Source organism: Salvia hispanica, chromosome 4 (assembly GCF_029641045.1).
Source record: "Salvia hispanica isolate PSC_SH4W2 chromosome 4, Shi_PSC_v1, whole genome shotgun sequence".
NCBI classification, from domain to species: Eukaryota; Viridiplantae; Streptophyta; class Magnoliopsida; order Lamiales; family Lamiaceae; genus Salvia; species Salvia hispanica.
In genome coordinates this window covers 47,619,769-47,741,240 of record NC_142695.1, presented here as the reverse complement: position 1 = coordinate 47,741,240, position 121,472 = coordinate 47,619,769, and the positions used below count along the sequence as shown (strand labels likewise).

General features: G+C 38.2%; 20 protein-coding genes, 1 long non-coding RNA gene and 1 other non-coding gene across 29 annotated transcripts; 12 read left to right on the top strand and 10 right to left on the bottom strand.

Moving 5' to 3' along the window:
• Positions 1-3,767: 3,767 nt before the first annotated feature.
• On the bottom strand, positions 3,768-10,068 carry TRS120 (transport protein TRS120). Its single transcript, XM_048092403.2, has 10 exons — positions 9,594-10,068; positions 9,308-9,514; positions 9,006-9,188; positions 8,359-8,468; positions 7,940-7,999; positions 7,527-7,806; positions 6,693-6,985; positions 5,463-6,340; positions 4,295-5,227; positions 3,768-4,218 (listed from the first exon to the last, which is right to left on the bottom strand). Exons 1-10 carry the CDS (start codon positions 10,002-10,004, stop codon positions 3,998-4,000), a joined length of 3,576 nt encoding a protein of 1,191 aa, XP_047948360.1. The 5' UTR covers positions 10,005-10,068; the 3' UTR covers positions 3,768-3,997.
• Positions 10,069-11,485: 1,417 nt separating this feature from the next.
• On the top strand, positions 11,486-14,548 carry LOC125196298 (DOMON domain-containing protein / dopamine beta-monooxygenase N-terminal domain-containing protein). The gene has a single exon (XM_048094752.2). It carries the CDS (start codon positions 11,793-11,795, stop codon positions 14,421-14,423), a length of 2,631 nt encoding a protein of 876 aa, XP_047950709.1. The 5' UTR covers positions 11,486-11,792; the 3' UTR covers positions 14,424-14,548.
• Positions 14,549-14,698: 150 nt separating this feature from the next.
• Positions 14,699-17,070, top strand: LOC148929323 (uncharacterized). The gene is made up of 3 exons (XM_089056371.1): positions 14,699-15,423; positions 15,518-15,635; positions 15,712-17,070. The coding sequence occupies exons 1-3, from the start codon at positions 14,945-14,947 to the stop codon at positions 15,979-15,981; spliced, it is 867 nt and encodes a 288-aa protein (XP_088912497.1). The 5' UTR covers positions 14,699-14,944; the 3' UTR covers positions 15,982-17,070.
• Positions 16,672-17,619, bottom strand: LOC125193919 (uncharacterized). Its single transcript, XM_048091860.2, has one exon. It carries the CDS (start codon positions 17,617-17,619, stop codon positions 16,783-16,785), a length of 837 nt encoding a protein of 278 aa, XP_047947817.1. The 3' UTR covers positions 16,672-16,782.
• A 120-nt stretch (positions 17,620-17,739) lies between these two features.
• On the top strand, positions 17,740-21,594 carry LOC125193918 (pre-rRNA-processing ESF1-like protein). The gene is made up of 7 exons (XM_048091859.2): positions 17,740-18,475; positions 18,575-18,646; positions 18,950-19,176; positions 19,417-19,579; positions 20,053-20,181; positions 20,601-21,274; positions 21,364-21,594. Exons 1-7 carry the CDS (start codon positions 17,933-17,935, stop codon positions 21,416-21,418), a joined length of 1,863 nt encoding a protein of 620 aa, XP_047947816.2. The 5' UTR covers positions 17,740-17,932; the 3' UTR covers positions 21,419-21,594.
• A 264-nt stretch (positions 21,595-21,858) lies between these two features.
• LOC125191724 (deSI-like protein At4g17486) lies at positions 21,859-23,097 on the top strand. Of its 2 annotated transcripts, none has more exons than XM_048089129.2 (3): positions 21,859-22,200; positions 22,260-22,562; positions 22,637-23,097. In XM_048089129.2, exons 1-3 carry the CDS (start codon positions 22,068-22,070, stop codon positions 22,909-22,911), a joined length of 711 nt encoding a protein of 236 aa, XP_047945086.1. In that variant the 5' UTR covers positions 21,859-22,067; the 3' UTR covers positions 22,912-23,097. The 2 variants fall into 2 exon arrangements, with proteins under 2 accessions (XP_047945086.1, XP_047945087.1); XM_048089130.2 differs by having other exon boundaries at positions 21,862-22,200; positions 22,275-22,562.
• A 5,296-nt stretch (positions 23,098-28,393) lies between these two features.
• On the top strand, positions 28,394-30,767 carry LOC125195845 (Transducin/WD40 repeat-like superfamily protein). Its single transcript, XM_048094101.2, has 2 exons — positions 28,394-28,544; positions 28,885-30,767. The coding sequence occupies exon 2, from the start codon at positions 28,901-28,903 to the stop codon at positions 30,605-30,607; it is 1,707 nt and encodes a 568-aa protein (XP_047950058.2). The 5' UTR covers positions 28,394-28,544; positions 28,885-28,900; the 3' UTR covers positions 30,608-30,767.
• A 651-nt stretch (positions 30,768-31,418) lies between these two features.
• On the top strand, positions 31,419-31,500 carry TRNAS-AGA (transfer RNA serine (anticodon AGA)). Its single transcript has one exon. It is a non-coding gene; the product is annotated as a tRNA-Ser (tRNA).
• An 861-nt stretch (positions 31,501-32,361) lies between these two features.
• On the bottom strand, positions 32,362-36,935 carry LOC125195879 (protein PAT1 homolog 1-like). Of its 2 annotated transcripts, XM_048094150.2 has the most exons (5): positions 36,633-36,935; positions 36,308-36,474; positions 35,818-35,874; positions 35,218-35,293; positions 32,362-34,735 (listed from the first exon to the last, which is right to left on the bottom strand). In XM_048094150.2, exons 1-5 carry the CDS (start codon positions 36,694-36,696, stop codon positions 32,688-32,690), a joined length of 2,412 nt encoding a protein of 803 aa, XP_047950107.2. In that variant the 5' UTR covers positions 36,697-36,935; the 3' UTR covers positions 32,362-32,687. The 2 variants fall into 2 exon arrangements, with proteins under 2 accessions (XP_047950107.2, XP_088913456.1); XM_089057330.1 differs by lacking the exons at positions 35,818-35,874; positions 36,308-36,474; positions 36,633-36,935 and adding an exon at positions 35,547-35,775.
• A 1,116-nt stretch (positions 36,936-38,051) lies between these two features.
• Positions 38,052-38,911, top strand: LOC148929322 (uncharacterized). The gene is made up of 2 exons (XM_089069663.1): positions 38,052-38,093; positions 38,170-38,911. The coding sequence occupies exons 1-2, from the start codon at positions 38,052-38,054 to the stop codon at positions 38,773-38,775; spliced, it is 648 nt and encodes a 215-aa protein (XP_088925789.1). The 3' UTR covers positions 38,776-38,911.
• Positions 38,912-39,104: 193 nt separating this feature from the next.
• Positions 39,105-40,275, bottom strand: LOC148929321 (uncharacterized). The gene is made up of 2 exons (XR_016137799.1): positions 39,838-40,275; positions 39,105-39,747 (listed from the first exon to the last, which is right to left on the bottom strand). It is a non-coding gene; the product is annotated as an uncharacterized LOC148929321 (long non-coding RNA).
• Positions 40,276-41,397: 1,122 nt separating this feature from the next.
• Positions 41,398-42,328, top strand: LOC125201528 (uncharacterized). Its single transcript, XM_048099685.2, has 4 exons — positions 41,398-41,443; positions 41,521-41,596; positions 41,683-41,915; positions 42,003-42,328. The coding sequence occupies exons 2-4, from the start codon at positions 41,583-41,585 to the stop codon at positions 42,077-42,079; spliced, it is 324 nt and encodes a 107-aa protein (XP_047955642.1). The 5' UTR covers positions 41,398-41,443; positions 41,521-41,582; the 3' UTR covers positions 42,080-42,328.
• Positions 42,329-49,403: 7,075 nt separating this feature from the next.
• On the top strand, positions 49,404-50,057 carry LOC148929320 (protein CYSTEINE-RICH TRANSMEMBRANE MODULE 4-like). The gene is made up of 3 exons (XM_089069598.1): positions 49,404-49,510; positions 49,601-49,745; positions 49,856-50,057. The coding sequence occupies exons 1-3, from the start codon at positions 49,486-49,488 to the stop codon at positions 49,899-49,901; spliced, it is 216 nt and encodes a 71-aa protein (XP_088925724.1). The 5' UTR covers positions 49,404-49,485; the 3' UTR covers positions 49,902-50,057.
• A 982-nt stretch (positions 50,058-51,039) lies between these two features.
• On the bottom strand, positions 51,040-56,121 carry LOC125194118 (putative protein S-acyltransferase 19). 4 transcript variants are annotated; one of them, XM_048092162.2, is made up of 11 exons: positions 55,892-56,121; positions 55,678-55,807; positions 55,401-55,570; positions 54,642-54,755; positions 53,617-54,027; positions 53,476-53,544; positions 53,306-53,377; positions 53,099-53,227; positions 52,926-53,006; positions 52,632-52,832; positions 51,040-52,520 (listed from the first exon to the last, which is right to left on the bottom strand). In XM_048092162.2, exons 3-11 carry the CDS (start codon positions 55,443-55,445, stop codon positions 51,435-51,437), a joined length of 2,208 nt encoding a protein of 735 aa, XP_047948119.2. In that variant the 5' UTR covers positions 55,446-55,570; positions 55,678-55,807; positions 55,892-56,121; the 3' UTR covers positions 51,040-51,434. The 4 variants fall into 4 exon arrangements, with proteins under 4 accessions (XP_047948119.2, XP_047948122.2, XP_047948121.2 ...); XM_048092165.2 differs by having other exon boundaries at positions 55,678-55,796; positions 55,970-56,118; XM_048092164.2 differs by having other exon boundaries at positions 55,970-56,114.
• Positions 56,122-58,134: 2,013 nt separating this feature from the next.
• Positions 58,135-62,053, top strand: FAR1 (FRS (FAR1 Related Sequences) transcription factor family). 3 transcript variants are annotated; one of them, XM_089057215.1, is made up of 8 exons: positions 58,136-58,319; positions 58,685-60,869; positions 61,008-61,064; positions 61,184-61,252; positions 61,373-61,435; positions 61,519-61,587; positions 61,672-61,716; positions 61,812-62,053. In XM_089057215.1, exons 2-8 carry the CDS (start codon positions 58,758-58,760, stop codon positions 61,863-61,865), a joined length of 2,469 nt encoding a protein of 822 aa, XP_088913341.1. In that variant the 5' UTR covers positions 58,136-58,319; positions 58,685-58,757; the 3' UTR covers positions 61,866-62,053. The 3 variants fall into 3 exon arrangements, 2 of the variants coding, with proteins under 2 accessions (XP_088913341.1, XP_047950148.2); XM_048094191.2 differs by having other exon boundaries at positions 58,137-58,319; positions 58,713-60,869; XR_016128952.1 differs by lacking the exons at positions 61,672-61,716; positions 61,812-62,053 and having other exon boundaries at positions 58,135-58,319; positions 58,713-60,869; positions 61,337-61,435; positions 61,519-61,535.
• Positions 62,054-62,895: 842 nt separating this feature from the next.
• Positions 62,896-63,625, bottom strand: LOC125197228 (uncharacterized). The gene is made up of 2 exons (XM_048095944.2): positions 63,187-63,625; positions 62,896-63,119 (listed from the first exon to the last, which is right to left on the bottom strand). Exons 1-2 carry the CDS (start codon positions 63,529-63,531, stop codon positions 63,033-63,035), a joined length of 432 nt encoding a protein of 143 aa, XP_047951901.1. The 5' UTR covers positions 63,532-63,625; the 3' UTR covers positions 62,896-63,032.
• A 4,887-nt stretch (positions 63,626-68,512) lies between these two features.
• Positions 68,513-71,433, top strand: RUG3 (Regulator of chromosome condensation (RCC1) family protein). The gene is made up of 6 exons (XM_048089170.2): positions 68,513-69,124; positions 69,430-69,569; positions 70,012-70,206; positions 70,342-70,470; positions 70,548-70,703; positions 70,934-71,433. Exons 1-6 carry the CDS (start codon positions 68,577-68,579, stop codon positions 71,125-71,127), a joined length of 1,362 nt encoding a protein of 453 aa, XP_047945127.2. The 5' UTR covers positions 68,513-68,576; the 3' UTR covers positions 71,128-71,433.
• Positions 71,434-72,819: 1,386 nt separating this feature from the next.
• LOC125193026 (Leucine-rich repeat (LRR) family protein) lies at positions 72,820-74,355 on the bottom strand. The gene has a single exon (XM_048090727.2). The coding sequence runs from the start codon at positions 74,332-74,334 to the stop codon at positions 73,138-73,140; it is 1,197 nt and encodes a 398-aa protein (XP_047946684.2). The 5' UTR covers positions 74,335-74,355; the 3' UTR covers positions 72,820-73,137.
• A 3,472-nt stretch (positions 74,356-77,827) lies between these two features.
• LOC125193847 (histone acetyltransferase HAC1-like) lies at positions 77,828-87,336 on the bottom strand. The gene is made up of 17 exons (XM_048091768.2): positions 87,094-87,336; positions 85,924-86,264; positions 85,317-85,428; positions 84,788-85,100; positions 84,203-84,706; positions 82,257-84,052; positions 81,596-81,892; positions 81,234-81,512; positions 80,930-81,058; positions 80,447-80,647; positions 80,211-80,353; positions 79,799-80,111; positions 79,490-79,629; positions 79,273-79,351; positions 78,778-79,167; positions 78,398-78,615; positions 77,828-78,318 (listed from the first exon to the last, which is right to left on the bottom strand). Exons 2-17 carry the CDS (start codon positions 86,115-86,117, stop codon positions 78,207-78,209), a joined length of 5,220 nt encoding a protein of 1,739 aa, XP_047947725.2. The 5' UTR covers positions 86,118-86,264; positions 87,094-87,336; the 3' UTR covers positions 77,828-78,206.
• Positions 87,337-91,865: 4,529 nt separating this feature from the next.
• LOC125211644 (protein-tyrosine-phosphatase IBR5-like) lies at positions 91,866-94,736 on the top strand. Its single transcript, XM_048111524.2, has 5 exons — positions 91,866-92,308; positions 93,202-93,301; positions 93,741-93,798; positions 93,944-94,050; positions 94,269-94,736. The coding sequence occupies exons 1-5, from the start codon at positions 92,072-92,074 to the stop codon at positions 94,574-94,576; spliced, it is 810 nt and encodes a 269-aa protein (XP_047967481.1). The 5' UTR covers positions 91,866-92,071; the 3' UTR covers positions 94,577-94,736.
• Positions 94,737-107,515: 12,779 nt separating this feature from the next.
• Positions 107,516-108,320, bottom strand: LOC148929319 (uncharacterized). The gene is made up of 2 exons (XM_089056796.1): positions 107,922-108,320; positions 107,516-107,650 (listed from the first exon to the last, which is right to left on the bottom strand). Exons 1-2 carry the CDS (start codon positions 108,318-108,320, stop codon positions 107,516-107,518), a joined length of 534 nt encoding a protein of 177 aa, XP_088912922.1.
• A 7,374-nt stretch (positions 108,321-115,694) lies between these two features.
• On the bottom strand, positions 115,695-118,299 carry LOC148929318 (uncharacterized). The gene is made up of 6 exons (XM_089056795.1): positions 118,293-118,299; positions 118,118-118,196; positions 117,948-118,026; positions 117,379-117,454; positions 115,798-117,002; positions 115,695-115,700 (listed from the first exon to the last, which is right to left on the bottom strand). The coding sequence occupies exons 1-6, from the start codon at positions 118,297-118,299 to the stop codon at positions 115,695-115,697; spliced, it is 1,452 nt and encodes a 483-aa protein (XP_088912921.1).
• Positions 118,300-121,472: the final 3,173 nt, after the last annotated feature.

The window sequence follows — 121,472 nt, the reverse complement described above, 5'->3', positions numbered from 1 at the left end:
TATGTAATTTTGATGAAGAATGGGGTAAAATTGTATGACCAGATATAGAAAATTCTAAAAATGACTCTTAAACTGGGACGGACTTTTATGGTAAAAAGTGACTCTTACTCTGGGACGGAGGGAGGGAGTATAATATTGCTGGAAGTCCTTTTCAATTAGTATTTTGTGAAATTTTTTTTATCTTTTTGTTAAACCAAGGGGCATTTTTGTACTTTGGAATTGAAAGAGCTACAAATTTAGTCTTTAAACTATGCAATAATATGAAACGTGGTCATTATTCTTCAAAAATATCATCATACGTCAATGGGCATTGATATGATATCATTGTAAGGATTTTTTGTATTTTTTGGACCAAAAATATCCTCCACCAAGCTATAAGGGTTATTTATGACTTTTTTATGAGAGGAAGAATCATCACTTGGTTCATTTATGTCTTTTTTCACGAGAGGAAGAATCATCACTTGGCTTATTCCCTTCAAGTATATGTGTCGTGCCGACTTCTCTTGGAGGAATACAGCATAAATGAATGAACCAAGTGTATGCGGAGGGAGTGTAATTTATAGTGTATCTCTTACAGGTTAAGGGAATTATGGTTCAAAAAAATTACTCCCTCCATTCAATAAAAATAAAGACATTTTCCATTTTGAGATGTCCCATAAAAATATCTCATTCTATCTTCTCAATTTCTTTTTCTCTAATAAAGTGGGGCTCATTCTCTACTGATAATACAATAATTATTTTTTCTTTCTATCTATCTCTTACTTTATCAATTGTGCATTGATACCCGTGTTGTCCCAAATGACCATATTTTTGTGGATGGAGAGGGTATTAAAAAAATGCAAATATCCTTCTAGTGATAGTACGAACTACGAAGTGAGAGGAGAGAGAAAATATAGATCAATGACTGTCTTTGAAGATGATGTGAGAGCATATAAGAGCATCCGCAACGCGGGCTCGATTTTGGCTCGGTCTCGTCTCGACGAGACGAGCCAGCATCGAGTCAGCGTTGCGAGGCTCGTCTCGTCTCGACGAGACGAGACATCTCGTCGCGCGACGCGACACGGCGAGGCCGGCCTCGAGCTGGCGAGACGACGCGCGCGCCCACGTGGCGCGCGCTGGAGCGTTGCGTGACGCCCACTCGCCGGCCCGCGAGTGGGCGTCGTAATTATGACGTAATAAATTTTTTTTTATATAAATTCGAAAAATTCGAATTTAATAAAAAAAAAATTCAAACGGTCAAATGACCGTTGGGGACCAAACGGTCGAATTTTCAAATTTTTTTTTTTTTTATTTTTTATTCTTCTATAAATATACTCCATACTCCATTCACCATTTTACACACAAACACAACTCTCATTCCTCATTCCTCTTCTATTTTACACACAAACACTACTCTCAAATTGTTGAAAAAATGTCCGGCGATGGAAACTCCAGCGGCGGCAGCTCCGGCGGCTCCGGCAGGCGGCGCTCCGTCGGGTTCGACTTGAACTCGTTCGACGATTGGGCGAGCATGTACAACTGTTTGGGTACTCCCGGTTCGTCGCCGGGCACCCAAGGCTCGACCACCCCGCCGGCGTACCAAACACCACATTTTGATGTGGATGCATACTATCGTCCCTCCCCCCCCAGAGGTACGGGCAATCACCGGGATTATCCCAAATTCCGAAGAATTTTTTGGCGCCTGATCGCAGTTTGCCCGACTGGCCAATCGGTGGAGGCTCCGGCTCCGGCTCCGGCTCCGGCAGGATCAACCTCAGTCTCGGCGTCAATGCCGAGGAGGAAGAGGAGGAAGCGGCGGCAGAGGCTGGTGGAGACGGTAGCCGTCATGCATACAGCCAAGCCGAGACGTTGGCTCTGTACGACGCTTGGATCAGCGTCTCGTACGATCCTGTCGTCGGGAATCAACAATCCCACAAGTGTTTTTGGCTAAAAGTCACCGAACTTTACAACGCACGAAGGCCGACGAATACCGTTCCCCGCAACGTTTGCCCGATATACAGGGGAGAAGAGGCGAATTATCAGAGCGGAGCCAGTGGAGCCGACATTCTGAGAGCGGCGTTGCGGGTCTTCAAAGACGACGTCGGCAAAGATTTCAAGCTTGTCGATATTTGGTCGCAAGTCCACCATCTTGACAGGTGGGCTGGCGGTGTCGAGTCGAGCTCGGGCTCGAAACGCACGAAGCACACGGCGCGTGGCCACTACTCGTCTAGTGATGGCGGCGAAGGCAACACCTCACATGAGGGCACGCCAACCGATGATGTAGGGGGGTCTTCCGGTGCACGACGTCGGCCGCAAGGGACCAAGGCGGCGAAGGCGGCTAGAGCCAGGGGGAGAGCGAGAGCGAGAGGGATGGGCCGCGGCGGACCAAGCCAGGCGGGCGAGGGCTCGGGCTCCGGCACGGGCACGGGCTCGCACACCCTAATGTCCATGTACCTAGTCGCCACGATGGCGGACCTCTCAAAAATGAATCCTGGCCAAGTTGCAGCCCATATGGCCGGAATTGAGTATATGAGAGCTCAACTTGGTATAGTTGTACCGCCGACTTCGGGGGATGATGATTCGCCGGCGGAGTAGTTTTTTTATTTTTTAGGATTTTAAATTATGTACTTTTTTTTATTTTTTTGGATTTTAAATTATGTATTTTTTTTTCTATTTTTTAGGCTTTTAAGTTGTAATATTTATTTTATTTTAATGAAGTGTGTTTTTATTAATTAAATTTGTTGTAATTAAAAATAAAAAATGAAATTGAATGAATAGTTAAGAGATGGTTAAGAGATGGTTAAGAGATGGAGGGTTGCAGGTGTTGTCTCTTAGTTAAGAGATGAGCTAAAAAGTACAGTGGGGCCCATGAATAGTTAAGAGATGAGACGGTTAAGAGACTGATAAAAGATAGCGTTGTGGATGGCCTAAGCGTACTAATAATTGTAAAAGTATAAAAAAGCCCATTGGATACAAAAAAAAATCCCAAAAGGACAAAAAAGTACCTAAAAGTGAAAAATCCTTCCAGCGATATAACATTAAACTTCAGAGCCTGTGGAGTTACTTTTAAAGAATCAGGACTTCGTTTGATATTATTGCACAGTTTAAAGACTAAAACTCTTAGTTTTCTCAATTGCAAAAGTACAAAAATACCATTGAGTAAAAAAAAATATTAAAAGAACAGAAAAATATTTAATAGTGTAAAAAGATTTCAAACGATATTACATTAAATGTCAGACCCATTTAGAGATATCTTTAGAGCATCCACAATAGTGGACTAGCCAGCGCCCTAGCCATCGGCGTGCGGCTAGACGCTCGGCTAGTCCGCTATTGCGATAGGCGAGCCGAGAGGAGGAGAGAGAAACGCCCTAGAGCTAGGACGTGGCCTAGCCGGCTAGGCTGTGGCTAGGGTGCCTATTGACAAGTAATAGGCGAGTCGAGCCAATTTTTCATTTTCATTTATTTATTTATTTTATTTCTACTTTATATATACAACTCAGTGTACTTTATTTTTTAATATTTGATAAACACTAACAATTAAAATGAATTAATGGATGCTAGGATATTGGCTAGACTAATAGAAGGGACGTGATGATGATATGCCACGAGAAATTTTAGGCTAGGCTATTAGACTATTGCTAGTCTACTCCTACGGTGATGCTTTTATAAAACAAAGATCACATTTGAAATGCGGCTTCATACGGTAATTAATGGGATTTGGGTGAAATTGTTGACGCAACAGGTGAATAAATGCATTGTGACTGAATTTAAGGTTATGGTAAAACTAATAGCTCAGAAGACAAAATTACCTCCAAATCACATTACTCTGTTTTTTTTTCACAAATAAAATACTACTCCATTGATTACTCCAAAACAAGTTCCACAACAAGAGGGTTACTAGTTACAGAAACACATCAATTTCCGCCAAAGATGCAGAATTTAAGCAATGTGATGCAGTCAAATCAACACGACTTCCTTTCACTTTTGTAAATGAAAACATACAGCATAACAAACTAACTCATCTAGTGCCACTCACTCGCACGTGATACGGTGGTCCACGGCAAAAGATTGGCTCATCTAATGCATCACTTCTCGCCCGAGCTCTAAGAACTTCATTAGCATCATAGATCATGGCTGCAGCCAGCATCGTGTACTCCCCTGGAATTAGGAAATAGAGGGAGAATACATGCTTCACTTCTTCAAGAGGAGGAACCTCCATGCTGATACCACTCAAAACACCTGACAAAACATTATGTCAACAAGCATTACATGGCCACTGAAATAGTACAACTTGGAGAAATGAGACTTTATGTACCTTCCCAAAGCACCGTTGCCTTGTCGCCCTCCATACAGTTCTCACCAGCCACATCTTTGCATGCAATGCTAAGATTTATCCTAATAGCTTCCTTAGTATTGTTCCGCACCAACACCTCCATTGCAGTCATCTCATGTGCAATGATAGAATCTCCAGATGCACAAGACTTTACCTCACTATCAACATTTATATCTTCTGAACTTGTTTTAGCCAGCCTAAACCCAAATGTCAGTGGGTCTGGCAGAAGAACATCCATAACAGATGCCTGGAGGGCAGCCTGTATTGCATCCTTGATATCTAGTTCTCCTGAGCTGTTGCGCCCAGATTGCCACCTGACTTTAATCTTCGAAATCAAATTCTTAATCGAAGCATTCAACTCCGCCTTAATATTCTTTTCAGAGAAACTATTATTTCTACTGCCAGAAGTCCCATTATTTTGAGAAGAGTTTCCAAGGAAGGAGCCATCGAGAACAGGTAATTTGAAATTTTCAAGTGGTATTAACACTCTAGCAGTATAATCCCTGTCGATCCTTGTTTTTGGTTCACCATATTCAGCAGAAATATTATCAGACAGGTTTTCTTGGTTGTTAGTATTCTCCATGTCAACTGAAACACTGGCTTCAAAAACTACATCAGTCGGATTATACAGCTCCAACTCAAGTAAGCGCAATCCCCAACTTCCCCTATTGGGATCAATCTTCACTAGCCTATCAGCCTGTCTTTCAGAACTATTGACTTGCTCAGTATTACCCCTTTCTAATTGTGCTTGCGTGGAGCATGCTTCACCAATGCGGGCTGGAATTTCCATTGAAAGCAAGCGGGCTTTTACGAAAGACAAGCCCTGCAAAACACAGATATTTAGGGGGATGACTAGACGCCTTCCAGGAGGTGGAGCAGACACTGTTTCTGGTTCTCCAGGAGTTGTCAATGGACCTAAAATGTATCACATACAACAAACCAAAAATCAAAATCTATGAATCCACAACCACATGCCAAGCATAAGTTCTTGTTTCCCTTGACATCAGCACACTCTAAGGTGGTCACATTAGAAGTAGTAATGAAAACATCAAGACGTAGGATATACTGCCAAGAGCAATTATGTAGCAACACCATAATATGAGGCATTATAGCAGTGGCAACTATATATCCTTAAAGAAATAGTACATACCTGCATAGTGGATCAACAGCAGTGGACTGCTTCCATCTTTAGCTTGTCTTACTGAGGATCCAGGCATACCCTTGCTTGCAGCAGCATCAGAATCTGTCTTGCTAAGTTGCCAGGCTTTCAAGGTTACACGTATTGTAACCTCTGCACCAGGTTTCAAGGGGAGGGCTGACCTCAGGGTTTCGGAAGCAACTGTTACGACAGAGTCCTGGTTCTTTCCTGATAGTGAAATGTGGGCCTGCTCAACAGGAACAGTCCCAGCATTTGCCAAACTGATCCATACATCGCGTATCTCACCTTCATATAGCATGACAGATCCATCCCCACCTGCGATATGAGAAACTAACAATGGCAATGGAGGTACCACTGTAATACTAGGTAGATGTACATGTTTTAACTTAGCTGCCCCACAGCTCCGGAAAGGGTCAGAAAGCACGAGACCTTGAGTTGCCCCAATAAGTAAACTATCAACCTCCTTGAAAAAATGTTCAGTAATGACTCCAAAACAGTGAACTATGCATCCAGGAACTGAAACCAGGCCTTCTTTGGTCGGAATCCCAGATAAAGTGATCACCTTTGAGGAATTGGGAGGAAGACTCACACTTACAGGAAAGGCATCAAGGTTTCCAGAATGCACTGATAGATATATACTTTCAACCATAACTTCAAAGCCACACGGATTCGCTAATTCTACCAGCACTTGAACAGGTTCACCGACCACCCAGGTTAGCTCCTGCTTATTGCTATTATTTGGCTCTCCTTTGCTGAACGGTGTATAAATGAATGGTCCTGATGGAGCAGCACCTGCCCACCAATCTTCTCTAGCAGGATTGCGTTTGACGATGTCCATTTGTGATGAATGCAAAGGAAATGAATGTAACCTAAAAACGTTTAAAGTTAGAAGAGACAACTCCACAATGACGAGAGCTAACAGGATGAGAAACATACGTTGATGCATAAAAATGGAAAAGCACATGCCCATGAATATGGTCATTATATACAGAAGGATGTGAAGAGGAGGAATACTAGGTATATCTTTGTCATATATTTGTAAAGGGTCATTATCTCATATGGCATATTTTTCACTTTCAGGGTAACATAAAGGTGCCGAGATCCCATCCTTATGTGTCCCCACATAAGAACAAGTTCATTAAGAAACATCCAGTTTAAGAAGCTTGGCAGTGGATATATATTACACCAGAATCAGGAAGACAGAACACTCATGTAAGCTACCTGACAAAAGGTAAAGCTGGATCACTGCAGCGAGTTCCTAAAGGAAGCCTCTCAGCTGAATTCACAAGTGCATTGAACAGACCATTTTGCCCAGCAGGAGTAATTAGAGGATAGTAAGACCTAAGCAGACGTGCAGCTGCACTCCAAGCAGCAAGAGGATCCCCTGCACGAACAGCAGAAAGAAGGATTTCTCGAAGGACGACCATCTGCAGTGTGCTCCACTGTGACTCAAATAAGGAGACTATTGAGTGGTGATGCACTTTTCCTCCATCAGCATGGGTTTTCCCAGCGTCCTTTTAACAAAATAAAAAATGAAATTTAGAGCATCCCCTTCAAATTTGAAATAGACATGACCTGTGAGTCTGTGACTGATTCTTAAAGTCAGTGGCATACTGTCATATGATGACCCTCTCTTAAGAAGCACAACTATCAGTATAACATAAGGATGAATTCTGTAACAATGAACAGCAGTTCTACCCCCGTGAGGAGGACACAAATGGCCAAAGATTTAATCATCTGCTCAAAAATGCAAATCTCCATATGGATATGCATCAAAGATGCTTTCCTGTGCTTCTCGATACCTAGTATCTGATTATAACATAACTAACATGTCTCATTAAAATTATCACATGAAATACATTCTATGTCACATTTAGTGTCCATCCAAAGAAGAAATTGGTTCACGTATACTATTGGAATAAGTATGAGATGGCAAGAGTCTAAATGAAGTTATCATTGCAATTGTCACGCTTAACAACATGGATGATACATATGCCAAGAGGCAAGTCTAGTAATGCCTATTAAATGGTATGCTGGATGGTTAAAAGTACTCACATTAGAAGGTCCAATAGATGCTCGACTTTGGACACGATAAGCTTTGGTTGTCATTGCCAAGACTTGCATTGCACTGATAGCAGCAAATTTGTTATCCTGTTGCAAGTACAGCTGAGCCACCTGCCTTGAGAAAAAAGCAGCTTTTCGGTGATAACCAAGTTCACCGAAGAGCCTTGCTATTTCAACATATACTACTAGTTTGTCGCTGGCATCAATCAAAGATGTTGCTCCATCAGCAGTTGCTGTCAACAACTCCACGACATCATTAGCAAGTTCCCGCCTTATGAAGATACCCAAGGAGTACATGAGACATGGGGAAATAATTCATTTTATTAAATGAAAATATTTGTAAAATCTCAACTAAGGTTAAAGTCCTTCATCAATTGCAACAAAGGATAAATATAATGAAGTACCTGCATAGGAATCTTGCTAACTTCAATGTGGCTTCGAGTTCAAAGCTTAAGGGTGAAACCCTATTCAAAGATAAAGCCTAGAGAAACTTAGAAGACTAGTGATAATTCACCATCAATTTGCATATGAACTACTGAAAATGTTGAGTCCAGTAACTGGGTTCACGATCAAATACAATTAAGCATGCCATATCAGTTTATGATCAATGAAATATGTGATTCAGTTTTATGGACAGGGTAACTTCTCTGTGATCAGCGCTATGCAACTAGGGATGATTAGGTAAATCTTTAGCTAATGAAACAGTTTTGGAGAACATGGTTAAATTAGTTTATAGACATTTAAAGGAATTACACTATTGTTCTGGTAATATTTGCAAAATCAGCAGTAACATTTAAAAGGAATTACATCGGAGCAAAAATACCTTTGAGCATTGTCTTGAATAAATGATTTTCTGTAGTGCAAAATGACATTGTTGTAGCGATACTTAACCTCATCCTCTAAAACTGGGTCCTTCTGGCCCATCCGATCCATCTAACAGTGTAAAGTAAGGAGAAAAAAGTGATGTTTTTGCCACAAACAGGAAGGGGCCAATCATAAGTTCGAGGTAAATATTTCACAATCATGAGAATTCGGTGAAAAATATTAAAAACCAGAAGGCCAAATGGCATTTACCTTGTTATACGTTTCCATTTTTAGCTATACCCAAAAAAAGTAATAAAGGGATATTGACCGGTGTTATAATAAAGCTTATACAGTAATAAACTACAGTTTTGGCCATTAACATTATGAACAAGATGACATTTTATATAAATTGAAAGTTCAACAGTCTGAATCGCATCATCCAACAGTGATCTAACAAGATTGTTACAGTACCTGCTAAATTAACGCACCAAAATGAGAGTAGTACAACGAACGAACTAAAGGACCTAATTCTAATGAGGTAAAAGAAACTGAACTATCACAAGAGCTGCACACATTATACATGGAGATAGAAACAACACAAAAGAAAAAATATGTACCATATTAAACTAGAATCCAGGTTTTTTTTATCAAAACTTGAAAGCTTACCAGCAACGCACAGACGCTGCCTTCCATGGCCCCAGCATACCAGAAAAAATCTGCAGTTAATCTGGTAAGTTCCAGAGAGGTGGAATAATGAGCATTGGCATCTACTGGTGATCCAGCCAGCAAACAGTAATCGCCTATAGTTTTCTGTGCGCGACCAAGCCTCCTTTTCTTTGCCTTAATCACCTGTGGAATTTTCGAATGAGAGAGGTGAAGTTGTGCTGCTTGAAAAGGGGAAAAATTGCAGCAGTAGGCATAAACGAAAGATAATTAAAAAAAATAATTGGAACACCTAAAGTTTAAACCTCCTCTGAGCTGAGACTGGCTTGAGAGTCTAGAGGTGTCTTAAAAACAGTCCCGCCAGATTCAGCCTGGAGAACCCATTTCTCAAATTCCATCAACAGAGAAGCTGCAATATCTTGGACCATGGTTTGCAGGTGGAATTCCTGAGTTTGCCTATCAGCAGGTGGAAACAATATCAAATTACTCCCCTTAACACTCTCGTCTTCAAGCTGCAGCAATAGCGTCATGTCATGATTAAGTAGTTTAGGGCTGAAATCGCGCAAATTGACAAAGTGAGGGGTAACTAACCTGCGAGTCCCCGGGGCAGAAGGCGAAGCATCGCTGGACGAGTGAGGAGGAATAGGTCTTACAAGCGGCAGTGAATTGATCGGCAACGGAGCGGAGATCGGGGGCGGAGGGGCAGTGACAAATGCCGATGACGGCGAGGATCTTGCGGTTGGACTGGAAATCCTCCCAGGGAGAAGGCGGCGATCCGCCGAGAATGAACTTGAATCGGAGGCTGCCGGATTCCCAGGGCTGGTGGGCGAAGGGGGATTTCTGGTGCTCGGTGTAGAAGGAGCTGATGGAGTTGAGGGAGACGGTGTGGTGGCGGAGGAGCATGGCGGCGTAGTCGCGGAAGAGGAGAGGGGTGACGTCGGAGATGGGGATGACCGCCACGCGGATCATGCTGATGGTTTCGATGCTGGCGTCGGGCTCCATTTTTTCCGATCACCAATTCACCGGAGAGAGAGAGAGAGAGATCTGCTACGTTTGTGTTCACAGATCTAAGCTAAGTAACAGCAAACCGTAACCCAATAATAGAGCCTCTATTTCAATATGGGCTTTTCTAATGGGCCCGGTCCAACACTTCGGCCTTTCGTGGTAATTCCTTTTTTATTTAAGATGAAATAAAGATGAATACTTCCTCCATCAAAAAACAAAGCACAATCACCATTTTTTACCGTCTAAAAAAAATAGAGCACAATCATTTATCCAAAGTTTTCAACAAATAATAGCTATACACATCATTCCACTAACACTATTTCTTACTTACTTTTTTACATTCTCACTTACTTTTTCTCCTTCTATCTTACTTTATTAATTCTATATTAAAACCCATGTCATACACAAATTACTTTATTTTTTATGGACGGACGGAGTATTTTTTTACCATTCCTCTTCCATTCATGAATAATGTCTCATATTTGATCAGGTCAGATTTTAAAAAAATTATTTAATTTTTATAAAGAAAAATTGATAGAAAAAGTTGGTGCAATGTGGATCATACTTTTATATGTTAGTTTGATAGAAAAAGTTAGTGAATGAGTGGTCCATTTACTAAATACAGTAAAAGTGAAATGAGATATTTATTGACGGATAGATAAAAAGAAAAAATGAGACATTTAATGGCATACAAAAAATCTAGTGATTGAATTAAGTGTTTTATATAGTATATTTTAAATTTAAAAATCATTAAATAAACTTAAACTTATATGTGAAAGTTAAAATTAACTACTTTATCTCTTTTCAAAATCATCTTAAAAATTTTAATTTACGTAATTTTCTCGATTAAAATATTTTTTTTAAGAAATATAGTATCAAATTAGAGGCAATTTCAGATGTACTCTAACGAGATCTCAATTGCTTATGTTCCGGCGATGATCGTATGATGAAATTTTATAATTTTAGTTTTAATTTCACGTATTAATAAACAGATTTTACATCAACAAATGCATCAAAAAATATCAACATAATGCATGTACAATATCAATAACACTGTGTCGATATTTTGAGTAATTATATTGAAATTCTTATATGGTTGTGTTGATATTTATAATATACAATTTTGATATAAAAAATCTTGAAAATTATTATATTAATGGATGGACTGTTTTATCATTTTGTATGATACTACTACTATACTTATTAAAATTTGAGAGCTTTAATATTATCCTATTTTAAGATCTAATAGTGTAAGATTGAATGCTATAACATTACCTTTAAAATAACTTATTTGATACAAATAGTATGTAACGGTTAGTAGGAGTATAAAATTAATCCAGCCCATTAATTAGAGAAGATCAAGTAAAAACGCAAAGGATATGCAATCAAACAGAGTCCATTTAAACCATCAAACACTGAAAAGGGGAAAAAGGCAAATGAAAGGAAGAAGAAGAGTTATTTGGTTTAAAAATACAATCTTTGACTTGACCTAATTCGAGATTCACAATTACGAAGATTGCTCAATGTTGATAAATTTGTAATCCAAGTAAAAACCCCTTTTTCATCAATGTTTAGCTGCTTCTCGACTTCTTCGTCTTCGTCTTCCCTCCGCTAGATCCCAACTCTTCTCTCTCTAACTCCGATACAGGTTGGTGATGAGAATCTCTTGATACTTACATTTATGCATGTAGTCCCTGCATTTATGCTTGTTTACATTCAAATCCAATTATACACATACAAATCTGCGTATCGGATCAATCCATAAAACCAGATCCGATCTCTCCCATGGCCCCAACCGCACTCTTCCAATTGGGGCTATTTTTCATTTTTATGTTTTTGATTGGTTTCTCCTATTCCGATCCGAGTTTGGACTGCCCCAGCACCAACACCTCCCTTCTCAACTTCACCTCCCACTTCACCTTGGAGCAGCACCAGCTCCGTGGTATCTTCTCCATCATCAATGATTGCTCCTTTCGCGTCTCCCAATTTGACATGCTCGCCGGCGCCAACGTCCTCTGGTGGGGCGCCATGGGCGATGATGTTCAGAATCTCACAAATGGTTTCCCCGTTTCCGATTCAATCCTCAACCAGACCTATAAAAATGACACCTTCACCGTTCGTCTGCGGAAGAATGTCACTTGGGATCAAATGAAGCTTCTTGCGGTTTGGGATGTTCCTACTGCTTCTGATTTTGGGTATGTCTTGTTGAATGGTTCGGGAAATGCTAAGGAGCAGCCTACTGTCTTTGATAACTGCAAAGTGCTGTCTGATAGCTATAGGATTAGGTGGAGTCTCAAGGAGGCGGAGAATGAGGTTGAGATCGGTTTGGAGGCTGCCGTTGGAGCTGAGGATTACATGGGGTTCGGGTGGGCTAACGAGAGTGCTTCTGGTTCACTTATGGTGGGAGGGGATGTGGCCATCACGGCGTTTGGGGAGGGTGGGTTGCCATTTGCTCACGATTATTATATAACTAAGTATAGCGAGTGTATGATCGATGAGGATGGGAATGCGCAGGGTGTTTGCCCGGATACTTTGTATAAGCCTACTGATCCAGCTGTGGTGGTGAATAATACAAAGATGATTTATGGGCACAGGAAGGATGGCGTTTCATTCATCAGATATAGCAGACCTTTGCAGTCTAATGATATCAAGTATGATCAGAAAATTGATCCCAGGGCAGAGATGAATGTGATATGGGCAGTAGGGCTGATTAAGCCTCCTGATAGTTTACGCCCTTTCTATCTTCCTCAAAATCACGGTGGGAGTTATGGTCACTTGAAGCTCAACCTTTCTGAGCAGGTAAATGACTGTTTAGGACCATTGGAGGCTGAAGATAAGGAGGATCAAGATCTTGTCATTGCAGATAAAAAGGAGCCGCTTGTTGTGACAACTGGCCCGGCATTGCATTACCCGAATCCCCCAAATCCTTCTAAAGTTCTTTATATCAACAAGAAGGAATCTCCTCTCTTGAGGGTGGAGAGGGGTGTGCCAGTGAAGTTCTCGATACAGGCTGGACATGATGTGGCACTGTATGTTACATCTGATCCTATTGGTGGGAATGCAACTTTGAGAAACACATCAGAGACAATATATTTTGGGGGTCCAGAAGCTGAAGGTGTACTGGCCAGTCCTACAAAGTTGACCTGGTCACCTGACAGAAACACCCCAGATCTTGTTTACTATCACTCTCTTTATGTGCCAAAGATGGGCTGGAAAGTTCAAGTGGTTGATGGAGGTTTGCCAGACATGTATAACAACAGTGTCTCTTTGGATGATCAGCAGGTTATGCTTTTCTGGACGCTAGCTGACAACTCAATATCTATTGCTGCTAGGGGGGAGAAAAAAAGTGGTTATCTAGCAATTGGGTTTGGTCGCGAGATGGCCAACAGCTATGCTTATGTGGGTTGGATTGATGACAGTGGTAAAGGAAGGGTGAACACATATTTTATTGATGGAAATGATGCTTCAAGTGTCCATCCAACAAAGGAGAACTTGACATATGTGAGATGCAAATCCGAAAATGGCATCATCACACTGGAGTTCACACGTCCCCTCAATCCATCTTGTGATCGGAAGGCAAGGCATGAATGCAACAATATCATTGACCCCTCGACTCCTCTGAAGGTAATTTGGGCCATGGGTGCTCAATGGTCTGATGACCACTTGAGCGTGAGAAACATGCATTTTATAACAAGCAAGAGGCCAATTAGTGTGCTGCTGATGCATGGTTCTGCAGAAGCAGAGGAGGACTTGCGACCTGTCTTAGCTGTACATGGGTTTATGATGTTTCTTGCATGGGGCATTTTGCTTCCTGGTGGCATTCTGGCTGCTAGATACCTGAAGCATGTGAAGGATGACAGTTGGTTTAAGATACATGTTTACATGCAATATTCAGGATTAGCTATTATTTTCCTTGGGTTTCTGTTTGCAGTTGCTGAACTCCGTGGTCTCACTCTCCAGTCCACGCATGTCAAGTTTGGAATGCTGGCAATATTGTTGGCCGTAGCGCAGCCAATAAATGCCTACTTTAGACCTAAGAAACCTGATGTTGGAGAGGAGACGGCTAAGGCTTCACATAGGCTCATCTGGGAATACACTCACGTTATCATTGGGAGGTGTGGTATACTTGTTGGAGTTGCTGCTCTTATCAGTGGGATGAAACATTTGGGAGAGAGATATGGTGATGAAAATGCTAACGGCCTGAGCTGGGCTCTGATAGTTTGGTTCTTACTAGGTGCTTTGCTGGTAATATATTTGGAGTATCGTGACATGGGTAGAAGACGAGACAGATTGCCTGGAAGGAGCACTTGGGTTTTGGGTAATGGTGAAGAAGAGTCTCGAGACCTTCTCAACCAAAGCGAGCCGGCAAAAGAGAAAGAAGCGGGTGAGGTTCAGTTAGAAGCATTCAACAGATGAGCTGATGCATCAGTTTTTGAATCTATAGAGATTAATGTTGTTTATAGGCTATATAGCATTACCCTCTCCTCTCATGTTTTATATACACAGTAAATTCATTAACCTAGTCAACCACATTATTGTTATTCTTTTTTCACAGTTATCATGCTTTACATTTCCATTTGGTTTTTAGAAATGTATAATTTTTCTAGTACAAAGTTGTATGGGGCTCTGACTCATTAACAAGATCTTAAATCTTTTCAATGAAGACTTGATTGCCATTGACCGTTGTGACCAACAAAACTGTATTCTTATTAGCCTTTTATGTGTATGATTAGTTAAGAGATGTAATTTACATGACATTAGAGGTCTGGATGCAAGTACAAGCATAGGAAGTTTATAGAGAAAGAGCAATTGTACTAATTTCTGGAAAATGGGTCTTCTTATCTAGTTTCTAAGAAATGGCAAAATGTGTGTGTCTACCTGTGATATGTGTACTCGTTTCCATCTTCAACCAAGGAAAGGAAATAGTTTAACAAGAAATGGACGCAGATGAAGAAGAGAGAGACTTGTATGCAGAATTTCTTGAGAACTGGAACACTCCCACTCCCATTCCCACTCCAACTCCCACTCCCACTCCCATTTATTCAGACCAAAATCCTTTACCCCATTTTGATGCTGAAAAGGCAGATACATCCAAACAAGGTCCCATTTATTCAGACCAAAATCCTTTGCCCCATTTTGATGTTGTAGAGGCAGATACATCCAAACAAGGAGACATACTTCCGGTGTTGGTTAGAGACACATACTATGATAAAGTGCTGGGACATGCCACAGATGGAATTGATATAGCAGCTTTGCTCAACCCATCACCATGCTTCAGTATTCCTGTTCCAATCACAATCCCTTTTCCTATCCCAGTTCCTAGAGCTGTCGAATGCGGACACGTACCTGCTACAAAAACTGAGTTCAGCCAATGTGATTTTATCCGCAAATTAGGGGTTATGCTTTACTCAAACAAGTAGTAATTTCTTTGCTAATCGCATTATTCATTTTCCGCTTGATGGTACGTATATGTGATCCATTGCTTGCTGTGCTTACATGTGTGAGATTAGAAGAATAAACATAGATGATTTTGGAGAAAAGATGTGGAGAAACCCGGGGGCGGATACCACTGAATTCTTTAACTATGGGTTGGACGAACAACAATGGAACGATTACTGCAAACAGATGGCAAGCATCCTCCTTTTAAACTGTTATCTATCCAACTAAAAAATATGCTTATGGTTGTTCATTATTCTTCCACCAGCATGCGTTTATACATCACCAGACGCCACAACCAACTGACTCAATCGAGGTCTCTGTTATCCTAGTTTGTCTTCCGAGTAACAAAGATCATACATTCCAATGCACCACTTCTATTTCGCATACTCATCACATGAATAATGATAGTTGTTTCTCTACTTCAGGATGGGGAGATAGTGGAGGATTGAATGCGTCAACCAGAGCTCTTGCACAAACTACAGATGTATGGTCACTAGTTCTACACCCACAGACCACAGACCTATCAATTTCCTAAGCAAATCAACTACCAGTCCCTTGCAACAATGATGCTGAAGGATCTAGAAACATTTGAGACTTCATACTGATCCCAGTGCAGGATCACTGACTTCACCTTTGTAAGGCTGAGAGAAGCAGAGCTGCTTCTTAAGAACTTCATTTTACGTGGTAAAATTAATGATTCAATAGTGTTTGCAGAATTTCTGATTGCAGGAAACCCCTTTGAACTTCGAAATTTCACTTGATAGTAATAAGATATAGTATGTTTTAGGAATTTGATCACCACTTCTTCATGTGCTTTGTTTAGTTGTTTATCTACAGGTAGGATAACTGTGCCATGAAGGAAAGAAGTTGAATAGTGCCTTAAAATAAAAAAGCACTTGTTCAGAAGAAGTAATGCATCTAAGAAATTATGATTTTGTCAGCTTACACTAGCTATGGTTTTGACAGTACCACCATAGCTGGGTCCGAAGCAATCCCCTGGTCCAAAACAATTGTAGCAGAGGATCTCACCCCTTGTAAACACAGTTTGCAACTGAAACAATATCTTTCATTCTAGAGCAAGAACATGGCACATTCTTGTTTACTTGGGTTCCTAAATAAAGTGAAACAAACAATTGAGCAATCCCCACTTTCATCATGCAATCAATCATCCCACTAAACCAGAAGCTAGAAGAGCAAAAGCTGACACCAAATAAAGAACAAGAAGAAAAACAAACATCCTATATATTGATATTCAGACCAATAAACAAGAGGGAGAAAACAGAGTAAAGGCTGACATCAAACAAAGAAGAAGAAGGTAAACAGAAATGCTTAAGCCTCAAAAAGGAAACTTGTTGGAGGCCTTCTTCCCCAAGATTGCCTCCCACACCATGGGCAAGAAGGGGCCTTTCTTACCCAAATACTCCTTAACCGCTTTCTCCTCCACGAAGAAACCCTTTAGCCTCATTCCCTTCACAACACTCTGAGCCTCTTCCAAACCCTTCTCCCTGCAATACCCATCAATCAATCCCGTGAAAGTAGCCAAATTGGGGGAATGACCAGCCTCCAACATCGCAATACTAAACTCATAGGCCTCCTCCACTCTCCTCCCATCGCCCAAGCACAGCCCTTTAATCAAAACCTGGTAACTGAAGGCGTTAGGAACAATTCCATTGCTCTCCATTTTCTTGAAGATCCTCACCGCATCATCCAGCTTCTGCGCCTTGCAGAAGCCCTCCACCACAGCAGTGTACACCACCACCTCCGGAATCGCCCCCTTCTCGCGCATTAACCCGAACAGCTTCATCGCGTCATGAACCAGCCCGTCTTTGCACAGCCCATCCAGCATAGCCACCGCGTTGGGGATCAGCCCCGTCTCCTTCATCTTCTTGAATATCTCATTCGCATCCTCGCTGTCGCTGCCTCTATCGACTGCCTCACTCTTGCTAGGGTTTTCTTTGACGCTGCTATCGCTGTCCAGTCCAAGCTTGAATTTTTCGAGAAAATCAGCATCGGTTTCCGCCTTCCGGGGCCGAGATTGAATTCGAGATTGATTTCTAAGGGGGCGGTCGGGAATTGGTTCGCGAGGTTGATGGGAGAAAGACCGTGCGGCGGCGAGGCTCCGTAGGAGACGAGCTCCTGTGGAACCAAGTTTAGTTCTTAGAGCTATCGACATTGAAATTCCCAGTGTTCAGCAGCTAACAATTAACGAAAAGGAAGCCCAATTTATAAGTGGGTTCAACTTTAATTTGGAAGCCCAATTTTATGTTTTCAGGGCTAAAACCCCATCCATTAAACTTAGGTTTTTAAGCTGCTCAACTTCTCTCTCCTTCCCTCTGTCCCCCTTTCCTTCATCTTCTCCTCTCCTGCGTTTCATTTTTTGTTCAGGAACAGCAGACGATTCCTCCCTAGGTCTTTTTTTTATTATTATTCATCGTTTCTCTCCACTCTCTGTGTCTCTCGCACACACACACCACCGTGAGGAGAGAATGTCGTCCTCCACACGAAGGATTTTGGGGTTGGAGCAGAGAAAGAAGCAGAAGAAAACGAAAAAGAAGGAACCGGCAATGATTAAGGACGAGCGATTTGCTTCGGCGCAGTCAGACCCTCGCTTCATGGAAACTCCCAAGAGGCATTCCAAGGTCACAATCGACTCTCGCTTCCAGCGCATATTCACCGACCGCAACTTCATCTCCTCTCGTGCTCCCGTAGATAAGCGTGGCAAACCCAAGCCTAACAACACCTCCTCCTCTTCCTCTCTCGCTCATTACTACCGCCTCCACCAAGAAGATGCCCCAGAATCAGATGCCCAAATTGCCAAACCAGCTCAAACTAAAACTGATATTGAAAAAATTAGGAATCTTGATGAGGATGACGACGACGATGATGAATTAGACGACGAAGAAGATGAAGATGAAGACGAAGATGATGATGGGCAGAGTGTAGACGAGTCTTCATCCACCAGTACTACTGACTCAGATGATGACAATTATGTGGATCAGGAGGATGAAGACGATAGCCTTATGCCGCAGGTTGAGGCTTGTTCACTGTATGCCTCAACTAATAAGCTGACACAGTTTTGTAGTAATAGTTTTGTAATTGTGTATGTTTCTTTTTTTTCTCATTCGCAGGAGGATGTGCCTGAAATCGACAAAGAAACACGAAGGCTAGCTGTTGTCAATCTCGACTGGAGTCAAGTCAGGGTGAGATGTCTCATCCGTTTTACCTTTTCGTCTGTTCGTCATTCTTTCAAGTCATTCCTCTTACTTTGAAACCACATTGTGTGACACAAGCTCTAATTATCACATAGCATTGGGCTTTGAATAGTCCTCAATAAAAACAAGACCTCTGGACTTGAGGGTTGTCTAACTTCTTTTTTCAAGTGTCAGTCTGAACGCGAAATATCTAAATATTTTTGCTTTCAGAGTGTTTACATGTTTTGGTAAATCGTATGCACTCTCATTTTCTCTATTTTGGATACTTATAATGTGAATCGTTCATTGCAGGCTGTTGATTTGTATGTCTTGTTAGCTTCATTTCTCCCTAAAGGGGGTCAGATTTTGTCTGTATCTGTCTATCCATCTGAGTTTGGAATCAAGCGCATGGAAGAGGAGGCCGTCAGTGGGCCTGTTGGATTATTTGATGATGAGGATAAGCATGATGATGACGATGATGACGATGATGATGAGATTGACCAAAGTAAGCTACGTGCTTATGAGATTAGCAGGCTAAGGTATAGTTCATAAAGTTTTTGGCTTTTCACATTATATGCTTGTACTCTTTGGTTTTCACCTATTTAAATGGAATTAAGCACTTAGTGAAGACCTGTTCTTTTGAGTTGTCAATATACAGGATGATGTTCATGTTTGTGAGCAAGTGTACTATGTGATAAAATAGCGCAATTTTTTAGTTTCACCTTTTGTGTCTCCTTGTTCTAAAAACATGTGTTTAACCGTACCTCTTTTTTTGTTAGGTATTATTATGCTGTTGTAGAATGTGATTCAGTTGCAACAGCAGATTATCTCTATAAAACTTGTGATGGAGTAGAGTTTGAAAGATCAGCGAATAAGTTGGACTTGAGATTTATCCCAGATTCAATGGAGTTTAAGCATAAGGCACGTGATGTTGCCACTGAGGTAATTTCTGTCTCTTAATTAGCTTCTTCTTCCATAGCAATTTGAAATCTCAAATTTCTTCCCATATTTATCTTAAATTAAGATTTACCCTGTTGTTATGATTTGTTTGAATATAATCATATAAGTACTACACATGGAATGGACTAGGCACGACAATAGTAAGAGTATGGATGACAGTATCATATTTGTGCTATCTAATTTGGCTGTTTTTCCGTTAGTTAGGAATGGCTCATGTCTGAGCTATATTAGCATGTGTTGGAGAAACTTTGACCACATATCTAGCAATCTACTTAATTATTGGTCGAACTACAGGTCTATGCCCAAGCATGTGGACAACTTTTTTCCCCATATGTGTTGATTTTATTGTAGGGAATGAATCCAAACTCCTAATCTTCGGCTGGCTATCTTGAGAAATCCACTATATTTTTCTTACTAATTGACTATTCTTATGATTCCGATTCTTTTCTATCCAGGCACCGGCAGATTATGAAGGTTTAGATTTTCAAACTCGAGCACTGCAACATAGCAACATTCATCTCACATGGGATGAAGATGAACCACAACGAGCAAAGACCTTGAAGAGAAAACTTAATGATGAGCAGGTTGGTGTTATGTTGTAATTTCTAGTTGTGATATATTTTTCAAATGTTTAAAAACATGGGTCAATTCTCTTGTTTATCCAAAAAGATGATTGCTGCGTATCTGGTTCATTTTGTTACTCATCTTTTCATTTCATAATGGAATCTACATTCGAAGAAATTCACTGCTGTTGCAATGAGTTATTGCAGATGAATGACTAAGTTGTGTTTTTTATCTGCTTACTGGTTGATGATATTTTTAGTATGTATGCATTAACGGTTTAGTTCCTTTCAAAGCATCAGCAGAGCTGTATTGTTCTGTGGAGTTAGGTGACGATCTATTGTATTTTGTTGAAATGCATTGTAGGGTTTTGTACTTCTAGTTATGCATATAGTTTCCCAAATCACAACTTCACTTTTCGCGTCTTTTCCTTCCGTTGCAGATAGCTGAGTTGGAGTTAAAAGAGTATTTGGCATCTGATGAGAGTGAATCAGATGAGGACAAGAACGAAGATGAAGTGGAAGGGGAGTCTGAAAAGAAGTGCAATAAGCGAGATAAGTACCGTGCTCTAATCCAGGCAGGGGACGGCTCAGATGAAGACGAAGAAGACGATGATGGGCGGCAGGACATGGAGGTGACTTTTAGTTCTGGATTAGAAGAGATCAGCAAGCGCATTTCTGAAAAGAAGACGAAGAAAGCAGAAACAGTTTGGGAGGCTTACCTCAGAAAGAGAAAAGAGAAAAAGAATGCTTCAAAGAAAGGGTCGAAATACGTTTCAGATGATGAGTGTAGTGACGGTGATGAAGAAGCTGCAGAAGAAGCAGATGACTTTTTTGTGGAAGATGATGCTCCAGCTGAGGAAAATAAGGGCAGTCGTGGGACAAGGAAGAGGGCGAATGGAAACGAAGCAAGCATAGCAGAACTGGAGCTGTTAACTGCTGACGATACCAATTTAAAGGGGTACAACATAAAGCCTAAGAAGCGCAAAGGGACGAAGGGGAAAGAAGTTGTTGACGAGGGCAAGATACCTACTGTGGATAATCAAGATCCGCGGTTTGCAGCCTTGTTCACGTCACCGCTGTATGCTCCGGACCCAACTGATCCCCAGTATAAAAGGTGCTACTTTATTTTGCCTTGTAATAGTGCTATAGAGATTCAAGAATCAAATCATCTTTGTAGTTTCTAATGATGGGTGTGTTTTACAGGAGTGCACCTTATCATCGGCAGAAGCAGAACAAGAACAAGAAAAGGGACCGGTAGAATGCTGATTCAACTGTATGATCGTTTATCTGAATTTTGTTGTGATTTTATTGTACTATATCTTTAATTTACTTGTTTGATTCTATGGATTTTTATAAATTTTTTAGATGATCAACTTTGTAATAAATTTTCGTAGTCTATTATGTTATAGATTAAAATCTATTTTTGATCTCAAATATATGATTGTTTTACGCTTTTAATCTAATGTTTGATTGCTTCTAGTGGTTAATATTATGAATTAGTAGTTCGTAATATTGAGAATTAGAAGTTAGCATTAAATATTAACTATGACTTGTAAAACAATCGGTCTATATGGAGTATTAACTTTTATAAGACCATCTCATCAATTTATGGATAGAAGATAAATTCATTTTGCTTCTGCTATAAATATATTTAAATAGTTTTGGTTGGGAAAGTGGATATATTTAGGTTTTCAAGGTTGATAAATAAAAAAAGAAAAAGAAAAAAGAAGTTGCCCCAAATCATAAAGAATGTAATAATCACAATCGACAAGGCAAAAGCGAATTGGGTTTTCCGTTATCAAAAACTCTGCAATCCCAATTCCAAATCCAAAGCCAGAGATCGAGAATTGGGGTGTGAAATTCGATCAAAAGTGAGCGCATGCGTTGAGAAAAGAAGAAAGACATCGATGCTGCGGAAAATGATGGGGCGGAAGGGGAAGACGGGCACTATACCGGTATACCTCAACGTATACGACCTCACCCCCATCAACGGCTACGCTTACTGGCTCGGCCTCGGCATCTATCATTCTGGTGTTGAAGGTAATCAATTGCTGCTTCCTCTTTGATTTTCCCCCAAATTTGGCAATTACAAAAATTAGGGTTTGTGGATGTAGTTCATGGGGTTGAGTATGCATTCGGTGCTCATGAACATTCAACAACTGGGATTTTTGAGGTAGAACCAAAGCATTGCCCTGGCTTCACATTTCGAAAATCAATCTTGATTGCGCGATCGGATTTGGGGCCCAAGGAGGTCCGCGCGCTCATGGAAAATCTGGCTCGAGAATACCCCGGAAATGCCTACAATCTCATTTCCAAGAATTGCAACCATTTCTGCAACGATGTGTGCCTTCGCTTGACCGGCAAACAAATCCCTAGATGGGTCAATCGCCTTGCTCGCCTTGGTACGATTGATTATGTTTGTGTTTGTGGCTGAATTTGTTTGTTTGGGGCTGATGTTGTTTGTTTGATTATTCAGGTTTGTTCTGCAACTGTGTTCTGCCGGTTGGGATTAATGAGGTGAAAGTAGGGCATGTTAGAGGTAGAGAGAAGAACGGGGCGGAGGAGGAGTCGGAGGAGAAGAAGAAGCTGACTAGTCATCTGAGTAGGTATGGCTCCGCCTCCGAATCAAAACCATCATCATTGTCTTCAGCTTCGGCCAAGCCAAGTGGCAGACGCCGAAGCGCCCATTCGATGTCGCAGCGCAGTTTTTCTTCTCTGCCGGAATGCATCTCCAAGTGGCCTGTTTCATGATATGAATATCTGTAAATCTAATCACGCAAACACAGGCATGTGCATGGCCATGGAATATATCTATCTATATATATACACACACGCATTGTATGATGAGAGGTTGTAGAGTCTATCCAAATGTCTTTATTTCTCTCATGGGATTTCCTGTAAATGTTATGATATGAAAATTGAATTTTGCTTTTCCAACCTGTGTTGTTTGGATATAAAGAGAAATAGCAAGAGCCGGAGAATATCAATATACTAAGTTTAATTTGGTTGTTTTACAAATTTTGGGGCTATGCCATTCAACTCTCTCCAACATTAATTATACTATAGCATTTATTACCAAAGATATAAAACTACTATACATATGGCACAAGGTATCTATCTATGTTACTCATTTAATAGTCTGATTCACAATTTTCGGGTAACTTACAAGATTTTAGGTTAGTTTTTCCTAGTTGCTGTGTCATGGACATATATAATTGATTATTGGACAAAAAATTGATTTGGCAAAAATAGAAATAAGTACCATTATAGTTACTAGTCAAATTTCGATAATTATTTAAGAACAATCATATTTCGGCTAACAAAAAAGGGTTAGCTGGAATGACTGTTAAAAAAAAGAAATATTTTTTGATTGGGGATTGGATTGAAAGAAGTAAAATAACTGTGGTTTGTTATACTGGGGATTCTAACTCTGTTTTATAAACTCTGCGCCTCCTTGTTCCTCCAGCCAAAATCCACCCGAATTATTGTTGTCGGCGAGTCACCACGTTCGTCCGCCACCCGAGCATCATCTGTGCATCTATTATCCATGCTATTTCTTACATAGATCTGAATTATTTTGTGTCAACAAGTAACAACGTTATCCAGAATTATATTCATTAGCCATTAAGTTGTCTTTATTCCACTAGTCAAATGAAAGCTTCTTTTCTTTAACAGGACTCTGCATTTGGCAAACTAGCTTTCTCATCTCCAAGACAAGGTACTCAAGACTCATCTACGGAGATCATGTGTTCTATTCTATAGTAGTATGAAAATTTTATGTAGTCACTCAATGATTTTTATTTATATTTGTGTTCTCTTGTATAGGTTGCAATAACCATGAGAGAATTGCTTTTTTCTAAATGTTAAGAAACTCATCAGGGAATTGTTTATTGGTGAGACATTTTTTATTTACCAAGACAACTTTCTTTGGTTTGTACCTATCTTAGTTTAGTTAGTGTTGTTTCTGTTTTTGGTAAATCGATTTGGAAGTAAGTGTTGTTCCATCGATTGATTCTTTTGATCGGACTTGACAGATTCCATCTTTAAAATAATTTGGCAAGGATATTTATATATATGATCACGGACAGAGTAGTTTTTGAGTGTCAAATAAAATAAGATTTCACCTTGTATAATTGTCGTAGTTAGGCCATATTGTCTATTCACACAATTTTTACTAGTATTATTTTAATTATTGAATATTAAAAAAAGTTACAATGTTTGGTTGACGGGAAAATAAAGTTGGCAGGGAAAGTAATTCCTAGAAAAATGAATTCTCGAAATATGATTCCTAACAAATTTTCTTTCTTGCGTTTGGAATATATCAAGATTTTATTTTATCTAAACACTACGTTAAGAACATAATACTTCTTTTTTTAATTAGTAAAAGATTAATATTATTAAAACATTATTATAATAATTATATTATTATTATTATTATGATTGATAATTTAATAATTGGATTAATATTTTCTTATTTTATTAGTTCATAAGATTATAATCATAAATGATAAAATCATAAATGTTATTATAATTATTATTATAATTAAATTATAATTATAGTTATTTACTGATATTATAATTGAATCAAATTTATAACTCAAAATTTAATTATCACTTTTTAAATTAATTATTGATTTATAAAATAATAATAGTAATAAAAATTGTTATTATAATGATTTATTACTATTGTTATATGATTCATAATATAAATAATTGTATTCTAGTTATTTATTAAATTAATAATAATATTGATAATAAATAATATACTATAATTGTGGTTATAATTTTTATTATATTGAAATTAAGAGTATGATTTATAAATTAAAAATGAATTAATAATAATAATAATAATAATAATAATAATAATAATAATAATAATAATAATAATAATAATAATAGTTGTATAAATTATCTACTTCACTCCATTAAACACCTAAATATACAAGAATACTAAAACTTGGAAACAGAATACCTAATAAAAGCTAGGATTTAGAATACTGAAAAAATTTGTACTATTTTCCTTGTTTTCAGGAATTTGATTACTTTCCCAAATTGACTAAAAACCAAAACAAACACATAAATTTAAAAATTAAGGATTCACATTATTTTCCCAGATAGAATCGCGGCAACCAAACATGGTCATATATATTGTATCATGCACCAAATGCGTAGTGAAATAGCCAATTGAAAACAAGATGAACAAAACAACCTACTCCCTTCATCCGGCATAAGCAAGCCACTTCTTTTGCGCACGAAATTAAGGTAATGATATTTTTAGAGTTGAAGTGAAGAAAGTAGAGTATGAGAGAGAGAAAAGTAGATGAGTGAAAATATTAAAGTAGATAGGAAAAATAAATTAAGAGAAATGATTTTTTGTTTAAAAGGGAAATGACTCACTTATGGTGTGATAGTTGAACTCTTTGAAGTACTATATTTTTGAGTAATAGAGAAATATGAAAGTAGATATGAGTGAAACTGAAATGAGCATGAGATAGGATCTGGATATATTGCAAAAAAGAAATAGAGCATCTATTATTTATGATAGTCCATGGTGCATCAAATCGTGTGAATATGTTTTTTCGAACAATCATAGTGGTCCATTTGTTTGGGTTGGGATAACTTTCACCCATCTCATAATCGTAATTGAGATCACTCTCATCTCATAATCGTCATAATTGAGATCACACCCTTATTGTTTGGATTGGGATGACTTCTACCCATCTTATAATCGTAATTGAGATCCCACTCATATCATAATCGTTGTAATTGAGATTCCACCCATCTCCATCTCATAATAGTAATTGAGATACAAGTTTTATTTGGCAAAATAACATATGTATATATAATTATGAATTTTGTTAAATTATGTGAAGAGATTAATTTTATTATAATAATATGAATATCGATATGCAATAAATTTAGTAAGTTTGAAATAAGAATTCAAGTTACATACCCAAATTTTTAATTAATTTATCACCATTCAAATTAAATTATTTATATTTTATAAATATATTTGACACTTAATATCAACAAATTAATATACTTCATGGTTAATCAAAAAGAAATATATTATGCCCTATGTGAGATAATAGATATCACAATTTCCTTTTAAGTTTGTTGCACAAAAGATGTCACATTTCTTTTAATTAGAAAAAACTCCATTTCACATTAATATAAATATAATATTTTCTCTCTCCGCCCAACTCACAAAACAATACTCCCTCCGTCTCCGATTAAGAGTCACACTTTGACCGGGCACGAGTTTTAAGAAATGTAAAGAAAAGTTGGTTGAAAAAGTTAGTGGAACGTGGGACCTAAATAATAAAATGTGAGTGAATTGAGTTAGTGGAACGTGGGACCTACTTACTATTTATGGTAAAAATGAAGTGTGACTCTTAATTGAGGACGGACCGAAATAGAAAAGTGTGACTCTTAATCAGGGACGGAGGGAATATTTTCTAAAATTTTGTGACATTCCACAAGGATGTCATCTATTATGGGACGGAGGGAGCAGGAAACAAATTTGTTTTAGTTAGGTATGAATATTAGTTAGGTATGAAAAATAAGTTGACTACTATAGTACACTAGTATCACCCACGTGCGATGCACGATCCATTTTTTTTTAATTTAACTTATTTTATACTGTAAAATGATTTTACAAATCCATAAAAATATCATTATATGAAATCTGAAATCATAAATATATAAATAAAAAAAAATTATTAAAAAATATAAAATTAGACCGAGAAAAAAAATAACACATATACCGAATGAGAAACAATATTATTATTTCAAGTTCTAAAATCACAAATTTCTACAATAACAATTTATTGTACCAATAACTTAAACATGAAATACAGTTGATAACAATGAAGCAAAAACTAATTATAAGGACAAATATCTTACAACAGAAACCCGACATTTTCACGAACAGTGAGAGAATCAAAATGTGTTGCACTCTTAAAAACCTGTTACATTGGGCAGTAGATCCAAGAACTGTCTAGATTAGAATCACTGAAATAATAGAGGAGGTGCAAACATGTTATCTCACCAAGCCATGTTATCATTATATAAAACAATATATGTATACGTACCACGAGATGATGTCTTGGAAATTGACACTACTCGTGAGGCTTCCAAACACGAGCGATGGAGTGAAGGCGACAAACACAATCTGCAAGTTTATTATACAGATAACTCTAAAATATAAATACAATATAAATTTCAAATAAATCTTAAATATATTGAAAAACACAATATAGATTATTCCTATTCGTTTTTCTTCTCACCTCTTCTTATTCCAGCCTCTTAATCTCTTCTTCCACAAAACATAATATAGGTGTCCCATGCAACTAATTAAGAGCCACTATTCCCACTAAAATAGAAGTTTGGTAAATTGTATTTTTTTGTTTTCACTAAAATTTGGTCACAAATTTTGAATTTTAAATTTACAAACAAAAGGCTCCTTAAATACCCTAAAAGTTTTTCTTATTTCCCTAAATACCTTCAAAACTCTCCTTTTATATATTGTATAGATTCGTGATGCAGTGGAGGAGAGTCTTGTGGAAGTGAAATACTCCATAAGTTAGCAAATGGTATGCATTTATAGACAAAAAATATCAAGTCATTATTATATGGAGCAATTAATTTGACAATTTTAAAACATATATCGCACGACATGGACAACATATTCATATTCACTAAATTGTGAGTCTTAGAGAAATTAATAGTATAATCATATCATATTATTAGGTTAAAAAACGCCACAACATGGAGTAATTTATTGTTTTAATTCTAAGGTAACATGGACTCTTATTTTTGCAACTGAAATAGTAAACGGACAACGGTTACATTCCATCTATTCCATTTTCTTCAATACATGGCCTAATTAGAAAACATGACCTAATTATTAGTTGTAACAAATAACAACAGTTACATTGGCACAGTCGATACAATAGATTATGAAAGGACAACAGTTTTTTCAGTTATTGATTAAAAGTTGACACCCAAATTAAATAAATAGTTACATTCAAAATTTATAAATATTCAACTTCTTGCTCAAAACTTATAAATATTAAAATTCATACCCAAAATTTATAAATATTCAAATTAAGGCCAAAACTCGTCTTTTATACATGTATAGATTATTTTTGTGCACCAAGATTTAGAAAAATAAGTTGCGGGCTATAATACATTATTTTTGTTGGGCCTAATAGTATAAAGTGAAAAGAGAAAGCCTCAAGAAAAAGCCCTAAAACACTACTCACATTTAAGTATACTCCTTCCTCACGCCGCCGAACTTCTCCAACCTCCATTGAAGAATCGCCACCGCTCTCCAGAAGAATCGCCCTCCAGCCTCCATTAAAGAAATATTTGAAAAATTGGTATGAATTTTTATTGATGTATCTTATTCCTCTTGTATGCTAACATTCAATTGAATTGAAAGAATGTTCCCCATGCATTGAACAGACCAACAAGATAAATTTGTGATACAATGTTCGAAATTCTGAAAAAGTCAGTCTTCTGCACTACGTAATTTTTCAAAAACTTGACTTTTATGTATGTTGATAGATTATTTTTCGGATATGGCAACGAATTGCTTTATTGGTCAGTAGAGGGTGTATTGCTTTGTTGAAAGAATCATTTTGTGTACATTTCTGATTTTATTTCTATGTGTTTATATCATTGATTAGTTTTTACTAAGATTTGATTTGGTTTGAGCAGTTCGTTGGCTGAGAAAATGAGCTTAATTTCTCAGAATGCCCTAACTAAAGAGGTAGGGAAGAAGAAAAAGAGGGAGATGGTGAAAGACAAGATTGAACTTGTCGAAGAAGAGGTTGGGGATGGAGACAAAACTGTCGTGGACCCTACGAGAAATAATAAGAGAAAGAAAGGGCGAAAGGAGGAGGATGACGAGCAATTGGAAATTGAGGAGGGGAAGGAGAGAAAGAAGCTCGAAAGCTTTTTGTTTAGCAACTTATACTCACCGGTTGGGTTTGGGAAGGACGATGAAGAAGAAGAAGCTAGAGAGGAGGTGGACAACAACTCTGCGTTGTTCTTCACTGATAGGTCAGCAGACAGCACATTGTCTGTGTACGAAGAGGACATTGAGTCTGGAGATGAGAGTGCTGATGAACAGGATAACAATGAGAGAAAACCTGTGTGGGTTGATGACGAAGAGAAAAAGACTAGTATAAACATAGCCAAGATCAACAAACTGCGGAAGCTGAGGAAAGGAGAGGATGAAAGTGTAATTTCTGGTGAAGCGTATGAGTCGAGATTGAGAGCTCAGCATATGAAGATGAACCGAGGTACTGATTGGGCATGTCCCAATTCTCAGCCAGTGTATAGTTCTGAAGATGATGATTCTGACAAAGAAAGCGGAGTGGTGGTAGCCAGTGGTTATGAGCGTCCTGAATATGCTGATGATGTCCTCAGGTCAAATGAAGATCTTGTTCTGAACAGGAGTGTGAAACTATTACCGGGGCTTCTTGAATACTCGAGATTGTCTGACGCCAATATGAAGGACCCTTCCCAAGGTCCAATTAATTCTGTGCAGTTCCACAAGAATGCACAGCTGCTCCTTGTTGGTGGGTTGGATAGAACATTGAAGTTCTTTCAAGTAGATGGGAAGAAAAATGAGATGATCCAGAGCATTTTTCTGGAGGACTGTCCTATTCGAAAGGCTGCTTTCTTGCCTGATGGATCACAGGCCATCATATCAGGAAGGAGGAAGTTTGCTTATAGCTTTGACTTAATCAAAGCTCAAGTAGATAAGATAGGCCCTCTTGCAGGACGGGATGAGAAGAGCTTGGAATCGTTTGAGGTTAGCCCTGATTCTAAAACCATCGCCTTTCTTGGAAACGAAGGGTGTATTCTGTTGGTGTCATCAAAGACAAAAGAACTGATTGGTACGCTGAAGATGAATGGAAGTGTTAGATCTGTAGCATTCACTAATGATGGACATCAATTGTTGAGTTCAGGTGGGGATGGGCAGATTTATCACTGGGATCTGAGGACAAGGCTGTGCTTCCACAAGGGCGTCGATGAAGGTTGTCTGACTGGTACAGCTTTGTCTGTTCCCCCAGTTGGTAATTTATTTGCAGCAGGTTCAGACAGTGGGATTGTGAACATCTACAACAGAGATGAGTTCATAGGTGGGAAGAGAAAACCTATAAAAGTTATTGAAAACTTGACTACTAAGGTGGATTTCATGAAATTCAGTCCGGACGCACAAATTTTGGCCATCAGTTCTCGCATGAAGAAGAATAGCATGAAGCTGGTTCATGTCCCGTCTCTAACTGTTTTCTCGAACTGGCCTCCTCCAAATAAGGCGGTGCACTATCCAAGCTGCATGGATTTCAGCCCTCACGGAGGTTTCATGGCTGTGGGAAATGCTGCGGGAAAAGTCTTATTATACAAGTTGCATCACTATAATCGGGCTTAGTCAGTTTCTTATCGGCCAAATTAGATGCCAATTTTGTTATGTTTGCTTATTGAGGCTAATTGACATGATCAGTTATGTTTGTTATACTACAATGTTTGTATTTCTTCTGAGAAAGTTGAAAGTTTATTTTTCATCAAGCCTTGGCATTGATGGTTGATTATGTGTGGACTCGTTGAGTTTCTTCAATCATATATTGTGAGAGGAAATTGGGTGTTGCCACTTGATTATATTGGATGATTCAGTAAAATTAGTGAGGGGTATGTTGGTATGGCCTATTTTTACTGTAGTACAAGTTCAATCTTGTTCAACCTATATAAAAGATATTAGGCCATGAAATTTTCAGAATTGTACTTGAAGAAACCCAGCCAAAACCAAGATATATGAGGTTAAATTGAGTTACTGCTAGTCTGCTACATCCCAAAGCCAAAACAACAAGAAGATATCAAAGAAGCAAGAATCCTCATGCTTTACCTTAAATCAAACCTTACAAAGCAAATTTCTATATATTGACAAATGATAATGAAACATTTTCTCTTGGTGAGGTTTTTAAGTGTAACATGATTCGATTTTCTCAAGATCTAAGCTTTGAAAACAATTCAAGAATGAAGAAAAATTAATCATTTTAGGGCCTAATTGATTGAAATAATCTATGACAAAAGGTGTATAACTCACATGAAATGAAAACAAATTAAAAAGAAATATAGGTGAAGTAGTATAATACTAACGATATTTCTATCCCACCAGTCCACGACTGATATTATAAGTTCTGACATGACAACATAGTGTTAAGTAATTAAAACGACTTCAGGTTGTGGACGTGCCGGAGTGGTTATCGGGCATGACTAGAAATCATGTGGGCTTTGCCCGCGCAGGTTCGAATCCTGCCGTCCACGTTTTTTTTTAAAATTTTTATAGGATAATTAATTAATCGCCCCCAAATTGATGTTAAAATGTCTTCATGGCTTATACTACAATGTAATAAAGCAAGCATGTAATTGAATGTCTATGACACTTGACCAAAATCATAGTGATATAATATATGTTACTTATACTAGCCATAATGACATTATTTTAAAAAATTAATTGAATGCTTGCTTGTTTGAATATAGTAGAATTCTACGTTTATGTGCAAAACTAAAATTGCGTCAAAGTTTGTGTATTTATGCGGAATTGCCCCTTAATGTTTTAGCATATAGTACTACTACTACTACTTTTTTTTTTTTTTAATCTATTTTTAGGTGCATGCAATATAAGTTGTCGATGGGAAGAGCCTCTCATTTAGTTATCAATTTATTCCACTGTTTATTCTGAAAAGAGGTCTGTGAACAAGCACAAATATGGTAGTTACTAGTTATGGTGTATAGAAAAAGAAATTAAAGTTACTTTAGTCATCTATTACTATATGTGGTTAATATAACCAATCATAGAACATGTGTTAACTAGAGCTACTTTATACCTGGTTACTCTAATTATAGACCGAATAATGTGATGGGAGAATATATATACTCACAAAAAAAACAAAAAATGGTAGTACTACAATTTTGGACTCCAATCACAAAAGTAAAATTAGTGCGATTCAATTATAGACTATACTTTAAGTATTTACAAAACAAGACCCCAAAAATTTATAGTACTACATACATATATGAGAGAGAGACCTCTAATTCTCTAAACAAAATAAGTCAAGAACCTAATTTGAACTGAACCAGTTATATTTATACAAACTTAAAAGCTTAAGTCCAAACAAAACCCCGAGCGCAAATTGTACATACATATGAGATAGAGAGAGACCTCTAATATCAAACCTTCTCTTAATGATGATCCCTGTACAATCAACCTGAAAATGCTAGTTTCATACTTTACACACAGACTCAATAGAAACAATAATAATAATTAAATACTAGAAATAGAGCTTTTGACATTATACAGTGTTTTTAACAAATTTATTAATAGAAAATGAAGACTTCAGAGCAGGCATCACTCCAACAAATTTGTTGGCACTAAAATTCTGCCAAACCCCAAAAGCAGCAGCAACAGTGACAAGGGAGGCAGAGCAAAGCATTTACAGTTCACAGCTCACTTACCCTTTCACCGTTTCAGGATTCACTTGTCCACCACTTCCACCACCCTGCGAGCTAACACCGGTGGCAGGCATCGACTGTTGTGCCAAATTCAGCAACAGTTTCTTCTGTCTCTCGTCTGTGTGATATACACTAGCGCGTAGAATCTCTACCGGCATCTCCCCACTTACGGCTCTTGCAGTCTCCGACCCGATCTCCAACTTGTCTTGGGAGATTAGGGACTGCACTATACTATCATACTTGCTGGCACAGTATTTCATCAGGAGGCCGAAGAAGGCATCGAACGACGCCTGCCAAAGGGCGCGGTTAGGAGTGCTCAAGTTGCTGGCTGGCAGAGGATCTCTCAGTAAATGAGTTGCTCTTTCTAGCACGGATTTCAGGATGACCGACGCACCGTCTCCAGCAGGACTGCCGATAGGACGGAGAGGCGGCTGCTCGGAGGAACAAACAACTGCAGCAACACAAGCACTAAGGGAATTAAGATCCATACCGCCAATGCAGATGGAGACTGTTTCAGCAAGGTTATTGATGGTGTCGGCTGCTTTTGCATCAGCTGGTAGGCCCCCGAACAGAAATCTTAGATGGCGGAAGATATCCATGCATACTATTCGAGTAAGTTCACTACCAGGTAGTAGAAGCTGAAGAAACCTTGAAATGAGTTTTCGGCCCTTGCCAACAGACACTATCCTTAAGAACACAATATCATCCTTGGGACATAGGCCGACTGAATTTACACTTTTTCCAAGTGGGTCGACTAGCTGCAGAGAGGCAGCTAATCCTTCTAAAAGGGTATGGCGCTTTCGCCTTAACTGGTGTCCACCATCCAGAGGTTGAGTAGCTTGTAAAAGACGATCAATGTCATCCACCTCTAGAAGGAGAGAAAACCCATCCTCAATTGTTACTCTTGCTGCAAGCATCGGTTCCTGCTCCAGAGGTTTTTCGAATATTTTCTGCTCGGAACCACTATCTCCACATGCCCAAGGAGGGGGGTCAAGCTCAAGAAGAGGGGAAAGCCTGCGAATTGTAGAAAAAGAAACCCTTCCAAGAGCATCAACCTGAAGATGTGGTTGTGATTCAGTACAACTACGGGATCGAGAAGACTGTTCTCGAGGGAGGGATGGGCAAAAACGATACTTTGACCTCATTTCAGCAGATTTCTTTGCAAGGCGAGCTTGGTGATAGTAATCATCTACATAAGGGTCATTGCCGTGCGCATGCTGCATTTTGAGTATGCTCTCTATTTCATCAGCAGTCATGTGCTTAGATTTTATTTGTGGAAAGTTACTATCACTCCGATGGATACTAGCCTCAGACCCTTGATTAGAGAAACGCACAGAATGTTTACCTTTCTGTGATGATTTAGACTTTGACTTGCTCTTCTGAGTCAATCTGTATTTGCACCAATCTGATGAAGGAGTGCTATTAAACATTTGAGATTGTAAGGCTGACAACTGGGCCAAAGATGGTTGAAAAGAATGATGTCGTATTGGATGCTGTGGGGATAATAAATGTGGAGGTAATAGTCCATTATGATACTGATGCTGCAGGATATTGTCTAAGAGAATTGAATGATCTCCGTGAAGAACACCAGCATGGTTAATCCAGTGGTTCTGCAATTGATTATTATGAGATGTATTTGGAGACATTAAGTTCATATTAGCATTATATTGGAACCCTTGAGGTAAACTAGACCAACTGAGGATAGAGTTAGAAAGCGAAGAGCTGTTCTGTGCAGAGAATGGTGACTGAGTTCCACTAGAAAGAGTTGACAAATTGAAAGAAGTTTTTTGAGAACCCGGTGGAGGGAAGGAAGTGAAAGATGATTTAGGGGCCAAAATGGGTTCACTTGAAGCGTGAAGCAGCTGTGGCTGTTGCTGAGGGTAGGATGATGTTCTATATAATGGTTTAGATTCTGATAGAAACAATGAGGACAGATGGGACTGTGATGACCATCTCTTATTTTCTTCATAGCATTCTGAGTCAGACATATGGTGATCAAACCATTCAGGAATATCTGTGTCTCGCGTCCACTCTGTGGCTGATGAGCCTGTAACATTTATAAATTAAAAGGCCAGAAAATAACTGTAAAAAGAAAAGAAGAAATTGAACATAGCATGTGAACAAGAAATAGCAACCCAAAACATCAAATGCCTTAATCTAAGTTCAACAATTGATGTGAATCCCAGTGCTGACTGCTGAGTGCAAACAAAGTGTTTTTCCTTCAACAAGGAGAGGGTCCATTTTTTTATTTTTGCTATTACTTCTTGAATAATTCACATCAATGAAGACATTCGGAAAAGGATGTGATGCTTAATTTGGCGTTGAGAGCACTTGCCAAAAAATCGTTAATTGCAAATCTTCATATAAAAAAAAAATTTCTAACATTTTGAAACAAAAATTCTTTAAAAAGATCAACTAGTAATTTACACATACAGCGTCAACTGGTGCGTGTAATCATCAGCATAAAACTGTAAGGGAAGATAGATAGATTGAATTGTAACTCTTAAATAGGCACATAATTAGACTCACTCTCTCTAGAGAAAGATCCAGACCCTCGATCACCAATAACTCCAGGATGTCTTGGTCCCGAAACAACTTTGTTCAACTGCATGATAACAGAATGGCACAATAAATAGCATGTAATAAAGTGATCAAGACTTAGCAAATATTGGTCAAATTTACACATCTAGGAGATCAATAAGACTTCAAACAGATGAGCATTTATTGTTTTGTTTGTACATCCTATTGTTCATTGTTGTTCTCTCTTTTTTTTAGAATAAATGTCAGGAAGCAACTTAAGATTGTTCTCTAGGATCAATCATATTAGTTCAAATTATTTCCAAGTTAGACTTACTTGCCAGATTATTTTCCATTTTGCTTTTTGCATATCTCATTGAGCTGCATCTCTCATTGTATTTCTTGAAATGACTGTTAACGATCATATTCTTGCTACCAAATGCACTATTTGCTGTATTTCATGTGTAGCTATGCTTCCATTTTTGAATGGCGATTCAAGCATACATGATACACAATAACATGGGTAATAGATTGATAGAAAAAAATACTACTAAGAATGCAAAATCACAAGAATAGACTCTGAAAAAGTACTATGTTTTGTGAACAACTCACTTTTGCAAATGTAGTTGCCAGATCATCTATATCAGACAAAGATCCTACTCCTGAGCCCTGCAAAATGAAAATTGTTCAAGACATTAGATCAAAATAGATATATACAATAAGTTAGGCCCTAATACAAGAAGATTTTCAAAGTTTTCCATAGGAAACAGGAATTCTATAGCTAACAAATAAGACCATCTTAAGAACTCCAGGAGCTTATATTTTCAGATAATATTAAAAGATCACATTTAGACAGGACCAAATTATTAAAAAATTCAAAGACATCATGAGAATTACAATATTATTTTCATTTAAGAGACGTCTCCTCTTTACTGAGAGTCACATGCAAAATATGGCTATCCTTTAATAGCCTCCATATGTTGATTACACACTTCATTACACGAACAGCTATGAGCTTCTACTGTTCTACGCCTAAAGTTCAAAGTTGGAAGTTCATCAAAAATACGGTTTCAGTTTCACAACAACCATTCAACATATTCACCTCATCTTTCTGGAACAAATGATACTCGTTCAATTCGTCTTCACCACAAAATCCTCCCCCAATCGAACGACCAACCTCCTCATCATCCTCCAAACCCCCCAATTCCACTTCATCCATTCTATCCTTACCGAAAAACGAATACTGTGACGCGTCAAACATTGCACCACCTGCACGATTAATCAAATACCATATCAGAACCTCGCGTGTACAAATTCCAGCTGAAAATCACATCCACACTCACTCCATAAAGCTCGAGCACGGATCGTAAGCGAAAAATGAATGGAATCAAGACATAAATAGTCAAAAAAAGAGAGAAGATTCCTACCAGAAGCCGAGCTGCTTGTGAAGTCGGTGTAGTGGTTGAAATCCTTGCCGTCGGATCTCTCCATATTCCCGCAATTAATCGAACCCAACTCCGATCACGAATATGGAGAGGGTGATTCACACAGGCAGCTCCCCTTGGCTTAATTAGGGTTTAGCAGCAGACAAGACAAATACTCAACTACTGAGATATTCACACAGTGAGCGGTTAGACTCAGACTCGATTCTAGAGAGAGAAAGTGCGCGTGCTTAGATTTGTCTTTGTTTATAAATATTCAGAGAGATGGATTATTTGGTAGGGCGTGTTTGGAGTTTTGCAAACAGTGAAATGTATCTGATGTTTATTCCATGTCGAATTCCGGTTTATAATGTTAATTTAGATGTGTCATGACACCTTAAGTGAATTAATATAGATTCACACAGGCAGCTCCCGTACGGCCGCGTTTGGTAGTCTGACGGGTTAGATGAAGTGTAGTTAGTTAATTATACATATTGTACTATTCCCTCATGTCAACTCGTCTTTATCCCCTGTTTGATATGAATTGGGGGACCCAGTTATACAAATAATCGGCTGTTTGGTAGTGAATTGGGGAGTCGTATTTGACCAGCTATTTCCACAAATACCCTTGGTGAAATTTAATTATTGACTGAAAATCACAGTGGCGGGAATTCACTTTTTGATCTTAGACAAAATAAAAAATTTGGCGGTTTCTTTTTCCGCCTTGAAAATCAACCAAGGCGGGAATTTTATTTGGTGGGAAAAAATCAAAATTTTGGCGCTTTTATGGAACGCCTATTTAACACTCTTGTCTCATTCGATTATCACTCCAGACTAGCGGTGAATATTCTTGGCCTTTGAAGCATTATAGCAGTAATTTCTTCTCCAATGCTTTGTTGTGATGAACTAACCTTTTTCCTATTTTGTTTGTAAGTTCTGTTTTTTTCTAATATCTTTCGGCATATGCCGCTGGTTATATTCAGGGGATTGCAGTAGCGAGCATGGATTTGGGTGGAAGAGTTCATCCGCAAGGTATATTCCCATCATTTAATTATGACTCGTGGATTGATTAAGTATACTATGTTTTCCTTCATGTTTGTCGATTTTGTAGCTGGCAATGGACTCGGCAGGGCAGCTGTGCAAAGGGCTGCCGAACGTCATCGTCGTGTGTGGTCGCGGAGGGAGGAGGAAATTCTGATTTCCACGCTGAAAGATCTTGCTGCACTAGGCTGGAAATCCGATAATGGATTTAGAGCCGGGTACCTTGCAAAGGTAGAAGAGGCTCTCCGACGTGAGTTCCCCACCACTGATTTGAAGGTGAACCCCAACATCACATCCAAAATTAGCGCTTGGAAAAAGAACTACTATAGCCTTCAAGGGGTGCTTAACCACAGTGGTGTGGGGTTCAACTTGCGTGGTGATTTCATGGTTGATTGTGATGATCAGCAGTGGGAGCAGATCATACGGGTAGGTCTCATCTTCTTCACATTGGCACATTGATATAGTAGACACACAAATTCTAACAGTTGGTCAATTATTACAGGTTGACAGTCACGCCCGTTTCATTAGGAACCGATCTTGGCCCTTGTGGGATGATTGGAAAGAGATCTTTGGTAAAGATCGTGCTAGTGGGAGCAGCGCTGAAGACATCTCTGACGCTGCGATCAGAGCCAGAGTCCGGGCTAATGCACCTACACCAACTCCTGATAGTGACTACGTCGGCTCGATGGATGAAAATTGGGTTAACCTTGGATCTCCGGCTATAGCTGCATCAGAATCTGCTGGGGAAAGCCCTGAGGGGGTGGACCGTGGTGCCCCAGGAACATCCAAAAAGGCAAAGAGGGCTAAACTTTCCACCCATATTGGTGGAATGGTGGATTTACTGAAGCAGATTCATGATGACTCCAACACACGCCTAGAGATGTTGTCCACGAGGATTGGGTACGAGGTGGATCTGAGCAAGGCGAGAAAGGATGTGTATGAGGTTCTGAGCACCATTGATGGTCTCTCAATGCTGGACATCTTCGACATAGGTGAAGTTCTTGTTGCAAACCCGGCTCGTCATGATTTCTTTATGGGGATGCCGCCAATTGCTCGTCCTGCATATGCACTTCGTGTGCTTGCTGAGAAACGGGCTGGGCAGGTGTAGTTGCTTGGGTATTCACTTCACTTGGTTCGATCTAGTATTTTGGCTTTTGTCTTAGCATAATATGTATGTAATGGCTAGTGCAAGTAATCCTTCTTCTGATGTGGTCTATGGCTTTTGTCTTGTAAATAGTAGTAACTAGGGTGGGACTTGCAGTCATATATCCAGGACCAAGTGGTGAAGTTTCGTAGTACTTAGTGTTTCCTATGTAAAGAAGTAATGGAGTAATGAAGTTTCCTATGTTTTAGTATGTGATATGTTCTGATGAGTTCATCATTTTTTTGGTTCACAAAGTGGTAAATAGGTATACATAAGACTTGAAGCATTCAACACACACAATATCTAATAATACCATCATTAATCACACAACCTTTTATACAAAGATGTTGGTTACATCAGTTCTTAACTTAAGGATTTCTTAGCCCATGTGCAGGTAAAAAGAGTGAAACACAAAAGCCTGCACTACAAGGTACTGATTATGCCTAGAGATCGATAGTTGATAACCACCATAAACTACAAAAGCACTAATACTACTATATGCGTCGAGAAGTTACTACTTATGGGAGCCATGTCAAACATTTAATTCCTCCACCAGGCACCAGGGCTGGAAGATGCACAAGAGCTTGACAAAGGAGAGCCTTGAAGCTTTGCCTTGGTCACATTGTGCAGAGGTGGTGACCCCAAATGTGCTGCCTTGTTGTTTGTTGATTCCTGGTCAGCAACCTCTGTCTGATCATCAAATAGTTTGCGTTTAGATTTTGGCTTCGGCACGCCAATGGGTGAAACAACCTCCCTCGACAAGTTGTTCTCTGCATCGTCGTTGTCGGAGATGTGAATGAGTTGTTCAGTTGTGTCCGAGATGATCACAACAGTGTTCTCAGACTCTGTTTTAACTGTCGCATAGTCGAATAATATTCTCATGTTTCTAAACTCCGGCTCCCCCTTGTAGTAGTAGGCTCCAGCCATTTTGTCATTCTACAAAATATATAGATAAATAGTGGATCACTGCAGAATATTATATGAGTAATTACGATACATCAAAAACATCTTCGAAGTATACCATACCTTAAAAATAGACCTCCATATGTCGTCGCTCGCCGTGATGGTGTTCGGGTTTGCATTCTATATCACGCCTGAGACATCAATCACATTATTGAACGACCGGAAGCGATTCTCCAAACTTTGAAGTCGATCATATAGCTCATGTCTAGTGAAACGAATTTTGAATTTTTCGTACACAACGTCGGATGCCTCCATCAAGAAGTGGGTGGGAATGACGAAACCACTCCAATTGGATGCATCCCTTAGCCTTATCATTGTTGTGAGCAAGAGGTTATCCACCTCCTGCGTCCATTTGCCATTGTAAAGAAACACCGACTGTGGGGGAATTTCAAGTGACATTGCCAGTGTCTAGACAAGTGCTCAGTTTAGGAAGTGTGCTCAATTTAGCAAGGGGGTGATAGTATTTAAGATTGGTTCCTTAACAACAACTCAAAAAATGGCTTCAATGCACAACTACTGCCAAGTACTCCATATTTACTTCTCGGTGGGTGAGGGTATTGAATGAACAATATAATATCTCAAGACTATCTACATCTGGTGTCTGCAAAATGAGTGGTTGGAAGGTATATGTCTGAATCACATTCAATAGAAGCCTATTTCGTGCGCGTTGAGGGGTTTACAAAGTACTCCCTCCGTCCCACAAAGTTATACTCTCTTCGTCCCACGTTGCTTGAGTCACTTATTTTTTGTACTCGTTTTGAAAAAATAATAATAAGTAAGACTCTCCTCTACATTATTCTCCACTTAATTTTTTTTTCTCACCACTTTAACTATTTATTATTATTTTTTCAATACGAGTTCAAAAAATAAATGACTCAAGTAACGTGTGACGGAGGGTGTACGAATTACTGGAATAAGAGCCCATATTAACGAGATTGAAGGATGTATTTAATATCTATTGTGGGAAATATACCAATTGAGTTCAAAAACTATATGAAAAGTTTATCTACATTCCATGTACAGTAGTAGAAATAAATTTTAATATTTTTGTATTCTAATATTTAATCATCATTCGCATTTATTTTCAATCATCTTACGTGTAACTATGTTGAGAAATTATTAATTATTTTAACATTTTAGTACTTTATATTTTCTCAAATATATATAATTATATATACTAAAATAATCTAGACAAACAAAAGTACAGTTGTAAATGCATTTTGTTTTAGCGGACACTATGAATTAAAATAACAGTATAAATGATTATATATATATAAATTAAACTAATATGGAGTAATAATTATTTAGTGCGGCTCTTGTTTAATTTGATCATTGCATATTAATTTTATAAGTATTACTCCTACACATTATATTAAATTATACAAGTAGGATTGCAACCTTGGTATTCGTTGTTCATGATTTTTTTCCTCCTTTGTGGGACATTCGAAAATTGAGAAATGTGACAAACTTTGTGGGACGGACGGAGTAATGAACCAACACAAACATGAAGAAAGTAACCTTTCATAACAAAGCTATGTTGTTGTAGTTGGAGGCATTTAATATAGTCTACTGGATGGTATTATAAATTGGGGAAGGTGTTTGCAGAACCGTCACACACCATTCCAATTAAAACCATGGCGCCTACTGGTTCCTCAAAGCTTAAGAATAAGTATGACAACAACAATGCAGTCTGAATCCTATCCTCCATTGAGGATGTGAATACTGACGACCGTTTTGCTTTTGCAGGGGCAAAGGGAAGGAGATAGAAGAGCCTCGCGCATTTTTCCGCCTATACTACCCAGATCTGTATGCCGACAAACTGGTAGGGTGTATAAAATTTGTTTAGTTCTCTCAATATTGTTTTGTCGTATGAGTTTAGTTATGATTTCTATAACTATGCCAATGCAGCGTCTCCCCCCATCCTTTGTGGCATGTCTGGAGAATGGTCTCCACCCCCACTGCCAACTCGTCCTTCGCGAGCGACGTCGTTGGGACGTACAAGTCGAATACGTGGACTGCCTTTGTGCGCGACAACAACCTTCACAACGGCGATATGCTTATATTTACTCATGTATCAGCCCGTGTTTTCAATGTGACTCGCTTCCTCTCGAACGGGTGTCTGCCTTACTATCCCCGAGGATGTAATGCATACTTGTTAGGCGTTTTTCTATTCAATAACATCAGTCATTTTAAGCTTAATTCAACATTTAACTATGCCTTTTACGCAGACACCGATGACTCTTCCTCCGACTCCGAAGACACTGAGGAGATACCGGAGATGAAAGCTGATGCGTTCGACAAGTAGATCCCATGGAAGTGCATTTTCACGTTGAATTCGGAGATGAACTTAGTGTGCCTTTCTTTTTGTAGAACAATGCGCTGTGGGGCACTATTATAATTATATGTACTCGTTTTGTATTGTATTATGTTTTCAATTATGGATGTTGGAAAGTTAACTTTGTGTTGCTTGCACCTAAGAGGTGGTATTAAAAAAAATAGTAGTAAAAAATGTTTGGGGTCGTGGTTTTATAAATTTAGGACCTCGTGTTTTAAACCGAACAAGATACTCCTAAATAAAAGTTCTTGTGGAAGTGTGAAGAGATTAATTACTAGTGAAATATTCGTTAATAATTAGAGGAACATTGAAGTTTAATAGCCTCAGTTAGAATCAATCAATAGAATTTAATCAGATAGGGATGCACGTACATTCAAACACATAAATTGTGTATAACAAAATATAAAAATATCACATATTATACTACATCGATATTATCCACACCAAATATCCTATAGCTCTGGTCCTCGCGCATTTTTTCAGTACCTAGTTTAAAAAATATATTTATGCAATTATAAATTATACAAATAACATGATATGAGTAAATAAATTGGTCTTCACCTGTAAACCGCAAAATAAGTTAATGAAATGAACATAACATCAAACTAACATCAACATAACATCTTTCAGCACCACAATTGAGTTTCAACACAATTACATTGTCTGACTGAATACTACATATAACAAAAGTATAGAATAGTCGATTACAAACCCATACAGAAACTACTAGATACGAAGAAATAGAAGTTGCTAAAGTAGGCGGCCAATTACAATCCCAAATAAAAATATTACAACAGCCATAAACATGAAGAGGGCTTGGATATGGAGTAGGCGATCAGCATGCACTTGCCCAGCCCCCGATGTAACCCGCTCGGTAGGACTTCTTTTCCTGTTCTGGTATTCATCACACCAAATAAAAGATTTCACATGGTTTTCATAATTGGGGCATTTGTAGTAATAACGGTCAGGATTCATTGCAGCTTCCCCCGCGCGTAGCGCCAACATGTTACCAGCCCCACACGCACAGGGTGGCCCCTCCGCGGCGGTGTCATGCTTCAACTCCATGTTCCTACAGACAAAAATGGAACCGAACAACTTAATCAATTTGGATGTTAAAAACAAATATCAACTACTATAGTATAGTTGACTCAACAACACATATCGATTAAATAAACAACAAACAAATGTATAATTGGTTAACTTGATTCCACATGGATATGGCAAGATTGTCTCTTTTCTGATTCCATTCTGCTGTAGGATCTACTGACTCAACGAAATCTACTTCTGCATTTTCAAGCACATCTTCCGCAGATAAGTTCTCTGGCTCATGCTGCATTTCAAATGGATCAGAGTCCATTTGACCTCTGATGAAGTTATGGAGCAAGAAACAAGTCATTATAAGTCTATTTTGTATTTCAATCGGATAGTAAGATGGGGAACGGAGAATTCCCCATCGCATTTTCATCACACCAAATGCTCGTTCGATAACATTCCGCGCTTTCGTGTGCCTCATATTGAATAATTCAGTTGGATTCTGTGGACGAATAGCATTGGGGCCCCATTCTTTGAGATGATACCTCACACCTTTATACGGTGTGAGAAATCCGTCGCTGTTCGCATACCCATTATCACACAAGTAGTAGCTTCCTAAGAGAGGCAGTAGTGTGTCAAACAACAGAATGGTGTATGAGGGTTAGTATGTAGAAGCAAGAGTAGGCAAGGGGATTCCAAGGCAGTATATAACCTTTAGGGACTTTAAGTCCATTTGGTCTATTGATTGCATCTCTTAGGATTCGAGAATCACCGGCTGAGCCCTCCCAGCCAGATAAAACATAAACAAAACGAAGCTTTCTGTCGCAAACAGCCAGTACATTCGTCGATATTTGGCCCTTCCGAGTTCGGTATCTTGCTTTGTCTGCGTTGCTCACTGTCACGTTTATGTACGTGCCATCTAAAGCACCCAAGCAGCCCTAAAATATGAAAAGAAGTGTTCAAATTTAATAAAGTAAGGACTGAAATGAACGGGCTTTACAACCGAATAAACTGTACCGGAAAACACTTCCACCGTGGATCTGTACAACCATCATTTACGGGTTCAGGTGTAACTAGAAGATCTCCATGAAGTTGCAATATTGAACTCAAAATTGAGTGAATGTAGTGTGATATCGTTTGCAATGAGCGACGAAAATTGAAGCCCACAATGCGATTTTTGCTATGATGTGCCAAAACACCGAGGAACATTGCAACTTGCTCTTCGACTTTAACCCACCTTCCGTCAATCAGCCCAGTCCGCTCGCGGAGTAGAATGCATAATCGACCAAATGTATTACGATCCATTCTAAGATTGTTTATGCAATCAACATCAGTAAGGCCTACAAGACGCGTTAGGTGAGCGACTTGTGCCGGAACACGTTCTATTATCTGGTAAGGCCGAACATTTAATCGTCGTTGACGAAGTGATCGGCTGTCGCGCATACATTCCAGAATAGCTGTAAACAACAGCCTATTCACACGATTGACCTCGTGATACTCCTCCACAAGCAGCGACACATCATCACGTTCATGACTACCAGGCCTCGCAGGCAACATCTCCAAATACTGGGAAATGCGAGGGGTTTTGGGTGAATAAATAACAGAGTGCAGAAAGTATTTACAATTTGGGCAAAAATTCGGCAATTCAACAAAACAACCAAATCCATAACACACGACCTTCGTACTAGCAGGCGAATCCCCAAAGAAGAAAACAGAATTCAAAACCGAAGAACAACCCATGAAATTAAAATCCATAACTCAAAACAGAGCTCAAATCGCCAGAAAATACACGAAATATTATAACTTGGGAAAGAAAATTGCAAAGTTCGGAGAATTACCTACAATTCCAGCGATGTGTGGGACTCTCCGTCGTCTTCAGCGATGAAGAAATATCAGAATTTTGTATAGTTGAGGAGACGAGGGTTTGTTATTTCAAATTGGTGTTCAATTGTCGGTAGAAAATAATTCAATTTATCACAAATAGAGTAAATGAAGGGCTATTTTAGTCAAATAACTGGTTGTCTTGTTGTAGATTTCGAGGCATGAAATTTATCCGTAGCAGATCGAGCTGTTAACAATTGGGGTGAAACAGTGGTTTTTTGACGGAACGGAGCTCTATCTGAGTCCGTTATGGGTTTCATAATTTGCTACCAAACGAAGAGAAAAACATAGATAAAAAGCCTTAACCATGCTCCTGGCTACTACCAAACAAGATAGCATGGGACTGTGGTGATATTGAGGTTACGGGATGCAAATCTTGCCACCTGCTTGGAGACTTTGGCTTTAATCTGTAAACTCGATCGAAGATTAATCTAATTCCGCTAAAAGTCGATTCGGAACACCTATGGTTAAAAAAAAACAATTAAATCAAGAAAAACTTACATTAAGAGTAAAGAGTGCCAACTAAGTCCCAGCAATTTGGATTAATTACATAAATTACGAAAATTATTCGAATAACTGAAGTATATCAATGTGAGAGCTGGATGCATATTCATCTACACTTTATTTTATCTATGCTTATTAATATAATTAATATGATCATACCCACTATGCAATTATTGTTGTACGCTATATTATCAATTAATGATAGTATTATTAAAGTAGTGAAATATGGGTGGAAATAAAACACAATTTCAATCAAATACAAAATGAAATAGAGGATCTAACGATCTTATTTAAAAACATTTAATTTTATTCATCTGTAAGTTTCACTCGATCAGTTGGCCCCAATTAGTATATTAATTTGTCTATTTGTCACTACCAACTTACCATTTCACTACAAAAGAGCCTTCTTTGTGTAGTATATTTCGGTATTGATTGCATTGTTTACACGTCCATTAGTTAAATAAATAGTTTAAATTTTAATTAGTTTAGATCTTAAGAACTTATAAATTGGAAAATATAAATGAATTTTAATTAGTTTAGATCTTAAGAACTTACAAATTGGAAAACATAAATGACATGTATTAGTAAGGGCATCCACAGTGGGACACCCTAAGCAACGCTCTTTGTATCGCCACATCAGCATTTTATCCTCCTCCCATTCTACCTGCAGTGGGGCGGACTATAGTCCGTACTAAGCGACGCCCTAAGCATTTTATTTATTATTTGAATATTTAAATATTTAAAAATTTGGAAAAAAAAAACTTCATTTCATTAAAATTAAAACATTACAATACGAAATAAAAAAACTATAAATTCTCAACGGCGGCGGTTGCGGTTCCAAACTTCTTCAATCATGTCGGTCATGAGTTGAGTATGGTCTTGTTGGTTGCGCATTGAGGCCTGTCGCTGTAGAACCTCACCGAAGCTCATCGGTAATCCTCGAGTGACAGACGAGGTCGTCGTGCTGGAGCTAGATCCGGCTTCATCATCCACCCAATCGGTGACATGTCCACGTTCTTGTTCGACTATCATGTTATGCATGATGATGCACGTATACATGACGTCGGCGATGACTTCCTTGTACTAGAAACGCGCTGGACCTTTCACGATTGCCCACCGCGATTGGAGCACCCCAAAAGCCCGCTCCACATCCTTCCGCGCGGACTCCTGCTCTCCTCTCACCAATTGGGCAGTTGATCGTCTTAAAAAAAAAGGCCACCTTGGGTATATGCCATCGGCCAAGTAGTACCACATATGATGTCTGCGGCCGTTGGCAGTGAACTCGATGGCCGAGCCACGACCCCTGCACTGATCGGCGAATAGGGTGGATGAGTTGAGGACGTTGATGTCGTTGTTCGACCTGGCTACACCGAAGTAGGCATTCCAGATCCAGATGCGATGGTTAGCGACGGCTTCCAGAATCATCATAGGGTGGCTGCCCTTGTAGCCACTGGTAAATTGGCCTCTCCACCCCACTGGCGGAGCTAATTAAGGACAAGGGGGGCCAAAATTTTATGCTTATTACTACTATTTAAGAGTAACTAATATCAAAATTATCATAATGGTCTAGTGGTATTGCACTTCTTTCTCATTGCTAAGGTCACGTGTTTGATTCTGTTTGACCACAATTTAATTTTCTTATTTTGTTAAAACAAATTGGTGTCTAAAACTGTAACCATTGGAAATATATTCAATAATATTTTATAATTGTGTACTTCTTGCTGTAACAATTGTTAATTTTTTATTATATTTAATAATTATTATAAGAAAATGAAATTTTTTTATTAAATATTAGTAAGGTTTAGAAAAATAAAATAGAATGTTTAGGTAATCTAAATGATGACGAATATTGTTTACGTTTTCACCGAAACTTTCCCCAAATAATGTAAAAGATGATTTCTGAGTAACAGTATTACTTCATGTAAAAATTTATCGCACCCCCAAATTAAAAGTTCTGGATCCGCCACTGCTCGACCTCGTCGGACAGTTCTTCCATTGCCAGTGCATACAGTTGATGCTCCCTAGCATCCCAGGGAGGCCGTGCACCGTCTCGTGCATCCGCATCAGACTCTGGCAATCATCAGCAGTCGGGCGTCGCAAATATGTGTCGCCAAAAGCCTCCACAACTAACTTACAAAAAGGGCCAACTGGCGGATCGCAACCGTGCACTTCTGCAACGGCGTAAGTCCGGGTCTGCCGATCCCGTCTTCCCGATACTGGAAGTACTCATCACGTCCCTCCAACGTGTGCACAATGCGGAGAAAAAGATCTCGGGTCATTCTAAAACATCGGTGAAAAACATTCGGGCCCCACCTTGGATTCTCGGCAAAATAATCTGCGAACAGACGTTCGTGCGCTACGTCGTGCTCACGGGGGACATACGTCCGACGTCGTATCGGGCGAGGGACCCGCGCCACCGCCGCCGCTTGCTCCCGCTGCATTTGTGCCAAACATTCCGCCTTGGCTTCATTAACGACATCGAATAAGACTCGAGTCAAGGTCCGTCTGCAGCCATCCGATGTACTCAAATCGTAGTTGTCGGGATTCATTTTTGAGACGATGAAAGAGAATAATTGAAGAAAAATTGAAGAGATGTGAAATTTGAGTGTGTGAAATGGTAGAGAATTGTAGTGTTTAAATAAGAAAAAATTTTGGAAAAAAATAATAAAACGCGTGAGCATCGTTCGACCCATCGTCCGCGTCGTCCACAGTGGCGGACGATGCGACGGACGATGGGGTATCCTCCGCGCATCGTCCGCACCATTACGGATGCCCTAAACGTGGACGAAATATCGTAATTTCGCATTGAGATGAAAGGAAAACAGCATGATGGTAGTGGAGTAATATATATTGACTTGTTCGAGTTCAACAAGAATTATTTTTTAACAAAAAAATACTCCATACTTCAGTGGAAATGGATGTATAAGCTTATTAGAATATGTTATGATTAATAATTCAAAATATGCTTTCCAAATGGGATTAGAAATGACAAGAACAAATGTACAATACTTTTTCCTTGCTATAGTAAATCTCTAAACAATGAATCAAGAAATTGACCTAATACAATGTAGAAAAAATACATTAATAACCAAATCCTCAACCAGACCCGTTATCATTAATATTTGAATTTGAACATAGATGCAAAGTCCAATCTGAGTAGATGCAATCTCATTAATATTAGAGAATTAGAATAAGGATTTTTTGTGGGCTATATAATTTCATAATTATACTTTTCCATTGAATGCATATATATCTAATGAATCTTTTATTTCAGGAGATTATATTACTTAAATACACCAAGTGATGCGAATCTTCGAATCATCTAATAGATACTAATGCTCTAGATAAGAGCATGACATTTGCATGTGTTGAAAAAGAACCTTTATGTACAACAAAAATTTCAAAAAGTGAATATTGATGTGAGACATGGAGTATAATTATTTATTAATTTCTTATATTAAATTTTTTGGCCTAGTGCAGGTGGATTCTTGTTCCACAGCCTCTTAAAGGTGGTGGCGCCACCTTCTTAAGCAATTTCCGCCAACTACTCCACCCCCACCTGCCCCTTTTGATTAATCGTCAAAAATGTTATTCCATATACTTCACATTTTTAAATCTTGAATGAGTCAAAGTGGGCTTTAAATCTTGGACATATGAAATATTTTTAAAGGAAGAAATTTGTAAATGTAAGTTAGTAGTAATTATTGTCTTAAGGTTACGTTGCACTCTCTCTATCGCGCGCTATCAATAGTTTTACAAATATTATAAAGAATTGAGACTGGTTATGAAGAATTAATAGTGGAGTAGTATTATTTATGATAATAAGACAAATATTTTAAATTTGTATAGGAATTAGTATAGGAGTATTTAGTAGTATATTCAAACTTGAATGGTTCCTAGCTTCTGCGTCTATATATATTCTCATCAATCATATTTCTCATACAATTAGCTTAGACGCCATGAGCAATTACAACCAACCTCAAGGTGCACAGATATTAATTAATAAGTATAAATACATATCCTACTAATATACATATATGATTTTGATGTGATTCGTGTTTATTGTAATTGTAGCAGCTTATCCACCACCAGGCACGGCCGCAGCCTACCCGGTGGAGCCACCGGGAGGCTACATGGCGCCTCCGCCACAAGCTGGTTTTGCGGTGAATGATCCGCCCGCAGACACTCAGTCCAGGGGCGACGGATTCTGGAGAGGATGGTTACTTTTCTTCATTCTCTACTCTTTTTTAACACTCTTATTTTTGTGCATTTAAATAAAAACATTGGTTTTAATTAATTCTCTTCTCTTCTCTCCTCTCCTGATTGCAGTTGTGCTGGTTTGTGTTGCTGCTGTTTGTTGGATGCTTGTTTCTGAGCATTATGCAGTTTGGAGAAAAACATGGTCGTTTCATCTTTCATTTATTCACGTGTGTTTATTTTATTTATGTTCCACTTTTCATATCATGATTTGGGATTAAAGTATTGCTGTATTATTACTATATGTTAACAAGAATCATGACTTCCCCTTAAATCATGACTTATTGTCAGCACTCGTGATATTCGTGGGTGAGATCGAATGATTGGGGTTATGAATATTATAGTACTAATGAGTAACTTAATGTTGTAAGTTCATTACGCTAACATATTATCTTATGGAGTTCTATAATTTTTAGTTAAATCAGTATGATCAACTTTAGTAAATACTATAAAATTAATTATAAAGAAAATATCGTTACTACTTTAATCAATTTTATAAAGTAGTAATTATTATTTCAAAATAAATAATTGATCATAAAGGAAAGTTTTTTTACTATAGCCAATCAAGTCAATTTTTAAAATTAATTAATGTACTTACTAAGTAGTACTACACCATAGACATATATATGCAAAGTTGTCTTTTTTTTGTTATGCTAAATACTTCATCTCATACTGTCATTTAAAGATGTTTATCATTAAATATTTTATTTAACTTACTTGTTAATAAATGAATTTAATACTACTAGCTCATACCACTCATATTTTTTCACAAAAATAAAATACTATTAGTAATAGTTTTCTACTAACTTTCTTCCTCGTTCCTTTACATTTCTATACATTTTCGACTAAACAAATTGATACATCTATTCAGTAGGGAGTAATATTATTTTGAAAAACCCAGAAAGCTAAAGCAAGATTCATTTTAATTTTGAATGCAAAAATAAGAAATAATATATGTAAAAAGTACCCCATAAATGTTTAACTTTATATGCCCACAACCTAAAATTTTATAGTAGCTTTTTATAATGTGGAAGCTCATAATTATTTACACATATCATTGGTTGATGAGTATACTTCAATTGGTTCATTTTAAAAATAATAAAATTGAGAACTGAAAACTCTTAACAGACTATAGTGGCTTATTAATAGTACATGAAATTCAAGCCCTTGTATTGACGTTTCAAATTTCGAGGATTCCAGCGCAAATATATTATTTTTGGTTCGTTAATAACCTCAATTAATAGAGTAACAGCTCCTTGTGTCAATATTCATCCCTTAATCCTAAATACCACTGGTGGTTGAAATCTGATGATTAAATCAAACAATACACACAAATCTAAAGCATCATCAACAGCTAGGAATGAATGCAAACCTACGCGGGTGAGCCAGTCGAACCGACCAAACCGCACCAGCCACAGCCGGGTCTTAATCGAGTGTATTGATACAACGAAGCAACAAAAATGTTAAATAACCGAAGCATGCGGTGAGAAGAAACCACTGGAACCTAGCCGCAGCTTATCTTTCGTGTGAGGAAGAGGTTCCGATGGGGGCACGAAAACGGCCCCCGTCGAGGGGTTTCTTCTAGTCTGCAGCTCGTAGGCATATGTGGGAACGAATGGCCGCAGTAGGGTTTCTTTGGTCGAACGAGATATTAGAAACTCGATCCCGATGGAGGGTTGAGCTCAAAATCCCCAGGAATGAAAATCGGGAGCTGGTTCGAGACGGCATCCCTCTTGAATCTCGAATCTCGAGGCAAGTTGATGGGCAGCTTATCCTGTCCGTCTTTTGAGCTCGAGCCTCCTTCACCTCTCAGCCCGTCTCTGATCGGAGCACTGAGAAGGGGGCCGCCAAAGAAGATGGATTCTCCCGTGTACGTCAGCTTATCCGACTGGTGGACCGCGGGCTTAGCTAGGGGCGGTGGAGGCTCTCGAACGGGGGCAGCCAGTCTCTTATCTTGATTGCTTGTCGCTGCAGTAGTGTTTGGTAGAGCAGACGGTAAAGATGGCCTTTTTCGGGCTTCAGCTGTTGATAACGGAACGGAGACGTACCTCCCAGCTTCCTGATCCCAAACAACGGACGTTCTTTTCACGTCTCGAATGAAGGAAACTGCCGGAGCAGCAGTCAGAGCAGTCGGAGCAGAGAGCAGGAGGGTGTCGGGACCGCTATGCCTCTGCATAATCTTTTCGTCGAAACCTGAGGAGTTAGGGAAGACCGGGTTGTTTCTAGCCGGAACAGCCGCTGCTCTAGAGGCCAGCGGCTGATCTGAGACGAGAGGGTTCAGACCGCGAGGTTGTGGAAGAGGGCTCAACGAGACGGATTCGTGAACATGACCCGGACTGCTGAAACTGCTCATGCTTTGAGTCCCGGTCTCATACTCATCCCGGCTGCCTTGACTCGGGGCGAACGAGTGCCTCCGAGGCGACAGCCTGAGATCGTTCCGGGCATCTTTGTTTCCTCCGGTGTCGGTGCTCATGCTACTTTTGATACTACCGTTCTCGCTCGAACTTATCTCAGAATCAGGCAAACGACGACCATCAAGAGGACGCAATACAGACGACGATGCCCTTGCTTTTGCAGCTGCTTTCATTGCGTCACTCGAGTCTAGTTTAGCAAGCTTCCACGCACTGATCCGAACTCCCTTTTTCGGCCCCTTATTTCCCTTCTCACCCGATCCGTTAGCATCCGGATCAACTGTAGACGGGATCATACCAGGTCCTAACTGCGGTGCAACTTCTTCCTGAGATGCATAATTCGGAATCAGAAATAGTCTTCAAACACGGCATGGGTAGAAGAAGACGAGGACGACCCTTATAATCAAGAAAGTCACTCAATTAACGTAGAAGTGTACCTGATAGTCAACAAAAACCCGAGGAGGCGTGCACCAAGCACCCTTATATTGCAGCCCCAATGAACTTCCGCCACTGAAACCAGTCGTTGCAGAACCAGATGGAGAATATAAAATATCCGGGACCTCCTCGTCGACTGATGCTCCTGGAGGCACTTCGCTCATGGCCCTCATTGCCACGACATATTCGTAAGTTGTAATGCCCTGTCGCAATAAAGAAACCGATTAATCACTAGACGTATCCAAAGGAGATATATGGAGGAAGAAAACGGAGACTGCATAGAGGTGAGAGTCAACCTTTCGTATTAGGATCATGTGGAAAAAGAAAAGTTCGCCCAAGGGCACACATGCCAGCAAGGACACGGCCGAACATAAAGCCTGTAAACGAATAAAACACGAAATGATAAGAAAGACTCCACTTTATAATCACGTATTCAATTATTCAAACAATATATTCATGAAGGTGTTACCACAACAGTTGCAAATGGGGCACGGGAGAAACCATTTCCTAGCCGATCAACTATTTGAGCCTCCATATAATGCTTATTGGTGAAGCAACGAACTAGAACGCCAATGCCCACTCCAGCTTCAACAACAAGCTGGGGAAAGAGACAGGACAAGAGATCAGTCGCCCCGAACGTTTAGAGTCACTAACTCTATAATTCCTAGAGCCTTACCCAAACTAAACTGATGCCCATAAGTGAGATAAATGTGGCGTAGTTCTTCCGCCCTACGCAGTTATTGAGCCACTGCAAAGCATTACACAATGATGTCAGCTACTAAACACACAAATTTATTTGAATCTTCCTAATCAGAAAGGGACAATGCACGAAATCAGTGGATCTACCCGACAATGATGATCGAATCCATCCACACACTTGTCACAACTTCGACAGTGCTTGCTGAATTTCCGAACCTATAAAGAAGTATGCGGTCAGTGAGAAATAATACTAATAACAGATAGAAATCTCAGAAACAAATAATCTACCTCAGCGTTGCACAGCGTGCAAAACAAAGCATCTTCCCCTGTACCTTCCAGCTCAGCTGTTTCATCCTGTTTGCGGCAATCTTCAAGAACAAAGATTGCGCAGAGAAATCCGCCGAAAAAATGGCAGAACGAACTCCTTCTTGGAGGTACCGCTTGAGTGTTGGATTTCACAGACTCAACCGAACCTTTCTTACTAGAGTTAGCTCCAGCAAAGGAACTTCTTGAGGGAGAAGATGCACATGAATGAGTTCCATTACTACCTTCATCATATTTCCTTCTCAGACCATGTGCAATCGATTCACGCTTTTCCCTTGCCTCATTCATTAGCTCAGGGTCGAATTTATACATGATGCCGGGGTCTGCCGGGTTTATTGCAGTAGATCGAACATAAAGAATAAACACCAATGTTGCCTGCACATGAAGAAAACCTTGATACAATCAGTCCTTTTTCAGTAAAAAAATGCTTTATTATTATAGGTTGAAAATTGTCTTTTCCACTTCAGAATATACAACTTCTTGAAATCGGAATCTTTATTTTATTTTCATGAATAATGGCTGCCTACAACCCAACGATGCTCACGCAAAAGCCAAGAGTTTCCTTCACATTATGATAGTTAAACAAGAAACCTTCACTGTATTGACCTTGATATTTAAGCAAAGCCTACTTTAAGTTCAACTTTGAAATAACACACTTCTTACATATTTCCATCGGAAGAGGCTCAAATAGCACCACTCATGTTCTTTTGCCACTCCCTTTAAAAAAATGAACCCCTTTTAATGGCTAAAGTCACTAAGTGAAGGGATCTCTATTGTACTAATTGAAAATATGCTACCTACAATTAGCTACTTCATTTTGCTCATTCTTTTAAAATCATGAATTCCATATTTGAGACATACTCCATGCCGAGCTTTTTAACTTTTAAATTTGTGTGGATCAATATTACTGCTGTCTAATCAGTGCCCATAGATTGTAAAGGTTGGTGTAAAAACATATGTATGTGTGTGTCTGCAGATAAAGCACATACCACTGGGGAATAGACACCCATTAGAACGTACTCCCATATTCGGCCTCCAAGAAATGGAGCAAAGAAAGCATAAAATGCCACCACTAACAAGCAAAATACTGTAATAGCAACAACCTGCGAAAAGACAGATATTAAAGGCACGGTCAATGGGCTCACATCTGGAATAAGTTATGAGAATATTTGAAAAGCAACATTAATACAGAAAGTTAAAGTCATATCCTATTATGATGAGATCCAATCGCATAACCTATAATGATAAATGATGAGATGGCAGGCTTAAAGTAGCGAATAATCCAAATGTTGCTCAGATTCCTCACAATTTAATAAAACAGACCACTCGTTGCTACAAAATAGTGAGATACTAATGATCATTCCTTCAACCACACTTAGAAATTACTCTCTAGCAAAACATACAAGCCAATGCTAAAGCATCACCATTCTCATCGAACACAACCAAATCCACGAAATGTGATTGCACGGGCCACTAAACTTTGAAGTTAGTGACCTTGCTCTCTTACAAACTAAAATGATGTACACAAACTTGCCAATTTATTATACAGCTTAAACCAATTCAAGAAATATAAGTACATAGATCATAATAAACCCCAACCCCAAAAAATTCCAGTTCATAACACCACCATTAAATTAGTTGTAAAATTGGCCAATACCATACAAATCAGCATCCAAGCATAAGCACATAAGATTAAAGAATCCAAAAAAAAAAAACGTGAAAACAGGAAAATGAGCTAGAACAAAAACCTGAAAGGTGTGTGCCGGCAACTGCCACCCATGTTTTCTCACCATCACTTCCTCACCTCACCACAATAGCTGCTCTCACCCTTTCACCTCAACCCCCAAATTGCACGCACTCCAGCGTCAACTGTGTGTCAAGGTTCCAACTTTACCCCTCCCCACACCCTGAAAATCAACTTTACTCAAATGGGGTCAGCTAAAACACCTAAACAGCTAAACTCAAGAAGCGGGAAACAAATGCAGCAAAAACAAAAAAAAATCCCAAAGAAAACCCCCAAATTACCCTCTCATTTCACCTAAGCCGCTGCTGCTCTCCTTTTTCCTTCGACCCCCAAATTGCACGCACTCCAGTCTCCAGGGTCAACTGTGTGTCAAGCTTCCTACTTTACCTCTCCCCACACCCTGAAAATCAACTTTACCCAAATGGGTTCAGCTAAAACACCCAAATCTAGGAAGAGGAAAAAAATGCAGCAAAAAAAGAAGGCCCAGAGAGAAACCCTTTTCCCCTTTTCTCCCAATCAAAATATTCTACACAGGAATTGCACAACAGTACAAGACAAAAGTTACAAAACCACCGGAATTGGTTAAAGCTTTGTCCGTTTCCAGTGAGTTGCTGCAAGAAAAATTGAAGTAGAAACAGACAAAGGGACGGCGGGGAGAAGTTGAAGGCCCGGTGACTATGTGTTGTGTGTGTTTTTTGGAGTTGGTAAAGTGCAATTAAAACATTTTCCTTACATACATTCTTGATATAAAGGAAATGAGATTTTAATGTTGTCTTGTTGGTTAGGCCCCACCATAATTTATTAGTACTACTACTATTATTTTGAGTTTTTAATATTTTTGATGGGAATTACCTCAAAAAATCAAGGGAAATATTAAGTGTATATTTTCATTTTCTAATGTTATGCTTATAATTGTACTTATGAATGGCATTATTCTCAATCTCACCGGTCACATCAATTCTTAATGGTTGCTATAATAAATGATGAATCTAACGATAAATGCCTTTTTTTTATTATTGTTATAGGGAATCTTACGATAAATGTCAATGTGTAAATGATTTTATAGTGAATAAAACAAGAATACAAGATGTGTTCTAATAAGGGATGTGGTGATCGGTTAACTTTCTACGTGTCAAATTAATCAGCATGTATAAATCTACTCTTCGGATACAAAATCGGACTATATATTTAAAATCATAGAAATCATGTATGAAAACAAATTAAGATTTCGTAATAGACATTAGTAGTACTATGAGAGGGTGATGAAATTCATGCTTATAAATTTAGTAAACGGTGAAAAATTTAGTCACTTTATGTTTCGCTTAGAAACTAAAAAATCTAAAACTGTGAAAAATTGACATTTAACGAATTCGTCAGTTTTTAGTATTATTTTAGCAACCGCATTTGCATGCAAATTTGGTCGAATCTCACTTAATCAAAATTATATATAAAAATTTAGAAAAAAAATCAAATTGATTTTAAATGCCTGCATTGATATGGATTACTAACAAATTACTCCTTGTATCTTAGATTCTACCGGTAACTTCAACAGGCAAATACCCTCTGGTAGGATTGATAACATAGGAATAAATTTTTATGAAAAAAATGTCATTTCAATATAATATACTTTGGCAGTGTAACTCATCTAGGAATAAAATTTTATGAAAAAATTGAATTTCATCCCTAAATGCATGCGCTTAAATTCTATTCTTCTTGTCCGTCATTTATAGTCTCATTTTGATTTGACACGAGTTTTAAGAAATGTGAAAATGAGTTAGTGGAATGTGAGTTCCACTTTTTTATTACGATTTTATAATAAAATATGAAGATAATGATTTAGTTGAATGGCGAGTCCATTTAACCTAAAATCGAAAATAAAACAAATGGGTTTTTAAATCACGGACGTCCCGAAATGACAAAATGAAAGTGTTGGGGTATTATGTTTGTTAACTATTTCAAAATTAGAAAGTATAGTACTTTTTAAGGACAGACTAATAAAAAAATACTTAGTTCGTACTTCAGACAGAAGGAGTGTAATCTTCAATCCTTTCATAGAGAATAGTCTCATCATGTGTGGATGGTACAAATTTCAATAAGAATTTGGTAAAATAAGAGAAAAGGAGAAAAAATAGATAAAGTATGAGATATTGAGAAAAAAAAAATAGATAAAATATAAAAGAATGTTTATTTATTTATTTAGAACTGAGAGACTATTTTTTGTGCATAATAGAAGCAAAAAACGATGAAAGTTTTCTTATTCATCTTTCTTGTCTATAAAAATCCAAATTTTGATGCTCAAGACTCCATAGATGGTTTGAACTGTATAATAACAATGATCTATTTTTTCACTCGAATGGTTTATAGGGGAACCCTACCTTCTAAAATTTATTTTCTGTATATGTCCTGTAATTTGTACTCCCTCCGTCCTATGATAAGTGAGCCACAAAATTTTTTGGCACGGAATTTAAGAAAATGGAGTTTTGTTAGTAAAGTGGAAAATGAATAAAGTAAGAGAATTAATAAAGTGCAGAGAAAAGTAGGAGAGAGAATGTCAAAAAAGAAAATGACTCACTTATCTTGGGACATTTCGAAAAGGAATATGAGTTGTTTATCTTGGGACGGAGGGAGTAATTGAATTCGTGTCCGTTTGAAATGACACGATTGGACTATTTTTCATTGACAAAGGGTGTGATAATAAATAAATTTATTTATTATTATTATTATATTATTATTATTATTGTATGAGGAGAGAGCAAGTGTGTAGATGGGAAAATGAAAGTAAATTTCCCAAATTTCGGTATACAATTATCGTAGAACCCCCTTTTCTATCTGAATCCAATTAGCCAGCTGAAAAACCCTGATCAACTACGATGACGGATCCAAGGCGCTGCTAGAGACGATTGTGAATTCTCGAAGTATTTCGGTAAGACAATGTTTGTGATTTAATTATTAATTCACTTCATTTCTGTTTGTAATTTTTGCTGATTTTCTGGAATTTTTCACATATGTTGTTTTCATTTTTGCCTCATTTATCTTCGAGTACTCGAAAAATGAGAATCTCTAGGGCTGTGCCGATTGATAGACTGGAATCCATGAGGGTAATCTTTGATGATTTTTGTCGGTAGCAATAAGAAATTTAGAGGCCATTTTTTTGCAGAATTCCGAATTTCATCGTGTTTATGGCTATGATGTTCTAATTAGCTTCTGTTTTTGTGTAATTTTCCATGAGCAGTGAGGAAGATCCGGTGTTTTGCTTTCTTTGAGTTTTTCATGTTCTGTATTTTGCAGCTTATAATTGAGTTTCTCGTGCTCACAGTTTAATCAATGCTAGAAGCAGTAGTTTGGAGAAACTGTGGATGCTATGGTGGATTTTGAGGACAATGTGGGAGGTGGTGAACAAAGCATTGCGTCAAATGTAGTGGATATTGTAGATGCTGCAAAGAGTCGGGAGGGCCAGGTAAGCAGTTCGTCTAGAAGAGATGCTGTGGAGATTGAAGGAGACACCTTTGAACCACATGATGGCATTGAGTTCGACTCCCATGAGGCTGCCTATTCGTTTTATCAGGAATATGCAAAGTCTATGGGTTTCACCACCTCGATCAAAAACAGCCGCCGCTCAAAGAAAACAAAAGAATTCATTGATGCTAAATTTGCATGTTCAAGATATGGAGTCACACCAGAATCAGAGAGTGGTGTCAGCAGAAGGCCGAGTGTTAAGAAGACGGATTGTAAAGCCAGTATGCATGTGAAGAAGAAACGGGATGGTAAGTGGTATATTCATGAGTTTGTAAAGGAACACAATCATGAGCTTTTGCCTGCCTTAGCATATCATTTTCGTATCCATAGGAATGTGAAGTTAGCTGAGAAGAGTAACATAGACATTCTGTATGCGGTTAGTGAGAGGACGAGGAAGATGTATGTTGAGATGTCGAGACAAGCTATAGTGAGTCAAAATTGTTGCCTCACCAAGAATGAGTTTGATCACCAGTTTGACAGAGGTAGGTTCTTGGCCCTAGAAGAGGGGGATGCTCAAATTGTCTTAGAATATTTTGTGCAAATCCAGAAGGAGAATCCTTGTTTCTTTTATGCAATCGACTTGAACGAAGATCAGCGAGTGAGGAACTTGTTCTGGGTCGATGCAAAAAGCAGGAAAGACTATGCCACCTTCAATGATGTTGTGTTCTTCGATACTAGTTACACAAAAAGCAGCGAGAAGATGCCTATTGCTCTGTTCCTTGGGGTGAACCATCATTTCCAGCCTATGATGCTTGGATGTGCATTGCTAGCTGATGAAACCAAACCAACATTTGTTTGGTTAATGAAGACATGGCTCAGAGCGATGGGCGGCCAATCTCCGAAAGTTATAATCAGCGATCAAGATAAACAATTGAAATCAGCAATTGAAGAAGTTATGCCATATTCACGCCATTGCTTTGCTTTATGGCATATTTTGGAAAGAGTCCCCGAAACCCTTGCCCACGTGCTAAAAAAGCACGAGAATTTCATGAAAAAGTTCAACAAGTGCATTTTCAAGTCATTGACAGATGAAGAGTTTGACATGAGGTGGTGGAAGATGGTCAGCCGATTTGAGCTACAAGAAAATGAATGGATTCATTCAATCTATGTGGACCATAAAAAGTGGGTTCCTTCATTCATGAGGGATACATTTCTGGCTGGGATGTCCCCACATCAGCGATCGGATAGTGTGAATTCCTTTTTTGACAAATACATTCATAAGAAGATCAATTTGAAAGAGTTTGTGAGACAATACGGGGCAATAATTCAGAACCAGTACGAAGATGAAGACATGGCAGACTTCGATACCTGGCACAAACAGCCGGCACTAAAGTCGCCTTCACCTTGGGAAAAACAGATGTCGGCAATCTATACCCATGCTATATTTCGGAGATTCCAGATAGAGGTCCTGGGTGTTGTAGGATGCCATCCTAAGAAGGAAAAGGAATACGGAGGCAACACCACTTTTAGAGTTGATGATTGCGAGAAAAATGAGAATTTTGTAGTAACATGGAATGAAGCAAAGGTAGAGGTTTCTTGCTCTTGCCTAATGTTTGAATACAAAGGTTTTCTTTGTCGGCATGCAATGATTGTCCTCCAAATATGTGGTCTTTCCAGTATCCCGTCTCAATATATCCTAAAGAGGTGGATGAAAGACGCCAAAAACAAGCAAATGTTGGTCGAAGGAACTGAAAGAATCCGAAATAGGATACAGAGGTATAACGATCTATGCAAGCGTGCTATTGGATTGGGAGAAGAAGGTTCCTTGAGTGAGGAGAATTACAACATTGCTTGCCGCGCTCTAGTTGAAGCTCTGAAAAGCTGCGTAAATATAAACAACGAAAACCCTGTAGATTGCAGTAGTAACACAGGTGGACTTCGTTTTACTGAAGAAGAGGACCTGCTGCTCCCACCTGCCAAAACCATTAGGAAAAATAACACAAGCAAGAAAAGAAAGGTAAATATTGTTACATCCGTTGAATTTCATTTCGTTTTTAATGCCTCTTTGCATTGCACAAAAGCTTGTATGAGGTTTTCTGGAATAACTGTTACCAAACCTGACTTTGACTTTCACTGTTGAAACTTTTTACCCCAGACGCAGCCAGAGCCAGAAGCAGTTGCGATTGATACTCAAGACGGTTTGCAGCAAATGGTGAGCTATAAAGTTTGCAGTGTATCAAAGTGATAAAATTTAGTTGAATTTTCGACATGCCTTGAGAGTAATTATATACTATTTTATATGATATCATATGTTCTTGTTTTAAATTATAGGAACCTCTAAGCTCAGAGGGAATCCCTTTAAATGGATACTATGGATCTCAACAACATGTGCATGGACTGGTACGCTTCTATGCAATTGACGTGGAAAGTTTCGTTTCTATGATGGAGTATTGTGCTAAATATACGATTTTTGTGGAATGTCAGTCTTATCTATAAACACGACTCTTTCTTATACTCCAGTTAAATCTGATGGAGCCACCAAATGACACATTCTACGTAGGTCAACAGACTATGCAGGGACTGGTAGGTTCACTGTCTTGCTCGTTATACATATACGCCCCAGAGTGAGTCAATGTAACATATACGATTTTGTGATTCAATTTTAGGGACAATTGCATTCCCTTGCTTCTAGCCATGACAGTTTCTATGGTGCTCAACAAAGTATGCCTGCAATGGTAATATGCTTTCATTGCCATGTCTTACAACCTCTTAACAACAGCTACTTAGAAGAGTATTTATCTTGTGCTGTTTCTTTTCAGGGGCACTTGGATTTTAGACAACCGACGTACACTTATGGCATGCAGGTAACTTGCAACAACGATATACTGAAAAACATACTAATCACTTCACGAAATAGGTTCACATTTTATAACTCGATTTTTGCAACGTGCGTATTCAGGATGAGCAAAGTATTAGACCAGCACAGCTGCCTGGTACGGCTAGACATGCTTGAGAATGCTCTACATATATGACGAGGTTTCTCCTTTTTTGAACTTGATGTTGTAATATGTAGATAATTTAGCAACTCAATCTCCACAAGTAACCTCCTAACAAACGCAGCTTATGTTTGTTGCAAGTTATTAGGGAAAAAACTGTGAGTTGGATATTTGTGATCAATATTTCATCTTACATTTCTTTTCAGTGTGTTTTTTCTTAGAAAGTTGTTAGAAAATTCTGCTAGATAAACAATGTGGAGTAGCTCTTCTGAGAGAGAAGCCATGAGTAGTGCCTTTTGCAGTTTGGTTAATTTAGATATATGATTGGAACACTTGATGAATTAATTCATAAGGCCGAGGCATTGCTCATTCATCATCATATCATCAACCAATCTCTTGTAAGCATAACTAGATTCACCTTCAACACAGTCATTCTAATATCCAACTCCACTGTCATTTTCTTTTCTTTTTTTTGGGAAAAATAATTTTCAGATAATACTATAATAGATTAAATTACGTCGTTAACAATTTCTATCATGCCATTAGGTTTATGACAACTACGTCTTGATCTGCACTTCCAGCACTTGTCCACGTTTCTTTATTTTTGACGCATTTGTTTCTCGTGTGCTGTGGAAGTCTAATAATAGCGTAGAATTATTAGAAAATATTTATATATAAAATGTGAATGCTAGTAATATGTAATTTTGCACACGTTGTTGTATAAATGTTGAACAATTAAATGTGATTATGTGAGGTATAAACATAGTAGTTACTACAGAAGAGGGGCAATTCATGCACGGACGAGAAAATTCGAAAATTCAAATTCATACACTCCATGATAAATAATTCACACTAATAATTTTTATTAATATATTGCATACATAGTGTGTTATTAAATCATTGTCTGTAAACAATAAATATAGCAACGGTCACTTTGAATTACTACTACATACTAGTGACAAGAGTCCAAGATAATTATTCTTTGTTTGTATGCCGTTAAACTGTCAGACTGTGTCGGTTAATATCTTATTGAATCTCCAATAAACATGTAAACAACAGTTTGCTCATTTAAAAGAAAATTAACAAACTTTTAAAGCATAATTCAATTTAAAATAATAGTGTAATAGTACCAAAATAGTAGTAGTACAACTGAGAAAAAATGATGATCTGAGTAAGATCAAGATTCAAGAATGATCAAAATCCAAATTCGAACTTTTCTTCATTCTCTTCTTAAACTGATTAGCTGCACCCTTCATCACTTTAGCCAATCCCTACACACACACAAAAAATATCACCATCCAATCTATAAGATTACAAAAACAAACTTAGAAGTTGTACCTTGGGACTAGGTGAAGGGTGGCGCCGCGGAGAAAACCTGAAAGACCTCCGCCTCCGCCTCTTCATCTTGATGCACCTGCTCACATTGTTAAGCACAGCATCGGTGAACTTCCTCTTAATTTTCCCAGCAATTTTCTTGGTGTTTTCAAGCAAGCCCACTTCTTCATAAGTGAGCAGCGCAGCGCGGGGGAGGAGAGGGGACCAAATGGAGCTCTGGGCGTAGTTGAAATCCAAGGCAGAGTTGTCGGGGAACTTGTAGAGGAGGTCATTCGACATGGAAGATTCTAGATACTCCACCACCATCAAGAGTGGCGGCGGAGCGCCGTCGCAGGAGATCAGAGGCATCGGAGTTTTGCGCTGAGAAATTTGTTAGTTGTCAAGAAAGAACAGAGAAATGTTGTCTTAAAAGTAAATCGGTTGAAGTAGCCGTTAGAGGTTTTGGACTATTGTGGCAGAAAATGTACATTACATTCGTATTAAATATTTCCACACCAAATGTTTTTCTCTGAGAATATTAATACTTGATCCCAAAAATATGGCATTGTCTCGTGATTTGGATCCACTATTCTTACTACTACTATTTTATTTATTTTTTAATAGTTCGTCTATGGTGATTAATTTCTATGGTTTGGTGACTTTGTTTCATTACTAATTTGATTTGTATGCAATAAGAAAATTAATTTAAGATAAAATTAAATTAGAGACCTAAGAACTAAACTACAAATACAAAGGAAATAGCTATATAACTATGGAAATACATAGAAAAAGAAATTTAAAGAAAAAGTTTGGAGGCTCAGTTTAGCATGGTCTATATTCATGGACATAATTTTACTAAAAAGAAACAATATATGGCCTCAACAACCATAGATTTGGCTACGAAACCTAACCAACACTTAGGAATCGTAAACAAGTATTCTCAAATGGTACATAATCCACTTGTTAGGATTCATGTCGTCATCTAATGATAGCGTTTACTCATACAGAAAAGTTATACTTTTTGGGTCACTTAATTCTAGTGTTTAATCAGATCTACATCTCCGTAATGTAGGATTCATTACACTTCAAATTTGAATTACATTGTGTTGTTTCTACATCTCGGTGGCTTAGGGTTCATTATACTTCAAATTTGAATTACATTGTGCCGTTTCTACTTTAAATTTGAATTACATTGTGTCGTTTCTACTCCAAATTTGAATTAGGAAACGCAGAAACGCAACGCCATTCTATTCTTGTTTTCTTTAATATTTTCATTCTTAATTATTATTAATTGATTATGAAAAAACATTAATTAATTATGATTATCAATTTTGTAAAAATGATTATATCGAAAAAAGTTTATCCTTAATTGTATTTAATTAGAGAATAGATTTATCATTTAATACTCCATCCGGTGTATCGAGGAGTACTATATTTTAGTGAGTTATATCCATTTATAATGTAATTTTAAATATAAATCATTGGATTAAACAAAAAAATTAATTAATTGTTTTCATTACTATCTTAAACATCAAATACACACTCATGTTATATTCACACAAAACTAAATAATAACATAATTGATCCTAATTTTGTTACCAAACGAAGGCCTTAACATAAAAATTAACTCCGACAAAAAATGACTCCACTCCACTAAAATTACTATACAGCTTTAATTTGGGTGCTCAAGTACCAATCGAATCAATTGATCGCAATGAAAAATACACCCTCCAAATTTAAAATAAGTAAGTACTCACTAATTTTTTATTTTAATGTACAACTAATTTTGTGAGATACCAGAAAATGGAGAAAATTTGTGACAAATAACCCTAATCGAATTTCACACGATCAAAATTGATTCAAGAATCCATCAAGAAATTATGAAGAATCGAAACCCAAATTGGAATTTTTCATCTCCATCACCATCAGTTTAGCCGGAGAGAGCTCCTCCCCCGCCTCTTCATCTTGGTGGCTCGCACAGAATCGGTGAATTTCCTCTTGATTTTTCCAGCAATTTTCTTGGTGTTTCTAAGCAAGCCTACTTGTTCTTCTTCCTCAAAAGTAAGCTTTCTTGAAACGCCGCCGCAGCGGGGGGACCAGATGGAGCTCTGGGCGGAGTTGTCGGAGAACTTGTGGAGGAGGTCATTCGACTTGGAGGATCCGAGATACTCCACCACCGCCGCAGGTGATCACAGGCAACGGATTTTGCGGTGGAGGAGGAGATGAAAATTTGTGATTAGGCGGTTTTTACTTCTGGAGAGAGAGCAGAGCAATGGAATTGGGAAAAGACTAGCCGTTATTTATAGGGTTTGGACCAATTGACCAATGTAGTAGTCATTTTCTTTTACTTTCTACTCTCTCATTTCTCTTTTATTTATTCATACAAATTTAGTACTATAATCCCTAATTAATTTATTTTCAATTAATCATTAGTCATGTATGTTCACTTTGTAATATTCTTTTTTTAAAAATAAAAAAAATCATATATGTATTGTAATACTAAGCTTATGAACTTTAATAATGGTACTAAATAAAATATGTAAATATATCATATAATATCTATAAATTTAATTTAAAAATTTAAACTCTTAATTTAAAAAATTCTATAATTTTAGTACATGTTTTTATCGTCTATATTTAAGTATTAGGTCATCCGCATTCCAGTTTCTTATCCGTCTCTTAACCGTCTCATCTCTTCACTATTCATGGACCCCACTGTACTTTTCACCCATCTTTTAACTAAGAGACAGCACCTGCATCCCTCCATCTCTTAACCATCTCATCCCCTCCATCTCTTAACCATCTCATCCCTTAACTATTCATTCAATTTTATTTTTTATTTTTAATTTCAACAAATTCAATTAATAAAAACACACTTCATTAAATAAAATAAAAATTACAATTTAAAGGCCTAAAAAATTAAAAAATACATAATTAAAATCCTAAAAAAAATTAAAAATACATAATTAAAATACTCTAAATTAAATTATAAAAACTACACCGCCGGCGAATCATCCCCAGAAGTCGGCGGTGCACCCAAGTTAGATCGATCCTGAATACCAAGTTGAGCTTTCATATGCTCAATTCCGTCCATATGGGCTTCAAATTGGCGATGATTCATTTTTGAAGTGTCAGCCATCATGGCGAGCAGGTACATGGACATTAGGGTGTTCGAGCCCGTGCCGGAGCCCGAGCCCGCCTGGCTTGATTCGTCGCGGCCCCTCCCCCTCCCTTTCCCCCTCGCTCTAGCCGCCTTCGCCGCCTTGGTCCCTTGGGGCCGACGTCGTGAACCGGAAGACCCCCTGCATCATAGTTTGGCGTGCCCTCTTGTGAGGTGTTGCCTTCGCCGCCATCACTAGATGAGTAGTGGCCACGCGCCGTGTGCTTCGTGCGTTTCGAGCCTGACTCGACACCGCCAGCCCACCTTTCAAGGTGGTGGACTTGCGACCAAACATCGACATGCTTGAAATCTTTACCGACGTCGTCTTTGAAGACCCGCAACGTCGCTCTCAGAATGTCGGCTCCACTGGCTCCGCTTTGGTAATTCGCCTCTTCTGCCCTGTATATCGCGCAAATTTTTTTGACATCTTTGTCTGCGGTCACAATGACTGCGGAGCATCTTCACGTTGCGGGCAAAGGTCTTCTTCGGCCTTCGTGCGTTGTAAACTTCGGTGACTTTTTTCCAGAAACACATGTGGGTTTGTTGATTCCCGACGACAGGATCGTACGAGACGTTGATCCAAACGTCGTACAGAGCCAACGTCTCCTTTTGGTTGTATGGAGGACGGGTGTCGTCCCCCACAACCTCGTGGTCACCCTCTTCCTCCTCCTCATTGACGCCGATCCTGACGCCGATCCTGGCGGAGCCTCCACCTATCGGCCGGTATTCCAAAGTGCGTTCAGCCGGAAATTCTCCGGAATTTGGGATAATCCCGGCGATTGCCCACACCTCTGGGGGGGAGGGACGATAGTATGCATCCACATCAAAATGTGGTGTTTGGTACGCTGGCGGAGTCGTTGAGCCTTGGGTGCCCGACGACGAACCGGAAGTACCCAAAAAGTTGTACATGCTCACCCAATCGTCAAACGAGTTCAAGTCGAACCCGCCGGAGAGCCGCGAGCCGCCGCTGGAGTTTCCATCGCCGGACATTTTTTCAACAATTGGAGAGAAAAAAATAGATCAGTGTAATGTTTGTGTGTAAAATGGAGAATGGAAGAGGAATGAAGTATTTATAGAATAATAAAAGAAAAATAAAAAAATATTGAAAAATTCTACCGTTTGCAATGGTCATTTTGCCGTTTAAATTTTTTTTTCGAATTTTTGAATTAAAAAAAATATAATTTATGACGTCATAATTCGACGCCCACTCGCGGGCCGGCGAGTGGGCGTCAATGCTATCCGCCAGCGCGCGCCACGTGGCCTGCGCGCGTGGCGTGACAGCTCGAGGCCGACCTCTTCCACACGCGACGCGCGACGAGCTGGCTCGTCTCTTCGAGACGAGATGCATGCCGCATTGCCGTCTCGATGCCAGCTCGTTTCGTCGAGACGAGACCGAGACAGCATCGAGCCGCGATGCGGATGCCCTTAGTACTTGTTATAGGAGTACTATTATAGCGATTATAATTTATTTTATATTACGAGGTTTAGTTATGAAAGAAGATTGTTATGAATAATGATTACAACATCACCGTTGTGCCTGTTCTTTTGATGTGTTATCGACATTTTCAACTTGTCCTACAATCCAATTTAGGTCCCTAGCATTAATTCTCACTTCATCACTAATTGAACCAAACTTATTTGCCTTATATAAATTTTCAATATTTTCTTATTTTTATCATTAAATTTTTATTTATGAATATAAATACATGAACTTTGATTTTTTTTCTTTTTTTCCCTGATAAACAATTCCGATTTTAGATAAAAGCTGATGTGGAGTACACCATATAACCATCTACGCGACAAAAGGTAATAAATTATTATGACATGTTATTAGCTTACAAGTACATAAATTTCAATAATTTCTAATTTCTATTCTAAAATTTTATTTTTCTAATTTGAATATATGAACGATGAGTCTTTTTTAAAAAAAAAATTTTCCAATAAATAATTTCAATAAAAATACAAGTATTTTATAATTGATAATAATTTTATCATTTTTAATTACAGTAATTTTTTATTGTGTTAGACAATGAAATCTCGTATTATTAAAACCTCATTGCGTGCCTGGCATGAACAATATTTACCATTCTCTTCCTCACTCTTACTACTCTTACTTCACCAATTTTAATTTAATTCCAGGCATATCTTTGAAGTATTTTAATTACTAGATAAATAATTTGATGTTTTTATTTATATCTGTGGTTTACCGCTTAAAACTCTCCACCCCAACCCCAAAATTCTGCCGCCGCCAGGTATGGCCGTCCGCCGCCGTATCATTACGTCCATCTCGTCTTCCACCTTCAGTTGCAATTGGTCGCGCTGCATATCCTCTTCCGCCACCAATTCGCCTCCTCTTATATACGATTACTCCAAAAATTCCTCATCCACCGCCGCCGCCGATCAATCTGTTACCCTCCAGCTCCTCTCATGGGGTCGCGGCGCCTCCGGTCAGCTCGGTGGTGGAATCGAGGAAACCAGGATATACCCGGCGCCGGTATGCACCATCATTGCCCCACCTAATTTCTCCCTAACTCGCTCAGTACCCGGCCGTCTCCCCCAACTCAGTGATGGCGAGTCGCCGTTGGAGGTGGGTATTTCTTGCGGGTTATTCCATTCGGGTCTGCTGGTGGACGGAAAGCTGTGGATTTGGGGTAAAGGTGACGGCGGCAGGCTTGGATTCGGCCAGGAAACCTCGGTTTTTGTTCCTGCACGGAACCCTAATTTGGAATCTGATGTGAGAAGCATTGCTCTCGGCGGCCTCCATTCCGTCGCGCTCGATGTCCTTGGCCGCGTATTTACTTGGTCAGTGCATGATTTAGTACTCTGTTTCGTTTTAATTTTGATTGATTTGTAGCTAGTGATCTGGGGACAACTTTTGGCTTAGTTCTGTTCACTGAGTTGTTTATTGTGGAGATTAATAGTAATAGGCATTTTGAAGAATTGTCTTTGTAATCACAACGCTTCTGCATCTTAACTGTAGTTAAATTTCGTTGTCAGACAAAACTCAAAAACTATGATTTCATTGCATGTTCTGGCCTCCATCGATTTGAATCAGGCTATACTGTTTGCAAATCTTGATACCTCTTTTTACGAAATGAAGTTTTCAGGGGTTATGGTGGATTTGGTGCACTTGGGCATTCGGTCTATCACAGAGAGCTGTTGCCTAAAATGGTCGAAGGATCTTGGGATGAAGAAATGTTCCATATTGCAACCAGTGGAACACATACAGCTGCCATCACCAAATCTGGTTAGACACTTGTTCTCTTGAAGTATTTTTTTTGTTAAACGGACAAGTCTTTCCTTTCTAGATTATTGGATGATTCAACTTTTGTGGATTCTTGAAAGCTTAAACCTATTGTATCATATGTTGAGTTGTTGCTATTTTTAACTCACTCGACCATCATATATTGGATGACTTAATTCTGTTAGCATTGCACATCTGAGTGTAAGTTTATTCGCCTCAATGGTAGTGATCTCATCCCATTAGCTTGAATAGAATTATATGCATCATAAGTATGGCATGAGGATAGAGGGAGAGTTACTTTTATACTGTGCCCTTGCATTACTCGGATTTGTCACGTCTATATTCTGGTACTACAAATCTGAAGTCCTGAAGTTTTATACTGCTGTATTTTTCAAATACTGTAGTTTATTGTATCTAAATCTCCTACTATGATATTGTGATAAAGGGAAACTCTATATTTGGGGGCGAGATGAAGGGGATGGTAGATTGGGTCTTGGTCCTGGTCGTGGCCCAGATTTTGCTGGTGGTCTCGGCACGCCTACTGAAGTAAAAGCAATGCCTGAGCCAGTGGCTGCTGTTTCATGTGGCGGCTTTTTCACTATGGCATTAACTGAAGGGGGTCAGCTTTGGAACTGGGGCGGTAAGTATTCCATTTCCTAGTTTTTGATGTGATTGAAGAAATTGCAAAAATAAGTAACCAATACCAAATATTACAGTTTTCCAGAACCATTTATACTTTCCAGCATAGTTGAAGTTTTATATGTTTCCTTTGTAGCAAACTCCAATTATGAGCTTGGTAGAGGTGACAAAATTGGTGGCTGGAAACCCCAACCTGTTCCTAGTCTCAAAGATGTTCGCTTAGTGCAAATAGCTAGTGGTGGATATCATTCTCTTGCTTTGACTGGTACGGATATATGCAAATCTTATTAGTCTTAAAGCTTTTATGTATCTGACATTTCCTTGTCGTGCATACATAATCAGATAAGGGAGAAGTTCTTTCATGGGGGCATGGAGGACATGGTCAACTAGGTCATTCTTCCCTTCATAGTCGAAAAGTTCCTGAACCTGTTGAGGCCTTAGCTAATGAGAAGGTCACTTATATTGCTTGTGGAGGTTCATCATCAGCTGCTGTAACTGGTACTAAAACTACTTATATCTGCACAAATATTTTTATAGTTAATGCAAAACAATTCTCAGAATTACAAAATTTTGATATATGGCATATGGATATCAACAAGACTGATACAGTTTCTCCTTTTTCATACTCCATTCTCTTTCTGTTTCTGTTTCTTTTGCTTATGTAATTTGTTAGATAATTGAACAAATTATAAAGGGATTACTGAGAAAAATGCTCTTTGCTTGACCAGATAAAGGGAGCTTATACATGTGGGGGAACGCTGCAGATTGTCAACTTGGCGTTCCTGGACTTCCAGAATTACAATCGTCTCCTATCGAGGTTAAATTTCTCTCCGATGATGATGGGTTAGGAGACCACAAAGTGCTTTCTGTTTCTGTTGGTGCTTCTCATGCTATGTGCCTCGTTTCAAGATCAAGTTGCTGACAGGTGAACTAACTATCCCCCTCAAAAATGGTCTACTCTGCTGAGACATTGGCAGCATTGTTTGTAGCATCAGGTTTATTATCATATATCAGTGGTTGGGATATCTCCTAACCCTTCTGGATTTAGTGAAGAAATGATGAAAAGTAACAAAGAGATAGTATTGGTAAGTTTGCTTGAAAAGAAGTGTGTGCTTTTGACTCGGACCAAGATTGGATCTGCAATAATCTGGTGTACCCTACTTGGACCTTATGTTTTAGGAACATTTTGATGGTGTGGCCCTATATTTGATGGTCCTTTTATGTCTCATTACTCTATTTGAGTTGTCAATAGTCAATCATTTTGAATGCCACATGAACAAGTTTTGAGCAAACAGTATTTCAACTTTGATTTTGCAGAAATAATAATATTGGACTCCCTCCTCTGTATTGTATGCTTAAAATAAAACATAAACAATTGAAAATACATTGCTTGATTGAATTATCTACGAAAATAGATAAAGTAACCTCTTAAAAGCTGAAAAGTTTCAACTGCATTACTCTTGGACTTGTTGTTGAGTAATGTCTGGCCATAGCCCCAGCATTGAAGTTTTATTCAATGTTACTTAGGTGAAAAAAAGAGAGTAATGAATTAAAAATGTAGGCAGTACTACTTGGTAGTCTTGAAATATTCAAACAATATAGATAACCTTCTCTCTCACATTATTTCAAAACAAATAAAATAACCTATATTCCAAACAATATTTTATAGTATTGAAAGTTACTTTAATTTAGCTTCTAGCTCTTTCTCTGTGATCATTTAACCTGTATTTTTACAGCACAAGCAAACATACAAATCTTCACTTGAAAGTGAGAGAAAATAGAAGGGGACTGGAGAGAGTAAATAAGCCTAGAGAGAGAAAAGATCCCCAAATGGGACCCACAAACACCGACGCCGGGATGCATGTGCAACACCCGCTGCTCTGCGTGCGCCCATAAATGATTGTAATTTTGTAACGCCTTCCTTTTACTCTCTCTTTTTAAAATACTATATACTCCTTCCTTTAATAAGTAAATATATACTCCATCACCATAACTTTTTTCTTCTTAAATTAGTGCTTTTCAGTAAATTATACTCCACTAAAAGATTACTCATGTTGCACTTTTATGTTGGATCTTTGAAAGTAGTCAGAATCTCACCAATTAAAAAATAAATATACTTTTGGGGATTCTTGAGAGGAATAGAGAAACAAATTATAATTACAATTTATGATTCATATATTCGGAGGATTAATATTTAGAAACCTTGTGAACATGTTTATATAGATATATAAAAAGATAGGCATGTACTTTATTTGGATTATGTTAGGTGTATCTACACATAACACATCTAGAGCAATTATTAAGAAATGCAATTTGCATGACCTAGATTCCTATGTCTTAATTCAAATCATATAGTAATTGTGATGCTAAGGTTATTATTTTAAAATGCTACATCTCACCTACACTTGAACGTCCCGCCATATGTTCTTGACGATTTAATTAATTTCAATAAATACATGATTTGGACTGTACAAATAAGTTGTACAGATTTATTTGAAAACAACACGCACACTTTGTAGAACTACACATATTGAGTCGGTTTCAACTACACAACTTTTAATAATTAACTTTAAAAAGGCGACGAAGACAAAATTTAATTTAATGAATATAAGGATATGAAAGACAAAATATATTTGAAAGTAATAACAGACAATTACCAACAACACCAACAAAATATAAAATTAAAAAGAGAGAGACACTAACCTATATTGCCACTCCTTCATATACTATAATATTGCGAATTATGGAAATTCTATGCAACACATGATTTAATACCTCTTTTTTTTTTTTTTTTTTTTCTGTATACCATCCTTTTGCAATCTCTCTAATTTCATCAAATCTATAATTATTACATCTTGTGTTGCATAGAATAGCCGGTTAATAATATCAACCGATATAATTAAAAAAAAAAAAAAGAGCTATATCAAAAATATCAATCCAAAGAATTATGAAATCCGGCGCACTGATAGGCCGGCCTCGATAGCTGGTCTCCGGCGCTGACGGGGCACGCCGCCAGCCCCAATGGCGGCGCTGCCATGCAATTATACGACACGCACACCGCTGCCGCATCCGGCAGCGCGGACCCCACCTCCAACGGGAATCCCGTCAGGTAGTTATGCTGCAAGTAGAGCGTCTTCATGGTCCCCACCACCACGCTCTCCACGTACTCCGTCGCCACGCCGCCGCTCAGCCGGTTGTTGTTCAAGAAAAGCGTCTCCACCCCGGCCAGCGCCGCCCCCACCTCCCCGGACAAAAAGTTGTGGCTCAGGTCCACCGTCGACCCCTCCACCGCCGGCCACGGCGCCGACGCCGGAATCCCGCCGGAGAGATTGTTCCGTTGGAGGAGGAGCGTCGCCACGCCAGGGCGGAGCAGCGAGCCCGGGACGGGCCCACTGAATTGGTTCATGCTCAAGTCCACGTAGGCGAGGTCGCTCAGCGGGTCCAGGGACCCGCGGAGCGGCCCCCACAGGCGATTGCTCGCCGCCGACAGGTACCGGAGCGCCGGCGGCAAAGTCGCCGGAAGTTCGCCGAAGAGTAAGTTTCCGCTGAGGTCGAGGTGGATGAGCTCCGGCGGGAGGTCGCCGGGAAATTCGCCGGAGAGGCGGTTTCCGGCGAGGACGAGGATCTTGAGGCGGGGCGCCGGCGCCGGAACGGCGCCGGAGAGGCGGTTCCGGCTGAGGTCGAGGGTGTGGAGGTCCGGGAGACGGAGGAGGTCCGGCGGGATGGGGCCGGTGAGGCGGTTGTTGGTGAGGGAGATGACCCTGAGGCGGCGGAGGGAGGCGAGGTCCGGCGGGATGGGGCCGGTGACAATGCCGGCGAAGAGGATGAGCTGGGTGAGGGCGGAGAGGCGGGAGATGGCGGGGGAGAGGGAGCCGGCGAGGCCGGGGGAGTCGGAGAGGCCGGTGCCGAGGGTGAGGATGGTGACGCGGGAGTCGGAGCAGGTGAGGCCGGCGAAGGAGGAGCAGGGGTCGGGGGAGGAGAAGTCCCAGGTAGAGAAGAATTGGGCGGCGGTGAGGGAGTTCTTGATTTGGCGGAGGGCGGCGAGGTCGGTAGGGTGGATTTGCGTGCTGCCCTGTGTGAAGAGGAGGAGGAGGGGGAGGATTGGAAGCACCACCCAATTTTTGGCCATATTGTTGTAGAGAGTGAATGGAGAGGGAGGGGGGCTTTAATATGCTTTAAAATGACAGTGAGGAGTGTGATTGCATTTGGTGATAGTGAGGGTGGCTTTGGATCTGACGTGGAATTATTATTATTAATTTCGGCATCCATGTTATGCAGTGTTACTCAATTTAATTAATTGGAGATTATTTTGTACCGTTGTTGGTAGACTATTCGACAATGCCAAGATATGTCTAATGACAAATATTTGCATGTTAATATAGGGGTGAAAGAGAGGAAAGTATACAATTCAGGGCCAATTTGAGGAGAGAGAGAGAGCGTGTAGTATTATAGACTATGGACAGGCTTTATTAAATAAATTGGTGTAAGAGATTTACAGAGTGGAATTTATCTGACACGGCACTGGGAGTTAGCAGCAACAGCTAACTGGATTTTGACCATCAAGGGGTCGCAATCACATCTTGTTTTCACTACCAAACTATTGTTACCACCCATTCAAATATGTTGCACTTTTTCTTCAACTAAATAAATTAATTTTAATAAATAGATTCAGTCCTGCAATCTAGACATTAATTAATCACATGAAATATAACATTTTTAGAGTTCTAGTCGTCAAAATGTGATTATTTGGACATACCAAGTCATATTGCCACTTGGTATGTCAAGATCATAGAATTTTTATTCCCAAACAAGTATTTTCGATCTTTTCATATTCAAATACCCAACTTCTTTCGTATCCAAACTGTAGGAATCAGATCACTCGGGATTCGCTAATTACCAGGACCTCTTTATTGATTGATCTATGAGATGGCTAATCTCAGAAGTTACAAGCCAAGTACAAACGGTGATACAAGATTACAAGTAATCTAACTCACTCCTAAACCCTAACTCACTGAGGTATCTAACTATTACAGATATCGAACCTTAATTGGAGCCCTAACTATTCCAAGATTTCAACCAATCTGGAATCCAAGTCCTTGCCCAATTAGTACCTGCACACTCAAGTAGATAGATCAGGAAACCAACACAAGATCCTTCCGGATCTAAGTAACAACAAGTAAATGCAACTAAGACAGAATAGTAAGGATATGGCTCAGGTCACAACAGTGACTACACTAGGCCAAGGACCTCCCCACACGCTTCTACCACAAGTCACACGATGAGAAACCTTTGAATGCTAGGTCAGAAAACCCTAGCCACACCGGATGCCACCCAGACTATCAGAACACCTCACAGACACCAGAAACTCACAAGATCCTCACAAGTTCTCACTTCTTGAACGCCAGACTTCACCATATTCAAACCCTAGGTAAGAATCCTTCAAGCACTCTGTTGGAAACCGAGAAAGTCTCCAAACTCAAGATCTAAACCGATAAGACCCACTAAAACTAGGATCAATCGGTGTAACCCAAAGATCTGAGGAGTTCACCGGCGAAGTCGCCTGAAAACAAGAGAGAGAAAGAAGAGAGAAGGCAGAGAGAGTTCTGGAGTGAGAGAGAGAGAGGAGAGTAGTTGAATTAGGGTAAGTGAGAGGTCGGCCTCTCACTTAACAAACACAACACAGAATCAACGGCCACAAAGCTGGATCCTGGTGAGAGCACCACGTGGCAAGCATCGGTGCAGCTTGGGTAAGTAATGGATCAAGTCAGGTTGGGCCAACATTACTCAAACATTGAGCCAGAGCATTTAATCAACATGGGACAGGCCCAACACTTAATTAAATACAAGGTCCAAAAGTAGACCACAAATATTCAACATAAACAAATGACTACAAATATATATATTCTGGACCAGATGAGTATTTTGATATCGTTCAAAAAAATACTTATCGATAGAAATCCATGGGTTCCATCCTAAAACCAATTGGTAATAGGAAGAGTGACCCATTAGAATTATATAGTACTTTCAGGTCTATGTGAACACCGATGTAGGATAGTTATAATTTTATACTCCTATCTAGTTTCAATTGCCAACACCCTCCATCAAACCCTTCAAGGTGAACTTGAAGGGGTTGGACTTTTTTTTTTGATCGATTGGACATCTGGCCCAATTTTTTTCCGATCGGTTGAATCATTGGCCCAAATTTTAAGCCCAGATATACTGTCGTTTTCGGTTTTAGCCCAGATATACTGCTGGGTCAGTTAAATTTGACCCACAATCGGCGACCCGCTCTGATCATAGGTTACATCCTAAAACCAATTGATAATAGGAGGAGTGGCCCATTAAAATTATATAGTGGTTTCAGGTCTGTGTGAACACCGATGTGAGATAGTTATAATTTTATATCTAGTTTCAATTGCCAACACTTATGATTTTATTCTTTCAATACATTTTAAATCGAATTTATTGGAGAAGATACCTCATGTCTGTTACGAAGGTATATTAGTAATTTGAAACTTTTGAAATTCTAGTCAACAAACTGAAGTTACTTTTGCTCAAAATTTTACTGGTGTTAGTATACAAGATTTATGAATACTATTCTGCCTAAGCCCAATTCCATTTTTTGGCAGTCGTCGCGTAAATTAAAATCATTAATGAGCTTCGCATTTATGTGTTGTTTGGTCGATTAACCTAAATGGAATTGAATAGATATTTCGATTAATCATTTATCAAGCGATGACAATTACATCGAAGTGACGAGAGAATGGAGGAAAGGATCTTGAGAAGCCAAAAGGTATTTTTGAATCCAAGTTTGCACTACTCAAGACTCAAGTGAAGAGGTGTTGGAGAGGAGCACATGATTTCAAAGAATACTACAATAGGGAATATGAAATGAAGCGTGTGGTTAATGATGCGGAATGTGATCTTACGCAATCCGAAGCCGCATAAGACTACACATTTAGGGAGTTGGTCTTCCTTGAGGCATATATGTCACATTTTTGCTCTGTTATCAGTCTCATCATGGACCGTTGCTATTGAATTTGTGTAGTTTCTCTCCCCCCTCCCCTCTTGCTAGTAGACTGTTTTGGTTTATCAAAGCCTAGACGCTACATGAGTAGTATAACGACAGTTTGTGAGGTCTATCTAGAGGGGAAGCAAAAAACTTGTGTCGTTTCAAAAGTTAATGCTAGTATTTTTTTAAAGGATGGAACGTAGGTAGTACCTCTTGATCAAAATTGTAGAAAGGGTCTAGAGAATACTACGTTAACGGAACTCTATATTGGACATGATTGAATAGTCACAACTAGACAATAATAAGCACAAGTGGCCCCAAATTTCAAGCTTTGCACCTCCAACTTCTTAACATTTTGTGTACCCCGTGATTGCTCAAATTCAAATGTATGCATAAGTTTATCTATTTATGGCCCAATAAAATTATCTCTACCTCCAAAAGTATTGCTGATGCATGTGAGCTTGCAACATTACAAAACGGACTCCACTTTACTTGATGGGGGAAATAATTATTAACCAATATGTTGGTGTCATTGTTTCACAATAATACAAAACAAATCTTATCCTTCGTCAATAAGTTGTAGGTCATTAGACAGAAGTAATTGCCAAAATTAGCGTGGAAAGTCACATATATAATAAACTATTGGAGAAAAAGTGAGAGGATTTCTCTTGTTTCTTTCAATCTTATACAGAAAAAACAGCTATAGTACACTCTGCTATCAAAAGGGATGAAAATACAACAAAATCAAAGAATAACTTATCTACACTCCTAACTTATAAACTTCCCTAGCAACCATCCTTCACCAGGACAAGTTATGGAACAAAAATAAGCTTCGTCATCGTCAGGGAACGGAGGCTGGTCGTACCGTCAGAAACACAGATTCCTTCTTCTTCCATGAACAAAACAGTTATATCCACATTAAATTACCTATGTGAAAGAGCTTTTTTTTCTCTTGAATGCTGTCGCTACTCTATGTACATTGTTGGACATCAAGAACTGCCGGCCACCTCTGCGGCCCGTTGCCTCATCATTTCCATCACAGCAGCCCTTCGTCGAGAATCGGACTGCTGTTGCAACCTTCTCATATGCTCCTTCAAGTCCCTGCATCAGTAGGTGAGTGTGAGAATGTGGCTTTGATGATAATTATGAGAATGAGAGATTAGCTTGGGCGAGAGCTTACTTGCATCGTGGCACACTGCATTCAGATTCTTTACATGCCCGAGCGTGAAGCTGAAGGAGATACCACATTTTCTTGCACAAAACACAGCCTCCTGAAGCGCGTACCTTGCAGACCATACCGTGTCGGAAAAGTCCCTTCACCTTGCGGCAGTTTGGATATTGGCAGTGTGGCGATCGGCATTGAGAGGCATGCACCAAGAGATCAAGCATTTTCCTCAACTGCAAGTATAAACATTAAGAGTTACCTCTCGTAAATCATGATACGCATAAACCACTGTGTAAAAGAGATGTATATTCACTTGGATTTTTGTGATTGTTCAAGCACTCTTGAATTCTAGTAGTGTATCTCACTTACGCCGTTGTCATTGTTAGCACGCGTACCTGTGTCACTCTCAACTGCCGAGCCTCTTTGTTCTGTGCATCGCGGTCATTAGATGGATGATTTGTTAATACGTGAGGATGATCGATTCCTCCATCCTTCGAGTAACACCCATTGCATACATCATAGTCGGGGCATGTCTCGCAGCGCCAACCTTGCCCGGTTTCAATATCAAGGTGACATACATTACATGTTGTCACGAAAGCTGGAGCAGTAGGATTGTGGAGGTGATAGAGGACCATCATTGAGGAATGCTTTGCTCGGCGAAGGGTATCATACTGATAATGGTTTCCTTGACAAAGGCTAAGGAAAGCCTGTCTGGTGTCAAAAAATTCACTCTCCAGAATCTCATCTTTGTCTTTGGTATCATCGGGCACACCATTGATCTCAACCTGCCAATTCATGAATTGCTTACTCAAAACGCTATATACTAAGGCAAAATAAATAGAGCAACTGCAGAAGAGGAAACACCCTCGAGTTTAAGGATATGAACTTGCCAGATATAATGAATGCTTGTCCTTCAGATTGATAGGATGTCTCTCCCTGTCTTCACGTTTTCTCTCAGCATCATAGCACCTGAAGTGAAAAAGGATATGTTCGATAATTAAGCTGCAGGATTAGTATCCCTCATAGCAGGATAATGTATGTAGACTATCAGCAAGAAATCATTAATTTCTCCTTGGGAAAAGCGAGATGGAGGTGTAAAGCCCTCACCTGTCACAAAGCTGAAAATTCTTGCACTGTCTGCAAGACCAACTTTTACCCGAGAACATCAGAATGCAGCAATGTGAGCATGCATGTTGCAAGTGAACCATGATAAAGTCTTCCTTCATTGGAAGTATTGACTCGCCCAGCTATGGAAACGATGTAAAGTTATTAAAGAAAAATTAGAAGCAGCGAGCAAGAAGACTTTTACTTCGATAGGTGTTATACACTACAAAAATAACTATCCATAAAATATATAGATACTAAAATTTGGCAATAGCATATGCAGATCAAGAATTATGAAACAGAGGAATTTACTTTATGCATCAACATCAGATCCTTCGATGCATTGCCAGATAGATCTGTTTGGCCAGATGCTTTGAGAGCTCTTTTGGTAATACTTTTCTTTAAAGGTCCCTTCTTATGCTGTTTTCTCCCATCCTCATCTTGTTGCAATTGGAAGATTATGTCCTCTGCAGCACCAGGCCAATAATCCCCATCGAAGTATGGCAACCTAGCTGCAGTTACCTTTGCTCTACATTCAGCAGTGGTGACAAAGAAATGATCGTACATATTAGTAAGTTCGACCACAATGTTTTCCTTTGCAGCTTTCCGCAACATTGCCAGATACCTTCAAAAATACGATTCAAGGGTGTGTATTAGGCTATTAGCAGCAGACAACCCAAGACTACAGGTTTCTCCCCGTAACCGTAAAAAGTATAGAGCTTACCATTCCCGAAGTTTATCGGATTTTGGTGTCTTCTGAATTTCTGGATGGCAATACAAAATGTAGTCTTCTCCCTTTAACGGAGGGCAAGCCCAAATATAGCAGCTAGTGAAACCACGCTTCTTACAATAATCCAAGTATCCAATCTGAACAAAGAAGAATATATTATTGTTAACTGAATGCAAACCACAATTTTGCAGCCAATTCTGGTTGAAAAATGACAATATCCAGAAACTTGCCAGAATCTCATGGTACACATATGTCCGAAGAGCCTCTCCACTCACTGCCCTGACATCTGGCCTGAAATACTTAACAGAGTCCAAGTAAGAAAGGTAGACCCGGCGGTGATTGGGTTGTTGACACTCTGATCCAAATTCTTGAACATACATGCCAAACAGGCATACTTCAACACCTTCAATTTTTTGAAATAATAATACAACCTGGTACATAGAAATGAAAGTGTTAATAATTATAATGACACATGAATCTAATACCAGATAGATCAGCCTTTTTTTGCTACATGTAAGATACTAAACTAATCTAAGTAAGTATATAAGGATTCCATTATACTCCAGTTACTTAGTGTACCATATGCCACTGCAAGACAAATATATTAAGCGATACTACCAACCTGCTTAGTTTATGTATATTTATTTTTCTCTCAATTAAAAATGACAGTGTTTTGTGTGTCTTTTCCTAATACATTTGTGTATATATCACACCTTAGACTTATATGGGAACTCCGTTGGATAATTCTCGTCCTGGAAAATTTCAAGAAATCTTGGTTTAACTTCCAACTTCTTGTCCACTGATGACACCACTCTAACAACAAGTGATTCTGCTCCTGGGACCTGGCACAGTAATAACAGCAAGCACACGAAAAATCTGGAATAAGTATGATATTTAGATTCAATTTGTCATATAGTTTATTTTCCACTGTAGGAAATTGTTAATCAGTAAGGCCTACTATTAAAATCTTCTGATTGGCAGTGTTTTTAAAAAGAGAAAAAAGAGGTTTTGGGTCACCTCATCATAACTTTTTCCTTGAGCCCTTGCTCTCTCCTGCCTTTCTTGTTTCAGCTTTGTAAATAACCGCTGCTCCATGTGGTCACTCAAAATTGTTCTAGGCAAATCTTTTGCACCTAAAACAGCGCTCTGTGGTAATGGCATGCGTTCTCCTCTTTCGACTTCTTCCATATAACAATTTGGACAAGTATATTCAGCTTGTCCGCCATCATTTCTTCTACCATTGAATAATGCACAGATCTGATGCTGCCAAGCTTCGCACTTGTCACATTGAACCCACTGCATAGAGTACATTTTTAGTAACACAAGGAGAAATTTCTCATGGCCAAAACAGAACATGAGGTTGGACAGATATGACATACCCATTCTTCAGTTTCCTCATCATTTTTCTTTTTCTCCATCTTTGCCTTCGGAATAGTACTTCCATCAACCACAATTGTGTCCCCACGGGACTCATTATAACATGGGATGCAAAAGAAATGCCGAGTTTCACCAGCTCCAATGGTATAATACATATGATTCCTTTTAATGCGGGCACCACAGGGTGTACAATAGATAGGGGGCGGTTCAAAGGAAAGCTTCTCAACTGCACACAACTGGCAAGAGTTTTCACTCATTGAATGCTCCATTGCCTGGTTCTTCTCTGCTTTTGCTTTGCTCTGTGTAACAAAAGGTGCATCGTAGTTCAACATGGAGATGAAAATACATCAAGTGTCATAAGAATTAATGGCAAAAGGTACTGAGTTCAGCTAAAAGACACCCATATATTTTGTAGAATCTATTTTTCAATGCCAAAATATTGGAAATTCAAAATAATAGGCTGAATACAAACAGAAACAAAAGAAGAATCAGTTGTCGAACAACCACACAAATTAACGAAAATGATACTTTCACATGTAAATGATATTCAGGGATTTATAAAGGAGTGCATCCATGTAGCATGTCTGTGGAAATCTTATTGATCAGAAAAGATGCAATCACAAGTTTGGTAAAGTAGACATGACAGAAGAGTACTATACTGACCTGCCCAACCCAACGTCTAAGACCTGCAATATGCTGCCGGACTTGTTCAGGGGTGAACAACTCTGTCATCGATACTCCTTTAATTTTTGGCTTCCCAGACTTGGATGTACTCTCAGAAGGTAATGGTGGATTTTCCATCTTAGCTAGTCCCATTTCCTTTTCATTCTTAACAACCTCGTGTGTACCATATCCAACAGGATTTTTCGATGAAATAGTATCTCCTTCAGGTTTGGGGGGCTTTTGGGTGTGCTTATCATCCAAGTTATCCTTTTTCATTTCGATGTTCTTGGAATTCAACTGTCCAAGATTTCTAGGAATTTCCACTTTCACTTGAGTACTTTCATGCTTCATAGGAATATGAGATACATCATACTGTTCAGGATGCTGTGCATCCTGAATGGGAGATTCATTTACAGCAAAAGGCGGTGCAACGGGAGTTTCTGTTTCAGGGACTACAGGCTGTGGGACTTGTTCAGTTTTCATGCGTTTAATGGAAGGTTTTAGATCATCGGGAGTTTCAGGCATCACAGGGCTTATCTTAGGCATTGACCTTCCAGCAGTTTCAGCAGTATCAAATGATTTACTGGAACCATTGATAGAGTCAGGCTCACAAGCAAATGCCTTCATTTGCGCCTGTTGCACATAACTCTTCACAGGAACACAGACAGGACAGCTTGCATCACGACAGCGTCTATGATGATTGAGTAAAACTCTGGTAGCGCAACAACGTGGATACGGACACTGAAATACATTGCAATGTTCCATATGTTTCAATAGCTTTTGAACTGTCAAGCAGTTAGACTCTTGGCATTTGCCTTCTGGAGCAGGACATCGCCGAGCATGTCGCATAAACAAGAGCCACCGCTGTTGGTTCTTGAACTGTCGTTCGCGATTAAGGTAATTAGATCGGCTCGCACCATTGCTCTCGCTGGGAGGTTCTGCTGATCTAGAAGCATCAGATTGACCAATTATTGATTCTTCAGATGATAAATTATTTAATTGAGCTACATCTTGGCCTACTAATCTATGCTGGAATTCGTCTTGCACATTTTGATCCTGTGAGAGTCTTCCTGATACATGAGACACATCTTGAGAATTGGAATGCCATTGACCATGCAAGGACGCATCTGGTTGAATTCCACCAAAATCACTTTCTGAGTTGGAAAATTGTCGTGGATGGAAAAACTGTTGCATCTGATCAGAAGATTGACCGAGTGATGAGGTCACATCCGGTGTGCCAGAATGATGGGACAGCATCTGCCCTCTAGATCGGTCTTCCATAGAGTTATGTTGGAACTGACTGTGTGTATCAGAGAAATGAAAGGGGTCAGAGCCTTGTGATTGCATACCTTCACCACGATTCTCCGACCCATGCCCTGGATTTGTCTCAGAAACCATATTTATCGACAGGTGAGATTGACTAAAAGGTTCATTCTTTATGGCAAACTGGTTTTGAGTTGGCCTTTGTTGGACCTGATTATGGACAACTTGATGGCGCTGAAATTGATGAGACTGCTGTTGTAATTGTTGAGTAGATTGTGCAAGATTTTCTCTAACTGAATACTGTGGCTGATTATTCGATTTCTCCAATTGATCAATTGGTTGAGATTTCACTGTTGTAGTCGCTTGTTGCAAGTGTACATGATAGTGACTATTAACCATTATAGGAGAGTTTGTTTTTGGCACCGACTGCATGGATACAGCATTCAGGCTCTGATTATTAATCATTGATCCAACTGATGAATAAAAGTTTCCCGACCCTGAGGCCTCAGAAGCACTAATTCCATATCCATCACCTATCACACAGAATACCTTGCAGTGAGAACAAAACTTAAGAGCTCAACCGCGATAAAGTTTCTTCGTAAACACTATTTTGTTATGTTTTTCACAACATATCACAAGCGCATACAAAAGGAAAAGCGTATCTAGAAGAGAGAGCACCATACCCTGCATTACTGGTCGCTGCTGTTGGTCAAAATTTTGATGCATGGGCTTATTGGAGTTTCCATACATTGTTCCTGATATTCCAGGACCATTCATCGTGGACATATTGTTACCCATCATGCCCAGCCCCCCATTTAAAGGACCATTTGATAATCCATAAGACTTCTGCTGTAGCGTAGATCTGATTTCACCACCCATGTGGCCTCCAATATTATGAAGGATACGACTGTTTTGGCCAATAGCACGCTGCTTTTGCTGCATAGGCTGCGATAGCATAGATGATTCACCAGCTTGAAATGCACCAACGTTATTGGATGGCTCCATTTTCATGAATGACTGGTTATTAGCATTGTTATTCACTTCACTACTGTTGGAATTATTAAATCCAGGAGTAGGCATCATTTGGCTGGCCATCCTCTGAGAACCCATGGATGTCACCATGCTATTTCCCCCAGAATTGACAGAGAAAGCAGAAGATGACTGTTGATATCCACCAGATAGAGCTCCTAAAACAAATAATGTGTGAGATAAGATGGGAGTGCATGAGCAAGTCAAAATTAATGCTTTGGATCAGAATACAAAAGTACCATCAGATGAACCAAAAGCACCACCATGGACATGGCTGGAAGACCCATTTCCATGCATCAAGTAGTTCCCAGAATTGGCACTGTTGGGTCCAATTGTATTGGAGCTGTTGTTAACCATAAGTGAGCTATCTACAGATTGGGTCTCATTTATGTTAGAACTTCCACTTTGTTGCAATCCTGGAGTTGGAATCATTGTACCAATAGAAGGAGACGAATTAGCATGAGAGAATTGTTGGTTGTGATTACTCATGGGCAGTCGCTTAATCAGAACATGGAGACGGCTTTCCAAAGTTGCTTGGTTCAAGTACTCTTCCTGTCACAACCCACAGGAAAATGAATCTTAATTCTCGTAAATAAGGCTTAGATACACCTGAAAACACTCTCACACATGTTTTATCAAAAGGAAAAAAATGTTATCCATAAAAAATCATTTTTTTTTCAAATTACAAGAAGAAATATATTGTCAGAACTCAGAAGAAATGATGCAGTATAAGCAGATGTTGTTAGAGAAGAATAACATGCAACACACCGTTGTTGTGGCACTCTTGAATAAAGCCTCTTCTAAACGTTTAACTAAATCGATCATTTTCTTCTGTGACACCTCATGAGACTGTTGACGTCGCTGCATAAGAAATCCCCATCTGCAACAGATAAAAGCATCAACTTTAGCACCTCCGTCAATTTAAAGCAGCATGTATATGGAGTGATATCTAGCGCTTAATTCATAAAAATCGAAGCTTTCCAACAAGCTTGTCTTCCATGACAAGTTAGCACAGTGCACAAGTTAATCAGGCTAATCTTTCCTACAATGCCTTGTTTTGAGTAAGGCTAAGCCAGACATGTATCCGATTGCTCATTTATTGTCAATTATCAAGAGAAGGTGTTCTACTGCAACAAGAAATCATAAATTCAAGTAAATTTGAAAAGAGCAACCACCACTGTAAAAAATACTACTGGAATCAAACACAGCATTCTTAATAACACATTTCCAAGAAAGTTGCTTTGTATTATTTCAATTTCTAACGAATCAAAAATCATAACATCTGACTTGGAAAAAGCATAAACTAGTTCACTATAGCAGTCATAACAGTGAAGTATACCACTGATGGATGGATATAAGTAATGAAAATTCTTACATCTTTTCTTGCATATATCTGCGTGTTTTCACATATTCAGGACCCATATTCTGCATACTCCTATTCATACTTGGATTTTGCATCTGGTTAGGCATAGGATTTCCATTTTGCTGTGGTATCCCAGTCATCATGGTACCAGCTTGGTTTGGTAGCTGCCCCGCGAACTGCCCAGAATGGTGCGTTTGCAAATTCATACTTTATTTGGCTCAACAAATATGTAGTCAGAGTTCCATGTAGAAACAACTAAAAACTAGTTGGACAATTGCAGCTATATAAAGTGAAACTTCCACCGATGCAAATAGGGACAACATAACCAGATGGTCCAAATCTGATCAGAGTTCCTGTAAAATGAAAAGAATGGGCATTAAACTAGAAAAACAACCGAGAATTAAAGAAAGTATCACAAAGTTTAGCATGCACACATGATGCAATTGCAATCCCATCTTTTCCAGAGAGCTATGTCTGGTTTCGTTAGAGTTCATAGCAACATCACAAACTTAATCTTTAACTCCTTAAGTTGCTATGCAACTTCCAATTCACGTAACTAACTTCAAGGGCCACACTATTTAATCTTTATAACATCAAGTCATCAATTAGGAAAATTTTTACTTCAAATAAAAGTTATGATAGAAGCATTAGACTACATGAAGTTATATAAACATCGCATAGGAGCAGTGGCTTTTCCCGCATATTTTGGCGGTGAAGCCTTTTTTTTGTTTCAGAGATCATTCATTTGAGACATTGAGTGGAATGTGATCCATCCAGGTGGTGGCACGAGCCCCTAACTCGGATAACCCAATGCGATAAAAATTCAATCTTGCACTGATAAATACATGCTGGAAACAGTCTTTAAGCATAACAAAAAGATTTAACAGGATTACTATCAATTGCTTGGCCATCATCAAGCAATAACTAAATTAATTGCTGAGAATATTAAGTACTAGTTCAGAACCCTGATCACATACATAACATTAATCATAATTAAACTAAATTGGAGCATTCCAATCAAATTCACAGTCTCAAATCAATCGCAAACAGCGGATTAAGCTATACACAGCATCCATCAAGGCTATGATCAAATTTGGGGGAAATCAAATTCGAGCACTAAGTTTGATCGAAAACAATAGCAATCAACAGATGAATTCAACAAAGTGCTAAAAATCAACTCACCCAGTGCAAATCAATGACGGCGAACAACAATGCAATCGCGATAAGAAGGGGCTGAAACAAGCAATCAATTATGCAAACAAGAAATTCAAAAGCCAGCCGAAAATGGCGGCGCCGATGCTCGAACGACGTCGTTTGTTGACGCGGTGAAGAGCGATGATTCGTGGAAGGAAAGAATTGAATTAGGAGTTTGGGTATTTTCGTTAATTGTTGGAGTCTAGTGAATTTTTCCTTTTTTTTTTGGTTACATGTACATCAGTTTAAAATCAGTTATGCCCAGAATTGAACGTATATTGGGTCAATTTTTAGTTTTTACTCAATTTGTCTATTATTTCAAAAGAGTCAAACTACATAGTTTCCTTTTTTATGACTCAAAGTATACCTTTCAAAAATATTTTTTTTTCTATTTTATTAGTATGCTCGAATGTTGTGGTTTCTATTTAAACAAATTAAATAATTCTCCATTGCATGAAATTTTATAAGAGCGATAAAATTCAGTGACGGATCCAGGATCATAAGATGGAAGGGGCAAAATAAAATTTATAGGAAGCTAAAGGAGAGGGGAGGGGCGACGTGGAAGCTATTGAAGGGGGCGTCTATGGAAAATTTACGTCGGGTCCATGATAGCGGGTCGTCGGGGATCCGCCACTAGCATTAATTATAGAGGTTTAATTTGAGCTAGGTTATATAAATAGTTGAATTAATAATTAATGAACAAAACAAAAAGTTGAACTCTGACACTAGTTTCACAAGCTTGGTATGCATGGGTGAACTCAACTAATTTATATTGTGCATGAGAAAACATTCTAGATCTAGAAAACACATTTGGTTTAATTAGGCTTACATTGTAAAAATGAGGGAAAATATCGTCATTATGTGAAATATGTGAACGGTGTAAAAAACATTCTAGATCTAGGAAACACTTATTAAAATCGGCTTACATTATAAAAATGAATGAAATTCTCGTCATTGTGTGAAGTAAATGAAAGATTGTAGGGAAGTAATAGTAGAACACTAGTGGTGTAATCAGATCCTGTCCATACATAAGTTTATATTTAGAGTTAGAGCACATGTCAGATGATTCACAATAAGAGAAGTCGATAATCACGTTGATTATTTAGAGAATCAAAATGTAATTCAATTTATAGAATTCATGTTCTCCTATTAGGGTATATTTTCAATTCATAATGAATTAATTGCATGTTAACATGCTTTTAATGTCTAGAGTAGTGACAAGTGGTAATTGCAACTATTCCAAATAAACCTTGATTGTGAAATTGGCACCCCAATCTAAGTTCGTTATTGTTAATTTTAGAGTTTATGAGAACAATAATGAAAACCCCCCTCCTAAGAGCATCCGCAATGGTCGGCTAGCGACCGGCTAGCCGATTCGTCGCGCTAGCCGATCGGCTAGCCGAACCATTGCAATCGGCCAGCGCGAAATCGGCGAGCGCATCGGCGTGGGCTGGCCGATCGCTCGTCGCTAGCCGATCCGCTGGCCGATCGGCTAGCCGCCATTGCAGAGGCCCGATCGGCCAGCGCCGATTTTCGTTTTTTTTTTTTTTAAAATCATATATAAACGCGATTTTCGTTTCATTTTCATTTGCACCACTTGTTTTAACGAGTTTTCTCTCTCTCTAACTTTCTGTTCAAGAGCATCATCGAGTGATGGATCACAACAACGAGTCCAGTCCGGCGACGAGCGGCTCTCAGACTCCCACAGTACCCGTGGGATCTGGATGGGGGCAGATGGGCCCGGGATTTAACATCCCTTGGAATCAGATGATGGGGATGATGGCTGGTGCGCCGGGGGGGGCGATGGGGGGGAACCAGGGGGGTATGCCGGGGGGTATGCCGTGGGGGATGCCGGGCGGCGGGCAGGGGAGCGGCGGGCAGTCAGCGCCCGGGTGGGGGGGGTATGCCCCAGATGCAGCAGCAGATGATGTTGCAGCAGATGATGGGGATGATGTGGCGGGGGGGGGGGGATGCTGCACGACATGTATCCCGGGATGCCGGGGGGGGGGTGCAGGGGTCACCGGGAGGGGACGCGGTATATCGGCCCTCGCTTGATTTTTTGACGGCTTCGTCTCACACGTCGACCCCAGTGGAGACGCAGTTCTCTGGCGATGACCTTCTGTCATTGCATGATATGGGGATCGATCTCGGGGAAGATGATACTCCCGTTCCAGCGACGCGGGCCGCGCCAAAGAAGAAGACGAGGGGAAAGGGGAAGGGCAAGGCGGTCGGCGAGTCATCGCAGCCCGCTGCCCCTGGCCGGAGGAAGTGGACGGAGGATGAGTACGCCGGGGTGGCCAAGGGGTGGTTGGAGGTGTGCGACGATCCACTGGTTGCGAACAACCAGCGGGTCGTCAACATGTGGGCGAAGATCAGTGCTGCCTATAAGAGGCACTGCCCGCACGGGAAGGACTTCAGCAACGAGGAGGTCCGGAAGGGGTGGGAACGCACCAGGGCCGCAGTGGGCCGTTTTGCGAATTTGTACGCCAACGCCCTCCGTCAGCTCAAAAGTGGGCAGACTGAGGACGACGCCCGGAGGATAGCCGCGAGTCAGTTCCCCTTGGAGGGGAAGTATAAGGAGTTCACCTTCTGGGAGTGCTTCTTGTTGCTGAAGGACTCGGAGAAGTTCCGGGCGGGGTGCGACGCTGGGTGGCCGAAGAAGCAGCGACTTAACTATAGCGGCGACTACAGCGGCAGCAGCGGCGGATCCCACGACCTCCCCCCGGATGCTGAGGAGTTTCCATCCCCTCCTTCATTTACTGGTCGCCCCCGCCCGGTTAGACAGAAGCGGGCGCAGCGGGCTGCGAGGGGCGGATCCCCCCTATCGCCCCGCGAGGTCCAGTCCTCCGCCCTCCCAGCCGCCCCACTCGCGTACACTCTCCATTCGCGTAACCAAACGCGGGCTCAGATGTTACAGGTCTTCCGAGAGTGGAAGAACGCCACTGACCCCACGGAGAAGAGGATTCTTTTCGAGATGCTCGAGAGCATGCGTGCTGATTTAGAGATCGCGACGAGGAGGCTGGGGGGTTCCGACGTGGGCTCAGATACCACGGGTGGCGGCAGCGGCGGCGGCGACGGCCACGAGGAGGGCGACGGCGACGGCGATGAGGAGTAGAGAGTGGCGGGGCTCGGGTGTTGAAGCCCTTTTTTTTTTAAAAAAAAATCATGTACTTTTTTTTAAAAATCTTTGTACTTTTTTTTTAATGGAATGGATTATTTTTCCCGTATATGTGTCGTAAATTTAATTCCGTATATCGCAATTTTAATTCCGTAAATGTAGTATATTTTGAATTGTTTTTATTGCGGCTGGCCTATGGCTGGCCTAAATCTGACGTGGCAGGTGGTTTTTTTAGTGTTGCTGACGTGGCAGAGGAGAGAATTGCTGGCCTATTAACCATTGCGGATGCTCTAAAGGTAGAAACTCCCTCCTTTTTGGTTCGTTTATAGCTAAGAAAAATTCTTTTTTTTTTTTCCAGTGAGATGAGACCCTTTTTCTATTAACACACTTTTTTCTATCTCTATATTACTTTACCAATTTTGTATTAAAATTCGAGACGTTTCAAAAATTTCTATTTTTGAGACGGAAAGAGTTCGTGATATTATGCGCTAATAATCCATATGTATATGTACTAATACTCTCTTTAACAATTTACTCACTTTGCACCCATGAAAATGTCACACTTGTTGAATAATATGATATTTTAGGAGACATTGGAGTATATTTTAATAAAGAAATAAAATGTAATTGAATGGATTAATGATGAGAGATTAAGATAATTAGAGTATACATAGATAGGCTAACAATTTTCGACACGAATACATGTGAAATTAATGGACTTGGGCAAGCCTTTACTAGTTCGTATTCTATTAGGAATCTGTTAAATAAATACTGTATTTTTTATTTTTATTCTATAGGTTCGTGTAAATCAAGTTTAACTAGAGTGGATCATATTTTTATCATGTAATATCAGATTCTAATAATGTAAATCAAGTTTTTATTGTGAATTATTGGTATATTTTAATCATGTAAATCAGGTTGGGGTTTTAGCTGTCGTCTCAACCCATATTACATTGTGCCGTTAACAGATTCGTGTCGTGTACCACGGGTCCAGAATGTTTGAAGTTAGTAGGTCGTGTTCGTGTTATCGTTGAGAGTTTCCTTAATAGGTCAAGGGCAAATTAGATCTTACTGAATTGAGTTTCTATTATGTTGACCCGATAACGATCCAACCTACACGATTCACCACCCTGTATTTGTTAATGATATTTCTTAATTAGAGTATATATAGACAGGCTAATAATATTTGACATGAATACACGTGAAATTAACACTTGGGTCAACCTTTACTAGTTCATATTCTTATTGAGTTGATCTGTTAAACAAATATTTTTTATTTTTATTTTATAGATTCGTGTAAATCAGGTTTAAATAGTGTGAATCATATTTTTATCATGTAATATCAGATTCTAATCACGCGAATCAAGTTTTTATTGTAAAATTATTGGTATATTTTAATCATGTAAATCAGGTTAGGGTTTTTAGCGTGTCGTCTCAACCCATATTACATTGTGCCGTTAACGTATTCGTGTCGTGTTCCACATGTCCAAGTTTCCTTAATAGGTCAAGTGCATATTAGATGTTATTGAGTAAGAGTTGTTAAAGTGCGACATTTGTTGCTAAAAAAGGGTGAAACATAATTGATGTTTGATGATTAAGTTAATATTTTTGGATGACGATGAATTCACAAGTACAATTAAAGCCTGAGAAAAATCCAAAGTCCGTTACTATATAATGGCGTGCGCGAATGAAATGTGAAAACGATCACCGGCGATAGAAAATTCAGCGCTTGCTCAATTCCCCTTTCCCAAAACCCTGAATTTTCAAAATAAAAACAAATCCCACAATCAAGGATTCAACAAATCCCACAATCAGGAATTCAATCGAGCAGTTGGTTGACTACCAAGTATGAGGAAGAGAGAGAGAGAGAATCCCTGCGGGATTTGCGGGCACTACCACAAGTACGAGGAGGGCGAGGTCTGCGGCATCTGCGGCCACCGCATCCCCGCCACCGTCGAGAAATCCGTTGTCCACGTCAGCGCCTTCGCCTCCCAGATCCTGCCGGACTTCCTATATTTAGGCAGCTTCGACAATGCTGCCCGCTGCGAGCTTCTCAAGTCGCAGGGCATCTCCTGTATTCTTAATGTGAGATCAGTTTTACTCCATCACCAATTTTCATTCTTTCAAATTCATCTTTATTCATACTTGATTTGATCCTATTGTTGTTACTTGTTTGTAGTTCACCAATTCAGTTGAATTCAATTGGATGTATGTATGTATAAAGCTAATTGTTTTGGTTGAATTAGGAATTTTTGTACTTAGTGATTTTGTTTTGATCTTGTTGACTGTGTGCCGAAAATCAGTGATGTGCTTTTGATTTCGAATTTTTGTGTTTTTGTTGTTGTTGTTTACTTGTGTACAAATGGTATATATGTGTGATGCTTATAATGAAGTTGGGATTGAGGGTTTTACTCTCTGGAGTAGAGTGGAAGTTTGGCTCTGAGGTTATTGTACATTGTGATCCATAACTTGTATACTTGTGATATTGTCATATTGATTGACAAGTGGAATATACTACCTCCAAATGGTCAGATATGTTTAGACAAAGCATATAACTGCCTATGAGCTTCTAAATTCGAATTTTGAAATGTGGCATGTATCTTTTTGGGACAGTCTAGGATGCGTAATTACTCTATACTACTTTCCCTTCGTATTTTGGATTGGTTTATATTACCAAATGGAGTGGAGATGGCATGATGATTATGCCTGTTCTTTTCTATAAAAGTGAGGGCTCTTTTTTTACCAATATGGTAACACTGTAACAGGTAACCATTATGTAGTTTTTCATTACTTTTCCATTTACAGCCATCGGAGGGAGCTCTGTCTCTTTCTTTCTAGTTGCTTGAATTCGAGAATTTCAATTGAACTAGTAGGTTCAATATGCTCAACTTTTGGTGGACATGTTCTGTGTGATGTTCAATCTTTCGCTGAAAAGGATCTTTTCATTCTTTTTGAAGATTTGATTTTCTGTGGTGCAGGCTGTCCCTTCTTGTCAGAATTTGTACAAGAACTCTTTTACTTATCACCGTCTACAGTATGATCAGAAACTTCCATTCGATGATGCGATTCAGTTTCTGGGTAAGTTTACTGACTTTACTACTTATATGGATGAAAGTAATGGTTCTTCTCAAAGGGGAACATAAGAAGTCGGACTATATCAATCTTAGGATGCTAATTATGGCTTAAATCAAGAGGTAGATAATGCATATGGGGAGTTCGAATCGTTTGTAATATAAGCTGAAGTTTGTTGAGATCCCAGATTACACTGACATAAATTATATTGAGTCTTATTATGAGTTTTCATGTTCTACAATCTCGTTTGTTCCTGACGCAAAATATGTCTTTCGGTTTCTTGTTCTTCGCATTGCCCTCGTTCTTCACTTCTTGTTTGATCCATATGATCTGAACTATAAACTTTTCAAAATTCATTTCTACCTTTAAATATCTGCCAATGCTTCGTAGCATTTGCATACAAACTGTAATTTGATTGAGCTATCACTCCGACATGTTTATGCAGAGCAATGCGAAAAACAGAGGGCCCGGGTTCTCGTGCACTGCATGTCTGGTAAAAGCAGGTGAACTTACTATTTCTGTATCAAGGTTATTTCACCTTAAATGTCCTCTTGCATATATCGACTGCTTTTGCGGGGAATACTATTCTGAGTGCCAGATCATAGTTTAGATTCCTATCAATGCGACATATAGTAATATATTCTACAGGTCTCCCGCCATAGTAATGGCTTTCTTGATGAAAAGCAAGGGCTGGAAACTCGCACAGAGCTATCAATGGGTGAAAGAACACCGGCCTTCAGTTGAACTAAATCCAGGTACGGTTACACTCTGCCTTGATGAGCTTGTATTAGCTTCAATCATCTCTAATATATCAAAAAGTTTATCAAAGTCAAAGATTAACATAGAAGAAATGGATAAGTAGTGTCACATTTCTTCAAGAAATCCGGGATCTTACATTTATAATATATATATGATCTTTGCTTATGCAACGATATCTCATCATCTAACACATCCCTGTTCCTATCAATTTCAGCGGTCCACCAACAATTACAGGAATTCGAGCAGATAATATTCGGTTCGATAGAAAATAGTGGTGTGGGCATGCCTAATCTGTCTTTTCTAAGCTTTGGCTTCTCAAGGCCAAATGACACACCGCTAGCTCTAGCAGCGGCACCAGTTTTCACCAACACTAGTAGCAGTGCTTCTATCTTCAACCGTCCCTCACTCGACGTGCCCCCTCAAGAATTCACCTTCGGGGCTGGCCCGACTCCTCATAACTCCGGTCTCAACATCAGCACCAATATCCCTGCTGTCAACGACTTTTCCATGGATGGTTCTTGATTGGTGGGGTTCCGATCATATATGCTGCTAGTGAGAAGTAGGGTTTTCCGGGATGCAAAGTGATGATGTTCAGCATCTCCAGCCTTTGATGAATTGAATGAATCTTACCACACTTCTCTCTTGTGAAAATATATAAAGATGAGAATTTCTTTGTTTTGAATTTGATTAGTTTTTATTTTTTTAATGTATAAACTCATATAATGGCCTTGTCACCATTACGGCTGATCAGAGTAAAATCATGAGACAAGATAATAGTTAGATGTACAATATAGGATACGCAACGATAGAATTTGTATAGGAAGAAAGTAGTTATACGGGTGAGATTGGTTAATCTTGAGATATATTGTCATGAATCTGAGGTTTTGAAAAAAAATTGCAACTGAGATAAGATTAGTAATGACTTTTTTTAACAAACAACCATGGCAAGTGAACGTCTCCAAATGACTCTTAGAAATGACTTGACGATAACAATGGTATGTTATTACAACTATAACAATGAATTTATACTTCCTTTTTCTTTATAATATCAAAACAGGGCCGTATTTTCAGATAAAATTCAATCGTATTCATCAAACAAAATTACCACAAGCCCAAATATGAAGAGTTTTCATTTTTTTCAGTCATGGTCCCAAACCCAATGAATAATATGTGATGAATTTTAACCCAAAGAATACGAATTTAAAAGGAAGGCCCAATAAGTTTTTAAAAGAAACATATTGGAGAAAGTCCAAATTTTAGAATTAAAAAGCCCAAATTATATAATTTAAGAACATATTTTTAAATTAAAATTCGATGATTGACACATAGATATCATCTTTACATTCCTATTTAATAAGGAATGAGAATGAATTACTATACGTATAATAACTTAACCAATAATTTTCACGAAAGGAAAATGAATGCTAAGAAAGCAAGCCTATTCCTCTAAGCAAAACAACACAGAGAATAAAGGAACATGAGTTGAATATCAAGATGAATATATATCTAGACAAATAAATAGCGATCATATCTTACAAATACAACTCCTTCCTTCCGCACCTACACAAATATTTTAGCATGGTATGAACATGAAAGTTTTAATAGTGGTTGAAAATTGTAGCTAGCTAACTAATTTCCACGAATGGGTTGTTGCACCCCATGAGAAGAAATTTGTAAGTTACTTAGCCTTCGGCTTCCACCGTGGCATTGGTGGTCGGCATTGCATCCCCTCATGTAAGGGTTAGCCGGGATCGGTTTCTCGTCCAACGCCCTCTCCTTGTAAGTATCTTGCACCATTGTTTCACCCTGTGCCTCTGCCGTCGACCACAAGAGGCCACACACCACAAGGGCAAATGCCAAGCTCACCACCATCATCTTTGCCATGACTAACTACTTTTTTTTTTTTTTTTTGGAAATAGTAAAAATAATAACTTTATTTGATTTGGACATGCCCATTTGTTTTGTGGGTTAATTGCTGTTTATATACTGCATATGCTTCTAAATTTGGATGTTTCTTTTTTGTGTGGATTATTGCTAGCTAGTTGTTCAATTGGAAACGAATTTCATGGACATCCTTGTTTCCCTCACATCGAAAATGAGAAATTAATGAATGAATGGCTTGATGAAAATAGATGGCTAGCTATTTGATCGTTTTAGAACTTTGATTGATTTTGAAAAATTATCACCAATTTTCACATATAATTTTGGAATGCAATAAACTATCTACGTAGTTTTAGTGGCACTAACTATTGTTTTTTTGTCAAAATATAAAAGGTGGGTAGTTACAAATCTTGAATTCAAATAACGATATTTTGATTCTACTTAAAACTGTTCATATTAATACGCAATAATCACTTTTAACATAAGAAGCAGTGCCACCAAGATAGCCATCATTTTCGCCGTTCTTGCTATTTAATGTAGATATATATAGATGACGCTTTTTTCTACAATTGTTTCTTGATTTTATATTGAAAAAAAAAACTCAATTGAGAATTCTAATTAAGGAGAATATTTATTACCGAATATAGGGTAGCAGTTTTAATTACATTGGCATGGTGTGATCCACGTCCACCATATTATATTTCCATGTAGTAGTATAAGGTAGAGAATTCGATATTTATCATGAATTTTGAATTGCCCAAATTAGAATTTTGAAAAATGAACTGTTACATGTGTTCCAAACTTTTTATACATAATATTAGCTTTTTTTTCATTTGTAAGACTGTTTTTATTTTCTTCCATTTGTAGGTTTTGTGCCTGATTTTTTGGCTTTAATTTTCAATCAAATTTGGGGAAGGTCATGACTTTTTCTTTGCTTAGGTAAAAAGAATAATTACTGAAACTTCGACGGACTATATATTGTGGAGTCTAGGGCTGAAAATCGTAAATGTTGAACCGCCATTGTGTCGACGTTTTAATGTCCAATTACAGTAAATTAGTATTACCCTAACGTGATCCAAGTAACATATTGATATATGTGCTGTAAATATTATGAGAAATACAAAATTTTATTATTCTCTACATATGTAATTGAAGATTGGAGAGGCTATAATTTCTTAATCTACTTATGGTTACTAAATTCTCAAATTTAGGTCAATCTACGTCGTCTTAGTGGTACTAACTGCTACTGCTAATGTTTTAGAATTTTGATTGTGGTTGTAGTAATTGCCAAAAGTTAAAATTTGCACTAACTACAAATTATGATACGTATACGTGTATACTATCTGAGGCAATTAACTCTATAAAAATTATCAAATGTAAAAACACAATTTATCTTCAAAGGTCAACTACACAAATACTGTGTAACAAACTATATACTCCCTCCGTCTTGACTATATGACACATTTCTTAGCCGACACGAGATTTTAGGAATTTTTAATTAATGTATTTAATTGGAGGGAGAAAAGGTGGGTGGAAATATTAAAATAGAAAAAGAAAAAAAGATGAATATTTTAATAGGAATGAGAAAAAGTGGTTGGATGTATTAATTGGAGATACTGGCGGAACCAGTATAGGGACAAACCCCCGGTCCAGCGGAGGCTTGCCCGGCGCCGGTCGCTCATTTATAGGTAGGAGAAGTTGAAGAGTACTGGCGGAACCAGTATAGGGACAAACCCCCGGTCCAGCGGGGGCTTGCCCGGCGCCGGTCGCTCATTTATAGGTAGGAGGAGTTGAAGAGGTTGAAGGGGAAGGGAGAGAGGGAACACAACGGTGAAAGAAAGAGGAGGTGGAAATGAGTGTGGAGAGACGGGCGCAGAGGAGAGAGAAAAGGGAGGAAGAAAATGGGACAGAAGATCGAGGGGGTGCGTAGAGGAGAGAGAAAAAGTATTTTACTACTACTCCACTATTTGTTAGTTGATTTAGTGTATAAACTCACGGAAGACAATGTGAATTTTTATTTTGAAAATTTTATTCATTCTTAAAAAGATTTGGTACTTTTATAAAATCCTTAAATTTTTTGCATTTTATGTGATAAAATGTCATAATATTATCTTCTATTTATAATTAATTATTATATGTATACATTAATCACTTGTATTTAATTATGTTATTTTCTAATTATCTTATAATATCATAATCTGTATATTTTTATTACTCCCTCCATCCTCAAAGAAAATGCATTTTGGGTTCGGCACGAGTTTTAATAAAATTGGTAAAATAAGAAAGAGGTAGAGAGAAAAAGTAATTAGGCCATGTTTGGTTCACAGGAAAGTAAAGTTGGCAAGGAAAATGATTCCTGGGAAAATGAATCCCGAGAATATGATTCCTAGTAACTTTACTTTCATGTGTTTGGACAATATCAAAATTTTAAATTCATATTTAATTTAAACACCAAACTAAAAATATACTTATTATTTTTTATTTATATAAAAGAATAATATTATAAAAACTTTAATAAATATTTAATTATAAATAATAATTATTATATTATTATATTTATTATTACGATGGATAGTTTAAATATGGATTATCCATCATAATATATGCTAATATAATTATAATTGTAGTTACATGGAGTATTATACTCATTTATTATAATAATAAATATAATAATTATTATATTATAATATTTATGGATATTATAATTGAATAAAATTTAAAATTGCACTATGACTTTATTGATTAATTATTTACTTATAAAATATAATAATAATTATTTATTATATAATTTATAGTATATAATTATATTTTAATTATTAATTATTAATAAATTATTAATTCCTATTATGAATTATTATAAAATATAGTTATAATTATGATCATTTTAATTATAATTATTTATTATAGTGAAATTAAGTATGATTTATTATTTTAAATTGTTTTTAAAATATTGTAATTAATAATAATAATAATAATAATAATAATAATAATAATAATAATAATAATAAAAACTATACTATATTGCTTAAATATGTAAGAATCCTAAAACTGAAAAAAAGAATAATTAAGAAAAGTTAGGATTCAGAATCCTGGAAAGTTGTACTAACTTTCCTTGTTCTCGGATTCTGATTACTTTCCCAGTTTGATTAAAAAGTGAAACAAATACAGGAATTTAAAATTTAAGAAATCAGATTACTTTCCCATACATAATCCTGACAACCAAACATGGCCTTAAAGTATTGTTAGTGGAGAATGAGTCTCACCTCATTAGAGAGAAAAGACTTTCCAAAATTAGAAAGTGCATATTTTTGTGGGACGGAGTGAGTCATATAAAAGGTATTGTTTTCTTTGTCTACAATTTAAAGTTACATTTTGACTCGTAATGAGTTTTAAAGTTATTTGACTTTGTAAACGAAATGAGTGAAAAAGTGAGTCAAATTTGAGTCTTCTTTTAGAGCAATTGCAGCGGTTGAAAAAAAGTCGTCCGTCCGTCCGTGTCAGCAGCACGACGCTGCTCTTAGCTAAGAGCACGTCCGTGCCCCTGAGCACCCTTACGTGGCGCTGTCTGATTGGCCAACGACTTAGCCGTTGGCATATCAATATTTTATTTATAAAAATTCGAAATTAATTAAAAAAAATGTTTTTAAATTAAAAAAAATATTTTCCCACTTCCCAAAAAACTATATCCGTTTTCTACCCGCTTTTAATTTATTTTTCAATTTTTTTTCCTCAGAATTCACATTTTCATCTATAAACCCCCAGTTCAACAAAAAAAAAATCACATTCTCATCTATTCTATCATCTATATTCTTTCATCTTTTTTCTCATATTCTCTCATCTAAATTTCCACCACACTACACAATGTCCGGCTCCGGCGATCACCCCTCCGACAATCGCGGTTGGAACCACGATTGGTTCGACTCCGACTCATTCCCTAGTCCGGCAATGCAATTTTTGGCCCCTTGAGCTTACTTTCATGCGACCTACCAACGCATGGAGTTGAAACCGTTCAAGTACCTCAGTTGTTAGCAGGAGGGGCGCCAACATCCGAAGTATAGGGGCGGCGTAGTAGCATCCTCCTCCAGCTCCTCTAGCAAACGGTCGAGGTCGGTAGCCCTATCCGACGGCGCCTCCGTTAATGTGGCTACCCAGCTTGCCGGAACTAACTTGGGTAGCCTGACGCTGGCCCGAGTAGTTCCCGCTGGCCGCAAGGAAGGAAGAAGGCAACGGCCACCCGCCGTCGCACCACGACTCCATCCGCCCCCGCCCCCGCTCCCGCTCCCTTTGTGCCTCCTCCACCCCCGTACAACTCGCTGTGGGCCAGCTTGGGTCAACTCTATATGAACGATACGTCTAAGATGACTCTCGAGCAACTTGCAACACATGAGGGAATGATCCGGGGTCTCAAGAGAATATTGGGGATAGAGGACTAGTCTTCCACGGTGGTACTTTTTAGTCTTTAATCATGTAATTTTTAATTTGTAGGATTTTAATTATGTATTTTTTTATTTTCTAGGATTTTAATTATGTATTTTTATTTTTTAGGATTTTAATTATGTAATTTTTATTTTTTAGGATTTTAATTATGTAATTTTTATTTTTAATGTATTTTTATAATGTAGAAATGTTTTTAGTAATTGAAGTATTTAAATTGAATAATAGAATGGTGGGACCCTTGAACTTGTCCTTGCGGAAGAACACGGATGTGGGTGTTGTGCTCTTAGCTAAGGACAAGAAGTAAAAGTGGGTCCGTGCCCACCTCCTTGCTCTTATTTAAGAGCACGGATGGGGATTCTCTTATACTCTATATATTAATTTTATAATAGAATATGATGGTAAATAATTTGTACTATTAATTGACAATTCTGATATTGTGACACTAGTAGAATAGGCTATCCGCTCTTGGAGATAATTAGGATATTAGTGCCATGCTGACATATTTGTAGTTAAAGTTCAGCACCGGCTTCTTTAAGTTTCTGGTTCCGCCACTGATTGGAGAGATAAAGTTTCCAAAAAAAGAAAATGTGTCATATTAATTTGCACAAACTAAAAAGAAAAACGTGTCCTCTTAAATGAGACGAAAGGAGTATTACTTATCTACATCATGAACTAGCCTTTGACTAGTTAATTATATAGCTAAAGAAAACAATGAAAATCAATGATATTCAAACAAATTTAACCTTTACATAGTACTTTATACACATAAAAAGCTGAGAATGAAATTCCTTGTCTGAACATGTTGTATACATCTTCAGTCTTCACCATCACGACATCGTTGGCTGGCAAGGCAACCCCTGTTGTGACGGTTCACGAGGTCGCCTTCCTCCGCCAACTTCTTACCCTTGACGTGGTGATCTCTGATGGCTGTTTCGCCCTCGGCCGCCTCAGCCGGCGACAGGAGGAAAGCATTTACCACAATCAGAAATGCCAAGCTCACCGACATCATCTTTGCCATGACTCCTTTTTTTTAATAATACTCCCTCCGTCCCCGAATAAGAGTTACTAATTTCCATTTTGGTCCGTCCTCAATTAAGAGTAGCACTTCATTTTTACCATAAATGGTAAGTAGGTCTCACATTCCACTAACTCATTTCACTCACATTTTATTATAAAACCAATATAAAAATGTGAGTCTCACATTCCACTAACTTTTTCAACCAACTTTTCTTTACATTTCTTAAAACCCGTACCCGGTCAAAGTGTTACTCCTAATGGGGGAAGGAGAGAGTACTAAATAAGTTTCTTGTGAATAGCCGCTTTGTTTTGTGTGCTATATTTATGTTTGCATATGCTTTTAAATTGGTATACAATACTTCTGTTTTAGGTCTAAGATTGGAGAAAATATTCTATGGACTAGGTATACGAACGTAGACATATGATGTGGTATGCCCCACTAATACACTCCATCTGGAAGAAATACACTCCCCACGGAGTTAACAACACAAATTCTTAAATATGGAAACTTTTAATGCCCATATATAAACCATTCATAACTTAAATCTCTCGTCATTTTTCAAATCAATTAAAAAAAAAGTTTTCATTGCCATCAATGGAGTTCAAAGATTTGCCACTTCTTTTTTTATTTCTTTGTTTTGTAATTGTTCTTTATAATTAAGTATTTTGAATTCTACACGTAGGTTTGCTAAAGTTTTATCTTCTTGGTTTTATGATCATTTTTTAACTTAGTATAATATCATTTTAATGGCATAAAAATAAGATTGTGACTTCTTAATTTAAACCTAATAATAGTGGTATTTTAATTGTCTGAGTTCATATTAAACTATACATAATTCAAATCTAATTAATGGGCGATTTAAGTCTTAAAAATTGGATCTTTAATGCGTATATATACTACGCCATTGTATATATTATAAACAAAGAAAATAAAAAAAGTGGCCATTAATAGCAATGAAAACTCTTTTTTTAATTGATTTGAAAAATGATGAGAGATTTAAGTTATGTATGGTTTATATATGGGAATCCAAAGTTTCCATATTCAAGAATTTGTGCTGTTAACTGCGTGGGAGTGTATTTCTTCCGACTGGAGTGTGAATTCCATTTGTCCAAATATTAATAGTGGGACATACCAAATCATATATCCACTTTGGTATGCCTAGTTCATGGAATATTTTCTCTTAATATTGACTATTTACTTCTTGTTCAATGGTAGCTAATTTCATATAAGGGAGTGTTAGGGTGCCACCAACTCTTAAAATAACACCATACTACCATTCCCAGCCAATCATTTGTACACATGGACGAATAATAAGCTGCCACGTGGCAAAAGAAAAAAATCTGAAAAAGACGGCCAACAATATATTGCACACTATACAACAAATTTTCTTGGCCAGCAATATCCAACACGCTATACAACAATCTATAGATTGTTGTGTAGCGTTTATAATATTGCTGTATAAAGTTTATGATATTATTGTATAAGTGGTGTCACGGTGTCACTTTAAGAGGGGTTGTCATTTTAACATCATTTTTTTCACTCATAACAAAAACCAAAATTTTAATGATAATTTGATGGCTATATATCTATCTATATATACATACATTAATATAGGGACCAGAAATTAATGATAATTTGATGGCTATATATCTATCTATATATACATACATTAATGTAGGGGTTAATAGATTAGTGTCCCTCCACTCCTTAGTACATATTGTCAAGAAGAGCCTTCAAACGGCTAGTAGCAATCACCAACACATTGGTAATTTGTATTACAATAAAGAATATGGTGGTACCTAGAATAAGCAATTAATGTATTTGGTAGTCCCTAGAATTAGAGGGATTTCCCATGTTGTAACACCCCTATAAAATGGGGCTTCACTGAACTCTCAATAAACCAGAAAATACAAATCAAATTCCTATTCTCTACAAAGTCTTAGCCACCATGGTTCATCCTTCATACAACGCCTCTCTCGATTACCATCTTTAAGATGGTATCAGAGCAGGTTGCGACGGGGTGGGACTCAGAGAAATCTCATCATCGTCCCAAATATACCTTTCCCGAACCTTTGAAAGCCTGAAAAAAGAACACAAACACTATGTCAGAATCTGACCCAGAAACCCCAAACACAAACCAACCGTTAGTCAATTTCCCAGGGGAATTTGCTGCCCAACTTGCCGAATTCCTCAGACAGATTAATATCCAACCAAAAACCCAAGATCAGCCACCACCTCTACCCTCAAATCAACCAGAATCATTGGGGGAGGTTCATGTCCAAAACAAACTCAATGGGGACAATTACCCCCTCTGGAAGAATCTGATGGAATGAGCCATTGGAGGGAAGGGTTTGTCATCTCACATTTCTGGAGTTACAAACCCTCCCCAAATCAGTGAACCCAACTATCCAAAGTGGCAACAGAGAGACCATTGCTGCTTCAACTGGATAATAAACAATATTGAAGCCAACCTCATCAATGAGGTATCACAATACGCGACAGCTCGAGATCTATGGGAGGGTCTAGCCATCATGTATGGAAGTGGAGCCGATCCATTCCAAGTATCAGACCTGCATAGGCAAACATACAACATGAAGCAGGGGAATATGAGCTTTAAAAGTTTATGGAATAAATTCCAGAAACTCTGGATTTCCATCGACGAAAGGGATCCAAACCCAATGGATACCCCATCAACAACTGAAAAGTACAACAAAATCACTCAGAGGCATAGATTATACCAGTTTCTATGGGCTTTGGATGAAAGGTACGATGCATTAAAGAGAGAGATCTTGAACAAAGATCCGCTACCCACTGTGCAAAGTGCTTACGGACTGGTGAGATGCGAGTCAGCTAATGAACGAGTCTTCAAACCCTCAGGCGACCCACAGGAAGCCAGAATAGGTGCCGGATTAGCAGCAATCAACCGCAGTAGACCACCACCGCCACCCAAATTCTCTGCAATTCCAGCCGACAAGAGTAAACTGACATGCAACCACTGTGGAGGGAAGAAACATACAACGGACACCTGCTTTCACCTCCATGGGTTTCCTGATTGGTGGGAAGACATGAAGAAATCCCGTCAGAATTGGAATCGAAACGGAGGAAACAAGGCAGTAGCGGCGGCGGCATCAACCGGTGGAGATCGAGCTACCAACACCGACAACACGGCGGGCAGCGTCGGTCGTCCTAATACCGGAAGCAACGACAGAAGAAACAGAGAGGAAGAGAAGAAGGCAATCGCGTCAGTTTCGGTCACCAGGGTGTGGTCGGAAGGTAAACCGACACCGGTGACCTCCATCGCCGGTGAATCACCGGCGACCATGGCGGGAGAGGACGAGAGAACGACGGAGATTAGGGTTGGAGAATTGGGGGTGATAGTGGCGGAGATTAGGGTTAGAAAGGGGGTAGGGTTAAATAACCCCAAGTTCCCAAAATTCTATTTCCACCCCTCAGATTCTTCTAAATCCTATTTTAAACCCCATTCTCAACATACCAACCAAATACCCCCAGCCGTTTCGAAAATTCCAAAATTGACCCAGAAAATTTCAAAAACCTTGTTTTTCACCCCAATATACCATGTCAAAATTCTTTTAAAGCCTTAGCTTACTCCACATCCACTAAAATTGGTGAAAAAGAGAAATTATGGATTTTTGACTGTGGTGCCACCGATACAATCTCTTTTGACCCCTCGGATTTCCTTAACATATCCGAGCCCACTAAGACTTACGTCCAAACAGCCGGTGGAGATTTAGCTCGGGTAGAAGGGGCGGGCACCATTAATATTTCTCCAACTCTCCGCCTCTCTAATTGCCTCTATGTTCCTACACTGTCTCATAAACTGTTATCAGTTAGTCATGTAACAAAAGAACTAAGTTGTAAATTGCTGATGCAACCTCGTTTTTGCATGTTACAGGATATCAAGACGGGGACGATAGTTGGGCGTGGCATTGAACGAGGCGGACTGTACTATGTGGATGAGATAGCCCAACAAAGTACGGCGTTACTTACTAATGGACCAACTGACAGGCAGGCTTGGATCTTACATCGTCGGTTAGGGCACCCTTCTATAGGAAATCTTAGATTGATGTTCCCTAAAATAACTTCTAAAGTACATTTCCTTGATTGTGAAACTTGTCATCTGGCTAAAAGTCATCGTCACTCTTTTAAGTTGAATAATACTCGAGTGCTTACCCCGTTTTCTTTAGTTCATTCAGACGTTTGGGGTCTTGCCCCAATCAATGGGGGCCAGGGTCTTCGGTATTTCCTTCTTTTCATCGATGATTTTTCCCGAATGACTTGGGTGTATTTTTTAAAGACTAAATCAGAAGTTTTTGAAAAATTTACTCACTTCTACAAACTTGTCCAAACCCAGTATAAACAAAACATCCAGGTCTTATGATCCGACAACTGGGGTGAATATATCAACACCGATATGAAAACCTTCTTTTCAGAAAAAGGGCTTGTCCACCAAACTTCCTGTGCCTATACACCTGAACAAAATGGGGTAGCGGAACGAAAGAATAGATATATCCTAGAAATCACCAGGGCTCTCCTCATCGACTCCAAAGTTCCCACATCCTTTTGGCCAGAAGCAGTTGCCACTGCTGTTTACCTAATGAACCGTCTCCCAACAGGTATCCTCAACTTCAAAACTCCTATTGATACATTTATCAATCATGAAACCATACAAAAACCAACCACTCTCACTCTTGACCCAAAAATCTTCGGTTGTACGGTTTTTGTCCACATCCCAAAACATGATCGTACCAAATTTTCTCCATGTGCTGTCAAGTGTGTCTTCCTTGGGTATGGGGTAAATCAGAAAGGGTACAGATGCTACGATCCCCTAACCAAACACATGTACACTACAATGAATTGTGACTTCGTTGAGAGTGAATACTACTACAGCCAATCTAGTGGTCAGGGGGAGAGTCAACAGAATAGTCCAGTTACTGACCCACTAAATTGGCTATACATCTCGCAAGAAACCACCCATCAGCCAAAGGAAAATGAGCCAAGGGAAACCAATCATGTCATCGAAACTAGTCCAACAGAGTCAGTAGAGGATACCGATGGGTTGTCTCACTCCACTAGGCAGGTCGTTGAGTTTGAGAATGCCGACCAACCATCAGACCCGTCTTCAATTCCTAAGGTAAATGACTCTGAATTTGATACAGTTTCATTAGATACCACTGACAATGTCAGGATAAACGAAGATGAAGCTAACAGGGAAAATGGGAACACACAACATTACGAGCTACCACATAGAAGCACAAGGGGAGTACCTCCCAAGAGATATTCTCCAGACTGGAAAGGAAGAAAAACAAAATACTCAATGGTGAACATGGCCCAAGGACACCTCACAGAGATGGCTCGAGCATTTGAGGCTGCCTTATATGAGGAAGAGGAAATTCTCCAGACTTTTGAAGAAGCAGTCAAACACAAGCATTGGAGAGAAGCAATGAGAAAAGAGATCGATGCTTTAATGAAAAATGAAACGTGGGAAAGGTGTTCTCTACCAAAGGGGAAGAAACCAGTCGGATGTAGGTGAGTTTTCACCATCAAAAGGCGTGCAGATGGATCAATCGAGAGATACAAGGCGCGATTGGTGGCCAAAGGATATACTCAAGTGTATGGCATTGACTATGACGAGACATTTTCTTCGGTTGCCAAGCTCAACACCATCCGAGCATTACTATCAGTTGCAGCATGTAAAGATTGGCCGTTGCATCAATTTGATGTGACGAATGCGTTCCTCCATGGAGAATTAGAAAAGAATAAAGAAGTCTACATGGCAGTCCCGCCAGGATTCGATGCAGAATTTGGTCCCGAACAGGTGTGCAAATTGAAAAAGACACTGTATGGTCTGAAGCAATCTCCGAGGATATGGTTTGGAAGGTTTTGCCAAGCAATGGTCAAGAACGGGTTTAAGCAAAGTCTTTCCGATCACACACTTTTCACCAAAAGGAGAGGAGATAAGGTAACATGTCTCATCATCTATGTTGACGATATGATTATCACAAGGGATGACATAGAGGAAATCAGCAATCTCAAATCAAACTTGTTCAAAGAATTCGATATGAAGGATCTCGGCCCCTTGAAATACTTCTTGGGGATAGAAGTTCTTAGATCAAGTCATGGAATATTTCTGAGGCAAAGAAAGTATGTTCTCGACCTGTTGGCAGAAACTGGCCTCTTAGACTGCAAGCCCGCTGAAACACCAATGATACCGAATCACGGGTTGAAGATTGTCGAAGGAGCTAAGCCTACGGACCGAGGAAAATACCAAAGATTGGTGGGGAGATTAATCTATCTCTCACATACCAGACCAGACATCACATATGCAGTTGGAGTTGTGAGTCAATTCATGCACCAACCCCAAGAGGAGCACATGGATGCAGCGTTAAGGATAGTAAGGTACCTTAAAGGTACAACTAACTATGGGGTGTTTTTGAAGAAAGGAGAAAATCTTGAAGTTGACGGCTATACTGACGCAGACTGGGCAACCAATTCGGTTGATAGAAAGTCAACTGGCGGATACTTCACATTCATAGGAGACAACCTAGTTACTTGGAGAAGCAAGAAGCAAAAGGTTGTGGCATTATCAAGTGCTGAAGCAGAGTTTCGAGGCATCAGAAGTGGACTCATGGAGATCATGTGGCTTAGGAGATTACTTACTGAGATCGGCTTTCCCCCGAACCGCACGAGCAAGCTGTTATGTGACAATAAAGCGGCTATCAGCATATCTGAGAACCCGGTACAACATGACAGAACCAAACATGTTGAGGTCGATCGCCATTTCATTAAAGAGAAATTGGAAGGGGGAATTATCGAGTTTCCATTTGTTCGATCTGAGGAACAATTGGCAGATATCCTAACCAAAGTTGTGAGTCCAAGGAACTTCAAAGAAATATTGGCCAAGTTGAACATTGGAAATACCCTTGCTCAACTTGAGGGGGAGTGTCAAGAAGAGCCTTCAAACGGCTAGTAGCAATTACCAACACATTGATAATTTGTATTACAATAAAGAATATGGTGGTACCTAGAATAAACAATTAATATATTTGGTAGTACCTAGAATTAGAGGGATTTCCCATGATGTAACACCCCTATAAAATGGGCTTCACTGAACTCTCAATACAACAGAAAATACAAATCAAATTCCTATTCTCTACAAAGTCTTAGCCACCATGGTTCATCCTTCATACAACGCCTCTCTCGATTATCATCTTAACTTTAAGACATATGACATATATATAGCATGATTATACTTGTTTGGTTTACAAAATAAATTAATTATAGACCCGTGTTATTTCTTCGGCCCAGAGAGGCCCGCATTCTTTTATATGGCGTATATTGTTAGGGTAATTAAATCACCAGTGAAGATGAATTTATTTATCTGCATTAAAAATTAAAAGAAGATAATTTAGTTTGATTACCTAATTATCTGCAATGAATTGATTACTAATTACAATTTGTATATTTAATCTAATATGTATACCAAATGGGAGTACTAACTAACGATAATTTAGCCATCTAAAAGTAAATATTTTAACATGATTTTTAATAATTCAAGTAATCCTATTATCCCTTCGTCCCATAATAATTATCATTCTTTTCCATTTCGGTCTGTCCCACAATAATTGTCACACTTCATTTTTTACTATAAATGGTAAGTAGGTTTCAAATTCCACTAGCTCACTTCACTCACATTTTATTAATAACTTCACTCATATTTTATTATAAAATAAATATAAAAAAGTAAGTCTCATATTCTACTAACTTTTCCAACCAACTTTTCTTTATATTTTTTAACATTCGTGTCCATTGATAATTATTGTGGGAAGGAGGGAGTATATATACTACAATGAACTTTAATTTGCTAAGGAAAATGGTTGCATTATACAAATCAGATTTTCGCATCATATATAGGCGATTCACATCTAGTCGGTCAATTTATTCTTGGAAAATCCAAAATTTTAGGCATGAGATCAACCTATTCAATATCACGATGAAACTATCCCACCTCCGTTTTAATCTCAAACTATCGTTTATTGGAAATATATATTTATAGCGATTTTTATGCACTTTTTTCTTCAATACTTTCATTGCATTCATTTTTATTGTTGCATTCATTGAAATTGATTAAATAATCCATTGCATTAACTATAATTCCCAAACGAAAAATTGTAGAGTTGTTGGATAAAAGATTATGGGAAAAAACGCGTTGCATCAAGCCCCTATTATCGAAAGGCAGAATTCGCCCTCGATAAGGAAGTTATTTTTGCGTTGAATATAGTATTATTATCGACAATATAATTATGTTAAGAAGATAATTTAATTTGTGGGGAAACTGATCTCGTTGTATCACATAATATTAGCCATTATGCAATCTGATTCAATAATCACTAGATGTTGATTCTCTATAAAATCAAGATTATATTAATATTTATAATGCACTAATATATAAGAATATTCTTATGTCAGGAATCAGGATCGATTATATAAATACTAATACTCGATGACTGAAAATCTTAGCAATTATAGCAACATACCGAAATTAATTTTCTAAAAGAATACCATTTCATTATCAAGAAATGAAAAACGAATTAATTTCAACACAATGCTGCATATGTAAGGAAATTCCTTTTATCCCTATAAATTTCATGAGTTTCATAGAAAAAAAAACAAGGAAAAATAAGTTTGCAATATTTATATAATAATATCAAAGACATTGAAAAAAGGGCTAAGGTAGTAAGAATGGCGAAGATGGTAGCTGTGGTGGTAATGGTGATGCTTCTTGCTTTTAGCGCTTTGGCTGAGCCGTTGTCTGCACTAGCATGGAAATTACCTAAGCCGGGACCACCACGGCATCGCCCGGGAGTACCCCCTTTCCACAGAGAATGTCGTATAAAAGACCGATGCCGAGGTGGCATTCCAGCCGCGAGGAAGCTCTTGACTATTGTGAAAAATGTTGAGCCTGGAGCTTAGAAGGAAGTTGAGGATTCAATAGACTTTGTATTACTCCTTTTCTTAAGCTAATAAAACAATCAACTAGCTTTGTTGTGCTTGGTTTTATTTTATTTATAGCAATTATATATGATTAAAACTTCATAACATTATTGAGGAACGTAATTTTCATTCTATTCTATTTAAAGTCGATAGTTCTTTTATTTTGTGCGTCTCAATATTAAATTTATAAATATTCATAAGAAAATAAAAAAATCAATATAAAGATAATGATACAAACTTGTCAACAATTTTCAAAGGATGGTGAATCAATTATGAAAAAAAGATTTGCTACAAATAAAGAGAATATATGGAATTGACATGGTTTGCAATAATAAGATTTTTTTACCATAATACATTCATGGCACGTATATCATCATAAATATAGTTACGATATTGCATTGTACAATGGAATATTTTCCAATATATCCCAAAATTAAAAACGAATTAGACCTTGTTTTCTTTTTCCTATATAAATTCATGAGTTTCATAGAAAAAAACAAGGAAAATGTGTACAACATTTCTACAACAAATTGTTTTTTTTGAGAAAAAGGTAAGGTAGCAAGAATGTCAAAGATGCTCGCTGTGATCGTGGTGACGCTGCTTGCTTTTAGCGCTTTGGTTGAGCCGCCGTCCGCACAAGCATGGAAATTAATACCTAACCCGAGAAACGCACCACTACCGATCTCTGGACACCCTTACAACAGAGGCTGTAGTGCGGCAACGCAATGCCGAGGCGGCACTCCAGTCGCGAGGAAGCTCTTGACTCTAGTTAAAAATGGAACTAATTGAGGGTTCAATGCACTTTTTATCACCTAGTAGCTAGTGTTTTATTTTATTTCGTACTATTAGCACTTATGGCATCAATTAAATGATACAAACTCTTGTATCACTGTGTTCAACATGACATTCTCATCAAAGTTTTTAATCCACTAGGTTGTGTTCGGTTTGCAAATATTAATCAACCTCCAATTCAACCTTAATTCCGCTTATAAAAATATTATATAATCACTACTATTAACTTCGTTATTATTAAAAATTGAAATAACTAAAATTAATTAATTTTGTATTTAAGCGTACTCAATAAATGGTGAGTCAAAACTTAACAAAATAAATTGCATCATTCTCTACACCCGGAGATGTCTCCACAGCTAATAAAAATTGCCAAAATTTGTCAATACTCACTAGTTGAAAATACATGCAATTTGTCTCTTGATGTTAATAAAAGGCGTAAGATTAGGCCAATAGTTTAATCTCAATATTGATAAGGTTAGGGTAGAGATGGTCTTTGACGTGGGTCTTCTATTAGTTACGGGCCGCGTTTTTTTTTCCTCTCTCACAAACGGAACTCAAAATTATTGAGTTTGTGAGATTTGATCTTGGCAAATCGGCCCAAACGGTCACAAAGCAGATAAAGGACGAAAATTGCGATTCCTTCATTTTCCGAATAAAACGAGACTCTTAATTCACTCCGAACTAAAACCAAGCGTGAATTCGCAAATTTTCGTTCACTCACCTTGCAATTTTATGGCACTAAATGAATTCAAATCCGTGCATTTATTAGCAAGTAAACCTAAACCTATCAAAAAATTTCATTTTAGTTCCAAAACAGCGAGAAATTGAGTCACAACCGTGACCAATGAGTGGGCCAGACACATGCATTGAACTTATGTTAGCTCTGTTTGGTACTCTTTTTGTCCCAACTAAATTGAATTATATTCCTCTTTGGGATATATCCCAACTAAGTTGAGTCATTTCTTTTTTTAACATAAAACAAAACATCTAATCACTCTCACCATCTACTTTACTCTATGTTTATCTTTTCTACTTTATTCCTCTCTCCTACTTTTCAACACAATTTCTTAATTTCCGTGCCCAAAAATTTTGTCATAACTTAGTTGGGGTGGAAGAAGTAGTATGATTTTTAAGTTTGGTGATATACTGATTTGTAGAGATGTTAATATAGCCTTCAACATGTAGCCCGCTAAAGTTAGAGGCTAGAGTTGGAAAGTTTTAGCCTGATAAATTACAACCTGATTAGCTGCAACCCGAATAGAACTGACCCAAAACTTGATGATCTAGTATGATGGGTTAGACCTAGGTGCAACTATCATCTTTTGCTCTGTTTGTATGACACATAATTCAACCGTTCATTTAATGATTTTCATAATATAAATAACTAAATAACAAAATAACCTGCACTTTTATATTAAATATACATATAGGGAGCACTAGGACGCATCCTTAATCACTATGTATTTGACTGGTCACATTTTAATTTTATCGGTAGTAATCCGATTAGCCCGTTCGAATAGCCCAAAACCCAATCACTTAGGATTAGAGTTGAATACTTATAATCCGATAAAAATCACAATCCAAATTTAGCCCACACCCAATTAACTCACAATTTGGGTAGGGTTAACACGAAACCCACTCAGCTGACCGGATTGACATCCATATTGATATGTGTCCAAGTGAATAAGATTTTAAAGATCATAAAAAATTGGGTTGTGACATATCCCCTTATGTTTGGAGATAGTTGTTGAATTTTCCATTGTTTTGTACTTAAAAATATGTTAAGGTTTATCATTGTGAATTAGGCAAGAATATCTAGCATTTTCAAAACATCCAATCTCAGCCTTCTCTCTTTAATTCTCTGTCTCTATTTTATGGAGTACAAAAGCGTTCGAAGATTTCTCTAGCATTTATTCGTTATTTCGAACATATGAATGTACTAACACTAAATTATATAGTTTTGCTAGATTATGCTATGATGCAAAGAATGTAATAAAACATTTAATACTATATTGATGTAAAGAATCTCATCTCAGGATCTCAAATAGTACTCGACGACTGAAAATCTGAGCAATTTTAGCAATACACTAATCACACGAAATTAATTTTTGAAAAACCACCATTTTAGTATCAACTAGTGTTAACACCCGTGCTATGCACGGGTCATATGATTTTCAATAATGAAGACAATTGGTAAGTAATTTAAAATTTAAAATAAATATAAATACAATATGGAGAAAAATATCAATCTCTGTCCGCGAAGTAGACTATTTAGTAATAGACATATAATTTATAAAAAAATGATTTGTAAAATTGAGTGAAAAAGTAAGACAAAGTAGAATGAAGATATAACGATGTTTATATTTAAGAATGTAGAATATAATTCCGTTGATTAAAATGAATATAAGGAAATGTGCAACTATAATGTATTTTGAGGGCTAATCTTACACAATTACAATATAATAAAATCAGAATTACAAAATAGTAGTTACTACCTCCGTCCCCCAAAATTTGCTACACTTTGACCCGACACGGGTTTTAAGAAATGTAATGGAAAGTGAGTTGAAAAAGTTGGTGGGACGTGGGTCCTACTTTTAAAGTATTAGTTTTATAATAAAATGTGAGTAGGAATGAGTTAGTGGAATATGGGGTCCACTACCAAAAATGGTAAAAGTGAAGTGTATCAAATTTTCAGGGACGGACCGAAATGGTAATATGTATCAAATTTTCAGGGACAGAGGTAGTAACAATTTAACTAAATAAATAGATCATAAGTTTCCACAACAAAAATCACAAAAATAGAAAAATAGAAAGTACAATAGTAACAACAACAACCATGAGTTTATAAATTTTGAAAAACTTCTTTGTAAACAACATTAATAGTAGAATCTCCACTCCTACCAAAATCATCTTTACAAACTAATATCTTCAAACCATCACAACTTGTGACTCTTGATACAGCAACATACAATTGTCCATGACTGAAGACGGGCTTTTTCAGAAACAATCCAACATGTGAAAGCGATTGACCTTAACTTTTGTTAATAGTCATTGCATAAGACACATTTAATTGGAATTGTCGTCGTTGGAATTTGAATGGCAATGATGGATCAGATGGTATTAAAGTCATTCGAGGAATCAACACCTTAAGACCAACATTATGACCAGCCAATACTTGTCCCTCCAAAACATAGTCACCTAAACGTGTAATAATCAATCGGGTGCCATTACACAAACCATTAGAAGGATCTATGTTCCTTAACAACATCACTGGAGTACCAACTTTCAGCAACAATTCATGATCAGGAGTACCTGAACATTTTAAATTATTCAAAAATTCAACTGTATGAATCTCAGCAAAGCCATTTGATGTCAAATCAAAGTTTGATATACTATAAGAGCTCAAATAAACTCGACCTTGAGACTGATCCAATGAACTCATGAATTGATTAACCTCATCAACTACCTCTAAAGTAGGAGCAAGTATTGCACGACCATGCAAAGAATTACTTAACTCATGGGGATTCATATACGAAGGATATATGTTGGAAATAATGGTTCTACGAGGATCTCCAGAATTAGACAAAACAATGTCAGAAGGAAGATGAATAGATACTTCACCATCATTTGGACCACCAATAACCCCATCTCCAATAGAGGCAACCCAAGAGGAAAAAGCCTCTAACTTTGGAGGCTTCATCACCATATTGAACACTCAATAGTCTCATGTTCTTTGTCAACCTCAAAACTGTACAACTCCTCCAAAGATAAGAAGAGTTAACGGTAGCATTGACAACATCTTGCATGATACCATTAGGAATAACTGGTAAAATTTGTCTAAAGTCACCACCAAAAACTACAGTTTTTCCACCAAAAGGTTGGTCCATACTAAACTCATTATATCCACGCATAATATCTCTGAAACTCCTATCCATGGCTTCTATACAATGTTTATGGATCATTGGAGCTTCATCCCATATAATAAGTTTAGCTCTCAAAATGAGCTCAGCAAGTGCACTACCTGGTTTTATATTGCACATCGAATCTTCATTCACATTGATAGGAATCTTAAAGCAGGAATGAGCCGTTCTACCACCGGGCAATAATAAAAAAGCTATACCACTGGAAGCGACATTCAAAACAATATCACCCTTCGAACGAATCCCTGCAGACAATGTCTTCCATATGAAAGTTTTACCAGTACCTCCATAGCCATATACAAAAAAATTCTCCCAGCATTTAAATCGACACTTGACATTATTGTATCATAAACATGAAGTTGTTCATCAGTGAACTTGGATACAAATTCCAAATGTTCTCTTGGTAAAGCTTCACGATCATAACATAACTCATTATTGATCAATCTATTGTCAGGAGTTTCAAAATACTCTGATTTTGGATACGGCATACAACTGAAGTTACGCAAACTTTTGCCAACATTGGCCAACAATTTCTCAACCTCAGCCAAAGCGAAACTCTGAATTTGATCATCATTGAGCATCAAAGCTACAAATACCGAAAAATAGTAAATTAAATTCATGATATAAATAAAAAATCCCTAACATAAATAACAAAAACAAAATTGATTTCACTTATAAGTTACCTGAATGATTTGAAAGTTTTCATTGGTTATAGAGAACATCATCAGACAAATATTTCCAACAACTTGCCAAACTACATCAGGGCGTGAAATAGATTCAGAGGTCAATAAACTAACAAACAATAGTCTTAGGGAATGCGCAGATGCCCAAAAAGAAGCCTCCACAATGCCATCAACATACTCTTTATCGTCATCCAACAACCCCAATGCAAAGTAAGCATCCCGAAATGAATCATATTGAACATCGTTTACAAATCTAATGTTTTCAAATGATTTAGCTCCCTTGACAATATTCAACAAACACCTCAAGTAATACAGATCACCAGAACCAGGAGCAACATAAAACAGCCTTCCAATAGAAAATCGTTGTTGTCTAGGCTGCCAATGATCCGTTTTCCAAACAAATTTGGTTGGATATTCACCATAAGTAAGATCTCTACCTTCAGGATATTTCTTATTTGCTTGCATCCATGCCAAAAACTTGCTTTCATGAATTGTTTTACGATTCAAAACAACATCCAAATCCTCAGATTCCTCAAAAATAACATGCTGCTCATTTGGAAGATGAAAACTCAATCTTTCAACAGAAGGATCCTTATATTGAATTTCAAATCCAAGTATTCTCCAAGCAGCTTCACATGACGATATATATCTGCAATCGTAATACAAACTGACTTCATCCAAATTTTGTTCAGCACCCTCGGCACCAGATTGAAAAAAGGATGTTGTCACACGATCATATCCCTTATTTATGTATTTAAATAAATATTTGATAGATTGTGATTGATTGCACCACTCAACGTTGATATGACCACGATATTTCATTAGGAGAAACCGATTGTAAGGAACAACGTATCTATTATCTAATGGCACACCATCCTTCAAAACAACACGACCATTATCACTATTGTAAACAGGATAACCATCATCGTCAAACGACGTGGACGCAATATATTTCTTTGGAAAATATTTGGAACATCGACCATTAACCATGCACGAAGACGATTTTCGAATAACACCACATGGCCCATGCATCATGAATTCTTTGACATTATCATAATACAGGGAATCAGTTACTGGATCAGGGAGTTCAGCAGAAATAATCTCATCAATGCGCCGAGGCTGAGGTTGTTTGTCCTCATTGCTTAGAAAAAGCAGGATATGAGCATGAGGCAATCCACTCTTTTGAAATTCAACAGTATAGACAACTGCGAGAAAAATTTAAACAACATATTAGTCATCAGAGAAAATAAGAAACATAATTAAACGATGCAAATATAGAATTATAAAAAATGTAACCAAACCTGCTTTGACAGCACCAAATTTTTTTTTTTGTCTTAAGATCTCTTATCATATTATCCAACTTTACTTTTAAAATCCTGCAAACAATATCTGGTCGATGCTCCGACTTCAGCCCCTTAGATTCAACAAATCTAATTATTTCAGGCCACTTAGGATTACATGTAAATGTAATAAACAAATTTGGATACCCAAACCATCTACAAATAGACATGACATCCTGGTAATTCTGAATCATATAGCGTGCACCACCAACAAAACTGGAAGACAAGATCACTCGTTTACCATGTTTGGAGTCATCTGTCTCCCCTTGAAGAACAGCCTCAGCCAAACCATTATACATTTCAGCTCGTAGCTTTTTCTGGTTAAGATCGAATGAATCTTAGTCGTCCACACTCGATCATCGTATAGGCATCCACGATAAATTGTTGAAATAATCGCCGAGAGTACAAAATAATGTTACACTCACCAATTCTCTCATGCAACCGATACGAAAAATATTGTTTTGGGCTAACTTTCTTTCTACGGGTCGAGGAAGAATTTCTACAATTGGAAAAACCAATATCTTCTTTATAACCATCCTAGCCATAAGCAAAAAGAAGTGGATATTGAAGACCAAGATAAGAAGGATGAAGTTCACTAATACGCTTCAGTTGCCTTGATTGAGTCTCAAGAATAATATCTCTATCACCCAAGGCTTCATCAAAATCACCAACCACAAGAACAGCAACCTCATAGACAGAAGATAGGTTATAAGTTCTTCCATCCCTAGTTCTCTTACCGAGCAACCTTAAACTTACATTGGGTTGATTTTCTTGATTAATCTTTTCTTTGACCATTCAGAATGATTGTACCAAAACATTGTTTTCATCCAACATATTCTGAATATCACCAACTATTTCTGAGTGAAGATCATTGTCGGCAACACTTCTCCTGAAAAATCGAAAAATGATTGAATCAAATAATGACAAAAAGTCTTAATTTAATAACTTCAAATTTAAGAGTAGCAAACAGAAAAACATACCCAACAGACTTTATTTTATTATTGACCTCGTTCTCAGTATCATAGATGTACAATTGAGCAAACTTTGGATCGCAACCATCTGAAGGCAATAAACTACCAATTAAGTGATAATTTTGCCCATGCAATCAAAAGATGGGAGGTGAACGACCTGTGTTGATACTATTATCAACCTTACCTCCCATTGAGGTAAATCCAAACATTGAATTGTAAGAATGAATATTTTTCAAATAGTGGGTACTTTTCAAATTGTTAGAAAACATCAATTGACGTAATAATTCAGGAGGAGATATCATATTAGGAATCTGAATATTACCATTCATACAACAATGCGAATATTTAGGATTTGTGGCCTTATATGGTTTGCCCAGACGTTCCTCAAACCAAAAGCATGCACCACAATGTGAACATGTGAACGAAGTGTCACCAATATCCAAAATTCTGTAAAGAAATAAGGCAGTATAAAATTAAAAACTAAAAAAAATGTAAAAGTACCTTGTATATATATGTGCAAACATAGTTGGTAGTTAAACTAAATAATGTAAAAGTACCTTATATGGCTTGCCCAGACGTTCATAATTAATAGTACTGCATTTTTTTTAACAACTAAACTACAATATTGCTAATACAATATTAGAATGGATAATTTATTTCATAACGACTAAATATTCTAAAAATATATAAAGAAAATATTTCAAAGAAAAATACCTTCATTTTTAACCAAACTTGAACTAGCGATAGTACTCTCATTCGCATCAAGTAAATTACGCTCAACATTATCTATGTTGCTCCGCGCTGAGGAACTCTCAACCGTTACATCAACAATACCTACACCAAATATTACATCATTAGTACAATTGTTGTAAACAACACATATTTCAAAATTAAAACAAAAAACTACAAAATGACCACAAATTATATAATGTCGCAAACATAAGTAAATGGATATTGTCTTAATTAACTGTTATACATACTAAATTTTAATTTAATTAAATGAATAGGTTTTAACATTTAAGGAGTAGCCGCGTGTCAATTGCAAACACAATGCATTTTAAAAATAGGGGACCAACATCGTCTCCTACGCCAAACACAAAATCTCACACACACACACACACACTCCATCAAACATGCAATGCCGATAGTTTCTAAAAATCACAAATCGGAGTAAAAAATGAAACCGCTACCCAATTGCCGACACTTAATTGCCCAAACATAATCGCCTATCTGGGGATTTGACAGAAACTCTTCAACTGCCCAAAGACACCAACACTGACGATCGCGCTCAAAATCGATAGACCGGCTACAGAGGTCGAAGATCGGGATTAAAAGAGGGGGCGAAGTGCTACAAAAGTTTCCGATCAACAGCTACAAACTAAAAATAGAATTTCCCAACACCAAAACCGGTGGCCGACGAAGGAGAAGAATGGGAGAAGGAAGAGCTTCAAAGAAATCCAGCAACTAACTAAGACAAAGGTTAATTCCAAGGTTTTAGTAATCCGATTAGCCCGTTCGAATAGCCCAAAACCCAATCACTTAGGATTAGAGTTGAATATTTATAATCCAACAAAAATCACAATCCAAATTTAGCCCACACCCAATTAACTCACAATTTGAGTAGGGTTAACCCGAAACCCACTCAGCTGGCCGGATTGACATCCATATTGATATGTGTCCAAGTGAATAAGATTTTAAAGATCATAAAAAATTGGGTTGTGACATATCCCCTTATGTTTGGAGATAGTTGTTGAATTTTCCATTGTTTTGTACTTAAAATATTGTGAATTAGGCAAGAATATCTAGCATTTTCAAAACATCCAATCTCGACCTTCTCTCTTTAATTCTCTGTCTCTATTTTATGGAGTACAAAAGCGTTCAGAGATTTCTCTAGCATTTATTCGTTATTTCGAACATATGAATGTACTAACACTAAATTATATAGTTTTGCTTGATTATGCTATGATGCAATGAATGTAATAAAACATTTAATATTGTATTGATGGAAAGAATCTCATCTCAGGATCTCAAATAGTACTCGACGACTGAAAATCTTAGCAATTTTTGCAATACACTAATCACACGAAATTAATTTTCGAAAAAACCACCATTTTAGTATCAACTAGTAATTAAAAAGGAATTTATTAGAGCACAATGCTACATCTGTAAGTAACTTTTTTTTGTCCCAATATAAATTCATAAATTTCATAGAAAATAAAACCAAGCAAACAGTCTGCAACATTTCTACAATAATTATAAGTATAATAGAAATAAAAAAAGGGCAAGGTAGCAAGAATGTCGAAGATGCTAGTTGTGGTCATGGCGACGCTGATTGCTTTTAGCGCTTTGGTTGAGCCGTCGTCTGGAAAAGTTATCGGCTACCCTGCGATCGGCGTAGACAACCCTCTTCCACATTACACACCACCAGAGAAGCCTGGAAGCCCTTACCAGAGGGGCTGCAGTGCGGCGACGCAATGCCGAGGTGGCACTCCAAGAAGCAGGAAGCTCTTGCGATATTGAAAAATGTTGAGCATGGAGCACTCCAAGCAGCAGGAAGGATCGATGCTGAGGATTCAATCCACTTTATGTTACTCCTTTTCTTTTATCTATTAAAACAATGAGCTAGCTAGTACTTGTGTTGTGCTTCATTTTATTTTATTTAAACCAATTATATACTATGATAAATATTTCATAACATTGAGGAAAGTATTTTCATGTTATTCTAGTTGAAGTCTCTAATTAGGGAGCATATATGGTGTATTCAATTTGAATACTAGCTATTGAGTTTATTTTTCTCATCAATAATCCGAACAAAAATTACTGGGGCAGGTGCATAAATGTTCCACAATGGCCAAGTCGAAAAATTGCCTTTATTTATGACATTGTATAAAAGGTATCATTATAGATATTCTATCAATCTGCATTCGTATCTAGTGATAATACCACCGTTGAACCAACGTGACCAAGGAGTGGGCTAAAGCCAGACACAGGCGTTGAACTTATGTGTAGTATATGATTTCTAGGATTAGTGATATGTGTGTCAAAATGAATAAGATTTTAAAGATCATAAAAATTGGGAAGTGATATATTCCCTATGTTTCGAGATGGTTGTTGGGGTTTCCTTTGTTTTGTACATTAAATATGTGTAGAGTTCATTATTATGAATTAAGCACAAATTATGATGATTAACAAAGATTGTACATATAAAGTAGTATATTTTAGGTATTTTACATTTACAATAAATTTATAATGATTTATTAAATTAAGGTATTACATAATTAACCTTTTCTGATCATTTAGGAAAAAATAAGCATTCCATAATCAACATTTATCATTTTAGGAAAATATTTCCTACATCTTCCTA

Bases quoted from the DNA above. Each gene is read 5' to 3' on its own strand.
- LOC125193918 (XM_048091859.2), top strand. From the start codon at position 17,933: ATGTCGTCCTCCACACGAAGGATTTTGGGGTTGGAGCAGAGAAAGAAG. The intron at 19,177-19,416 runs GTATAGTTCATA...TTTTTTTGTTAG, and splicing joins TATGAGATTAGCAGGCTAAG to GTATTATTATGCTGTTGTAG. The intron at 20,182-20,600 runs GTTGGTGTTATG...CTTCCGTTGCAG, and splicing joins GAAAACTTAATGATGAGCAG to ATAGCTGAGTTGGAGTTAAA.
- LOC125201528 (XM_048099685.2), top strand. The intron at 41,916-42,002 runs GTAATGCATACT...CCTTTTACGCAG, and splicing joins GCCTTACTATCCCCGAGGAT to ACACCGATGACTCTTCCTCC.
- LOC148929320 (XM_089069598.1), top strand. From the start codon at position 49,486: ATGAGCAATTACAACCAACCTCAAG. The intron at 49,511-49,600 runs GTGCACAGATAT...TTGTAATTGTAG, and splicing joins CAATTACAACCAACCTCAAG to CAGCTTATCCACCACCAGGC. The intron at 49,746-49,855 runs GTTACTTTTCTT...TCCTGATTGCAG, and splicing joins GACGGATTCTGGAGAGGATG to TTGTGCTGGTTTGTGTTGCT.
- LOC125193919 (XM_048091860.2), bottom strand. From the start codon at position 17,619: ATGTCGATAGCTCTAAGAACTAAACTTGGTTCCACAGGAGCTCGTCTC.
- LOC125193026 (XM_048090727.2), bottom strand. From the start codon at position 74,334: ATGGCCAAAAATTGGGTGGTGCTTCCAATCCTCCCCCTCCTCCTCCTC.
- LOC125195879 (XM_048094150.2), bottom strand. From the start codon at position 36,696: ATGGAGAGATCCGACGGCAAGGATTTCAACCACTACACCGACTTCACA. The intron at 36,475-36,632 runs GTAGGAATCTTC...TTAATCGTGCAG, and splicing joins CACAAGCAGCTCGGCTTCTG to GTGGTGCAATGTTTGACGCG. The intron at 34,736-35,217 runs GTGAGTCTAATT...TAAATGTTACAG, and splicing joins TGGATCTTTCTCTAGAGAGA to GCTCATCAGCCACAGAGTGG.
- LOC125194118 (XM_048092161.2), bottom strand. From the start codon at position 55,445: ATGGTGAGAAAACATGGGTGGCAGTTGCCGGCACACACCTTTCAG. The intron at 53,545-53,616 runs GTAGATTATTTG...ACTTCTTTATAG, and splicing joins GCACGCTGTGCAACGCTGAG to GTTCGGAAATTCAGCAAGCA. The intron at 53,007-53,098 runs GTAACACCTTCA...ATTCGTTTACAG, and splicing joins CCCCATTTGCAACTGTTGTG to GCTTTATGTTCGGCCGTGTC.
- LOC125197228 (XM_048095944.2), bottom strand. From the start codon at position 63,531: ATGCCTCTGATCTCCTGCGACGGCGCTCCGCCGCCACTCTTGATGGTG. The intron at 63,120-63,186 runs GTACAACTTCTA...GTGTGTGTGTAG, and splicing joins ACCCTTCACCTAGTCCCAAG to GGATTGGCTAAAGTGATGAA.
- LOC125211644 (XM_048111524.2), top strand. From the start codon at position 92,072: ATGAGGAAGAGAGAGAGAGAGAATCCCTGCGGGATTTGCGGGCACTAC. The intron at 92,309-93,201 runs GTGAGATCAGTT...TCTGTGGTGCAG, and splicing joins GCATCTCCTGTATTCTTAAT to GCTGTCCCTTCTTGTCAGAA. The intron at 94,051-94,268 runs GTACGGTTACAC...TATCAATTTCAG, and splicing joins TTCAGTTGAACTAAATCCAG to CGGTCCACCAACAATTACAG.
- TRS120 (XM_048092403.2), bottom strand. From the start codon at position 10,004: ATGGAGCCCGACGCCAGCATCGAAACCATCAGCATGATCCGCGTGGCG. The intron at 8,469-9,005 runs GTAAGCTTTCAA...TTACACTGTTAG, and splicing joins GCAGCGTCTGTGCGTTGCTG to ATGGATCGGATGGGCCAGAA. The intron at 4,219-4,294 runs GTACATAAAGTC...ATGTTTTGTCAG, and splicing joins GGCAACGGTGCTTTGGGAAG to GTGTTTTGAGTGGTATCAGC.
- LOC148929318 (XM_089056795.1), bottom strand. The intron at 118,027-118,117 runs GTATGTTTTTCT...TCGATTTTTCAG, and splicing joins AATAAAATAAAGTCTGTTGG to GAGAAGTGTTGCCGACAATG. The intron at 117,455-117,947 runs GTACAATCATTC...GATCTTAACCAG, and splicing joins TGGATGAAAACAATGTTTTG to AAAAAGCTACGAGCTGAAAT.
- LOC125193847 (XM_048091768.2), bottom strand. From the start codon at position 86,117: ATGAATTTGCAAACGCACCATTCTGGGCAGTTCGCGGGGCAGCTACCA. The intron at 79,630-79,798 runs GTAAATTCCTCT...TCGTTTCCATAG, and splicing joins ATCTGATGTTGATGCATAAA to CTGGGCGAGTCAATACTTCC. The intron at 78,616-78,777 runs GTACGCGTGCTA...TTATACTTGCAG, and splicing joins GGCAGTTGAGAGTGACACAG to TTGAGGAAAATGCTTGATCT.
- RUG3 (XM_048089170.2), top strand. From the start codon at position 68,577: ATGGCCGTCCGCCGCCGTATCATTACGTCCATCTCGTCTTCCACCTTC. The intron at 69,570-70,011 runs GTTAGACACTTG...ATTGTGATAAAG, and splicing joins AGCTGCCATCACCAAATCTG to GGAAACTCTATATTTGGGGG. The intron at 70,704-70,933 runs GTACTAAAACTA...TTGCTTGACCAG, and splicing joins ATCATCAGCTGCTGTAACTG to ATAAAGGGAGCTTATACATG.
- FAR1 (XM_089057215.1), top strand. From the start codon at position 58,758: ATGGTGGATTTTGAGGACAATGTGGGAGGTGGTGAACAAAGCATTGCG. The intron at 60,870-61,007 runs GTAAATATTGTT...TTTTTACCCCAG, and splicing joins ACACAAGCAAGAAAAGAAAG to ACGCAGCCAGAGCCAGAAGC. The intron at 61,717-61,811 runs GTAACTTGCAAC...GTGCGTATTCAG, and splicing joins CGTACACTTATGGCATGCAG to GATGAGCAAAGTATTAGACC.
- LOC148929319 (XM_089056796.1), bottom strand. From the start codon at position 108,320: ATGTTCAACTTGGCCAATATTTCTTTGAAGTTCCTTGGACTCACAACT. The intron at 107,651-107,921 runs GTTGACTTTCTA...CCGTAGGCTTAG, and splicing joins TGAATGTGAAGTATCCGCCA to CTCCTTCGACAATCTTCAAC.
- LOC125191724 (XM_048089129.2), top strand. From the start codon at position 22,068: ATGCTGCGGAAAATGATGGGGCGGAAGGGGAAGACGGGCACTATACCG. The intron at 22,201-22,259 runs GTAATCAATTGC...TACAAAAATTAG, and splicing joins CTATCATTCTGGTGTTGAAG to GGTTTGTGGATGTAGTTCAT. The intron at 22,563-22,636 runs GTACGATTGATT...TTGATTATTCAG, and splicing joins CAATCGCCTTGCTCGCCTTG to GTTTGTTCTGCAACTGTGTT.
- LOC125195845 (XM_048094101.2), top strand. From the start codon at position 28,901: ATGAGCTTAATTTCTCAGAATGCCCTAACTAAAGAGGTAGGGAAGAAG.
- LOC125196298 (XM_048094752.2), top strand. From the start codon at position 11,793: ATGGCCCCAACCGCACTCTTCCAATTGGGGCTATTTTTCATTTTTATG.
- LOC148929322 (XM_089069663.1), top strand. From the start codon at position 38,052: ATGGTTGATTGTGATGATCAGCAGTGGGAGCAGATCATACGG. The intron at 38,094-38,169 runs GTAGGTCTCATC...CAATTATTACAG, and splicing joins AGTGGGAGCAGATCATACGG to GTTGACAGTCACGCCCGTTT.
- LOC148929323 (XM_089056371.1), top strand. From the start codon at position 14,945: ATGGACGCAGATGAAGAAGAGAGAGACTTGTATGCAGAATTTCTTGAG. The intron at 15,424-15,517 runs GTAGTAATTTCT...GTGTGAGATTAG, and splicing joins GTTATGCTTTACTCAAACAA to AAGAATAAACATAGATGATT. The intron at 15,636-15,711 runs GCAAGCATCCTC...TTCTTCCACCAG, and splicing joins ACGATTACTGCAAACAGATG to CATGCGTTTATACATCACCA.